Genomic DNA, 144,179 nt, shown 5'->3' with positions numbered 1-144,179 from the left:
CCAGGTGGTTTCGGTTTTACTGAATTTCAGTAAATCAATATAAATTAATCTGTAAAACGAAACATAAAAAGGTACCACTCGTCTTAAGAAGAAGGCTAGAGCTAGTCTTATAGAGAAGACTAGAGCGAGAAGACTAGAGCGAGGGCAAGAAACGGTACCATGGGAAAGCCCCACTGACAGCTTTCTGTAGGCATTTATTTAAAGTGTCTACGTGGTCTGCAGTCACTGATAATAGCACAAGGTGTTATTTTATATGTATAGGAAGTAGCAGCAAGAGAACCTTTGAAGATACATATGGTGCATAGGAAGTAACGACAAGAGAATCGTTGAAGATGCACATGGAGTAATAAGGGAGATTACTAAGTGTGTTTGGTAAAAGTACTAAGTGAATGTGGATGTAAGAGTTGTGTGACCGTGGAAAGGATGATTGAAATTTGGATATTAAGATCAATTAGTGTTAAGAGATTGAAATTTGGATAATAAGTGGTAAGCTGAGTTCAACAAAGGATTTAAATGTGGGATAATATGAGGATTGAAATTAGGATAATACGTTTTTCGTTATAGTGCCTTCGGAAAGTATTCAGACCCTTGCATTTTTCCTAATTTTGTAAGGTTACAGCCTTATTCTAAAATGTATTTATTTTTATTTTGCCTTCATCAGTCTACACACAATACTCCATAATGACACAGCAAAAACAGGTTTTTAGAAAGTTTTGCTAATTTATACACAAATAAAATAATGAATTATCACATTTACATAAGAATTCAGACCCTTTACTTAGTACTTTGTTGAAGCACTTTTAGCAGTGATTACAGCCTTGAGTCTTCTTGGATATGGCGCTACAAGCTTGGCTCACCTGTATTTGGGGAGTTTCTCCCATTCTTCTCTGCAGATCCTCTCAAGCTCTGTCAGGTTGGATGGGGAGCTTTGGTGCACAGCTATTTTCAGGTCTCTCCAGAGATGTTCAATCGGGTTCATGTCCGGGCTCTGGCTGGGCCACTCAAAAACATTCAGAGACTTGTCCCAAAGCGACTCCTGCATTGTCTTAGCTGTGTGCTTAGGGTCGTTGTCCTGTTGGAAGGTGAACCTTCGCATCAGTCTGAGGTCTGAAAACCTGCTCTGGAGCAGGTTTTCATCAAGCATCTTCTTTGCTCCGTTCATCTTTCCCTCGTTCCTGACTAGTCTCCCAGTCCCTGATGCTGAAAAACATCCCCACAGCATGATGCTGCCAGGTTTCCTCCAGACATTACGCTTGACATTCAGGCCAAAGAGTTCAATATTGGTTTCATCAGACCAGCGAATCTTGAGTCTTTAGGTTCCTTTTGGCAAACTCCAAGCGGGATGTCATGTGCTTTTTACTGAGTGGCGGCTACCGTCTGGCCACTCTACCATGAAGGCCTAATTGGTGGATTTCTGCAGAGATGGTTGTCCTTCTGGAAGGTTCTCCCATCTACACAGAGGAATTCTAGAGCTCTGTCAGAGTGACGATTGGGTCCTCAGTCACTTCCCTGACCAAGGCCTTTCTCCTCCGATTGCTCAGTTTGGCAGGGCAGCCAGCTCTAGGAAGTCTTGGAGGTTCCAAACTTCTTCCATTTAAGAATGATGGAGCCCACGATGTTCTTAGGGACCTTCAATGCTGCAGAAATGTTTTGGTACTCTTCCCCAGATCCGGGTCTTGACACAATCCTGTCTCAGAGTTCTACGGACAATTCCTTCAACCTCATGTCTTGGTTTTTGCTCTGACATGCATTGTCAAACTTATATAGAAAGGTGTGTTTCTTTCCAAATCATGTCCAATCAATTTAATTTACCATAGGTGATCTCCAATCAAGTTGTAGAAACATCTCAAGGATGATCAATGGAAACAGGATGCACCTGAGCTCAATTTCGAGTCTCATAGCAAAGGGTCTGAATACTTATGTAAATAAGGTATTTTGTTTTTTTATATTTAATACATTCACAAAAAAATATGGGGTATTGTTTGTAGATTGCTGAGGAAATTGTTTCATTTTAGAAAAAAGGCTGTAAAGTAACAAAATGTGGAAAAAGTAAAGGGGTCTGAAGGCGCTATATATAACGTTATCTACAGGTTCTGTCCACCACCGCCCGTCGGCTGTACAGGTATAGAGGATAACATGTCTCACCAGAGTATAACGTGTCTCACCAGAGGATAACATGTCTCACCAGAGGATAACGTGTCTCACCAGAGGATAAAGTGTCTCACCAGAGGATAACGTGTCTCACCAGAGGATAACGTGTCTCACCAGAGGATAACGTGTCTCACCAGAGGATAACATGTCTCACCAGAGGATAAAGTGTCTCACCAGAGGATAACGTGTCTCACCAGAGGATAACGTGTATCCCCAGAGGATAACGTGTCTCACCAGAGGATAACGTGTCTCACCAGAGGATAACGTGTCTCCCCAGAGGATAACGTGTCTCACCAGAGGATAACGTGTCTCACCAGAGGATAACGTGTCTCACCAGAGGATAAAGTGTCTCATCAGAGGATAAAGTGTCTCACCAGAGGATAACGTGTCTCACCAGAGGATAACGTGTCTCACCAGAGGATAAAGTGTCTCACCAGAGGATAACGTGTCTCACCAGAGGATAACGTGTCTCACCAGAGGATAACGTGTCTCACCAGAGTATAACGTGTCTCACCAGAGGATAACGTGTCTCACCAGAGTATAACGTGTCTCACCAGAGGATAACGTGTCTCACCAGAGGATAACGTGTCTCACCAGAGGATAACGTGTCTCACCAGAGTATAACGTGTCTCACCAGAGGATAACGTGTCTCACCAGAGGATAACGTGTCTCACCAGAGGATAACGTGTCTCACCAGAGGATAACGTGTCTCACCAGAGGATAACGTGTCTCACCAGAGGATAACGTGTCTCACCAGAGGATAACGTGTCTCACCAGAGGATAACGTGTCTCACCAGAGGATAACGTGTCTCACCAGAGGATAACGTGTCTCACCAGAGTATAACGTGTCTCACCAGAGGATAACGTGTCTCACCAGAGTATAACATGTCTCACCAGAGGATAACATGTCTCACCAGAGGATAACATGTCTCACCAGAGTATAACATGTCTCACCAGAGTATAACGTGTCTCACCAGAGTATAACATGTCTCACCAGAGTATAACATGTCTCACCAGAGGATAACATGTCTCATCAGAGTATAACATGTCTCCCCAGAGTATAACATGTCTCACCAGAGGATAACGTGTCTCCCCAGAGGATAACATGTCTCACCAGAGTATAACATGTCTCACCAGAGTATAACATGTCTCCCCAGAGGATAACATGTCTCCCCAGAGGATAACATGTCTCACCAGAGGATAACATGTCTCACCAGAGGATAACATGTCTCACCAGAAGATAACATGTCTCACCAGAGGATAACGTGTCTCACCAGAGGATAACGTGTCTCACCAGAGGATAACGTGTCTCACCAGAGGATAACGTGTCTCACCAGAGTATAACATGTCCCACCAGAGTATAACATGTCTCACCAGAGTATATATAGGAACATACTATAGGAAGTATTGGTTGGGCATCAATACACAAACAACCTTAACTGATTTGGACAAATTTGGTTGTTATATCGCCAACCAATGTATGGCAATATACAGAAATGACTCTGTAAAATGAACTATGTGACCTAGGGGTGGTCTAGCAGTCTGGGCCAGGGTTTCACACTCAGTTCTGGGGCCCCAACAATACACAGCTGAATCAAATAATCAAAGCTTGATAACCCTTGGCTGCCGCCGCCAGCGCAGGTGTACAGCTGAAGCATGGGTTTGAATCTGGTCCACTGCTATTTCAGCACTCTCCTCTATAGCTCTCTTTATCTAATAAACATACAATGGAACAGGAAAAGGGTTTGTGGATGCTGAAGTTGACAAAAAATATATATGTTTTAACGTTTTTCTTAGATTAGAACATAATGATGATCTGGAATGAAATGAATGGCCTGCTTTTCCAGTTATCAGTCAATACCATGAAATACACATTTTTGATTAAGGGCTCTGTTCAACCTGCATCGTGGAAGTTCAGCTTTACAGCATGATTGAAATGCAATTCTCGCTTTAGCGGAGACTGCATTCACAGTAAACGCTGCATGTGCCAGCTCAATCGGAAACGACCTTTACATGTCTATCGCGGGATCTGTAGCGCTTCAGCTTTACAGATTGAATAGAGCCCTTAGACTAGACCGAGAGTGTATGCAGCATTGTAGCTTTTCCAGTTAGAGAACGTGCCACATATGTCCACTAGATGGGGATCCATGACCTAACTCCAGTTCATACTAGGCTTGTTTTCAAACTTGGTAAATGAGTGTCATTTATCACTGATTTACTGTTTGGGACCAGGGTTGATGTACGCTATTATTGTGCAACACTTCTTCCTTCCATTCTCCCACTTAAGGGAAACAACAAGCTAGAAGTCATACGAAGTGTATCACAAAGATGGTAGAAATTAAATATTTTTATAAATTCCCAATGCAAAGAAATTTAAATCAAGCTCACATTTGTAGTAGATTGGCTAAACCATTATGAGTATGTTTGACCATTTTCTTCCATAAAGAGTATTAAAAAAAAGTGCATAAATTGGAGGGTGCTTACCCTCCTATTTCGTGACGAAACCACTTGTGATCACAGTAAAGACAGATCCAGGAAGTGAACAAAGTGCACACTGACTGGAAAGCCTGGTGAGAGCTTTTAGTCTTCATATAGTGGCATTCTATGGATTACACATTCTTGTATTTATACATTGTCTATTAGAGTTTTTCCCCCCTTTAAAATGCTAATATTTTATTTACAATAGGTATACAGCAGGCTTGAGTTCAAATACTATTTTAAATCTTTCAAATTCTTTAAGCGTTTGCTTTAGCCTGTACGGAGTACCAAATGGATGGGGTTTGCAATTTTGGGATTGTTCTATTGGTCCATTAAGCCAGACAAGCTCAATCAAGCACAGATAAAGTAGTTCAAATGATTTAAAATAAGATTTGAACCCAGGTCTGGTATACAGTAAAGTAAACAGAATTGTCATGTGTCATTCCAACACAACACCTGAACGTTTAGAAATATGCTTAGTCAATGTTGTCATGGGTTATGCAATATGAAGACATTAGGTCGAGGATGATGCATTGTTTTTGCATCGTGAAACAAAGCTTGCTTGGAATACTCGTGCCAGTTTGATCCTTGTCACACAGACTATTGTAGAGCTCCTCTCCTCCAACCGTTAGGGCTAGATTGATGCCAGGAAAGTGCTTCTTGGGAGTTGGTGGACATTGATCTTGTCTTGAACCAGTAAGCAGTGGGGTGTAGGCTATCTACAGCTACTGCCTGTGGCTTACTACTGACCTAAATGTTCATGAAGGATGCTGTGCATTCATGTTGTAGCCAATTTCACTCAAATGAAGTAACCCTATCTGATTTAGCTGACATAACTTCCCATAAAGTAGAGTGCCGTATGTCAAATAGTGTATCAGAAATGATTCCATTAGAGAAAGGGATAATGACATGTTTCAGAAGTATTACTTTGTAGTGGATAATAACCTGTGTTTGAAGGGAGGACACACACACACGTGGTGAAATCAGGAGATTGGCCATACATTATACACACCTGTCCGTTGCAGATTCATGCTTAGTTTAGTGTATTAGTATAGTAATTCACAACTAATTTTATTGAAAGAGGAAATTCCCCTGGGTTAAAGGGTAAAGTCCGCTTCTGCTCACCGAGGTGTGCACCGTACTAACTTTAACATGCATACGTCCTCACAAGATACAAATGCACCAGCAGCCCTCTTGGAACTGCTAAACACACAGATAGGGAGTGTAAGAATGAAAGTCTTGGCAGTGAAAGAAAGGAAAGATAAAGGTTAAGAGTAAAGAGGTAATGAAGGACAGAATTAGAGATTGAGAGGTTGGGGGATTCAATCTGACAGAATGGTTCAGCGGTACGACTAAGCCACCATTCTCTTTAACAGTGGTATTTGACTGGGTAGAGGTGAACTGGGTAGTTGACCTACAGATCGAACCAACCATCCCCAAAAATATTGAGGACAAGGTCAGAGTGTATATACATACAGCTTGATTCTGATTGGGCAAGAGATTGCGCCTCGGAAAGTATGTAAGTCGGCCTGACCCATTTCAGTTGTGTTCTATGTGTCGAGTTCAATTTTGCACTACGCAGCATTAACTGTGGGACTTAGCTTAGGCCTATTTTTGGAGATATCTTTATTCACTATGCAAAGCACAGAAAAATGGATATTGGTAAATACATTTCAAATGGAAGGTATATACCGGAGAGGTGTAAAAACGAGAATAGAGAGAGAACAAAAAAAAACGGACAAATCACTACATGTGTATTGCACAGTCTGTGGAGGATTAGAGCGAGTCAATTGTGTATTCAGTTTTTTTATGCAGCCCTTGGATAATTTTTGCAATAGCAGATTTCTTCAGCATCATCTCAATTTGTGTAAGAGGCACATTTCAAATTCTTTTGCAAACATATGACAGGAAGGGAGGGGAAATGTTTGATCTACTTGACACGGTGCAGGTGCTATCAAACTAACACAATTTCACTTTTACTTCCTGTGGCTAGTGGTAACAGCACAACCACTGCATTTGGAGACTTCCTCTTATTATAAAGATATCCAACTTACTCATCTTATTTGAGTACATTTTTAGCATTACAATAGTACGTTATCACTAGGTTTTATTCAAACAGACAATAGCATTTGTGCCACAGGCGGTTCTGAGACAAGGCAGTGCTAGTGTTTCAGTGCCCTCCACAGATGAATTGTTAGTTCAACTGAGTTGGCTTGCCGCACTTTTGTAGAAAATAAATGTCCGTAATTAACTACTAAAAATAAATAATTAAAGAATACAGATAGCTAAAATTAAGAAACACATGACATAACCTGGTGTTAAATGTGAGTTATTCTGATGTTTCTTCTTCCTTAGTGTTTGTTTCGTAACATTACACAACCACGAGCTGCAGCATATGGAAAGCCCAAAATGTGTCAGGTTTGTTTAGATATGCTTTCAAACCTAAATCGACAGTCAGATTACCAGTAACCTGCATTACGCAGCAGCTGAGATAAAGAGAGAATATTGCAAGTAGAGTTAACACCAAAGCAGCCATATTTTCTTTGTGTCAATACACTACTCTGGGTGAAGATGGTGCCGTAATGGGTGGCCACCAAATTTTGCAAGCTCCGACCAAACTTTGCTGTTCTGTGATTCTTTGGTTTATTCGTACTTTATTTTCTCCAAATGTATGCGCTACCACATCTTACAACCGACAACTTTCGAGCATCAGATCGGCAGTAACATTCAATTCCAGCTTCAACTTTGACTCATCTGCCCTTGGCTCTTGCTGTAATTCTACCCAAGAGGAAACGTCGATGTTACAGATGCAAGAGAGGGGGGATCCTGGCAAAATTAAGGCCACCTCTTCCCTGCATTCTACTGGCCAATGTACAGTCACTTGATAAGATGCGTGACCTCCGATCGCGGATTTGCGACCAACGGGACTCTCGAAACTGCAACATTCTCTGCTTTTCTGAAACATGGCTATGGGACAAGATACCCCCATGGCTATCCAACTATGGATTCTCCATTCACCGTGACGACAGGAAAGTGGAGTCAGGGAAATCGAGGGTGGGAAAGGGGTTTGCCTCTTCATCAACAACTGGTGTGCAGACTCAAGCATGGTGGAAGTGTCAACCCATTGTTCAGCTGTATTGGAATACTTGGTCAAATACCGACGACCCTTTTACCTCCTGAGGTAGTTTTTAGCTGATTGTGACTGTTGTATACGTTTCACCTCAGGACAAGAATAACAAGAAGCTGGCACTTAACGAACTGTACGAGGCTATAACCAAACAGGGAACTTACATCCAGAGGCTGCTTTTTTAATTACACAAGTGTGTATGATAATAGGACACAATGTTTTCACAAAATTATCTATTTTACGTTCATTTAAAACAATGTAGATTACATGCATCAATTCAGATTCTACACAGCAAAATTGGAAGTGTTAGAAATGAACACTACAGCGAGTTAGTTTAACACTTTTGCGGTGTGTACGTATATGAATCCAATCGGAATGAATTTCACACATTCAAAAGTGTTAAAATGTTAACATTTAGACAATGTTTTTGTAACACTACTCTGGAGTGCAATATAAAATGCACTCACTGGATATAAATATAATGGAGTGAAATACAATGAAATAGTGTAAAGCTTAATTTGCATATTTCCCAGGGTGTCTTTAGAGATACCACCCATGACTGTATTTGTTATTGACAGACATGGTTGTTGAATTCTTTCTTTGAAAGGCCTGTGGCTTTCACCAAGTTAGTTCCTAGGTGAATGTTATCATTAAAATGAAACTTCATGACAATATACATGACATATATCGTAAGGCCTTACTTAGGAAACTCCTGGTTTACAGGCCACATCAGGCCTCAAGTCACATTATACTGGCTTGCAAAGTGATATGTAATTCCTATTGGAATCCAAACAGAATTAGGATATCCAACAGAGTTAGAATATCCCATTTTTAATGCATGCGTAACCCGCATTCAGAATGACTGTCAGGGTAATGGAATTTGCTAAAGGAGACTACCTAAACCATTTCAACTGGAACAACCATTTCAGTTACGATTGCAAAAAATCTAACTGATTGGAATAGTTTAGAAAAATGTATGCCATTTATCTTTGTGTAGCATAGATTAAGCAAAGAACATGCAAAAACACAGATTTTGAAAAACAACCCTAAGAAAATCAACCTGCAGTAGAGCATGGTGTAAAATATGATAATGGTGTGGTTTTGATGGGACTGTTTTACTCTCCACAGTGTAAAACAATAACTCTGGTTATTGGGGACGCCTAGCCCTTTTAGGGCTAGGCGTCCCCCTAGCGGGACAACTTCTGGTGAAACTGGAGGGAACGCAATTCGAATAATAATCATAAAAATTATGGATATTAAACATTTAGGTACATATAAGTGTCTTATACCGGTTGAAAGCTTAAAATCTTGTTAATCTAACTGCACTGTCCGATTTAAAGTAGGTATTACAGCGAAAACATGCCATGCGATTGTTTGAGGACGACCTCCCACATCAAAATATTTTTCCGCACAGGTTTCATAAATTCACAAATTGCGATTAATATTCACCTACTTTTAGAAAATCTTCCTCTGATTTGTCATCCAAAGGGTACCAGCTATAACATGTAGTGTCGTTTTGTTAGATAAAATCCTTCTTTATATCCCAAAAAGTCAGTTTAGTTGATGTCATCGATTTGACTGTTATTTCTTAGTTTTTTAAGTTACAAGCCTGAAACCTTGAGCATAGACTGCTGACACCCTGTGGAAGCCATAGGAATTGCATTCAGGGAGCTAATTTTCAGTATGACCTTATACTTGCCATTGTAAGAGGATGGTCTCAAAAAAAAGACATTCTGGTTGGTTTTTCTACCATATCTATTGTGTTATAATCTCCTACATTATTTTAACATTGCTACAAACTCCAACGTGTTTTCTTTCCAATGGTACCAATTATATGCATATCCTGGCTTCAGGGCCTGAGCAACAGGCAGTTTACTTTGGGCACGTCATTCAGGCGGAAATTGAGAAAAAAGGGGCCTAGCCCTAAAGGACCGGATCCTTTTTTTCAATTAACGCCTGAAATTACATACCCAAATCGAACTGCCTGTAGCTCAGGACCAGAAGCAAGGATATGCATATTCTTGATACTATTTGAAAGGAAACACTTTGAAGTTTGTGGAAATGTGAAATTAATGTAGGAGAATAAAACGCATTAGATCTGGTGAAAGATAAAACAAACATGCGTTTGAAAAAAAACATGTTGCATCATCTTTGAAGAGAAAGGACAGACAGTGATGTAGGATTCTAGGTGTAATTTAGATGTTGTCCACAAGACAGCAGCAGTGTGTATTCGCAAAGTTTCAGAATTACATCACTGCATAATATTTTGTATCAAGTCTGTCAGGTCTAGACCCAAGCCACCCCCTGTACCCAGACTTTGAACTACTCCCCTCTGGGCGCAGGTATAAGGCACCCCTCAGCAGGAAAAACAGAACTAGACAATAATTTGTGCCAGGTGTGATATCCCTCCTAAATTGCTCGGGCTAATGTTCCTATCGATTCAGTAAGTCCAGCCTTTAAAAAAATATATTATTGGTATGTAACTGTTATGAAAAGTTGTATTGTCAATTTTGTTTTGTATTTAAACGCCACTTTAAACGTGTACATGACAGCGCAACAAAATTTCCCCATTGGGACAATAAAGTCAGTAATTAAGTAAGGTGTCCTTCACGAGTTTGCCCAAATGTGCCGAATTGGTCAATTGATACATTTTCAAGTACATAACTATGAAGATACAAAAATGCTATGGTAATAAAAAAATGTAAGTTTACACCCTCCCAGGAATGTCATACATAATGGATCATTAGCTTCCCTACAGAAACACTAACCGTCACACATCTAGATGGCCGGGCGGGGTGGGTGTGGACCAGAGACAGCAGTGGGGTCAAACTGTAGAACCCAGTTCCTACATTTGAATATTAAAATGTATTTTATCAAACAAAACGATGCTACATTTTTGTCTCTGGGACCCTCAGGATGATTGAATGTAAGGACATTATTTACCTTCAGAGGTGAATGTATGAAATCAGTTGCCGTGATAGTGTTTTGTTGTGCACTATCCTCAAACAATAGCATGGTATTTTTTCGCTGTAATAGCTACTGTAAATTGGACACTGCAGTTAGATTAACAATCATTTAAGCTTTCTGCCCATATAAGACATGTCTATGTCCTGGGAAGTTGGCTGTTGTTTACAATGTCATTCTCATCACATTATCGCATATTGAGCAATAACTGTCCCGATTTCGGGACACCAATCCAGTAGAAGTTAACACCAACATTGGGAGTTATTTTACACCACTGAGTGTTCATTTCACTCTTAAATTCACTCTGACTCCTGAAATCAATCAACACTGGTCAATGTGCTGTGTACAAGCTTCATGTTGATTGGTTCGACTGAGGTACACTCCTTTGAATTGTTCAGTACAAAATGCTATTACAACTGGAAAAACCCTCTAACTTAATATGCTTCAATTTGAATACTTAAATCCATTCCAAAAATAAATTGCATTGGAATTGACCTAATCTCTCGTGGATAGATTCTCATGGACAGGTGGAACGAGAATCTGTCAAGACTAACATAAAATTATGTGATTACGAGCAGCAGTAGTTTCTGGTTTGGGGTTTGTCATGGTTGATTATTTGAACAAATCAGGATTAGGTGGTGCTTAAAACTTCTTTGGGGTAGGGGGCAGTATTTTCACATCCGGATGAAAAGCGTGCCCAGAGTAAACTGCCTGCTACTCAGGCCCAGATGCTAGGATATGCATATTATTAGTAGATTTGGATAGAAAACACTCTGAAGTTTCTAAAACTGTTTGAATGATGTCTGTGAGTATAACATAATTCATATGGCAGGCAAAAACCTGAGAAAAAATCCAACCAGGAAGTGGGAAATCTGAGGTTTTTAGTTTTTCAACTCTTTGCTTATCCAAGATACAGTGGAAATGGGATCATGTTGCACTTCCTAAGGCTTCCTCTAGATGTCAACAGTCTTTAGAACCTTGTTTGATGCTTCTACTGTAAAGTGGGGGCGAATGAGAGGGGATTGAGTAAGGTCTGCAATGAGCTGACCATGCGCGTTCATGTGAGAGTTAGCTTGAGTTCCATTGCATTTCTGAAGACAAAGGAATTCTCCGGTTGGAACATTATTGAAGATTTATGTTAAAAACATCCTAAAGATTGTTTCTATACTTCGTTTGACATGTTTCTACAGACTGTAATATGACTTTTCGTCTGAACTTTTGCCTGGACCTGCCCGCGCGTCGTGAGTTTAGATTGTGTACTGAACGCGCGAACAACAAGGAGGAATTTGGACATAAATGATGGACATTATCGAACAAAACAAACATTTATTGTGGAACTGGGATTCCTGGGAGTGCATTCTGATGAAGATCATCAAAGGTAAGTGAATATTTATAATGCTATTTCTGACTTATGTTGACTCCAACATGGCGGATATCTCTTTGGGTTGATTTGTCGTCTGAGCGCCGTACTCAGATTATTGCATGGTTGGCTTTTTCCATAAAGTTTTTTTGAAATCTGACACAGCGGTTGCATTAAGGAGAAGTGGATCTAAAATTCCATGTATAACACTTGTATTTTCATCAACATTTATGATGACTATTTCTGTAAATTGATGTGGCTCTCTGAAAAATCACCGGATGTTTTGGAACTACTGAACATAACGCGCCAATGTAAACTCAGATTTTTGGATATAAATATGAACTTTACCAAACAAAACATACATGTATTGTGTAACATGAAGTCCTATGAGTGTCATCTGATGAAGATCATCAAAGGTTAGTGATTAATTTGATCTATATTTCTGCTTTTTGTGACTCCTCTCTTTGGCTGGAAAAATGGCTGTGTTTTTCTGTGACTTGGCTCTGACCTAACATAATCGTTTGGTTTGCTTTCGTCGTAAAGCCTTTTTGAAATCGGACACTGTTGCTGGATTTACAACAAGTGTATCTTTAAAATGGTATAAAATACTTGTATGTTTGAGGAATTTTAATTATGGGATTTCTGTTGTTTTGAATTTGGCGCCCTGCAGTTTCACTGGTTGTTGACGAGGTGAGACGCTACCGTCCCACATACCCTAGAGAGGTTAAACTGGTGAGGTGATTTTCAAGCCTGTGCGAGGATGATAAACGGTTTCCACTAGATTCCACAGCCACAATGTAAAATTTATATTGAGTAGTAGTGACACAGGGAGGGCCTTCACAAGACTGAATTTGGTGCTTCAGGTCGAGAGGTGAAGCTGTTAGGACATTTAGGGCCGATTTCCAGGACTAAGATTAAGTTTAGTCCTGGCACATTCAAGTAAACTTTAAAACTCTGCTTGGTATCATATCCTGTAAACTACACAGATGTCTGCTTTCGATATCTGTTTCTTATGACGCATGACTCCAAGCACATCATATTGTTAGGCAAACCAGAAGGGTGTGCCCACAGTTTAAATATAGAGTTTCAAAGTCTACATTAGAGCAAACAATAACTGATAGCTTGAAGGAGAGACAATACATTGTGAGGGAGTCTGAAATATGAGCCTCACCACTGGGTTATGAGATTCAAACCACACTACTGAACAAGATGGACACTACGCTCACAGGTAATGAAAATATCTTAACAGAAGTGATCACTGTAAATAATTTTCAAAAGTAGTTGAAGGTCAGATGTTGACATGTCACTGCTTCCAATCAATTGTATTTCTTTCTTTTTTTAATCTCAAAACTACTTATCCACGTCTCTTCCAGACAAATAGAGATGGGATGGCGGGAGAAGCAGAGAAACTGGAGCTTTTCCTCTTTTCGATTCCAGCTTGAGCATCCCCGTCATCCCTTATTATTTGGTATGAACAAATTGAGGTCATTTATTTGGAATTGACTCAGAAGAAATACATCGGTCTTGACCTAGTGCCATAGACACCAAAATTGTTATTCCCCTAGCCATATTGATACATATGGTCATTATTGCTGCCCATTTTTCTAAAATGTTGATTAAACCTTCCTTCAGTTCACATACAATACATCATAGAAGTAAGGTGTAAACTTGATGCTTAATCTCAAGCGAAGGTAAACAGATGGCGAGGAGGCTGGATTTAGGCAGGGGGGGGGGGGGGGTGCAGTCCTACTCTTCGGTGCGTGAGGCCTCAAGAAAGGGTAGGTGGCTCTCATCTAAACATCTACGATCTCTATCTCCCCTTCTCTGTATGAACCTGAATAGTTTTATACCGACCATGCAAGTAAAGCATGAATAGACAAATCTTCAAAGCATTCCAGAGGAGAGGGAGGAGGTTGATGCTCTTGTGACAGGAGCCTCAGGAGGACCCACCCATCTGGTCCAGCTGAGGGTAAACAAACCAAACTATTCATTGCTCAACCTCATGGACGCCACGATGCATCACTTTACAATGCAATCAGAAAGTATTCAGACCCCTTGACTTTCCACATTGTTACAGCATTATTCTAAAATTGATAAAATATTTGTTTTGTTTCTCATCTACACACAATACCCCATAATGACAAAGAGCAAACAGGTTTATAAAATGTGTGCAAAAAAATGGGGTACGACAGTAGTTAATAGTATTCAGACCATTTGCTCTGAGACTCGAAATTGAGCTCAGGTGTATCCTGTTTCCATTTATCATCCTTGAGATGTTTCTACAACTTGATTGGAGTCCACCTGTGGTAGATTCTATTGATTGGACATGATTTGGAAAGGCACACACACAGAGTTGACAGTGCATGTCGGAGCAAATACCAAGCCATTATGTCGAAGAAATTGTCCATAGAGCTCCAAGATAGGATTGTGTCGAGGCACAGCTCTGGGAAAGGGTACCAAACAATGTCTGCAGCATTGAAGGTCCCCAAGAACACAGTTGCCTCTAGTGATGCAACAATTACATTTTTGGGCCGATACCTGATATTTTCCATGCCAAAAAAAACGATCCTGATACCTGGTATTTAAAATTTTGGCGAACTTAAACATTTTAGTACAGTTAAATAGTTAACAGACACACACACTGACGCAGCGGTTTAAGGCACTGCATCTCAGTGCAAGAGGCGTCACTACAGTCCCTGGTTTGAATCCATGCTGTATCACATCCGGCCATGAACGGGAGTCCCATAGGGCGGCGCACAATTGGCCCTGCGTCGTCCGAGTTTGACAGGGTAGGCCGTCATTGTAAATAAGAATTTGTTCTTAATCTGACTTGCCTAGTTAAATAAAGGTTACACACATACTAACCAAAAAGTTATTTTGTTGGCATTTACACATGTTCCCATTACCAGCAAAACATAATCAAAACCCATTTCTTTCACTTACTTTGTGCTGTTTTGTTGTTCATTTGTTCAGTCGTTTTATTCTCAACCAGGATTTCTATGGAACGCTGTTTGGGTCTTTGCGTGTCAAAAAATACACACGTCAAATAGTGTTATTTGACGTGTTTATTTTTTGACACACAAAGACCCAAATAAGCTTGACCAATCAGGACCTGAATATGACTGCACAATAATATAATGCATTCAAAAAAATGTACGTAGTTAGTACACATTGATTACACTATCACTCATATGTCACAATGATTCATCGATACGTATGCTATGATGCTGGTAAAGTTGTCTCGCACACCTACAGTGCTGGTCATAAAAAAAGCTAGCTATCTCATGGATGCAAACAGTGTTCTTCCCCAAAAACATAGCAAAATGACAATCTGTTTCAGTAGCTATAGTTAGCTAGCTAACTATATAACTAGGTGTCATCATATAAAATAACCCTAATTTATAAGACATTTCTTATTTGATTAATGGTGGTCTGACCCACTGTCACGCCCTGACCATAGAGAGCTGTTTATTCTCTATGTTGGTTAGGTCGGGGTGTGATTAACGCTGCATCTTGGTCCAATCATTATGACGAACGTGACAGAAGATCCCACCACAAACGGACCAAGCAGCGTGGCCAGGAGGAGCAGGTATCCTGGGCCTGGGAGGATATCCAGGAGGTAAAGACATCCTGGACTTGGGAGGAGATAATGGCAGGAGACGAAAGCCTTCCATGGAAGCAGAAGCAAGCGGTGAAGGAAGGACAACGACGACACCGGGGTTCGCGGCCACGACAGAAGCCCGAGAGGCAGCCTCAAAAAAATAATTGAGGGTGGCACACGGAGTGGTCGGCGAGTCTGAGAGCGAAGAGGAATATTGAGACTGAGCGACGAGTATTGTGAGATAGTTGAGGGGAGTGATGAGGTAGAGTGGATGGTTTGGTGTCTGGAGCAAGACAGTCGCCGTGAGGATCGTGGGACCAGTCAGGCACCATGTTTTGCGGAGATACACAATGTGTCTCCAGTGCGCATCCACAGCCCAGTGCGTTCTGTGCCAGCTCCTCGCACTTGCCTTGCGAAAGTGAGCATCCAGCCAGGACGGGTTGTGCCGGCTCAGCACTCCTGGTCTCCAGTACGTCACCTCGGTCCAGGATATGCTGCGCCGGCTCTACGCACTGTGTCACCAGTGCGCCTTCACGGCCCAGTGCGTCCTGTGCCAACGCCCCGCACTTGCCGGGCTAAAATGAGCATCCAGCCAGGACGGGTTGTGTCAGCTCTACGCTCTAGACCTCCAGTGCACCTCCACAGTCCAGTACGTCCTGTGCCTCCTCCCCGCACTCGTCCTGAGGTGCGTGTCATCAGCCCGGTGCCACTGTACCGGTCCCACACATCAGGCCTCCAGTGCGCCTCCACAGTCCAGTACGTCCTGTGCCTCCTCCCCGCACTCGCCCTGAGGTGCGTGTCATCAGCCCGGTGCCACCTGTACCGGTCCCACGCATCAGGCCTCCAATGCGCCTCCACAGTCCAGAGCTTCCGGCGACAGTTCCCAATCCAGAGCTTCCGCCGACAGTTCCCAGTCCAGAGCTTCCGGCGACAGTTCCCAATTCAGAGCTTCCGGCGACAGTTCCCAGTCCAGAGCTTCCGCCGACAGTTCCCAGTCCAGAGCCTCCGGTGACGATCTGCGGTCTGGAGCCTCTGGCGATGGTCTGCGGTCCGGAGTCCCCGGCGACGAACCATGGTCCGGAGTCCCCGGCGACGAACCACGGTCCGGAGTCCCCGGCGACGATCTACGGTCCGGAGTCCTCGGCGACGATCTACGGTCCGGTTCCTCCGATGACGTGTCCACGAGCGGAGTGGGTACTTCGCCCCGCACCGGAGCCGCCCCCGACGGTAGATGCCCACTCGGACCCTCCCCTATTGAGTCAGGTTTTGCGGTCTGAGTCCGCACCTTTGGGGGGGGGGGGGGGGGTGGTACTGTCATGCTCTGACCATAGAGAGCTGTTTATTCTCTATGTTGGTTAGGTCGGGTGTGATTAATGGTGGGTTATCTAGGGGAATTGTATGTCTATGTTGGCCTGGTGTGGTTCCCAATCAGAGGCAGCTGTTTATCGTTGTCTCTGATTGGGGATCATATTTAGGTAGCCATTTCCCCATTGTGTTTTGTGGGATTTTGTCTAGGTATAGTTGCCTGCGAACACTATTTTGAGCTTCACGTTTCGTTTGTTCACTTTATTGTTTTTGTTATTTGAGTTCTCTTCCTAATAAAAGGGATGGAAACATACCACGCTGCATCTTGGTCCAATCATTATGACGAACGTGACACCCATCTATGTTTTAGCTAGCCACAATGATTAGCAACAATAGTGGATAGTATGTAATTGACAGTGATGCAAATAGTAAACTTGTCGTCATTGAATACATCATGCTAAACGAGGTTGGAATGTTGTTTCATAAAATCAACAAAAGACAATGATTTGTTAATTTGACAAAAATCTGTTAAAATCACACTGGATGTATTAGACTTTAGAATTGCATTGGGGGCATACTTATTTCACTGTACAGCCTTACCTATGGATTGTGGGTCAATGACATGGGGTATCAGTCTACTCAGTGACACCTAGAGAACATTAGCATCGTAGCTCTTAATGCGGGACTCTGAAACTGTAAATTGAAAACTATTCCTGAGGAAAAACAATACTGCGTGGATGTTTGAGGCTGATAACTGAGGACGTTGGGGAAAATATATCTTGGGTAGTGAGTAGACTGAAACCCCATTTCATTGATCCCCAATCAGTAGGCAAAGCTGTACAGTGCAATAGGAATGTCATACATACAATAGGCTGACTGGGGAGGTGATTTCACACAATCTAGCGATAAGAGCTACAACGCTAATATTTCCGTAAACTCTTCAGTTGTATTCTGTGGGTGTCACCGCGTAGACTGATACCCCATTTCATTGCTTCACATTCCAACCGTGTTTAACATCGTCTAGTCTAAATATGGCATGATTCCACCAATTGTAACCTTCTGCATCACTTTCAAAGAGGTACTTTTATTTTGAAAGCAAACCGCAAATTCCACTATTGTGTCTAATCCTTATTGTGGCTAGCTTCATAACACATAACCCGGTCCGGTCGAGTGTCACTAACCAGATGAAGCTAGCTGGCTGCTAATAACATTAGCTTTAGGCAACAGAGTTAAGTAGCTGGCTAGCTATTTATTTTCATGAACTGAAGTTCAATTTCAATAGGCGAACAACAAGTGGCTACCTAGCTAATATCGGCATGCACGTCAGCTTTGACATCGGCGATAAACTAGACATCGGGCCGATACCGAGATCGTAGTAGATCGAAAGTAGATCGACGATGGCTAGAAGACCGGTGACGCCGACCGCCGAACGCCGCCCGAACAAGGAGAGGAACCGACTTCGGTGGAAGTCGTGACAGTGAAATAGTGGCCCACTCCTCTCCAATGGCTGTGCAAAGTTGCTGGATATTGGTGGGAACTGGAACACGCTGTCGTACCCCTCGATCCAGACCATCCCAAACATGCTCAATGGGTGACATGTCTGCGTATGCAGGCCATGGAACAACTGGGACATTGTCAGCTTCCAGGAATTGTGTACAGGTCCTTGCAACATGGGACCGTGCATCATCTTGCTAAAACATGAGGTGATGGCGGCGGATGAATGGCAGAGCAATGGGCCTCAAGATCTCGTCACATAATCTGTGAATTCAAAATTGCCATCGATAAAATGTAATTGTGTTCATTGTCCGTAGTTTATGCCTGCCCATACTACACTCCGCAAAAAAAGAAATGTCCTCACTGTCAACTGTGTAAATTTTCAGCAAACTAAACGTGTAAATATTTGTATGAACATAAAAAGATTCAACAACTGAAACATAAACTCAACAAGTTCCAGACATGTGACTAACAGAAATGGAATAATGTGTCCCTGAACAAAGGGGGGGTCAAAATCAAAAGTAACAGTCAATATCTGGTGTGGCCACCAGCTGCATTAAATACTGCAGTGCATCTCCTCCTCATGGACTACACCAGATTTGCCAGTTCTTGCTGTGAGATGTTACCCCACTCTTCCACCATGGCATCTGCAAATTCCCAGACATTTCTGGTGGGAATGGCCCTAGCACTCACCCTCCGACCAATAGGTCCCAGACGTGCTCAATGGGATTGAGATCCGGGCTCTTCGCTGGCCATGGCAGAACACTGACATTCCTGACTTGCAGGAAATCACGCACAGAACAAGCAGCATGGCTGGTGGCATTGTCATGCTGGAGGGTCATGTCAGGATGAGACTGCAGGATGGGTATTACATGAGGGAGAAGGATGTCTTCCCTGTAACGCACAGCGTTGAATTTGCCTGCAATGACAACAAGCTCAGTCCGATGATGCTGTAACACACCGCCCCAGACCATGACGGACCCTCCACCTCCAAGTTGATCCCGCTCCAGAGTACAGACCTCGGTGTAACGCTCAGTCCTTCGACGATAAACACGAATCCGACCATCACCCCTGGTGAGACAAAACCGTGACTCGTCAGTGAAGAGCACTTTTTACCAGTCCTGTCTGGTCCAGCGACGGTGGATTTGTGCCCATAGGAGACGTTGTTGCCGGTGATGTCTGGTGAGGACCTGCCTTACAACAGGCCTACAAGCCCTCAGTCCAGCCTCTCTCAGCCTATTGAGGATAGTCTGAGCACTGATGGAGGGATTGTGCATTTCTGGTGTAACTCGGGCAGTTGTTGTTGCCATCCTGTACCTGTCCCGCAGGTGTGATGTTCGGATGTACAGATCCTGTGCAGGTGTTGTTACATGTGGTCTGCCACTGCGAGGACGGTCAGCTGTCCGTCCTGTCTCCCTGTAGCGCTGTCTTAGGCGTCTCACAGTATGGACATTGCAATTTATTGTCCTGGCCACATCTGCAGTCTTCATGCCTCCTTGCAGCATGCCTAAGGGACGTTCACGCAGATGAGCAGGGATCCTGGGCATCTTTCTTTTGGTGTTTTTCAGAGTCAGTAGAAAGGCCTCTTTAGTGTCCTAAGTTTTCATAACTGTGACCTTAATTGCCTACAGTCTGTAAGCAGTTAGTGTCTTTTAAAATATATATATATTTTAAATTTCACCTTTATTTAACCAGGTAGGCCAGTTGAGAACAAGTTCTCATTTACAACTGCGAGCTGGCCAAGATAAAGCAAAGCACTGCGACAAAAACAGAGTTACACATGGGATAAACAAACGTACAGTCAAAAACAAAATAGAAAAATCTATATATAGTGTGCAAATGTAGTAAGATTAGGGAGGTAAGGCAATAAATAGGCCGTAGTGGCAAAATAATTACAATTTAGCATTGCCACTGGAGTGATAAATGTGTAGATGAGGATGTGCAAGTAGAGAAACTGGGTGCAGAAGAGCAAAAATAAATAATTTGTAGAATGAGGTAGTTGGGTGGGCTATTTACAGATGGGCTGTGTACAGGTGCAGTGATCGGTAAGCTGCTCTGACAGCTGATGCTTAAAGTTAGTGAGGGAGATATGAGTCTCCAGCTTCAGTGATTTTTGCAATTCGTTCCAGTCATTGGCAGCAGAGAACTGGAAGGAAAGGCGGCCAAATGAGATGTTGGCTTTGGGGATTACCAGTGAAATATACCTGCTGGAGTGCGTGCTATGGGTGGGTGTTGCTATGGTTACCATTGAGCTGAGATAAGGTGGGGCTTTACCTAGCAAGTGGGTGGAGCCAGTGGGTTTGGCGACAAATGTGAAGCGAGGGCCAGCCAATGAGAGCACACAGGTCGCAGTGGTGGGTAGTATATGGGGTTTTGGTGACAAAACAGATGGCACTGTGAGACTGCATCCAATTTGCTGAGTAGAGTGTTGGAGGCTATTTTGTAAATGACATCGCCGAAGTCAAGGATCGGTAGGATAGTCAGTTTTACGAGGCTTTGTTGTGAAATAAGAAGCAGATTCTAGATGTAATTTTGGATTGGAGATGCTTAATGTGAGTCTGGAAGGAGAGTTTACAGTCTAACCAGACACCTAGGTATTTATAGTTGTCCACATATTCTAAGTCAGAACCATCCAGAGCAGTGATGCTAGTCGGGTGGGTGCGGGCAGCGATCGGTTGAAAAGCATGCATTTAGTTTTACTAGCATTTAAGAGCAGTTGGAGGACACGGAAGGAGTGTTGTATGGCATTGAAGCTCATCTGGAGGTTAGTTAACACAGTGTCCAAAGAAGGGCCAGAATACAGAATGGTGTCGTCTGCGTAGAGGTGGATCAGAGAATCACCAGCAGCAAGAGCGACATCATTGATATATACAGAGAAAAGAGTCGGCCTGAGAATTGAACCCTGTGGCACCCCCATAGAGACTGCAAGAGGTCCGGACAACAGGCCCTCAGATTTGACACACTGAACTCTGAGAAGTAGTTGGTGAACCAGGCGAGGCAGTCATTTGAGAAACCAAGGCTGTTGAGTCTGCCGATAAGAATGTGGTGATTGACAGAGTCGAAAGCCTTGGCCAGGTCGATGAATGCGGCTGCACAGTACTGTCTTTTATCGATGGTGGTTATGATATCGTTTAGGACCTTGAGCGTGGCTGAGGTGCATCCATGACCAGCTCGGAAACCAGATTGTATAGTGGAGAAGGTACGATGGGATTCGAAATGGTCGGTGATCTGTTCATTAACTTGGCTTTCAAAGACTTTAGAAAGGCATGGATATAGGTCTATAACAGTTTGGGTCTAGAGTGTCTGCCCCTTTGAAGAGGGGGATGACCGCGGCAGCTTTCCAATCTTCAGGGATCTCAGACGATACGAAAAAGGTTGAACAGGCTTGTAATAGGGGTTGCAACAATTGGAGGATCATTTTAGAAAGAGAAGGTCCAGATCGTCTAGCCCAGCTGATTTGTAGGGGTCCAGATTTTGCAGCTCTTTCAGAACATCAGCTATCTGGATTTTGGTGAAGGAGAAGCGGGGGGGCTTGGGCAAGTTGCTGCGGGGGGTGCAGAGCTGTTGGCCGGGGTAGGGGTAGGTGGAAAGCAAGGCCAGCCGTAGAAAAATGCTTATTGAAATTCTTGATTATCGTGGAATCAGTGGTGACAGTGTTTCCTAGCTTCAGTGCAGTGGGCAGCTGGGAGGAGGTGCTCTTACTCTCCATGGACTTTAGTGTCCCAGAACTTTTGGGAGTTTGTGCTACAGGATGCACATTTCTGTTTGAAAAAGCTAGCCTTTGCTTTCCTAACTGCCTGTGTATATTGGTTCCTGACTTCCCTGAAAAGTTGTATATCGTGGGGGCTATTCGATGCTAATGCAAAACGCCACAGGATGTTTTTGTGCTGGTCAAGGGCAGTCAAGTCTGGAGTGAAGCAAGGGCTATATCTGTTCTTAGTTTAAAAAAAATTGAATGGGGCATGCTTATTTAAGATGGTGAGGAAAGCACTTTTAAAGAATAACCACGCATCCTCTACTGACGGGATGAGGTCAATATCCTTCCAGGATACCCGGGCCAGGTCGATTAGAAAGGCCTACTCGCTGAAGTGTTTTAGGGAGCGTTTGACAGTGATGAGGGGTGGTTGTTTCACAGCGGAACCATTACGGACGCAGGCAATGAGGCAGTGATCGGTGAGATCCTGGTTGAAGACAGCAGAGGTGTATTTGGAGGGCAGGTTGGTCAGGATAAAATCTATGAGGGTGCCCGTGTTTATGGATTTGGGTTGTACCTGATAGGTTCCTTGATAATTTGTGTGAGATTGAGGGCATCTAGCTTAGATTGTAGGTCGGCTGGGGTGTTAAGCACATCCCAGTTTAGGTCACCTAACAGTACGAACTCTGAAGATAAATGGGGGGCATCAATATGCATATGTAGTCCAGGGCACAACTGGGGGCTGAGGGGGGTCTATAGCAAGCGGCAACAGTGAGAGACTTATTTCTGGAAAGGTAGATTTTTAGAAGTAGAAGCTCGAACTGTTTGGGCACAGACCTGGATACAGAACTCTGCAGGCCATCTCTGCAGTAGATAGAACTGCCAAAGAGGGCGGGGTTGCCAACTTGGCGGAAAATGTTGTAGCCAGGATTCAGACACGGCTAGGACATCAGGGTTGGTGGAGTGTGCTAAAGCAGTGAATAAAACAAACTTAGGGAGGAGGCTTCTGATGTTAACATGCATGAAACCAATGCTTTTACGGTTACAGAAGTCAACAAATGATAGCGCCTGGGGAATAGGTGTGGTACTTGGGTCTACAGGGCCTGGATTAACCTCTACATCACCAGAGGAACAGAGGAGTAGGATAAGGGTATGGCTAAAGGCTATAAGAACTGGTCATCTAGTGCGTTGGGAACAGAAAATAAAAGGAGCAGATTTCTGGGCGTGGTAGAATAGAGTCAGGGTATAATGTGCAGACAAGTGTATGGTGGGTTGTGAGTACAGTTGAGGTAAACCTAGGCGTTGAGTGACGATGAGAGGTTTCGTCTCTGGTGGGACCAGTTAAGCAAGGTGAGGTCTCCGCATCTGTGGGAGGTGGGACAAAAGAGCTATCTAAGGCAAGGTGGGTGGGACTGAGGGCTCTACAGTGAAATAAAACAATATGGACTAGCTGAGACAGCAGTAGACATGGCATATTGACATTAGAGTGAGGCATATTGACATCAGAGAGAGGCATAAAGCAGTCACAGGTGTTGATCAGGAGAGCTAAGACAACAACGGGTAAATGGCGATGAATGGGCAGAGCGGGTACATAGAGGACCTGAGTTCGAGGCTGGGGCCGACAGATAAACAAAATGAGGTATAATTTTATTGAAACAGTACAGGGGCCATCAGCTGTGTAGCCGGGTGATCATAGGGTCCAAAGAACAGCAATAGGTGAGTCAGGGAGCCATTCAGTAGTCAGTACTACGCTAGGTGAGTGGGAGACACGGCGCTTAGAAAGCTAGCGGGCCAGGGCAAGAAGATGCATCTTCGGCGTCATCGCAACGGAAAAGCCCGTTGCGACCACGTCGGCAGACCAGTCGTGATGGATCGGCGGGGCTCCGTGTCGGCAACAAAGGGTCCAGGCCAATTGACAAAAGAGGTATTGTAGCCCATGAAATTAGCTGGAATATGGGCCTAGCTCGTGGCTAGCTCAAGGTGGTCTTAACGACCATTCCACAGGTGCATGTTCATTCATTGTTCATGGTTCATTGAACAAGCATGGGAAACAGTGTTTAAACCCTTTACAATTAAGATCTGTGAAGTTATTTGGATTTTTACGAATTATCTTTGAAAGACAGGGTCCTGAAAAAGGGGCGTTTCTGTTTTTGCTGAGTTTATAACCCCACCGTCACCATGGGCCACTCTGTTCACAATATTGACATCAGCAAACCGCTCTCCCATACAACGCTTACACGTGGTCTGCGGTTGTGAGGCTGGTTGGATGTACTGCCAAATTCTCTAAAACTACATTGGTCTCCAAGGGCAGAGAAAGGAACATTAAATTCTCTGCCAACAGCTCTGGTGGACATTCCTGCAGTCAGCATGCCAATTGCATGCTCCTCAACTTGAGACATGGCATTGTATTGTGTGACAAAACTGCACATTTTTGAGTGGCCTTGTGTAATGCTCATGCTGTTTAATCAGCTTCTTGACATGCCACACCTGTCAGGTGGATGGATATGAAATGCTCACCAACAGGGATGTAAACAAATTTGTGCACCAAATCTGAAAGAAATACGCTTTTTGTGCATATGGAACATTTCTGGGATCTTTTACGTCACTTTACATGTTGCGTTTATTTTGTCAGTATTGTAAAGGCTACATAACTGCACTGAAAACTACATAACTGCACTGAAAACCCAAAATGATATCCAAGAAAAGTTTTAAAGACCGATTTATTAGGGATGAAATATGTTTGTCTGCTTACAATTATCCTTCAAAAATCTTCAGCATAATTACTTGACTCATGAATAATTTGCATTTCAGGTCATGTGCTTGATGATTAGTAGTTGTTTACCTCATTGGGAGGATCTTTAGTGTCACAGAAAGCATCTGTAAAAGCTTTTAAAAAAGCATGTGTAAGACAAACCGCTAACAAAATGAAATCCTGGAGAACATCACAATCTCGCCTATTCTATGGAAATTTTATTTGATTGTCATCTTGACTCACCAGATTAAAATTAAAATTAGCTGTAATTCTAGTTTTTATCAAAGGAATAGTTAAGCATTGGTAGCGTAATTGTATCAGATGAAGCACATCCACGTGAGAAACTGACAATTGATCGACCCATAGGCTCCGCGCACTGTACAGTTTGTTGCGTTCATCTCTCCAATTCCCAGAGAAGCCAACCCGTGAACATTGAGCAACAGCATGCGTTACTTGTGCGACTATTTTCCTTGTGCTACCAGGATGAATGTGGATAAATAATAATTTGAGAAACGACAAGCTGTCCAGGGAGATAAGACGCTCAACGTTGATACCTGTGAGAGCTATGAGTGGAGAGGTAACGAAAAGGATTCGAGAAAGACATGGATTAAAAAACTTCAAGCAGAGATGGAGTGAGTAGATTACATGCATTTATAGGCTAAGAAGTTTTAAACATGTTCGCATTGAGAATGAATGACTGATTGTATGACAAGGTTTGTAAAAATGTAAGTACCTTCACTGAAAAGTGGCTTCAATCAAGTCACTACTCGCGTTCCGACGGTGCCAACAGCAGGTTTCCATCGACCAGTTTATTCGACAAAAGCAACGTCGCAACAATTTTTTTTATTTGCGCCATGTGTAATGGAAACCGCAGATGACACATTTTCTTAAGATCAACAACAATTGTATATCAGTTAGACGGGTCGATTTTTCTTGTCGAACTTATCTTTGCGACAAAAATGGAAACGGTGTGTATTTTTTATTGAACCTTAATTTTAACTAACAATTTAAGGTACACGGGGATGGTGATGTCAAAACGTAACTATGAAGCGCCACTCCACCCACATGTAGAACTATTTCGAAATGTCTGCCTACTAAATGTATTTTTCAACTATAAAAATGATTATTTGCAGGATCCTTGTCCTGTTATTTAACAATGGCGGAATTACTTTGTGTGATTGGTTGGAAGCAGGTTTCACCATCTAATTATTTCAGGTCTACAGGAGTGGAAGTTTCATAATGGCACAGACCGTGGCGATATGTTGGCACATGGGAATTAGAACATGTCAAATGTTAGTAAATTCTTGCATTTTATCCATGAAGGCTTTTGAGGGCTACCTGAGACATAGCTGGGAGGGCATGCAGGCCTGTCTTCAATGTATTAATGCATGGAAACGCTTCAACCACATTTTTATTTTGACACTAGGTTTTCTGAAGGTGTTTATTTCCTACAACCACGTTCCAACCACCGTTTTTACATGAGTACAGTCATACCAGGAGACGGGACGTTTCGCTACAATTTTACAAATGCAGACAATTTCGTCAACATGGTGGATTCTTTGTTGGTTAAATTGCTAGAAATGGCAGTGAAAACGCCTTTATGCGCAAATATTGATATAATAACTATCATATTGAAGTAAACGTGGAGTCAGCTGTTGGTCCTTTTGATCGTAGGAAGTGGAGATAAAATACGACAAAGTATGTAGACACCTGCTTGTCGAACATCAGTCACTGATGTTGGGCGATTAGGCCTGTCACAGTCGTGTTCCAATTCATCCCAAAGGTGTTCGATGGGGTTGAAGTCAGGGCTCTGTGCAGGCCAGTCAAGTTCTTTCACACCGTTCGACCACCATTTCAGTATGGACCTCGCTTTGTGCACGGGGGCATTGTCATTCTGAAACAGGAAAGGGCCTTCCCCAAACCGTTGCCACAAAGTTGGAAGCAAAGAATCTTCTAGAATGTCATTGTATGATGTAGCACTGGAACTAAGGGCCTAGCCCGACCCATGAAAACAGCCCCAGACCATTATTCATCCTCCAAACTTTTAGTTGGCACTATGCAGTCGGGCAGGTAGCGTTCTCCTAGCATCCACCAAACCCAGATTTGTCCATCGGACTGACAGATTGTGAAGCGTGATTCATCATATCGGGGGTTCCCGAGTGGCGCAGCGGTTTAAGGCACTGCATCTTAGTGCAAGAGGCGGCACTACAGTCCCTGGTTCGAATCCAGACTGTTTCACATCCGGCCATGATTGGAAGTCCCATAGGGCGGCCAGTGTCATCCGGGTTTGGCTGGGATAGGCCGCCATTGTAAATAATAATTTGTTCTTAACCTTTTATTTAACGAGACAAGTCAGCTAAATAAAATCATTCCAGAGAACAGACCGAGTTATGTGTTGTGATGCTAGCCACAATAAGGATTAGTCACAATTGTGGAATTTGCGGTTTGCCTTCAAAATAAGTGTCAGTGATGCAAATTATAAAAGAATATGCCATGCTTTTATTCTGAAAGCTAACCGCAAAGTCCACTTGTGGCTAATCCTTATTGTTGCTAACTTCAGATGGATCCGACCACAATTAATCAAACAAGAACTGTCTTATAAATTAAGGTAATTTTAGATGACACCTAGCTATATAGTTAGCTAGCTAACTATAGCTACTGAAACAGATTGTTGTGTTACACGTCAAATAGTGTTATTTTGACGTATCTTTTTTGACACGCAAAGACCCAAACGGCATTCCATAGAAATCCAGGTTGAGAATGAAATGAACAAAACAGCACAGAAAGTAAGTTGAAGAAATAGGTTTTGATTATGTTTTACTGGTAATGGGGACATGCGTAAATGCCAACAAAATAACTTTTTGGGTAGTGTGGTGTGTGACCTTTTTATATTAACTAGGCAAGTCAGTTAAGAACAAATGCTTATTTACAATGACGTCCTGGATGACGCTGGGCCAATTGTGCGCCGCCCTATGGGACTCCCAATCACGGCCGGATGTGATACAGCCTGGATTCAAACCAGGGACTGTTGTGACGCCTCTTGCACTGAGATGCAGTGCCTTAGACCGCTGCATGTGTGTAACTATTTAACTGTACTAGAATGCTTAAAAGGCCACAAAAATATCAGTATAGTTATTTTGGGCAAGGAAAATATTGGATATCGGTATCGGCCAAAAATGTCATCGGTTCATCACTAGTCATGATAGTACATTTCTGAAACCGCAGAACAGAGAGAGAGAGAGAGAGAGAGAGAGAGAGAGAGAGAGAGAGAGAGAGAGAGAGAGAGAGAGAGAGAGAGAGAGAGAGAGAGAGAGAGAGAGAGAGAGAGAGAGAGAGAGAGAGAGAGAGAGAGAGAGAGAGAGAGAGAGAGAGAGAGAGAGAGAGAGAGAGAGAGAGAGAGAGAGAGAGAGAGAGAGAGAGAGAGAGAGAGAGAGAGAGAGAGAGAGAGAGAGAGAGAGAGAGAGAGAGAGAGAGAGAGAGAGAGAGAGAGAGAGAGAGAGAGAGAGAGAGAGAGAGAGAGAGAGAGAGAGAGAGAGAGAGAGAGAGAGAGAGAGAGAGAGAGAGAGAGAGAGAGAGAGAGAGAGAGAGAGAGAGAGAGAGAGAGAGAGAGAGAGAGAGAGAGAGAGAGAGAGAGAGAGAGAGAGAGAGAGAGAGAGAGAGAGAGAGAGAGAGAGAGAGAGAGAGAGAGAGAGAGAGAGAGAGAGAGAGAGAGAGAGACTACCAATCCCTAATTGAGTTGAGGCTTGCTGGCTTCCAAGAGAAGATGATGTAACATGTTATGTAACCTGAAGGGCAGGCAGCACACCCTGTGATAGAGAATGACTTCTTTACACCTACGCAGTATGTAAGCCTTGCTGTTCTCATGTTCTTCTAGCTGCCCTGCTATGCTACGGGCATCGGGCATCTGGCATTGACATCAGCCATTGAATGAATGCTTCCTTTGAAATTAAAGCTGCTATACTGCCCTTGTTGTGTCACTTCCAATGGCAGCATCCAAGCTCAAGAATAGCTGATGCTCAATTCTTGATGGCTGACGCGTCATTAATTGCGTATTGTGAATTCAAATAATGATAAATTAAGTTGATTTGTTCCATATACACTTGTTATTTTACAAAAATGTATGATGTCAAATAGCTACTAGCTAGCAGACACTTGCTAGCTACATTTGTATAATTGTTTTATGCTTTTGAATGTTTGTTATACTAGCTGTTTAGTATTTTATAATCTTTATTTGACGAAAATGCTGCTAGCGATACGTGGTACCGCAATGTGCGAGCGACAAACTGGACAGTACTTTTCCTGAATGAATGTTCATTGATACATCAGTTTTTTTTAGTGGTGTCTGCTCTGCTAGAAATTTGAACAGTTGAAACATTAACAGGGTATGGTACAAAGGGTTAACTCCTCTGAGACATGATTTTACTGTAATAATGTGTTTCGGTGTCCATATGACCTATTTCTTTATTTTTTCTTTATTTATTCTGTTGTACCAATCCTCAAATGCAAATTGACAGTCGAAACCGCTTGTCAGAGACTACGAAGTGATCATCTTTTTTTCCCATATTTTTTTGTTGTGATAGGGAGGGGCTTGGTGTGTATGTAACCATAGAGAAAGAGGTAACGCAAGAGGTTTCACTCTCGCCAAAATCTGTCCAAAGTAAACCCAATACATTTCTATGCGCTTATTTTGAAACTAAGCTTGCCTTCCCGCTTTTGGGACAATGACTCCTATCTTTACACCATGCCCAAACCGGTTGGGCGCACCATCTTGCGCAAATTGATTTTGTCCCCCCACACCAAACGCGATCACGACACTCAGGTTGAAATATCAAAAACAAACTGAACCAATTATATTAATTTGGGGACAGGTTGAAAAGCATAAAATATTTATGGCAATTCAGCTAGCTAGCTTGCAGTTGCTAGCTAATTAGTTCTATTTAGCTAGCTTGCTGTTGCTTGCTAATTTGTCCTGGGATATAAACGTTGAGTTGTTATTTTACCTGAAATGCACCAAGTCCTCTACTCTGTCAATTAATCCACACATAAAATGGTCAACCAAATTGTTCCTAGTCATCTCCTCCTTCCAGTCTTTAAATTTCTTTTTTGACTTTATATGGCGATTGGCAACTAACTTTCATATGGTGTATTACCACTACCGACCGACCTCAGTTCATCTTTCAGTCACCCACGTGGGTATAACCAATGAGGAGATGGCACGTGCCATCTGCTTCTATAAACCAATGAGGAGATGGGAGAGGCAGTACTTGTACCGGGTTCAGCGTCAAAAATAGAACTGACTTATATTTTAGCGCTTGGCAACGCAGATGCAATGATTGAATAACATGCATGTGTACATTTATTTGGCGCACGCAAGCATTGCATGTGCATCTCGTCATTATAATACTGATCTCTGGTGTAACCTGGAAGGTGCACAGAGAGAGCTAACAAGATGGAAAAGACATGAGAACAATCGTACATAAACGCTCATAAAAATACAAAAAAACCTTGATTCTGTGTTACAGGCATTTTTTAATATAGTGCAAAAACATACATTCAAATTAATCAAATTTGATTTATTTCCCAGCCCTAGCTGAACTGTGCATGTTTTGTCCTCTTGTTTCCACAGTGCTAAACCATAATGGTGAGCATGGAAATTAAATTGGACACATGTTCAGTCGTTTTGGTTGACTGCAACACTGTAGTGTCCGTTAATGGCTTCACTGTTACACACACACTAGGTAATGTCATTGGTGGACAATTTATCAACTGGCAAACCATGTGGTCATTTTGGCCATAAGCCAACCTATGTATTGCTCTGGACAGTTTTGTTGGTTCAGTATGTTTCAATAAGGTGGAACCTCTGACATTGTGGGAACTTTATGACAACCCAGTTTCACAGAATTACTTTCTCCTGAACAGGTGAGCAACCTCAAGACGCTGCCAATGGGAAAGAGAAAGACGCCCCATCATGTGACCTCAGTGAGTAGTTACAGTAGGCCTTATTGGGCACAGTACACATTTTGCACTTTGACTCTACCTATAGCTCTAGCAGTGTGTTCCATGGCTTTGTTTGGTCCAGGAGCCTTGTAACCATAAAAGCATACTGTTAACCAAATAACGGTATCAAAAGTTTAAAGGGATTATACACACATTAGAGATAATGTAATGACTCTCCACAGGTGCCTTCAGTGTTTTCTTGTTTGAGCGTAGATTAGTTCGCTGATGACTAACCTATGAGCAAGGTCAGAGCACAGAATTGCAATCTTCTACTTTGGCTGTTTCCATTGTTGTACATTTTATGATTTCACATTGTTTGAAGTGGTCCATATATCCCTAATGTGTTATAAGCACATCAGTCACAGGGTCCTTGTTTTTACTCTGGTCAATCTCAAGGCAGATGAATGTAAGGTTTAGGTGCCAAAGCTCCTGTAACAGGGTAACGTGTTGGTCATGTTCAATAGGGCACTCCAAATATATATATATTTTTATACATGTTTTGCCACAGAAAAATAAGCGTTTCTTATTAAACAAGTCCAGCTAGTCCCTCCCGGTTTCAGTTCATTTCGTTCCATTTGGTAACATGACCCTTGTGTAGGAGTTACTAATCATCTGTTGGTCCGGTGGTCCCCTCTAGGCACTGTCCAGCCTAGTGAGGATGAGGAGGTTGAGAGAGGTGCCCTCAAGAGGCTCAGCACAATGTGGTCTTCATTCCGGGGCAAACTCAACAGAGATCGTGAGTATAAGGCCTTAAAACACTCCATGGAAACACCTCGTTACATTAAAAAAACGTATTGTTTTCTATTAAGTACTTCCTATTTCACACACACACAATACTTTTTTTTCTGCGCAGCTTAAACCATGATTTGGTCATTATCCTAATGATTCCTGTAATGCAAGTGTCTGCCCAGGCCTATTGCGGTGGGGCCTGCAGCTGTGATTTGTGAGCCACTCTCTATCCCTCTCCCCTGATGTGCGCTCCAAAAAAAAAAAAGGCTTCTGATAGTCTAACGTTTCGAAATCCAATTGCGGCTAAAACACAGCTTTGGAAGCAACTGTTTTTGAAACAACTTTCTGTGGGTGTCATTTGTTTTCCTCAACTCTTAATACTAAGTTCAATAGCAATTATCTTACAACATAAATATTTGATATGGCTTTGAGATACGGAGCATGCGACATGGGCATCAGCCATTGTGAGTGCATAGGGTAGTAGGCTACAACAGTTTTTTTTTCAGGACATTCAATTTACTGTTAGATTTAATACATTACTTTTTCAGTTGATGGAACCAGCACATGATTTGGTCGCGCAATTTTTTTGCCGCTATACAGCAATAATGACCTGACCTGTGTCCCATAATATACCTGTATTCCAAACAGAACCAGGCTAATAATGACTAGCCATCTTTTAAATTAGCATGCCCTTGCAGGGCTTGACATTCAGGTAAATTTGCCAGTGGCACACCAGGCCAGTGCCAACAGAAAGCTACTGGCCCGAATGAAAAGAATACCGGCCCGGGAAAACAGGTAAATTATGTCTTTAATTTGTGAGCTGAGCAAGTAGAATATGATATAACCTGGAATATAATATAGCTTATAGCCTACCATACACAAGCAATTACATTTTAAGTTGACAATATATTTACATTGATTGAACAAATCTGCACAATCTCAAAGGTGTTATTGTAAACATGTTGTTTTTTCAGGTTTTCACTCTCAAAATAACACTATGAAAATGCTAAAAACACATTTAAGGAGATCCAGTTTGAGGTCTGGGAACAACAAGAAACTAAAGGGTGTAGTTGCCCTTTACTTCAATTGCACGCTTAGCACGAAATTGTTGTTTGGCTAGCAATGTTTTTGTGCAATGTACAGTAGGCTACATGTGATGGCGGAGTTCGCTAAATAAATGCCTTGCGATTGATGCAAATCATGATATCATTACTACTTGGCAGTCAATATATAATTGGGAAGATTTTTTGGGGAAGCCTTCAGAAATGTTCTTTCAAACAATGCATGATGACTGAATTGCGCATTGCAAAGATTCAACCAAGACTTCGGACGAAACTTTTTGAATAAATAGTTTGCATACCCATTGGTTGCATACCCATGGATGTTTGAATAAATCTTGATAATATCTTTTTTTGAAATGGCAGAAACGAATATGAACAGCTACACTTTTTTTCACTGGCACCCTGGTGACCAATTTAAAATGGGTGTTGCACTGCCAAGTCAAAGGGTCATACATACATCCGGATGTGTGATCATGCTCTCCGTAGCCGATGTGAGGAAGACCTTTAAACGGCTCAACATTCAAGGCCAGAAGGATTACCAGGATGTGTGCTCCGGGTATGTGCTGACCAACTGGTAGGTGTCTTCACTGACATTTTCAACATGTCCCTGATTGAGTCTGGAATAGCAACATGGTTCAAGCAGACCACCATAGTCCCTGTGCCCAAGAACCATAAGGTAACCTGCCTAAATGACTACCGACCCGTAGCACTAACATCTGTAGCCATGAAGTGCTTTGAAAGGCTGGTCATGGGTCACATCACCATTATCCCAGAAACCCTAGACCCACTCCAATTTGCATACCGCCCCAACAGATCCACAGATGATGCAATCTCTATTCTCTTTCCACCTGGACTTAAGGAACACCTACGTGAGAATGCTATTCATTGACTGCAGCTCAGCGTTCAACACCATAGTGCCCTCGAAGCTCATCAATAAGCTAAGGACCCTGGGACTAAGCACCTCCCTCTGCAACTGGATCCCGGACTTCCTGATGTCCCCCGCCAGGTGGTAAGGGTAGGTAACAATACATCTGCCACGCTGATCCTGGAAACGGGGGCCCCTCAGGGGTGCGTGTTCTGTCCCCTCCTGTACTCCCTGTTCACCCATGAATGCATGGCCAGGCACGACTCCAACACCATCATTAAATTTGCCGACGACACAACAGTGGTGGGCCTGATCACTAACAACGACGAGACAGCCTATAGGGAGGAGGTCAGAGAATTGGCCGTGTGGTGCCAGGACAACAACCTCTCCCTCAACATGTTCAAGACAAAGGAGTTGATTGTGGACTACAGGGAAGAGAGGACTGAGCATGCCCCCATTCTCATCGACGGGGCTGCAGTGGAGCAAGTTGAGAGCTTCAAGTTCCTTGGTGTCCACATCACCAACAAACATGGTTCAAGCACACCAAGACAAGACAGTCGTGAAGAGGGCGCAACATACCTATTCATACCTATTCCCCCTCAGGAGACTGAAAAGATTTGGCATGGGTCCTCAGCTCCTCAAAAGGTTCTCCAGCTGCACCGTCGTGAGCATCATGACTGGTTGCATCACTGCCTGGTACGGCAACTGCTCGGCCGCCGACCGCAAGGCACTACAGAGGGTTGTGCGAATGGCCCAGTACATCACTGTGGCCAAGCTTCCTGCCATCCAGGACCTCTACACCAGGCGGTGGCAGAGGAAGGCCCTAAAATTTGTCAGACTCCAGCCACCGTAGTCATAGACTGTTCTCTCTGCTACCACACGGCAAGCGGTACAGGAGTGCCAAGTCTAGGTTCAAGAGGCTTCTAAACAACTTCTATCCCCAAGCCTTAAGACTCCTGAACACCTAATCAAATGGCTACCCAGACTATTTGCATTCCCCCCCCCCCCCCCCTTTTTACACCGCTGCTATTCTGTTATCATCTATGCATGGTCACTTTAATAACTGTACCTACATGTACATATTACCTCAACAAACCGGTGCCCCCGCACATTGACTCTGTACCGGTACCACCCTGTATATAGCCTCGCTATTGTTTTTTACTGCTGCTCTTTAATTACTTGTTACTTTTATTTCTTATTCTTATCCATTTTTTTTTAAACTGCATTGTTGGTTAGGGGCTCGTAAGTAAGCATTTCATTAAGGTTTACCAGTTCCCCACCTGTTGTAGACCTTACAGCGCATGTGAAATATAACATTTTATTTTATTTTTATAATGCTTTATTTCATTTAGTTTCATGTGTACTATGGTAGCTAATAGCTGAATTACAGTAACACGTACAAGAAACAGATTTCAATAAAATAGAGGCAACAAAATCAAAACAAAAGGGAGTGTGGCAAGGATGGAGGTAGAACGGAGGTTGGAGAGTGCATCTTGGTCACAGTCACAGCACGGGAGGTCAGTGGTCAGAGACAGGTCTGCAACCATCCGCACACCTCACTGTCCCTGACATCTTCAGCCTCTCCAAAGAACACAGAGTTAGATATTTATTTATTTATTTATTTTAATCTGTGTCCTCTCCTTACACGGAACCCAAACCGGCTGCGCGCGTGCGCTATCGTGCATACATTTATTTTGTCCCCCTACACCAAACGCGATCACAACACGCAGGTTAAAATATCAAAACAAACTCTGAACTAGAGGTCGACCGATTATGATTTTTCAACGCCGATACCGATTATTGGAGGACCAAAAAAAGACGATACCGATTTAATCAGCCGATTAAAAAAAAAAATAATAATAATATTTAAAAAAATAAAAAATAATAATATATAATAATAGAAAATTAAAATAAATAAATATGTATTTGTAATAATGACAATTACAACAATACTGAATGAACACTTATTTTAACTTAATATAATACATCAATAAAATCAATTTAGCCTCAAATAAATAATGAAACATGTTCAATTTGGTTTAAATAATGCAAAATTAAAGTGTTGGAGAAGAAAGTAAAAGTGCAATATGTGCCATTTTTAAAAAAGCTAACGTTTAAGTTCCTTGCTCAGAACATGAGAACATATGAAAGCTGGTGGTTCCTTTTAACATGAGTCTTCAATATTTCCAGGTAAGAAGTTTTAGGTTGTAGTTATAGGAATTATAGGACTATTTCTCTCTATACAATTTGTATTTCATATACCTTTGACTATTGGATGTTCTTATAGGCACTTTAGTATTGCAAGTGTAACAGTATAGCTTCCGTCCCTCTCCTCGCCCCTACCTGGACTCGAACCAGGAACACATCGACAACAGCCACCCTCGAAGCAGCGTTACCCATGCAGAGCAAGGGGAACAACCACTCCAAGTCTCAGAGCGAGTGACGTTTGAAACGCTATTAGCGCGCACCCGGCTAACTAGCTAGCCATTTCACATCGGTTACACCAGCCTAATCTCGGGAGTTGATAGGCTTGAAGTCATAAACAGCTCAATGCTTGAAGCACAGCGAAGAGCTTCTGGCAAAACGCACGAAAGTGCTGTTTGAATGAATGCTTATGAGCCTGCTGGTGCCTACCATCGCTCAGTCAGACTGCTCTATCAAATCATAGACTTAATTATAACATAATAACACACAGAAATACGAGCCTTAGGTCATTAATATGGTCGAATCCGGAAACTATCATCTCGAAAACAAGACGTTTATTCTTTCAGTGAAATACGGAACCGTTCTAATTTTATCTAACGGGTGGCATCCCTAAGTCTAAATATTCCTGTTACATTGCACAACCTTCAATGTTATGTCATAATTACGTACAATTCTGGCAAATTTAAGCGGCCCAAACTGTTGCATACACACTGACTCTGTGCGCAATGAACGCAAGAGAAGTGACACAATTTGACCTGGCTAATATTGCCTGCTAACCTGGATTCCTTTTAGCTAAATATGCAGGTTTAAAAATATATACTTCTGTGCATTGATTTTAAGAAATGCATTGATGTTTATGGTTAGGTACACATTGGAGCAACGACAGTCCTTTTTCGCGAATACGCACCGCATCGATTATATGCAGCGCAGGACATGCTAGATAAACTAGTAATATCATCAACCATGTGTAGTTATAACTAGTGATTATGATTGATTAATTGTTTTTTATAAGATAAGTTTAATGCTAGCTAGCAACTTACCTTGGCTTCTTACTGCATTCGCGTAACAGGCGGGCTCCTCGTGAGGCAGGTGGTTAGAGCATTGGACTAGTTAACTGTAAGGTTGCAAGATTGAATCCCTGAGCTGACAAGGTAAAAATCTGTCGTTCTGCCCCTGAACAAGGCAGCTAACCCACCGTTCCTAGGCCGTCATTGAAAATAAGAATGTGTTCTTAACTGACTTGCCTAGTTAAATAAAGAATAAATAAAGGTGTTAAAAAAATACAATAAAAAATTCGGCCAAATCGGTGTCCAAAAATACCGATTTGCAAAAGTACCGATTTGCGATTGTTATGAAGACTTGAAATCGGCCCTAATTAATCGGCCATTCCGATTAATCGGTCGACCTTTACTCTGAACCAATTATATTAATTTGGGGACAGGTCGATAAGCATTAAACATGTATGGCAATTTAGCTAGTTAGCTTGCACTTGCTAGTTAATTTGTCCTATTTAGTTAGCTTGCTGTTGCTAGCTAATTTTTCCTGGGATATAAACGGTGAGTTGTTATTTTACCTGAACTGCACAAGGTCCTCTACTCCGACAAATTAATCCACACATAAAACGGCCAACCGAATCCTTTCTAGTCATCTCTCCTCCTTCCAGGCTTTTTATCGTTGAACTTATATGGTGATCGCATCTAAACTTTCATAGTATTACCACGACAACCGGCAAAACAGTTCGTCTTTCAATCACCCACGTGGGAATAACCAATGAGGAGGTGGCACAAGATGGCACCTGCTTCTATAAACCAATGAGGAGATGGGAGAGGCAGGACTTTCAGCGCGATCTGCGTCAGAAATAGGAATGATTTCTATTTTAGCCCTTGGCAACGTAGATGCTCATTGGCGCGCGTGAGCAGTGTGGGTGCAATAATTGAATAACATGGATTTCTAAATTTATCTTGCGACACTCGCGCATACGACGTGTCCGGTCTGGTCAGCATGTTATGGATGTGGTAGGTACTGTAGCTAGTCCTTTGCACTACTGTGTAGCACCCACTTGGGAGACGCCACGGCAGCCGCTGGCGCCAGAAAGCCTACCACACATTGGTAATCATCAAAGTAGTCCTGATCTCTACGGGACTATCTCCGCAATCCTCTCACTGCACTTCTCCACTGCCGTTGAAGCCGATGTCCGCATTCTAACCAAAACAGCTCCCAGTTCCAGCAAGCTAGCATACACTTTTCAACATCGCAGTGTTATACAACCTGGACAAATCAGATTATTAATCAATTCTTATTTAACTATCAAAAACAAAGTGTATAAAAAGACAAACTACTAAATGTTAATAAGTTTAGCAGCCATTAAGCCACCAGGGTACCATTTTACGATATGTTACTATATGTTGTGACAATGTTGTCGCTGCAGGGGTGAAGGAGCCATGTCAGGAGTCTCTGGATTCAGCTCCGGTGGACACCACAGCCAGGGAGCAGCGCTACATGAGCGGGCAGTACTTCTTTGAGTACCTGGTGGTGGTCAGCCTCAAGAAGTCCAAAGAGGGGGCCTACGAGCCGCAGATCACCTACCAGTTCCCCAAGGTGAGTCCGCTAGTTGGACACACTGCATGTCTCCCAAAAGGGATATGAAGGAAAAATGTGAAGAAATTAAAAGTGCAATTGAAGTCCTAGAAGATTAAAAGGGAGGTAGGAGAGAATAGTTCAGGTAGGCCTTCAGCAAGAAAAGTAGGAGGGTTGCTAAACATCGAAGACAGGCATCCAAAAAATAAAAGCATCCGGACCCCTTGACTATTTCTACATTTTGTTACGTCACAGCCTTATTCTAAAATTGATTAAATATTTTTTTCTGTGGGGCCTTCTATAGACCGGTGTGTGCCTTTCCCCAAAAAAGTCCAATGAATTGAATTTACCACAGGTGGACTCCAATCAAGTTCTAGAAACATCTCAATAATTATCAATGGCAACACGATGCACCTGAGCGCAATTTCTAGTCATAGTAAATGGTCTGAATACTTATGTAAATAAGGTAGTTTTTATTTTATAAAAATTTTTGATTTGCGAAAAATTCAAAAGTTGTTTTCGCTTTCACATTATGGCGTGTTGTGTGTAGATTGTTACGTTACAGCCTTTTCCTCAAAGTGGAAAAAGGGAAGGGGTCTGAATACTTTTCAACTCTCAGTTGCTCTCGCTCTGTTTCTCTCTCTCACTCAGAGGGATGGGATGGTGAGATTCCAAAGAGAGGAGGAGGAGAAGACCCTGAAGGCAATCACGCTCTTCTGTTTCCCAGAGGGGATCAGCTGGGCCCCCCTAACAGAGTACCACAGGTAACGCTGCACCTGATATGAATGTCCATCATTTTTCCTAGTGGGAAAGCTGGGTGTGTTACTGATAATCAAATATAAATACTCTCTTTCACACACTTCTCTAGTGAGACATTCTCCTTTGTCTTGACTGAGATCGATGGCAGCAGAAGGAATGGATACTGCAGAAGGCTACTGGTAAGTTTCACTTTGGTTTTTCACGTCAGATGCTCTACTTTAAGATTTATTAGAGTGTGACAAATGTCTCCTTATTCCTCTCTCCCTCTGTCTGTTTCTCCATTGTTTTCGTCTAGCCCCACGGCAACGGAGCGCGCCCCCCCGAAGCCTTCTGCATCATTAGCAGCCTGGCTTGTTTCGGACTCTTCTCCAAGGTAACCCGCTCAAAGGTTATTGGCTTTCGGCTGTCAACGAGTGTTTTGCACAGAGACTGCAGCATGGATGAGTGGAACTGGGCAGATCCCTGGGTGTAACGATGCTTACTCAGATTTCACCATTTAAAGGGATATAGGCCACTTTTTTGTGTGTTTTTGAACTGATACAATCAATTTCCATACACTGCTACATGCTCCAAAAATGCTAGCCAGAAGATTCTGGCCATTGCTAAATAACCAGCGAACAAACTTAAAAGCAGTTTGGACGAGACGACAACACTGTAGGTAAGTCGGTAAAATAAGTTAAGACTTAAAAAATAAAAAAAACTATCCCTTTAAAGCTACTAAGACCAAGGTAGTTCTCACCTTATCACAGTTTTGTGGAAATCCTTTGGAAATGTCAACAGCCCATAACCTCCCCTATCGGAGAAAATAAAAAGATACTCTTCCACTTAAGTAGAACTGGATGTGATGGGCACCTCTCGCAATTCTGACAACTGTTCATACCTTTATTCAGTCGTGTGTGAAATTGGACTGCGTTACTGTGTTTATGCAACGATGTGTTATGGTACGAGAAAATTACCTTGATGTATGAGCCTATTAGACTGCTATGGGGGTTTTGAAATGTCCTAGACCGTGTACGGTTCGTGTGTTCTCCCTCTTTGTGGGACTTTATCATTAGCCCCTGTCTGTGGTCAAAGTTGAAGTAGCTGATTTAAAAAAAATCATTTTTCAGTGGTGCACCAAATCTTTTGACATGAATATTGACCCACACCACCACTACACTACCACTTAGGCTAGTGGGAATACTAAGCCCCACAGTTTACTTCCTCATACACTTATTACTGCTGCACCGTTCATTGTGGTTTCTGTTGGTTTTGTGAAGGGCTTGAGAAGTTCACACACTGAAATGTGTGTGTAGGGTAATTGTTATTATTCCAGTGGTGCACAATCCAATGACGATGTCTGAGTTGGAATATTCCTGTCGCTCTTCTGGTGCAGATATTTGACGAGGTGGAGAAGCGACACCAGATCTCCATGGCGATGATTTACCCGTTCATGCAGAGCCTTAGGGAGGCAGCGTTCCCCGCCCCAGGCAACACTGTCAAGATCAAGAGCTTCATTCCCGACAAGGGCACCGAGGTTAGCACTCTGACTTAGCCACATTACTAAGTTAGTATAGCACAAGACGATTTCGACACCTACCATCTCAGATTGTTGAAATCATTTCTTTAGTTAGAAACAGATGATTAGCATTCCTGAAACATTACTTTGTTGAAATATAATTTGATCTCTAGCATCCGATTTGGACCATAATTATTTCTAACAATGAGTAAGACATGAGGAATCCAATGAAATACTCAAAAGCCACCGACGGAGCACCTACACGCCAATCCCACCCCAACAACCAGGATGCAGTATCATTTCTCTGTCTGACCATTAGTATGGCGCTGAGGCTTCTTTATCCTATGTAATGTATTCCCTGTGAATGTGATGTTTTTTTTTCACCTGATTGAAGTCGCTTTCATTATTTACCAAAAATTTGTGTGAAAGTACCAGATTTTGCTACTGCCAAGGCCATTTATCAATTATTCTGGTCTCGTTTGTTAATTTTAGTCACAACATTTTCTTTGCAACCTTGGGTAGAAAACCAATAGCTTTTGCTGATGGTGAAAATAAATTGTGTGGTCATTCTCACAATTCAAGCCAATCAAATCAAGTTTATTTTATATAGCCCTTCGTACATCAGCTAATATCTCGAAGTGCTGTACAGAAACCCAGCCTAAAACCCCAAACAGCAAGCAATGCAGGTGTAGAAGCACGGGGGCTAGGAAAAATTCCCTAGAAAGGCCAAAACCTAGGAAGAAACCTAAAGAGGAACCAGGCTATAAGGGGTGGCCAGTCCTCTTCTGGCTGTGCCGGGTGGAGATTATAACAGAACATGGCCAAGATGTTCAAATGTTCATAAATGACCAGCATGGTCAAATAATCGTCAGGAGTAAATGTCAGTTGGCTTTTCATAGCCGATCATTAAGAGTATCTCTACCGCTCCTGCGGTCTCTAGAGAGTTGAAAACAGCAGGTCTGGGACAGGTAGCACGTCCGGTGGACAGGTCAGGGTTCCATAGCCGCGGGCAGAACAGTTGAAACTGGAACAGCAGCAAGGCCAGGTGGACTGGGGACAGCAAGGAGTCATCATGCCCGGTAGTCCTGACACATGGTCCTAGGGCTCAGGTCCTCCGAGAGAGAGAAAGAAAGAGAAGGAGAGAATTAGAGAGAGCATACTTAAATTCACACAGGACACCGGATAAGACAGGAGAAGTACTCAGTTCTCAGTTCTAATGGTTTCAATGTTATGGTCTTCAATGGTAAAAGTCCCGAACACACTGTCTGGTGTTGTGTTTAATGGTAAATATCACTAATCATACTACATATAAAGATATTTTCTAGTAATTGTATTGAAAAACATATGACTGCCACGCAATGGTTTATAATTGTATTTTATTAGTTGTCACAACATTTTAGTCATAGCCCATTTCTCCATCAAAGTTTTGGGCATGTAGGAAAAGTCTTCATATGAGAATTGCACCATAGGGATAGCCCTCAGAGAGCTGCCATTTGTTGGACTATTCAAGTAGAGTTGGGTTGAAGCATTAGGTTTCTAAGAGAAGAACTTGCTTTCACAAATGTATAAAAGGAACCGCAGCATCTAGTGGGCAAAACCTGGGGGCGTATTCATTACACCGATTCTGTTGCAAAATGTTTCTTAAACGGAACAGGGAGGGACCTACCTGAATTTGTCCAATATAAACTCTTGTTTTGCTCTGTTCACTTCCGTTTGGTTCTCAAACGGTGAACTGTTTCCGTAATGGATACACCCCTGGTACTTTCACATTAATTTATGGTAAATAAACGACTTCAATGGCTAACAGGGGGGGAAACAGAATCACAGGGAATACATTGAATGGGTGAGTTAGCAAAACTCCAAGCCGCAGCTCCATACTACTTCTCAGATATAGAGAACTGATACTGTATACTGGTTGTTGGGGTGGGATTGGCGTGGGGTTTAGGAGGTCCATGTGTGACTATTTTATTGGATTCATCATGTCTACCCGATGGTAGGATGATGTTGGGTCCAAATTGTATGTTGATTACTATATTTGTTGAATATTGTGTGAGTCCTATAAAAGGGCCAAATTGGGTGCAATAAATTAGTTTCAAACTTTCATTTCAACAAAATGTTTTATGGCTTGCTGAAATGACATGGAATGACTCCGTGGTCTTCCTTGAGACCTGGGTGGTATTCATTAGGGCACATCATAACAAAACATTAGGATGATGGGAATAATTGGTTGTAATGAAAACCAGAATACACTGTTCCAAAAGTTGAGAAATGTCCACATTGATTGGTGACAAGCATTATGGTGGAAACCTACTCAGGCCCGGTCACCAATCTGATCATCCAGGCCAGGAGAAAAGAGTTTCTGGATGAGGGGTACTCCTCTTCCAAGCTACAGGAAGTAAAAATAAAGCACACAGCTGGAGATCTAGGAGACACAACGCTAACAAGATGCACAAAGCCAGTTGGACGGACACACACACACACAGCTAGTGAAAAAGGAGACCATGCCAGCAGGTGGAGATGCATTGACAGAAAAGGAAATCCATTTAGCTTGGAATAATGCTGGTAAGAAAAGAGATGCACTAGGGCAGAGGTGACACACACAGCCAACATGAAAATAGAAACATCAATGCCTGCAAGAGTAGTGGACATTTGTGTACACACATTCCACAGTGTGTGTTTAGTAATTTGCATTCATTTTGGATAACCCCAAGTTACTGTTCTGGCACCATTGGGGAAAGTGTGGTACATGACTGGTTAAACAAAACATCTGTGTGTCTATACACACATAGCACTGATGTTTGTGGGGTGCTGTGTCTGATCCTGCCCTCTTACTCAATGTTCCCCCAGGGCTAAAATCCCACTAACACCAATACCATCCTGCAACATTCCATCTTTCAGGTCCTTTTTTCACAATTAACCCCCACACACACTCTAGTTGTTGCTGTATTGTATCTGTACGTTTAGGTGTGATTACTTTAGTAAACTGCTATATATCTCAGCAAGTACACTCATTATGAAATATTGAGGCTGAACTATGCCTCTGAAAAATCAACTGTGCCGCAGATGTGGCTGGGACATGCTTTCAATGGTACTATTGTAGTTAATTAGGAGGGTACCCCGACTAGGACTCAAACCCTGTCCCCTGTGACTGCCATTCCAAAATCTTTGCCATTATACCAAGAGTTAAGCCATGCTTATCAAGAGGCTGAACTATCTTGAGGTAGAGTTGTTCCCCGCTTGCTCGCATTACAAAAAAATTAAGAAAACCATTCAACAATAAATCAACTTTGTATTACCTTACTGTATGTAACATGTTGGTGACGGTGGGGACATTTACTGTATATAACATGTGGGTCACAGTATTAACGTGTAAATAAGAGTTGACGGTCTCCTCCAGATCATCAGTCTGACGCGGCCGGTGGACTCGTGGCTGGAGCACGTGGACTTCCGCACGCTCTTCCGTTGCTTGACCAATGAGGAGGTGGTGCTGGTGTTCGCTGCCGCCGTTATGGAGCGACGCATTGTTTTCATAGCTGTGGAGCTCAGGTACTGCGCGCACACCATTTATTTTAGTCGTCTCAGACACGCATGCGTCAACTTCGTCAATTGAGAGCTTAACTACTTCACACAGTGACAAACACACTGAATAAGTCTGACCCCTCCCCAGCACCCTGTCCCAGGTGATCCACGCTGTGGCCGCCCTTCTCTATCCATTCATCTGGCAACACACCTTCATCTCCATAGTCCCTGAGATCCTCATCGACGTTGTTATGGCCCCCACCCCCTACCTGCTGGGAGTGCAGAAGCGGCTAATGGAACAGGTCACAGACCAGACCGACGTGAGTCACACACCCAACCCCCCCCCCCCCCCCCCCCCCATTAGCCTCGGACACCCAGATCATGTACATTCCGAAAGCCATGGGAACCTGTCAGCAGGAAGACTCTAAACGGGGGTAAAGTACGGTAGAGGCTTTGAATAATACAAGGATGGCCCCCTGAGACTACAGCAATGTTAGCACCAGAGAAACGTTAAACATTACCCCTTACCCCTAGGCACTTGGATAGGTATAAGCAATATGGCAAAGTCTGCTAGCCTCTCTGTTAAAGCACAGGAACTTCCAAGGAGGTAGGGGCTAAGGGGTTGTTCCTGGATCAGAGCCACGGTCTATCTCAATTCATCTTTCCTTGCCGCCTCAACGTATTGGAGGAGGTCAAAGGTCCCTCCCCTCAGACCTTCTCCTCCAATGCATTTTGATGAGGTGAAGATGCGAAGAATCAAGGATAGATGATTTGAGAGCCCCTGAATGACTGGATGGAACGTTTGGGAGTCTAGTTGTAATAGTGATGGATTGGTGTTGTAATAGTGATGGATTGGTGTTGAAATACTCATTCTAGGCTTTGTTTTCCCTAACACAGCTGCTTGTGGTGGACTTGTCAGAGGATAGGAAGGACACTTTCCTAGTTCAAGTAAGTGTCTGAAATATCTGTCCTGTGGTGTCTAAAGAGTGGAACGAATGGCCTATGTTTTACAGACACAATTATCACATTTACTTGAACGCATGCTTTTGAATTGAAATTCTTTTTTTCACTGTTTTGCACTTACACATGCACTATGCAAAAATCGCTCCACCATTTCCTGGGTGCTAAAATTCTAATAGTTTGCCTAATTTCAGTTTGTGACAAGACAAGCAAGTATAGTGTAGAGCAGGAATGGGCAACTGGCGGGGCCCCTCTTTTGAAGGTCCTCAGATATACAGTACCAGTCAAACGTTTGGCACTTACTCATTCCAGAGTTTCTTTTTTTAAACTATTTTCTACATTGTAGAATAATAGTGAAGACATCAAAACTATGAAATAACACATGGAATCATGTTGTAACCAAAAATGTGTTAAACAAATCAAAATATATTTGAGATTCTTCAAAGTAGCCACCCTTTGCCTTGATGACAGCTTTGCACACCTGGCATTCTCTCAACCAGCTTCATGAGGTAGTCACCTAGAATTTGTGTAATTTCTTTCCTTAATGCATTTGAGCCAGTCAGTTGTTGTGTTGTGACAAGGTAGGGGTGTTCAACAGAAGATAGCACCATTTGGTAAAAGATCAAGTTCAAATTATGACAAGAACAGCTCAAATAATCAGAAATGATAGTCCGTTACTTTTACATGAAGGTCAGTCAATCTGGAAAATTAAGTACTTTGAAAGTTTCAAGTGCAGTCGCAAAAACCAAGTGCTATGATGAAACTGGCTCTCATGAGGACTGCCACGGGAAAGGAAGACACAGAGGATAAGTTCATTAGAGTTACCATCCTCAGAATGGATGGTAAGTTCAAGTAACAGACATCTCAACATCAACTGTTCAGAGGAGACTGCATGAATCAGGCCTTCATGGTTGAATTGCAGCAAAGAAACCACTACTGAAGGACACCGATAAGAAGAAGAGACTTGCTTGGGCCAAGAAACTCGAGCAATGGACCTTAGACTGGTGGAAATCTGTCCTTTGGTCTGAGTCCAATTTTGAGATTTTTGGTTCCAACCGCCGTGTCTTTGTAAGACGCAGAGTAGGTGAACGGATGATCTCTGCATGTGTGGTTCCCACCGTGAAGCATGAAGGGGGAGGTGTGATGGGGTGCTTTGCTGGTGACACTCAGTGATTTATTTGCAATTCAAGGCACACTTAACCAGCATTGCTACCAAAGCATTCTGCAGCGATACACCATCCCATCTGGTTTACACTTAGTCCCACTATCATTTAATTTTCAACAGGACAATGACCCAAAACACGCCTCCAGGCTGTGTAAGGGCTATTTGACCAAGTAGGAGAGTGATGGAGTGTTGCATCAGATGACCTGGCCTTCACAATCACCCAACCTGAAACCAAATGAGATGGTTTGGGATGAGTTGGACCTCAGTGAAGGAAAAGCAGCCAACAAGTGCTCAGCATATGTGGGAACTCCAAAACTGTTGGAAAATCAATCGAAGTGAAGCTGGTTAAGAGAATGCCAAGAGTGTGCAAAGGGTTGCTACTTTGAAGAATCTCATATATAAAATATATTTTGATTTAACACATTTTTGGTTATTTCATAGTTTTGATGTCTTCACTATTATTTAACGTAGTAAAATGTAGAAAATTGTGAAAGAAGAACCTACTCATTCAAGGGTTTGAGTCAACTTTTTACTGGTACTGTATATATTTTTTTAACTTGGTGGGGTCTTCACTTACTGTTGCAAGTTAGAATAGTAGAATACACAAGGTGCAATTTTTTCACTTGGTTGTGCATCAGTAGTTTTTCTCTTATGTCAGTCAGTCACTGAAAGTCACTCAATTAGCCCATGTCAGCTAACATTGTTTTAATTGGCCTCTAGACTAACTTAACAATTATCTAAACTTAGTAATTGTAGTTGAATTACCGGCCGGGGGGCCCCCATTGTTTTTACATTTACATTACATTTAAGTCATTTAGCAGACGCTCTTATCCAGAGCGACTTACAAATTGGTGCATTCACCTTATGATATCCAGTGGAACAACCACTTTACAATAGTGCATCTAACTCTTTTAAGGGGGGGGGGGTTAGAAGGATTACTTTATCCTATCCTAGGTATTCCTTAAAGAGGTGGGGTTTCAGGTGTCTCCGGAAGGTGGTGATTGACTCCGCTGACCTGGCGTCGTGAGGGAGTTTGTTCCACCATTGGGGTGCCAGAGCAGCGAACAGTTTTGACTGGGCTGAGCGGGAACTGTACTTCCTCAGAGGTAGGGAGGCGAGCAGGCCAGAGGTGGATGAACGCAGTGCCCTTGTTTGGGTGTAGGGCCTGATCAGAGCCTGAAGGTACGGAGGTGCCGTTCCCCTCACAGCTCCGTAGGCAAGCACCATGGTCTTGTAGCGGATGCGAGCTTCAACTGGAAGCCAGTGGAGAGAGCGGAGGAGCGGGGTGACGTGAGAGAACTTGGGAAAGTTGAACACCAGACGGGCTGCGGCGTTCTGGATGAGTTGTAGGGGTTTAATGGCACAGGCAGGGAGCCCAGCCAACAGCGAGTTGCAGTAATCCAGACGGGAGATGACAAGTGCCTGGATTAGGACCTGCGCCGCTTCCTGCGTGAGGCAGGGTCGTACTCTGCGAATGTTGTAGAGCATGAACCTACAGGAACGGGTCACCGCCTTGATGTTAGTTGAGAACGACAGGGTGTTGTCCAGGATCACGCCAAGGTTCTTAGCACTCTGGGAGGAGGACACAATGGAGTTGTCAACCGTGATGGCGAGATCATGGAACGGGCAGTCCTTCCCCGGGAGGAAGAGCAGCTCCGTCTTGCCGAGGTTCAGCTTGAGGTGGTGATCCGTCATCCACACTGATATGTCTGCCAGACATGCAGAGATGCGATTCACCACCTGGTTATCAGAGGGGGGAAAGGAGAAGATTAATTGTGTGTCGTCTGCATAGCAATGATAGGAGAGACCATGTGAGGATATGACAGAGCCAAGTGACTTGGTGTATAGCGAGAATAGGAGAGGGCCTAGAACAGAGCCCTGGGGGACACCAGTGGTGAGAGCACGTGGTGCGGAGACAGATTCTCGCCACGCCACCTGGTAGGAGCGACCTGTCAGGTAGGACGCAATCCAAGCGTGGGCCGCGCCGGAGATGCCCAGCTCGGAGAGGGTGGAGAGGAGGATCTGATGGTTCACAGTATCAAAGGCAGCCGATAGGTCTAGAAGGATGAGAGCAGAGGAGAGAGAGTTAGCTTTAGCAGTGCGGAGCGCCTCCGTGACACAGAGAAGAGCAGTCTCAGTTGAATGACTAGTCTTGAAACCTGACTGATTTGGATCAAGAAGGTCATTCTGAGAGAGATAGCAGGAGAGCTGGCCAAGGACGGCACGTTCAAGAGTTTTGGAGAGAAAAGAAAGAAGGGATACTGGTCTGTAGTTGTTGACATCGGAGGGATCGAGTGTAGGTTTTTTCAGAAGGGGTGCAACTCTCGCTCTCTTGAAGACGGAAGGGACGTAGCCAGCGGTCAAGGATGAGTTGATGAGCGAGGTGAGGTAAGGGAGAAGGTCTCCGGAAATGGTCTGGAGAAGAGAGGAGGGGATAGGGTCAAGCGGGCAGGTTGTTGGGCGGCCGGCTTTTTGTTAGACAGTCTTACTCAGATTTCATATTCAAAACGTCAAACATTTCTCTCCACCCTTGGCAAAATGTGTTCAATGGTAGGAAATTGGCTGTAAAACAGCTCATTTTCTTCCCCCGCCCCATGGCAAAATATGTAGAATTGCTGCAAACGTGCTTAGAAACTGTAACATTTTCTTTATGCCCCATGGCAAAATGTGTAGACTTGCATGATATTAACTCTAAAACAAAAATAAATGATCTGCTTTCGAATATATTTTCAATGACCAAAAATATACTATTTTCAGCTGTTTGAAGCTGGTGTACAAAACCGAAAAGTTAAAAGACAAACAAAACTTAAGAACGGGAAGCATAGAAATAACGCACACAGAACAGATTTACCTCTTCCTTGACTTGCTTTCAACGAGCGACAGACCTATAACTCACATTTCTATGTGAATTTGGTCAGGTCGCCCAAAAAGTTACATATTGCAGCTTTAAAACTATGGGGGGAAATTATTTTTTTGCTTTGTCATACCATTGAATATGGTTCCTCTGTTTCATAGATCGGGGATGAGAAGTCTATTCTGCCCCCTAAGCTTCAAGATGAAATACTGCAGGCACTAAGAAACAGGAAAGAAAAAGCCAGTGAGTATTTTCATATAAAAAAGCTGTTTATCCAAAATGCAAATGAGGTGTGGCATTGGGTATTATTTCACGAAGTGTCCAGAGATTATCGCACTTTTGCACCTGCAGTACCACATCAGGGGTTCAGATAGACATACTTTGATTACACAATTAAAATGTGACATGCTTTTTATTAACTGTAACCTTTGAAAATACAGGTAACTGCCAAAATAAATGAAGAACTTGAGTAAATGAGGGATACAAAGTATATTGAAAGTAGGTGCCTCCACACAGGTGTGGTCCCTTTTGTTATTTAAGCAATTAAAACATTCCATCATGCTTAGGGGTCATGTATAAAAATGTCCAGTTGCCCATTATTTTGGCTACCATGGCTAGAAGAGATCTGTGACTTTTTGAGCGGTCTCAAAGGAGCATAGGGGGTTTAAAGTTTGTGTTTCAGTCACTAGATCACGACCCAATTGAACACTTATTGGAGATTCTAGAGTGGCGCTTTCCATCAACAAAACACAAAATTATGGAATTTCTCATGGACGAATGGAGTTCCAGACACGTGCAGAATCTATGCCAAGGTGCATTGAAGCTTTTCTGGTGGCTCGTGGTGCCACAACGCCCTATTAAGACACTTTGTCTTTACGTTGGTGTATCCTTTATTTTGGTAGTTGCCTGTAGATTGCTTTATGCTTTCTTTGATCTTTTCAAAGTAATGAGCGGTTAAGGAAAATTAGCATGTGTCATCATAGTAACACAAACTGGTGGACGGTCAACGTGATGCCTTACTGTGGTACTGGAGATCCAGAGTGTTATGGCTCATGAGCACTCTCAAATGACACCCCTCTGAGGAGCCACCTGGACCGTTTGTGTGTGTGTGTGTACCATTTCCCCCTCAGCTGTGGAGGAGCTGAACAGGGTGGTCTCGGAAGCCTTCCTGCCCTTCTTCGTGAAGACTGTTGGCCATTTTGCTTTGTACGTGACGCGGAACAGCAGTGGCCAGCCGGGGGTGTTCCAGAGCAGAGCCTTCTATAAGGCCATTAAGTCCAACACCACGCGGCACTTTGTCAAGAAATTCCTCCAGACCCAGATGTTTGACCTGTTTATCCAGGAGGTGGAGCAGCAGCCAGCAAGCTCCCAGCAAGGTGCTTGTACGATTTTTTTATTTGTATTTTTATTTTATTTTATACATACTTACATAACAGTATTTGAAAGATGCTTACTTATGTGTTAGAAACCATTTCTGAAGTTGTTTACCATGGTAATGAAGCCAGCCTGTTCCTGGGGTATATGTTTGCTTATCATAAAGGAGTAAATTAATCTACTCTTTTTTCCCCCAGGAATTTTCCACAAAAAGATTGTTGAATACCAGGAACAGAAGAGAAAAGAGAAGACGAAGAAGAGACACTAAGTATGAATACACTGTAAACGAGACCATGATATTACATTTACATTTGTCATTTAGCAGACGCTCTTATCCAGAGCGACTTAGTTTGTGCATTCATCTTAAGATGCATGTGGTTGTCCCACCTAGCTATCTCTGTCATAGTAAGTGCATTCTAGTAGCCACCAGCAAAGTCAGTGGTAGGTTGGGGGTGGGGGAGCTTTGACCGGGCTGAGACGGACTGGTAGGAAGGAGTACTCGGGTTGGAGTGTAGGGTTTGAGCATAGCCTAATGGTCGGGAGGGGCAGTTCCTCTTGCTGCAAGTACCATGGTCTTGTAGTAGAGGCAAACTTCAACTGGAAGCCAGTGGCGTGTGCAGGGTGACATGGGTGAACTTGGGAAGGTTGTACATTATGCAGCGTTCGGGGTAGGTTGCAGGTGTTTGATGGCACAAGCGGGGAACACAGCCAACAGTGCGTTGCAGTAGTCCAGACAGGAGATGACAAGTGCCTGGATTAGCACCTGTCCCCCTTCCTGCGTGAGGTAGGGTCGTACTCTACGGCTGTTGTAGACCATGAACCTACAGGAGCGAGACACTGCTTGGATGTTTGCAGAGAACGACAGGGTGTTGTCCAGGGTCACGCCAAGATTCTTTTCACTCCGGGCGTGGGACACCGTGGAGTTGTCAACCATGAAAGGAGAGGTCTTGAGCGGGAAGGCCTTCCCTGGTAGGAAGAGCAGCTCCGTCTTGTCGAGGTTGAGCTTGAGGTGATGGTGTGTGTATATAAGGGATTTACTGTACATGTGTGATATCTAGATTTTTACAGATGTAGATGTAAATATTGGAAGTGAATAGTGTAGTTTATTGTATATAAAAAATGTGTTTTACTATTGTATTTTATTTTCCCTATTTTTCTCACAAATTTCAGTCTTCTCTCATGGATGCAACTCCAACGGGCTTGGGAGAGGCAAAGGTGGAGTCATGCGTCCTCCGAAACATGACCCGCCTAACCGCGCTCCTTAACACCCGCCAGCTTAACCCGGAAGCCAGCTGCACCAATGTGTCAGAGGAAACACCGCTCAACTGGCGACCGGGATCAGTCTGCTGGCACGCGGCCCGCCACAAGAAGTCACTAGAGCGCGATGAGCCAAGTAAAGCCCCCCGTGCCAAACCCTCCCCTAAACGTGACGACGCTGGGCCAATTGTGAGCTGTCCTATGGGACTCCTGGCCACGGCCGGTTGTGGCACAGCCCCTCGGGAGGCCCAGTTTTTATTTATTTATCTGTATGTGAGCAAGAATATGTGTGAGAGGGGTTGGGGTAACAGTGGGTATTTTTTATGTGCTACTACTGTATAAAATGATACACTGAACAAAAATATAAACGCAGCATGTAAAGTGTTGGTCCCATGTTTCATGAGCTGAAATAAAAAAGCAGAAAATGATTTAGTTGTGAGTTAGCCTACAGTACATTATAATGAATTTGTATTTTGAACAGCCTAGTAATAAGGCATTTTTAATATTTTCATAATTAATTAACTGACACATTAACTTTAGCTACAGAATATCTCACCACCTTGCGTATCTATCTCCTCCCCTCTCGCCTTCATTCCTTTCTACAGCGTGTCGAGAGGGGTTGTCAACAGTTTAATGAAAGATGTTTTGTTGTGAGAACATGTTACTATTGATGTTCCCAAACAGACTTCACTTTGTTTCCCAGATTAAGCACTGGGTAACTGCAGGAACAGGGCTGGAGAGACCATGGCATACAGAGTTTGGGTGGCATATCACTTGTAACCGCTAACCGGAGTAGCCTACCACACATGGGATATACCGGTGGGAAAGTGGCCTCCATTCGCTATTCGAGTGCCTATGGATGACATGTCTTTCTCCTCTTGCCCCTGTTCCTGCCCGTTTGATAATGGGACATTCTAAACAAAGTTTACATATTAGTAAAGACAAGATTAAATTGAGAATATTCTGATGTGTGAAATAATGATCGCTGGAGAGAACAGCATGTCAAGGAACAGAGCACAAGCTTATTTTGCGACTTTCTCAAATCCTTCATAGGGTATAGTTGCAGCATGCAGCCCATAAGTCTTTTGATTTCTAAGGCATATTCTAAGGTTTGTATCATTCACAACTAAAGTTGCCAAATATAAAAAAAAAATAGCATATAGGACTTGTTTCAAATGCTAACTTTTACGCTCAACATAGCCACTTCATATGCGCACCAAAGGCATTTTGAGCCCCCACCTGTTTAGCTAAAAAAGAAATATACAGTTGAAGTCGGAAGTTTACATACACCTTACAGGCTGACCACACCGCTCGCGTCGCAAAATAAATGTAGAAATCGATGTTATTCAATTATTGCACCCACACTGCTTGCGCGAGCCAATGAGCATCTGCGTTGCCAAGGGCTAAATAGAAGTAATTCCTATTTCTGACGCAGATCGCGCTGCAAGTCCTGCCTCTCCCATCTCATTGGTTTATAGAAGCAGGTACCATCGTGCCATCTCCTCATTGGTCATACCCACATGGGAAAGGCTAACTGTTTTGCCGGTCGTCGTGGTAATACTATGAAAGTTTAGATACCAATCACCATATAAGTTAAAAGATGAACAAGCCTGGAAGGAGGAGAGATGACAAGAAAGGATTCGGTTGACCGTTTTATGTGTGGATTAATTGTCAGAGTAGAGTACCTTGTGCATTTCAGGTAAAATAACAACTCATTGTTTATATCCCAGGACAAATTAGCTAGCAACAGCAAGCTAGCTAAATAGGACAAATTAGCACTCAAGTGCAAGCTAACTAGCTAAATTGCCATAAATATGAAATGCTTTTCGACCTGTCCCCAAATTAATGTAATTGGTTCAGAATTTGTATTGATATTTTAACCTGTGTTTCGTGATTGCGTTTGGTGTAGTGGGACAAAATATATTTATGCACGATGACTCACGCGCGCCATCGGTTTGGGTTCTGTGTTAGCCAACTACATTTAAACTCAGTTTCACAATTCCTGACATTTAATCCTAGTAAAAATGCCCTGTCTTAGGTCAGTTAGGATCACCACTATTTTAAGAATGTGAAATGTCAGAATAATAGTAGAGATTTATTTCAGCTTTTATTTATTTCATCACATTCCCAGTGGGTCAGGAGTTAACATACTAATTGAGTGTATTTGGTAGCATTGCCTTAAACAATTTAAACTTGGGTCAAACATTTCAGGTAGCCTTCCACAAGCTTCCCACAATAAGTTGGGTGAATTTTGGATGGCCTTTGTGATAGCCACTCCAATATCTTGACTTTGTTGTCCTTAAGCCATTTTGCCACAACTTTAAAGTATGCTTGGGGTCATTGTCCATTTGGAAGACCCATTTGCTACCAAGCTTTAACTTCCGTTGCTTCAATATATCCACATAATTTTCCTACCTCATGATGCCATCTATTTTGTGAAGTGTACCTGTCCCTCCTGCAGCAAAGCACCCCCACAACATGACGCTGCCACCCCCGTGCTTCATGGTTTGGATGGTGTTCTTCGGGCTTGCAAGCCTCCCCCTTTTTCCTCCAAACAAAACAATGGTTTTATTTTTATTTCATCAGACCAGAGGAAATTTCACAAAAAAGTACAATCTTGTCCCCATGTGCAGTTGCAAACCGTAGTCTGGCTTTTTTATGGCGGTTTTGGAGCAGTGGCTTCTTCCTTGCTGAGCGGCCTTTCAGGTTATGTCGATTTTATAGGACTCGTTTTACTGTGGATATAGATACTTTTGTACCTGTTTCCTCCAGCATCTTCACAAAGTCCTTTGCTGTTCTGGGATTGATTTTCACTTTTCACACACAAGTACATTCATCTCTAGGAGACAGAATGCATCTCCTTCCTGAGCGGTATGCTGGCTGCGTGGTCCCATGGTTTTTATACTTGCGTACTATTGTTTGTACAGATGAACGTGGTATCTTCAGGCGTTTGGAAATTGCTCCCAAGGATGAACCAGACTTGTGGAGATCTACAAAAACAAAATTCTGAGATCTTGGCTGATTTCTTTTGGTTTTCCCATGTCAAGCAAAGAGTTACTGAGTTTGAAGGTAGGCCTTGAAATGCATCCACAGGTGCACCTTCAATTGACTAAAATGATGTCAATTAGCCTATCAGAAGCTTCTAAAGCCATGATGTCATTTTCTGGAATTTCCCAAGCTGTTTAAAGGCACAGTCAACTTAGTGTATGTAAACTTCTGACCCACTGGAATTGTGATACAGTGATTTATAAGTGAAATCATCTGTAAACAATTATTGGAAAAATTACTTGTGTCATTAACAAAGTAGATGTCATAACCGACTTATAGTTTGTTAACAAGAAATTTGTGGAGTGGTTGAAAAACGAGTTTTAATGAGTCCATCCTAAGTGTCTGTAAACTTCCGACTTCAACTGTGTGTGTATGTATATACACTGCTCAAAAAAATAAAGGGAACACTAAAATAACACATCCTAGATCTGAATGAATGAAATATTCTTATTAAATACTTTTTTCTTTACATAGTTGAATGTGCTGACAACAAAATCACACAAATTATCAATGGAAATCAAATTTATCAACCCATGGAGGTCTGGATTTGGAGTCGCACTCAAAATTAAAGTGGAAAACCACACTACAGGCTGATCCAACTTTGATGTAATGTCCTTAAAACAAGTCAAAATGAGGCTCAGTAGTGTGTGTGGCCTCCACGTGCCTGTATGACCTCCCTACAACGCCTGGGCATGCTCCACCTTATCAGGAGGTGTCCAACTCCTGGACAGTCTGTGGTGCAACGTGGCGTTGGTGGATGGAGCGAGACATGATGTCCCAGATGTGCTCAATTGGATTCAGGTCTGGGGAACGGGCGGGCCAGTCCATTCCATCAATGCCTTCCTCTTGCAGGAACTGCTGACACACTCCAGCCACATGAGGTCTAGCATTGTCTTGCATTAGGAGGAACCCAGGGCCAACCGCACCAGCATATGGTCTCACAAGGGGTCTGAGGATCTCATCTCGGTACCTAATGGCAGTCAGGCTACCTCTGGCGAGCACATGGAGGGCTGTGCGGCCCCCCAAAGAAATGCCACCCCACACCATGACTGACCCACCACCAAACCGGTCATGCTGGAGGATGTTGCAGGCAGCAGAACGTTCTCCACGGCGTCTCCAGACTCTGTCACATGTGCTCAGTGTGAACCTGCTTTCATCTGTGAAGAGCACAGGGCGCCAGTGGCGAATTTGCCAATCTTGGTGTTCTCTGGCAAATGCCAAACGTCCTGCACGGTGTTGGGCTGTAAGCACAACCCCCACCTGTGGACGTCGGGCCCTCATACCACCCTCATGGAGTCTGTTTCTGACCGTTTGAGCAGACACATGCACATTTGTGGCCTGCTGGAGGTCATTTTGCAGGGCTCTGGCAGTGCTCCTCCTGCTCCTCCTTGCACAAAGGCGGAGGTAGCGGTCCTGCTGCTGGGTTGTTGCCCTCCTACGGCCTCCTCCACGTCTCCTGATGTACTGGCCTGTCTCCTGGTAGCGCCTCCATGCTCTGGACACTACGCTGACAGACACAGGAAACCTTCTTGCCACAGCTCGCATTGATGTGCCATCCTGGATGAGCTGCACTACCTGAGCCACTTGTGTGGGTTGTAGACTCCGTCTCATGCTACCACTAGAGTGAAAGCACCGCCAGCATTCAAAAGTGACCAAAACATCAGCCAGGAAGCATAGGAACTGAGAAGTGGTCTGTGGTCACCACCTGCAGAACCACTCCTTTATTGGGGGTGTCTTCCTAATTGCCGATAATTTCCACCTTTTGTCTATTCCATTTGCACAACAGCATGTGAAATTTATTGTCAATCAGTGTTGCTTCCTAAGTGGACAGTTTGATTTCACAGAAGTGTGATTGACTTGGAGTTACATTGTGTTGTTTAAGTGTTCCCTTAATTTTTTTGAGCAGTGTATATATAGAGGTCGACCGATTTAATCGGAATGGCCGATTTCAAGTTTTCATAACAATCGGAAATCGGTAATTTTGGATGCCGATTTTGCTGATTAAAAAATATATATTATTATTTATTTATTTTACACCTTTTATTTAACTAGGCAAGTCAGTTAAGAACACATTCTTATTTTCAATGATGGCCTAGGAACGGTGGGTTAGCTGCCTTCTTCAGGGGCAGAACGACAGATTTTTACCTTGTCAGCTCAGTGATTCAATCTTGCAACCTTACAGTTAGTTAACTAGTCCAATGCTCTAACCACCTGCCTCACGAGGAGCCCGCCTGTTACGCGAATGCAGTAAGAAGGTAAGTTGCTAGCTAGCATTAAACTTATCTTATAAAAAACAGTCAATCAATCATAATCACTAGTTATAACTACACATGGTTGATGATATTACTAGTTTATCTAGCGTGTCCTGCGTTGCATATAATCGATGCGGTGGCATTCGCGAAAAAGGACTGTCGTTGCTCCAACGTGTACCTAACCATAAACATCAATGCCTTTCTTAAAATCAATGCACAGAAGTATATATTTTTAAACCTGCATATTTAGCTAAAAGGAATCCAGGTTAGCAGGCAATATTAACCAGGTGAAATTGTGTCACTTCTCTTGCGTTCATTACACGCAGAGTCAGAGTATATGCAACTTTTTGTGTCGCCTGGCTCATTGCGAACTAATTTGCCAGAATTTTACATAATTATGACATAACATTGAAGGTTGTGCAATGTAACAGGAATATTTAGACTTATGGATGCCACCCGTTAGATAAAATACAGAACGGTTCCGTATTTTAATGAAAGAATAAACGTCTTGTTTTCGAGACGATAGTTTCTGGATTCGACCATATTAATGACCTACGGCTTGTATTTCTGTGTGTTATGTTATAATTAAGTCTATGATTTGATAGAGCAGTCTGACTGAGCGATGGTAGGCACCAGCAGGCTCGTAAGCATTCATTCAAACAGCACTTTCGTGCATTTTGCCAGCAGCTCTTCGCAATGCTTCAAGCATATGTTTTCATATGTTCTCATGTTCTGAGCAAGGAACTTAAACGTTAGCTTTTTTAAAAATGGCACATATTGCACTTTTACTTTCTTCTCCAACACTTTAATTTTGCATTATTTAAACCAAATTGAACATGTTTCATTATTTATTTGAGGCTAAATTGATTTTATTGATGTATTATATTAAGTTAAAATAAGTGTTCATTCAGTATTGTTGTAATTGTCATTATTACAAATAAATAAAACAAATCGGCTGATTTTAATCGGTATCGGCTTTTTTGGTCCTCCAATAATCAGTATCGGCGTTGAAAAATCATAATCGGTCGACCTCTAATATATATATATATATATATATATATATATATAACATTTGTTGTTGTTGCCTGTTTTGCATATTATTTTGGCATTAATATTTGTCACATATCAGTTTGCAAACAAAATCATTGAGTTAATAAAGCCACATACAAACATGGTCTCTTTTTGCTTTCTTGAGTAAAGCAGCTCTAGTGCTTTCTGTGGTAAAGGGGCAGCCAGCAGAATATACAGAGCGTAGGGGTTGGTAATGTTCTCTAGTTGCTCTGTGATTGGCTCAGTGTTCTGTCACTCATGGGGACACCAGTCACCGCAAAATCTACAGGGAGAGCTCGAAAATTCAAGCGCCTTGGGTGCTGCCATAGATTTACATTAGAAGTGCCCATATAAGAAGGCTCAAGGTCATTGGCCACAGATAAAATAACTTCAAATCACATTATATCTACCTTAGTTTTGGACTGATCATGTCAACATCATACTTTCAAAATCTTAGCTAGCAAGCTATTATAGATAAAACGTATCAGTGCTCATCGGCCATTGGACATAAACATAACACAAAAAAGTTGGAAATCGCAAATTCAACAATGAGCGGTTTGGAAGGAGAATGCGTGCTTATTGACTACAGCTCAGCGTTCAACACCATAGTGCCCACAAATCTCATCACGAAGCTAAGGACCCTGGGACTAAACACCTCCCTTTGCAACTGGGTCCTGGACTTCCTGATTGGCCGCCCCCAGGTGGTGAGGGTAGGCAAAAAAACATCTGCCACGCTGATCCTCAACATTGGGGCCGCTCAGGGGTGCGTGCTTAGTCTCCTCCTATACTCCCTGGTCACCCATGACTGTGTGGCCAAGCATGACTCCAATACCATCATTAAGTTTGCTGATGACACAACAGTGGTAGGCCTGATCACCAACAACGATGAGACAGCCTATAGGGAGGAGGTCAGAGACCTGGCAGTGTGGTTCCAGGACAACAACGTCTCTCTCAATGTGAGCAAGACAAAGGAGCTGATCGTGGACTATAGGAAAAGAAGGGCCGAACAGGCCCCCATTAACATCGACGGGACTGAAGTGAAGTGGGCACGAGACTGAAAAGATTTGGTCCCGAGAGCCTCAAAAGTTCTACAGTTGCACCATCGAGAGCATCCTCACCAGTTGTATCACCGCCTGGTATGGCAACTGCTCGGCATCTGACCGTAAGGCGCTACAGAGGGTAGTGCATACGGCCTAGTACATCACTGGGCCAAGCTTCCTGACATCATGACATCTAGGACCTATGTACTAGGTGGTGTTAGAGGAAGGCCCCAAAAATTGTCAAAGACTCCAGTTACCCAAGTCATAGACTGTTCTCTCTGCTACCGCACGGCAAGTGGTACCGGAGCGCCAAGACTTAGTCTCGGGCCGCCAAACCATGCCAATATATCCTCCAAACACCGGCTGCGAGGGCATTATCACTTTTATACTACGAGTTACCAACATATTTAAATAATGATTGACACATTTGATAAATGTATTCATACTATTTCATCCTTCTACATGATACAGTCCCGAAACAAATCTAGGGTTGCTACCCAAGCCGGCTGGCCGTTCGTTCTATTGGTTCGGTTGCCAGAGACGCGACTCAGTCGTTCAATCTTTTTGTTCTGTTTCTATGGACGCGACCCAGTCGTTCTAAATGTTCCATTGCCATACTGGCTGGCAACGTTCTTATCCCTTGTTGCTAGCTAGCCAATTACAGCTAATTTACAGTCATGTCAAACAGTGCAGCCAGAATAACAACAGTAGCTGCATTTGTTTAAGCTGTTTTCTAGTGACATTTATTTGGATACATCCATAACAATGAGCTAATGAGACATTATTTTTCCTGGCATAGAAAATGTGCTCTCTCATCAGAACACTGTTGTTCAGAGGAGCTAGCCAACAACACAGCTAACATAATCACTTCATACTGAAACATGATTTCGACTGGCTGAGAAACACTGCCTGCCTGTCTGTCTCGTCCTGACTCCAGACATGTTCATTACTATGGGACAGCTGTAGGTCGAATTTGAATATTGAAACAATGTTGCAAATGTCAGAGAGACAGACAGCAAGGTTTTTACAAATCTCCACTGTTGAAAACTAATGTTAGTCTTAAAGAAATGTGAGATAATGTCTAGATGCTTTTTATAGTGGAGATCAAGTTTATACAGTGGGTTGCGCAGTAAATAGGCATTTTAACGTCATAGATTTAGCCGCTGGTAACTTTAACCAATCAGCATTCAGGATTAGACCCACCCATTGTATAAAGCCATTTATAAACTGGGTGGCTTGAGCCCTGAATGCTGATTGGCTGACAGCGATGGTATATCAGACTGTATACCACAGGTATGACAAAACATTTAACTGCTCTAATTACGTTGGTAACCAGTTTATAAAAGCAATAAGGCACCTCGGGTTTGTGGTATATGGCCAATATACTCCGCGTTGCATCGTCCCTAAGTACAGCCTTAAGCCGTGGTATATTGGCCATATTCCACAACTTCTTGGGCCTTATTGCTTAGTAACATACAGTAGTCTGACTCATATTATATTCTTCTGAACTACATTTTCTTCATATCATGTTTTTTTTTAGACCTGCCTAAAATATATAATGGACTTATTGTGACGATGTATATTCAATTGATTTATTATACTTTTAAAAATGCATTGGTGTAAAGTACTTAGTAAATAAAGTACCCACAAGTACTCGTTAGATTTTGAATGCTTAGCAGGACAAAAAAATTGTCCAATTCACGCACTTATCAAGAGAACATGCCTGGTCATCCCTACTGCCTCTGATCTGGCGGACTCGCTAAACACAAATTCTTAGCTTGTAAATTATGTGTGAGTTTTGTAGTGTGCCCCTGGCTATCTATAAATAAAATTGTGCAGTCTGCTTTGTTTAATATTAGAAATGATTTATACACTATACAGTGCATTCGGAAAGTATTCAGACCCCTTAGTTTTCCCACAATTTGTTACGTTACAGCTTTATTCTAAAATGGATTAAACCAAAAAATCCTCATCAATCTACACACAATACCCCATAATGATGAAGTGAAAACAGGTTTTCAGCAAATGTATTAAAAATTTAAACAAAAGTACCTTATTTACATAAGTATTCAAACCCTTGGCCATGAGACTTGAAATTGAGCTCAGGTGCATCCTGTTTCCACTGATCATCCTTTAGATGTTTCTACAACTTGATTGGAGTCCACCTGTGGTAAATTCAATTGCTTGGACATGATTTGGAAAGGCACACCTGTCTATATAAGGTCCCACAGTTCACAGTACATGTTAGAGCTAAAACCAAGCCATGAGGTTGAAGGAGTTGCCCGTAGAGCTCAGAGACAGGATTGTGTCGAGGTACAGATCTGGGGAAGGGTACCAAAAAATGTATTCAGCATTGAAGGTCCCCAAGAACACAGTGGCCTCCATCATTCTTAAATGAAAGAAGTTTGGAACCACCGAGACTCTTCCTAGAGCTGGCCGCCCGGCCAAATTGAGCAATCGGGAGAAGGGCCTTGGCCAGGGAGGTGACCAAGAACCCAATGGTCACCCTGGCAGAGCTCTAGAGTTCCTCTGTGGAGATGGGAGAACCTTCCAGAAGAACAACCATTTCCACCAATCAGGCCGTTATGGTAGAGTGTTTAGACGGAAGCCACTCCTCAGCAAAAGGCTTGGAGTTTGGAGTTTGCCAAAAGGCACCTAAAGGACTCTCAGATCATGAGAAACAAGATTCTCTGGTCTGATGAAACCAAGATTAAACTCTTTGGCATGAATGCTAAGCATCACATCTGGGGGAAACCTGGCAACATTCCTACGGTGAAGCATGGTGGTGGCAGCATGATGCTGTGGGGATGTTTTTAAAGCGGCAGGGACTGGGAGACTAGTCAGGATCGAGGGAAAGATGAACGGAGCAAACTACAGAGAGATCCTTGATGAAAACCTGCTCCAGAGCGCTCAGGACCTGACTGAGGCGAAGGTTCACCTTCCAACAGGACAACAACCCTAAGCACACAGCCAAGACAACGCAGGAGTGGCTTTGGGACAAGTCTCTGAATGTCCTTGAGTGGCCCATCCAGAGCCCGGACTTGAACCCAATCAAACATCTCTATGAGTGACCTGAAAATAGCTGTGCAGCAACGCTCCCCATTCAACCTGACAGAGCTTGTGAGGATCTGCAGAGAAGAATAGGATAAACTCTCCAAAAAAGGCTGTAATCGCTGCCAAAGGTGCTTCAACAAAGTACTGAGTAAAGGGTCTGAATACTTATGTAAATGCAGTGTTGGAAAAAGTACCCAATTGTCATACTTGAGTAAAAGTAAAGATAACTTTAATAAAAGATGACTCAAGTAAAAGTGAAAGTCACCCAGTAAAATACTACTTGAGTAAAAGTCTAAAAGTATTTGGTTGCAATTAGACTTAAGTATCAAAAGTAAATATAAAAGTATGAATCATTTAAAATTTCTTATATTAAGCAAACCAGATGGCGCCATTATCTTTTTTTAAATTAATTTATGGAAAGTCAGGGGCTATCTCCAACACTCAGACATCATTTACAAATGAAGCTTGTGTGTTTAGTGAGTCCGCCAGGTCAGAGGCAGTGAATTGGGCCCTTTTCCTGTCCTGCTAAGCATTCAAAATGTAACGAGTACTTTTCGGTGTCAGGGAGTAAAACGTTCATTATATTCTTTAGGAATGTAGTGAAGTAAAAGTTATCAAAAATATAAATAGTAAATGAAGGTACAGATACCCCAAAAAACGACTTAAGTAGTACTTTAAAGTGTTTTTACCTAAGTACTTTACACCACTGTATAAATGTGATATTTCAGTTGTTTTTTTATACATTTGCAAATATTTCTAAAAACCTGCTTTTGCTTTGTCATTATGGGGTATTTTGTGTAGATTGATGGGGGGGGGACGATTTAATCCATTTTAGAATAAGGCTGTAACGTAACAAAATCTATAAATAGTCAAGGGGTCTGAATACTTTCCGAATGCACTCTAATGAGCGTTCTAAGATCAACTAGATCTCTGCCTGTGTTATTGTGAGTGCTCTGCCGTTTTATCACAACTTAGTCCACTACCGGATGCTTTTATTTTTGGGATGCCTGTCTTCGATGTTTAGCAGATTTAAAGTAGATTTAAAACCAAATACTTTTAGACTTTTACTCAAGTAGTATTTTACTGGGTGACTTTCACTTTTACCTGAGTCATTTTTTGTTAAGGTACTGTATCTTTACTTTTATGACAATTGGGTACTTCTCCACCACTGTTTAATAAATGTGTATGTTCCAAAGGCGCACGTCAGTAGCTTGTATGTGTGGAGACTTGGAGATGCTAAACGTGTTCATGTTAGTTAACGTCAATTACCGTGAGACCTGCAGTCTTTCAAATGACAATAACCAGCTAACAAAATTTCATGACCCGCCACAGCCTTAGCCCTAACACATCTGGACAAGAGGAACACCTATGTGAGGATGCTGTTCATTGACTACAGTTCAGCACCATTGTTCCCTCCAAGCTCGACGCCAAGCTCAGAACCCTGGGTCTGGACACCCTCTGCAACTGGATCCTGGACTTCCTGACTGGCCTAATTTGAGCCAGAGAAACTGTCCCTACAGGCAAGGAAAGTAAAATGTGTTTACATTCCTTGCCTACAAGTGGTCGACGTGTTTCCAAAATGCAATGCTTTTCCATGGTCGTTTTAATTCAGTTCCCACTGTTGTGTCCCCTTCTAATGTGTCAATGTCTGCAGCTTCCCTGTGTGTGTGTTTGTGAGCCCGCGCCCACAGGATGTCCCGGCCGTGGTATGACACCCCAATTTCAACCAGGATGTAGAGCGCCCTGCAGGTGTACTGCCATGATGGTGGTTTTCTGTGAAAGAGCAGATGTAGCAACACATGCATTCCATACCTGACCCAAGCTATCACACATTCCAGATGGAAGAAATGGTATTTAACTCGAGAGGAAAAAATAATAGGGAGCTGCAGCACCCTCAGCACCCCTACTTTGTGTGTGTGTGTGTGTGTGTGTGTGTGTGTGTGTGTGTGTGTGTGTGTGTGTGTGTGTGTGTGTGTGTGTGTGTGTGTGTGTGTGTGTGTGTGTGTGTGTGTGTGTGTGTGTGTGTGTGTGTTTCAAGTGACTCTTTCATGTCATATTACTAACAAAATGACCCACTGTAACTTAACTGTAGAGAAACAATGAAGCCACATAGATCATCAAACGAATTGCTTCATAATCCCTGCTAGGTCTAACAGGCCCAAACACAGCCTACTGGGCACACACATCAATTCAACATCTATTCCACGTTAGTTTGACATATTTTAATTGAAATGACGTGGAAACAACATTGATTCAACCAGTGTGCCCAGCGGGATACTTTTTGCTTCATAAATAACATCGATGACACTAGATTTGTACTTAGCAGAGTCATTTCCTTGGCTGAGGCCACACTCTCCACCATGACTGAATTCCCTGGAAGTTTTCAACCGGGAATGGAATCAAGTCCGTGTTCAAGCAGTGTGTTGAACTAGGTCACAGAGGAAACAAGCTATCAGTCCTGCAAACTGTCACCCACTTTAACAAAATTTTCAGGCACTAAATTCTAGTAGTCTGCTTGGAAGTATAGACCGCTTCATACTTTTAGTAAGACCACTCAACTATTATACCTGATATGGAGTGTGTTCTTGTGTGTTCTTGTGTGTTTTTGTGTGTGTGTGTGTGTGTGTGTGTGTGTGTGCCTGCTGCATGCGTGTGCCTGTTTTGTATGTCCTAAAAAGGAAGACATGCTCAGCAGTGTTTCCTGTTGTGTACTCAAAGAACACTAACCGTTTAACCACAGCCTTCTTAAATCTGTAGAAAGACCACGCATGTGCTTGAGTGGAAAGCATTGAGATTACTGCATCTTGAAATGACTGCATATTACGGGAAGCAATTAGGGTGCCTGTATAGCCTATCTAAAACAAGATGTTTTAGAATTTGATTCGAATTATTTGCTCTATTTTTAGGCTTTATCAGTAATGAATGTGGGGGCGGCAGGTAGCCTAGTGGTTAGAGTGTTGCGCCACTATCCGAAAGGTGCTGACAAGGTAAAAATATGTCGTTCTTCCCCTGAACAAGGCAGTTAACCCAATGTTCCCGTCATTGTAAATAAGAATTTGTTCTTAACTGACTTGCTTAGTTAAATAAAGGTGAAAAAAAAATGTAGTCTTGCTTATTGACAATATTTGGCATGCCTATGCTCAGCCATAATGTAATTAAGAGCAGGCCTTGCCCCTATATCAGTGTGAATGCTACAGTCCCTGACCAAAAGTATGTGGACACCTGCTCGTCGAACATCTTATTCCAAAATCATGGTCATTAACATGGAGTTGGACCCCCCTTTGCTGCTATAACAGTCTCCACTCGTCTGGGAAGGCTATGCATTGGGGCATGTAGCGTTTTCCTGGCATCTGCTAAACCCAGATTCCCAGACTGCCAGATGGTGAAGCGTGATTCATCATTCCAGAGAATTCATTTCCACTGCTCCAGAGTCCAATTGTGGCGAGCTTTACACCACTCCAGCTGATGCTTGGCATTGCGCATGGTTAGCTGGAAACCCATTTTATGAAGCTCCCGACAAACAGTTATTGTGCTGACGTTGCTTCCAGAGACAGTTTGGAACTCAGTAGTTAGTGTTGCAACCGAGGAGAGATGATTTTTATGCGTTTCAGCACTCGGCAGTCCCATTCTGTGAGCTTGTGTGTCCTACCACTTCGCTTCTGAGCCATTGTTGCTCCTAAACGTTTCCATTTCACAATAACAGCACTTACAGTTGACTTGGGCACCTCTAGCAGGGTAGAACTTTGACTAGCTGACTTGTTGGAAAGGTGGCATCCTATGACGGTGCCACGTTAAAAGTCACTGACCTCTTCAGTAAGGCCATTCTAGGGCCAATGTTTGTCTATGGAGATTGCATAGCCGTGTGCTCGATTTTATACACCTGTCAGCAACGGGTGTGGCTGAAATAGCCGAATCCACTAATTTGAAGGGGTGTCCACATACTTTTGTATATATAGTATATGTATATATACTGAACAAAAATATAAACGCAACATACAACAATTTCAACGATTTTACTAAGTTACGGTTCATATAAGGAAATCAGTCAATTGAAATATATTCATTAGGCCCTAATCTATGGATTTCACAGCACTGGGCAGGGGCGCAGCCATGGGTGGGCCTCGGAGGGCATAGGCCTACCCACTTGGGAGCTAGGCCCACCCACTGGGGAGGCAGGACCAGAATGAGTTTTTCCCCACAGAAGGGCTTTATTACAGACAGAAATACTTCTGAGTTTCATTAGCTGTCCGGGTGGGTGGTCTCAGGCGATCCTGCAGGTGAAGAAGACGAATATGGAGGTCCTGGGCTGGCGAGGTTACACGTGGTCTGCTGTTGTGAGGCTGGTTGGACGTACTACCAAATTCTATAAAACAACGTTGGAGGCGGCTTATGGTAGAGAAATGAACATCAAATTATCTGGCAACAGCTCTGGTGGACATTCCTGCAGTCAGCATTCCAATTGCACGCTCCCTCAAAACTTGAGGCATCTGTGGCTTTGTGTTGTGTGACAAAACTTCACATTTTAGTGGCCTTTTATTGTCCCCAGCAAAAGGTGCACCTGTGTAATGATCATGTTTTTCAATAAGCTTCATGATATGCTACCTGTCAGGTGGATTATCTTGGCAAAGGAGAAATGCTCACTAAGAGGGATATAATCAAATTTGTGCACAACATTTTAGAGAAATAAACTTTTTGTATACGGAAAATATCTGTGATCTTTTATTTCAGTTCATGAAACATGGGACCAACACGTTGCATTTATATTTTTGTTCAGTATATTTCCACATTGAAGCCATGCAATTACTTAGAACAAGTGGATTGCAAACAGGTTCAAGTTAACATATTTAGGAAGGCTGGGATAGGTCTACATTTAGCTATTTTGTTTCTGTAAGCTGTTTAACTATAATGTACTAACTTTGGCGTTGATCCCAAGGCAATACATAAAAGACCTTAAATATACAACTTGAAGCAACCACATATTTAGCCATGGAGCACGTTCTGATTGGCCAGTGCGCTGCCAATCCTCGACACATCCACAATTTGTTAATTCATCAAAACCCAGGCCGTTCGCGCTAACACCCGCATCTGAGCGGATAGTGGTTGTGAAAATAGCTCAAATATTTGACCCCCCCCCCGAACCTATAGCGATACCAGCAGAGCTTAGGTTTACCATTGAGTTAGATCTGTTAAAATAGAGCCCTATGGTTTCATTTGTGAAATATATACAGAATATGGTTTTATGAACTAAATATTTAATATATTCACAGATCATAGTTTTATTTGTGAGTTATGTTGAATATACGCATGGATTGTGGTACACAGAATAAAGAAACTAACTTCTGCTATGTTGCAGAATAAAGCAAGGTGGTACAGATCTGTGTGAGCGAGCGAGCGCTTGTGTGAGAGAAGCCCCGTTTATACCTGGTTCTAACATGTCCTTTGTCTTGATCTTGTCCACATTCATATTGTGTCCACATTTTTAGATGGGTGTGTAGACAATTAAGACTCCTTGTGATCTGATTGTGATCAAATCTTAAAAGTACAAACGGACAATATCCGCACGAAGGATGCATGTTAGAACTAGGTATAAATGGGGCGGGAGTGAACGTGTGTGTTTGTGTCTGTCCCTCTGAAACCTTATTCTCTCTCCCCTCTATTGAAAGTTTTTTCTTCTTCTAAGTATGCTGTCTTCCAACAGACTCTAGATCTGTTATAAATATAGCAAATCTTTATTTTACATAAGCTTGTTTATTAAAAAATGTATTTTCTTTGACAAAGTAACAATTTTGACCAAACACAAAAGAATGACAGAAGCATTTTTTTTAACGGCCAACGATTGATTCACCCTTCGCATTTAATTTTCAAAATCTCTGCATTGCTCAGAAATGACAAACAATCCAAGGGGGAAAAAAAGGTACGTTTGAATGGGTGTTTCGATTGGTTGAACACCATCAGTTAGATATATTGGCTGTGACCACTACAGTGGGTTGTAATGCCCATCCCATGCATATGATACACACAAAAGAGAACAATGACAAGTTCTACTCTTGTTATGAGACATTAGCTGCAGACATTTGAATACTCTGTGCGTCACTGTTTGATATAAGCTAAATCGGTAAGGTAAGAGGCATTCCTTAACTTTTGCAGAAAAAAAACATTCCTTATGTTTGACCATGGATGGGTATAGTTCTAAAGTTTAATACTTGGTTAATGACGAGACCCCAGAATGCAGTACACAGAACTACACCTTGAACAGAGGACTAATGTTTTGAGTGGAACAAGTAGTTATTGTACGTAGAGGAGGTGAACTAGTACCAATACTGAAAGAACAGAGACATTTAAATTCCGTCATACTGCTCTGACACATTAATAAACTGTAGGTGTTTTTCCTGTAGATAAATATAATATTACTTGGTTAGGTATAACCTGCTCTTTCCCATGGAAAACATTTATTTCAGTCCAAAAAATAGCTAATACACAGATAGTGGCAGCATGGTTATAGTAAGCAACAGTAACCCCTATCCATAAAGTTTGGTTAGACAACTAATTCTCAAATAGTTTGTTACCAAATAGCGGGGTGCTCTTTTATGACAAACTATACAAAACCCCTTTCTCTTCGGTTATGAACCTTTAACACCAAAACAACACAACATCGGCAAAAACAGAGCATTATTGCACAACAAATAGATTGAAATAAATAATTTTCATTTCCCCCCCCCCCACCGCCCTCAATGTATTCATAATTTCATTGGCTAATACATTCGTAGAAAGACCGCCTCCAATTTGTTTCATCCAATGGGAATCCTGTGGTGACAAGGGCGGTAGAGGTACACCCACCAACTTCATCTCCGTACGGACAGTGTCACCAGACCAGGGACACAAGTGTCACCACACATCTTTGCCTGACTGGGATGCAGCAACGGGCCGCAGGTTGGGGGGTTTGATCTTGAACACAAAGATGTGCAGGTGGGAGGCGATCTGGTTGCAGACGCTGACGCAGTAGCGCACCAGGTCAAAGATGGACAGGAACTGGAGAGAAACAAGACAGAGGATGGATGTCAAATAGTCAATTTAAGGCTCCCTATATACAAAACTGGTTGTGCTTTTTATTATATGGTCAATCATCTTTTGAATAAATTCCCCTTGAAAAGGTATTTAGTATTTTATTAGGATCCCATTAGCTGCTGCCAAGGCAGGCGCTACTCCTCCTGGGGTCCAAACAACAACAAAAAACTTCAAAAAAAACGAAATGGCACAAATCTAAGCTAGCCATCTACATTGTACTGCAAAATAAGTAAAAAGGGTGAATCCTAACTTTCATTTAAGTTTCAATTGGCCTGGAACGTGCACATGGATGAACCGATTGAGGTGTAGACTTACTAGTGCCACCCAGAGGACCAAGTACTCGTCTATGATGCTATTAAAATACTGGTCCAAGAAGAGCAGCCCTGGCCCCAGGTAAGCCAAGTCATGGAGAGACATCTCACTTTTGGTCATATGAGCCACCTGTAAAAAAGAATATATATATATATATATATATATATATATATATATATATATATATATATATATACAATGGGGCAGTGTTAAGTTAAATAAGGAAAAACAATAGAGTCCAAAAACATTGGACTCGAGTTGGGATTCAATGCAAGGCGCGTTATAGCGCAGCACACTTACAGACTTTTAAAAAAGTAATTTACTCAAGCCGACAGCTGTATACCAAAACAAGCCAGGCTGCCAATTTGCTGAATAAGGAATCCCAGATTTTAGCTTTAACCCTAAGTTAACACAACTAAAACAGGGCACATTAGGCCAGTGTTCCAACATCCACACCAACATACTATTTAGAATGAAGCAAAAGATTGGACATGTATTCCAAGTGGTATACTAGTGTGGATTTGGAAAGTAACCTGGCTCTTTCGGTGTTTAATGTTTCAGGCCATCTGCTTCCTCACCACTAGCTTGTTGGTGATCTTGGCCGACACAAACCCAAAGGCCAGGACGTAGAGACAGGGGTGCTTCTCAAACAGCTGGGACGCAGACTTCTTGTAGATCATAATAGCCAGAGTGATAACTGACCCAATGTGGAAGAACGGTGACAGGACACTCGTTCCCTGAGGAAGACGACGGGACATGGATGTCACAATCACTGTACCTAGCTGTATGTCACAATCACTGTACCTAGCTGTATGTCACAATCACTGTACCTAGCTGTATGTCACAATCACTGTACCTAGCTGTATGTCACAATCACTGTACCTAGCTGTATGTCACAATCACTGTACCTAGCTGTATGTCACAATCACTGTACCTAGCTGTATGTCACAATCACTGTACCTAGTCCTTCTCTAAAGTGATCAATAAACTGCAAGGTAAGGTTCTGCAGAGCAGTCAGTGGCTTGGCTGAAACAAATGGAAAAAGTCTAGGCATGATAGGCATCCACTGTCACCATTTTATGGAGGCAAAGAAATGAAGAATGGTATTTAAAGAGCGAATGCCACTAGAAAGCAACATCTTGTTTTGAAAATGCCCTATGCGGCATCGATATGAGTCAGACAAATGTATTCTAGTGTCAAAAATGACTACAAAAGTGTAAATAGAATCATTTTGATCAAAGTCAGTCATCCAAATTTTGTTGAATTGAGTATTTATTAGGATTCCCAAATACTCTTCCTGGGCTCCAAACAGGAAACAAAACAATTAAAATACATCATATAATATACACAGAAAGTACAAAACATTAGGAACACCTGCTCTTTCCATGACAGACTGACCAGCTGAATCCAGGTGAAAGCTATGATCCCTTATTGATGTCACCAGTTAAATCTACACCAATATCCTGTTATTATTTGAGATATTGAAGTATTCTGTGTTTGAGTTGACAAACAAACATCATATCCCATTTACAACAACCGAAAAGGCTTGTATCCCGGTTATAAGAAACACAGGTAAGATGCCTGGGATATGCTGATCTAAAATGGGATACTGTGGCATGTTCACCACTTATGCTGTTTACTGTTGTTTTTGCGGTCTACGCAGGCAGTTTCTCATATCATGGGTGTTGTGTTTTCATCCGAAAACATGGATACCATGTGTTTGATAACATTCCACTTATTCTGCTCCAGCCATTACAATGAGCCAGTCCTCCCCAATTAAGGTACCACCAACCTCCTGTAACTGTCACCCATATCATATTACTACCTGTTGAAGTAACCAATACAATGAGCAGCAGGACTGTAAACCTTCCTTCCTAGACTGTAACTAAGTCACCTTTTATCAGCCATACAATTCAACTGGATCCTCGTCAGCAAGGATGGATCACGTCTTACTTACCGCTATGGTGGATCCGTTCTTTCCTACACCTCCCGTGAATATGACCCGGAAGTAGTTGGTGCAGGAAAAGATGGCTCCTGCCACAGTGAGGATGGCTGGAATGATCTTAATCTGGATGTTCACCCCAGGGATCTGTGTGTGTTAGGGAGATTAGTAAGAGCCCTGTTCCAATACTTTCGAAATGCATCCTTCCTACCATCCTTTAAGTAAAGACAGATCAGAATTTGTTGGATTGGTGAAAGTAATAGGGCGGTAACCTGGCTTTCACCTATCCAATCACTTATTAGATTTGTGCTTACCTCCAGGAAAGAAGGAAAGGATGCATTTCTGAAGTATTCACACAATCATGAACCAGGACGTGAGTCTGAACACTTCAACCAACATGCCAGATCAATTGCATCAAACTACAATGCGTGTAAATATTAGCATTAGTGTCATTTTTTCAATTCGAAGCAGTAGAAACAGGCCATAATTTGCTGAATCAAATGGGTTAAATGCATTACCAAGAACTGCCAAAAAGCTGATCCTCCGATGGCAGCCAGCAAATACATGATTATAATGAAGAACTGCACTTCAGTCACATCAATGCTGAACGGGCAGAGAGACAGAGGAATCATGAGCAACCATTAGTGATTTCACATAGCACTCATGAAAAACAACATGCAGATAGCACCCCCTAGCAGGTCCTGCACAAACTGTACCCAATCCTCTTGGTTGTGAATGTGTGTGTGTGGAGTGTGAAGACCATTTCCCTTGAAAGGCTGAGAGGAACCTGATCTGTTAAAGTATTTTTAGTTTTTTTCTGTCTGACAACCTACTTAGCGCTTACTTACTCTGCTTACATCATATCAAATCATATTGTTAAATAAAATCAACCATACTCCAAGGACATTCATCCCTTGTCCTTGTGGTCGTTCCCGAAAGCCAATCGGATTAGCCGGTGTTGATATGTGAAGTTCCATCAAAATCTAAATCAGCTGCTAATGTCCTGGTGTCAACGTCAACACGGCTGCTGGTACAGAATGTACTGGGTGAACAAGCTGTCGTGACAGACCTATCATTGTTAAAAACGATCAGAATAAACATGTTTAGTTTGAGGCCGAAATATAGCCATTGATCTTAAAGCTTTGCACCAATGGTTGTGGTGGGCCCAAAATGTGTCGTAAATTATAACTGGCCCAAACATTTATGTGAATTCCATCATCTCTCCGCTTCCTAAAATGATTCCAGTGGTCAACAGAGATGAACGTAATCTAGGATAGCTCACATCTAATCAAATACCAAATTACAGTATCAAAGCGATGTGAGAACGAATGAAACAGGGTCTATAAGAAAGTTGTCCTATTGCATAGGGATTGTTGGTGTTGGCGATGAGGGCAGTCTGTGCAGGAAGTGGGGCCTGATTGCCTAATGGACACAAAGGTTATCTTCAACAGGGAAGTCACGCGGATTATGCTCTGGTTTTACCGTTAAGTTCCAGAACCCGGGCCCAAACGTGGCTGTGCACGTCTAACATAGCTACACGATCAGATACTCTGACATCAAATCTGCCCACCAGGGAAAAGACAAGGTAGCTCTGTGACATAGCTAGATAGACACTGGGCTTAAAACCTGGCTATGAAATACACATCTCCCATCTACATGTAGGCCTATGACAAAACAGCATGTGGTTACTAAATGTTCCCATGGTTGCATACATACTAGACAAATACTAAAGAGTGCAATTACATAGCCATTTTATTCAAACATTTCAGGACCCCGTGTTCATAAAGCGTCTCAGAGTACTGATATAGGATCAGTTGAGCCTTTTTGTTCAGAAAGAATAAGAAGGGGGACCTGATCCTAGATCAACACTGCGTCCCCCACTCACTCACATGCCAAAGCGCAGGGTGCCTGATACGTAGGTCTGCCAGTGGGCACAGTAGAACATGAACATGCCGGCGAAGCAGCAGAAGAACATCCAGTCGGGGTCAGTGCCAAGCTGGACGGCGATGCAGGTACCCAGGACCACAAACACTGAGGGAGGGGCAGAGGAGGAAGTCCGAGAGAGAAAATGAGTGAGTGAGAGAACGAGTGTCTGTTTGTGCTATCATGCCAACTCCTTCTCACTCATTGTAATGGCACAAGTTTGGCTTGACAATGACAGCGATCAATGGGGTTGGCAAGTGCACAAATATATCTGGGACCAGGCTAGGTATCATCCTTACTGTGCTTAATTGCGTGTGGAAAGGAACATGGGTAAGAAAAATGTATTTTACTGTGGGTCAAGTACCAGTGACATCAATGGATGCAGAGAGGGAAAGAGAGAGAGCGACAGAGAGAGAAACAAGTTCAATTACACAAGAAAAAAATTATATAATACTACTGAACAAAAATATATAAACGCAACATGTAAAGTGTTGGTCCCATGTTTCATGAGCTGGAATAAAATATCCCAGAAATTTTGCAGATGCACAAAAAGCCTATTCTCTACAATTTTGTACACACATTTGTTTACATCCCTGTTTGTGAGCATTTCTTCTTTGCCAAGATAAATCATACACCTGATAGGTGTGGCATATCAAGAAGCTGATTAAACAGCATGATCATTACACAGGTGCACCTTATGCTGGGGACAATAAAAGGCCACTGAAATGTGCAGTTGTGTCACACAATGCCACAGATGTCAGTCAAGTTGAGGGAGTGTGCAATTGGCATGCTGACTGCAGGAATGTCCACCAGAGCTTTAATGTTAATTTCTCTACCATAAGCTGCCTCCAACATCGTTTTAGAGAATTTCGTAGTACGTCCATCTGGCCTCACAGCAGTTTTCTGACGTCAATGTTGTGAACAGAGTGCCCCATGGTGGTAGTGGGGTTATGGTATGGGCAAACATAAGCTATGGACAATGAACACAATTGTATTTTATCATTGGCAATTTGAATGCACAGAGATACCGTGACGAGATCCTGAGGCCAACTGTGATGCTAATTTTTTTTTAAAGGTATCTGTGACCAACAGATGCATATCTGTATTCCCAGTCATGTGAAATCCATAGATTAGGGCCTAATTAATTTAATTTCAATTGACTGATTTCCTTATATGAACTGTAACTCTGGAGCTTCGACCTGAGGACGACAAGGTGAGTGGATTCGGGGTAAACTTTTAAAATTGAAATATTAAAGATATGACAGATCAGACGCCTTGTATATAAAGGAGTGAGATCTGTAGAAAGACAGAGTGGCTGTGGAATGTGTTGGGAGAGAGGGAGAGTGTCACGGGAGTGCGATAGGTGATACGAGAGGACATCTGTGGATTAGGCGAAGGAGGGGTTGAGATCAGGAGGTCACGTCAGATCCCCTGAAGGGAGAAATAATGGTTTATTATCCTGTTACCCTCTTCCTGTCGAACCATACGATGTAAGGATTGGAGAGAAGGAGGGGTGTCTAAAGTGGAGTATATATACTGTACACACTTGTGATGGTGAGAACACATTTTGCCTGAATTACAGCTGTAACGACCCTTTGGGAAGAATTCAACTTGTTTAAGCTTCTCTAGTGTCCATAAGTTATTTACTCTGACAAATGAGGACCTAACAGAGGTAGGGGGAGTAAGGTGGTGAAGGGCTTTGTAGGTTAGAAGGAGTATCTTGTAATCAATGCGTTGGAAGACAGGGAGACAGTGGAGTTCACGGATTACAAGGCTGATGTGCTGCACAGGACCCACAGTGTGGGTGAGAAGTCGGGCTGCAGAGTTTTGAACTATTTGTAGCTCATGGAGGGAGTTGATGCCGGAGAGTAGTGAGTTGCAATAGTTAAGACTGGAAGAGATGAATGCATGTATGAGGGTTTCAGCGGAGAGGACGGGAGAGATGGGACCTTAATTTGGCAATGTTGCGGAGGTGGAAGAATGAGGATTTGACAGTCTGTTTTATGTGGTGCTCAAAGGAGAGGGTGGATTCCAGAGTGATGCAGAGTTTGTGGGAAAGACAGTGGTGTCGTCAATGGTGAGGGTGCCAGCTTTGGTAAGGGTGGGTTTGGTGCCTATGAAAAGGAGTTCCGTTTTATCACTGAGCTTGAGGGAGTTTTGTTGTATCCATGATTTTATTGCAGAGCGGCAAGAATCAATAATATGGGTCAGAGGTGGGTTGAGGGATTTTGTGCCGAGGTAGATCTGTGTGTCATCAGCATAGCAGTGGAAGTCAAGGTTGAAGTGATGGAGGATCTGACCAAAGGGGAGGATGTAAATTATGAAGAGTAAGGGACCCAGCACAGAGCCTTGGGGGACACCCTGTGTAACCACAGCTGAGTCTGAGGTGTGGCCACTGACGGGAGATCTAGCGTGTAAGTGGGACAGCAATAGTAAGTAGTTCAGATCATTCAGACAGGAATGATTAATTAGCTTTAAGAAGACGGTACACAAGGATAGTGGTCATGGAGAAGGATGATTTGCACCCCAATTAGTATACTGGTCAATTGTTTGGTCGTTAGGCTGTTGGTCGACCGAGATTGTTTTAGTCGAGCAGGAACAAATTACACACACACACACACGGTCAAAAGTTTTAGAACACCTACTCATTCAAGAGTTTCTTTATTTTTACTCATTTCTACATTGCAGAATAATAGTGAAGACATCAAAACTATGAAATAACACATGGAATCATGTAGTAACCAAAAAGGTGTTAAACAAATCAAAATATATTTTATATTTGATATTCTTCAAATAGCCACCCTTTGCCTTGATTACAGCTTTGCACACTCTTGGCATTCTCTCAACCAGCTTCATGAGGTAGTCGCCTGGAATGCATTTCAATTAACAGGTCTGCCTTCTGAAAGTTCATTTGTATAATTTCTTTCCTTCTTAATGTGTTTGAGCCAATCAGTTGTGTTGTGACAAAGTAGAGGAGTATACAGAAGATAGCTCTGTTTGGTAAAAGACCAAGTCCATATTATGGCGAGAACATCTCAAATAAGCAATGAGAAATGACAGTCCATCATTACTTTAAGACATGAAGGTCAGTCAATACAGAACATTTCAAGGACTTTGACAGTTTCTTCAAGTGCAGTCGCAAAAACCATTAAGCGCTATGATGAAACTGGCTCTCATGAAGAAGACTGCCACAGGAATGGAAGACCCAGAGCTACATCTGCTGCAGAGGATAAGTTCATTAGTTACCAGCCTCAGAAATTGCAGCCCAAATAAATGCTAACAGACACATGCAGCCCAAATAAAAGTAACAGACACATCTCAACATCAACTGTTCAGAGGAGACTGCGTGAATCAGGCCTTCATGGTCGAATTGCTGCAAAGAAAGGGGTACTAAAGGACACCAATAAGAAGAAGATACTTGCTTGGGCCTAGAAACATGAGCAATAGACAGACCGGTGGAAATGTGTCCTTTGGTTTGGAGTCCAAATTGGAGATTTTTGGTTCTAACCGCCGTGTCTTTGTGAGATGCAGTGTGGATAATCTCTGCATGTTTATTTCCCACCGTAAAGCATGGAGGAGGAGGTGTTATGGGGTGGGGGTGCTTTGCTGGTGACACGGTCTGTGATTTATTTCAAATTCAAGGCACACTTAACCAGCATGGCTACCATAACATTCTGCAGTGATAGGCCATCCCATCTGGTTTGGGCTTTGTTACACTATCATTTGTTTTTCAAAAGGACAATGACCCAACACACCATCAGGCTGTGTAAGGGCTATTTTACCAAGAGGGAGAGTGATGGAGTGCTGCATCAGATGACCTGGCCTCCACAATCCCCGATCTCAACCAAATTGAGATGGCTGCTTTTGCGGTCTGACTTATCCCAAACCAACAAGTGCTCAGCATGTGGGAACTCCTTCAAGACTGTTGGAAAAGCATTCCAGGTGAAGCTGGTTGAGAGAATACCAAGAGCGTGCAAAGCTGTCAAGGCAAAGGGTGGCTATTTATAAAATATATTTTGCTTTGTTTAACACGTTTTTGGTTACTACATGATTCCATATGCGTCATTTCATAGTTTTGATGTCTTCACTATTATTCAACAATGTAGAAAATAGTAAAAATAAAGAAAAACCCTTGAATAAGTAGGTGTTCTAAAACTTTTGACCAGTAGTATGTAATGTAATATATAACACCTAATTATCTTAAATTTTTACTATTTTCCACACACACACTACCAGTAAAAAGTTTGGACACAAACTGTATAAACACAAACTCACTTCCTTGACAACAGCTCTGCATTGCTCCGCGAAGCGCAAGAAGTATGAATGTCCTGACTTCTGCTGAGGCCATATCAAGCTAAGGTAACTGAGCTAAACGACTACCGCCCCGTAGCACTCACTTCCGTCATCATGAAGTGCTTTGAGAGACTAGTCAAGGACCATATCACCTCCACCCTACCGGACACCCTAGACCCACTCCAATTTGCTTACCGACCCAATAGGTCCACAGACGACGCAATCGCAACCACACTGCACACTGCCCTAACCCATCTGGACAAGAGGAATACCCATGTGAGAATGCTGTTCATCGATTACAGCTCAGCATTTAACACCATAGTACCCTCCAAACTCGTCATCAATCTCGAGACCCTGGGTCTCGACCCCGCCCTGTGCAACTGGGTCCTGGACTTCCTGACGGGCCGCCCCCAGGTGGTGAGGGTAGGTAACAACATCTCCACCCCGCTGATCCTCAACACTGGGGCCCCACAAGGGTGCGTTCTGAGCCCTCTCCTGTACTCCCTGTTCACCCACGACTGCGTGGCCATGCACGCCTCCAACTCAATCATCAAGTTTGCGGATGACACTACAGTGGTAGGCTTGATTACCAACAACGACGAGACGGCCTACAGGGAGGAGGTGAGGGCCCTCGGAGTGTGGTGTCAGGAAAATAACCTCACACTCAACGTCAACAAAACAAAGGAGATGATTGTGGACTTCAGGAAACAGCAGAGGGAGCACCCCCCTATCCACATCGACGGGTCAGTAGTGGAGAAGGTGGAAAGTTTTAAGTTCCTCGGTGTACACATCACGGACAAACTGAATTGGTCCACCCACACAGACAGCGTTGTGAAGAAGGCGCAGCAGCGCCTCTTCAACCTCAGGAGGCTGAAGAAATTCGGCTTGTCACCAAAAGCACTCACAAACTTCTACAGATGCACAATCGAGAGCATCCTGTCGGGCTGTATCACCGCCTGGTACGGCAACTGCTCCGCCCACAACCGTAAGGCTCTCCAGAGGGTAGTGAGGTCTGCAGAACGCATCACCGGGGGCAAACTACCTGCCCTCCAGGACACCTACACCACCCGATGTCACAGGAAGGCCATAAAGATCATCAAGGACAACAACCACCCAAGCCACTGCCTGTTCACCCCGCTATCATCCAGAAGGCGAGGTCAGTACAGGTGCATCAAAGCAGGGACCGAGAGACTGAAAAACAGCTTCTATCTCAAGGCCATCAGACTGTTAAACAGCCACCACTAACATTTAGCGGCCGCTGCCAACATACTGACTCAACTCCAGCCACTTTAAAAATGGGAATTGATGGAAATTATGTAAAAATGTACCACTAGCCACTTTAAACAATGCCACTTAATATAATGTTTACATACCCTACATTACCCATCTCATATGTATATACTGTACTCTATATCATCTACTGAATCTTGCCATCTTTATGTAATACATGTACCACTAGCCACTTTAAACTATGCCACTTTATGTTTACATACCCTACAGTACTCATCTCATATGTATATACCGTACTCTATACCATCTACTGCATCTTGCCATGCCGTTCTGTACCACCACTCATTCATATATCTTTATGTACATATTCTTCATCCCTTTACACTTGTGTGTGTGTATAAGGTAGTAGTTGTGGAATTGTTAGGTTAGATTACTTGTTGGTTATTACTGCATTGTCGGAACTAGAAGCACAAGCATTTCGCTACACTCGCATTAACATCTGCTAACCATGTGTATGTGACTAATAAAATTTGATTTGATTTGATTTATCACCGTAAATGTTGCATGGACAACGCAGACGTCGGATTGACCATTCACCCAGATGCACAATGCTCTTCTCTCCAGAATGCGCTCTCTCCCACCAATTTGTGCACATTCATTGTTTCATAACTTCATTTTGTGAATTGTTTGCATTTGATTGTTAGTGTATATCAATTCCACATGACATTTCACCAGTAGTACATGTACCGTTAATTCCTATCATTTCTGATCTACAATGTTTTACTTTGGTTACGGTCATTTCTTTTAATGCATTCAATATTATTCCAGTCTTCTTGTTCTCATTGTCGAAGTGGACACATTGTTTGCAGAGTGCACAACCTATGCTACACTTTGAGAGAAAAAAGTTGTGGTTTATTTAATTCCATTTACGAGTTCTGTCAAATGTAGTCATTGTCTTTTGTTTTGAGCGCTCCTGTCAATGTTGAGTAAGGACGTTATAAAATGTGCCCATTTGGGGATCTGATAGTATTTCTGATTGGCTTAACGCACCACCACTAATGACCCGTGGAGCATCTCAAAGTAATGTTGCTTTCTTCAAGCAAACAAAGTCTGTTTTTACATCCATTGAGAATTCCAATAGTTCCTCAATGTATTTGAAAAATCTTTCCAGCTCTCTCCTATTCAATAACCACGCAGCGTGAAAGGGAAAAATGTCATGCTCGGATACAGTGGATACGTCATAAAATAGGCTTCTTATCAGTGCTTGACTTGGACTGAAATGGGTTCTGGTACTCATTTTGAGTGCTGGTACGGTTTATATTTAGGTGCAGGAGCTCCACAATACTTTTGAGCTAATATTCTATAAAGAGGAACGGGAGCTCAAGCAGGAGAACATTTGAGGTGCCGGTAGTCAGCTCCGGTGAGCTGCTGACCAAGTCAAGCACTGCTTCTTATCCCTTGCGCAAATAGCCTACAGCTGTGTCTGTCCTGAGCTCACTGGTGCAGGAAACTGAGGGCACAGATTATTTTATACAATGTTGCAAGTTCGCTAGCACAAGCTTTGGGCCAGATCCAAGTTGACACAATGTTTCAAGTTCAATGTAGACAGGCCATGTGTAGCCAATGTGATTTATAGGATTTTTTATTTTATTTTTTTTAAATCTGGATATTTTCTACCTGCAAGCTGCATTGTTTTTATTTGTTGGCTTAATGTAGACTATTTTTACATAGTTGGCAATAAGTTACTTTTTACGTTTGTATAATTTTCCTTTAGATTTGGAAATAATTTGTATTAACCACGACAATGACTTTGAGATATGAAGACATTATTATAAATTAAATGAAACTGTTTTCATGAAAATGTGCATATGAAAACTATAAAAGGGCATGCAGATTGGTAGAAATGGTAAGATAAATGGTCATTCCACATGAGAAAGGTTGCCGACTCCTCGTGTAGCCTATTAACAGCAACTTCAGGAGAGTAATGGCAGAATCTGTGAAAGCCAGCAGGAGAATAGTTGGGTTAGGTTCAATTTTTTGTCTTCTGGTTATCTAGATCTCTGGTGCTCTCGAGACATCAAACCGTAAGCTTAAAGCATCAAACAAGCTCATTGCACATAGTTGATTTTATTAAATCACATTAAATCTATGGAAAAATAGACATTTAAAAATTGAGCAACCGATTGGTCGAAAGACCAGACGACTTTCGGTCGAACAATATTTTTTTCCGGGGACAGCCCTAATGCAAATTATTCTGTTTAAGAACGTACAGTTGAAGTCGGAAGTTTACATACACCTTAGCCAAATACATTTCAACCCAGTTTTTCACAATTCCTGACATTTAATCCTAGTAACAATTCCCTGTCTTAGGTCAGTTAGGATCACCACTTTATTTTAAGAATGTGAAATGTCAGAATAATAGTAGAGAGAATTATTTATTTCAGCTTTTATTTATTTCGTCACGTTCCCAGTGGGTCAGAAGTTTACATACACTCAATTAGTATTTGGTAGCATTGCCTTGTTTAACTTGGGTCAAACATTTCAGGTAGCCTTCCACAAGCTTCCCAGAATAAGTTGGGTGAATTTTGGCCATTCCTCCTGACAGAGCTGGTGTAACTGAGTCAGGTTTATAGGCCTCCTTGCTCGCACACACTTTTTCAGTTCTGCCCACACATTTTTTATGGATTGAGGTCAGGGCTTTGCGATGGCCACTCCAATACCTTGACTTTGTTGTCCTTAAGACATTTTGCCACAACTTTGGAAGTATGCTTGAGGTCATTGTCCATCTGGAAGACCCATTTGCGACCAAGCTTTAACATCCTGACTGATGTCTTGAGATGTTGCTTCAATAAATCCACATAATTGTCCATCCTCATGATGTATCTATTTTGTGAAGTCCACCAGTCCCTCCCGCAACAAAGCACCCCCACAACATGATGCTGCCACCCCCGTGCTTCACGGTTGGGATGGTCTTCTTCGGCTTGTAAGCTTCCCCTTTTTCCTCCAAACATAAGGGTGGTCATTATGGCCAAACAGTTCTATTTTTGTTTCATCAGACCAGAGGACATTTCTCCAAAAAGTACGATCTCTGTCCCCATGTGCAGTTGCAAACCGTTGTCTGGATTTTTTATGGCGGTTTTGGAGCAGTGGCTTCTCCCTTGCAGAGCAGCCTTTCAGTTTATGTCGATATAGGACTCGTTTTACTGTGGATATAGATACTTTTGTACCCGTTTCCTCCAGCATCTTCACAAGGTCCTTTGCTGTTGTTCTGGGATTGATTTGCACTTTTCGCACGAAAGTACGTTCATCTCTAGGAGACAGAACGCGTCTCCTTCCTGAGCGGTATGATGGCTGCGTGGTCCCATGGTGTTTATACTTGCGTTGTTGTTTGTACAGTTTGTATTGTTTGTGCAGATGAACGTGGTACCTTCGGGCCTTTGGAAATTGCTCCCAAGGATGAACCAGACTTGTGGAGGTCTACATTTTTTTTTTTCTGAGGTCTTGGCTGATTTCTTTTGAATTTCCCATGATGTCAAGCAAAGAGGCACTGAGTTTGAAGGTAGGCCCTGAAATTCATCCACAGGTACACCTCCAATTGACTCAAATGATGTCAATTAGCCAATCAGAAGCTTCTAAAGCCATGACATCATTTTCTGGAATTTTACAAGCTGTTTAAAGGCACAGTCAACTTAGTGTATGTAAACTTCTGACCCACTGGAATTGTGATACAGTGAATTATAAGTGAAATCTGTCTGTAAACAATTGTTGTAAAAATTACTTGTGCCATGCACAAAGTAGATGTCCTAACCGACTTGCCAAAACTATAGTTTGTTAACAAGAAATTTGTGGAGTGGTTGAAAAACGAGTTTTAATGACTCCAACCTAAGTGTATGTAAACTTCCGACTTCAACTGTAAGTGTTTGTTGTTTATGTCTGCAAATGTGTTATGTCTACATCTCCGCCTTAGAGCGCGTGTTTGTAGGAGTCTGAGTCCATTTTGTCCTTTGTAGTCTGAGTGTGTTGTGTATGTTTGTTTGAGACTGTATAAACACGCTCCAGCACACACACACACACACCTGTCGAGAGGGAGTCACAACCATGGTCAAAGAGCTCTCCCAGCGGGGTGCTGTTATTGGTGCGCCGTGCCTGCTTCCCATCGATGGCGTCCAGTGATTGGTAGATGAAGAGGCCCACTGCACAAGACAGGTATGCCCACAGAGGTGCCTGAAAGGGAAAGGGCACAAACATTCAACATCATAAATGAGGCAGCTCTCAGTGGCATCAAAAACTGTCACAATAATATTATTAGTCTAGTGCTCATCGACATTCACAGAAAAGCACGGGTTCGGCCTTCATGAACGTAATTTCCATGTTTGAGTAATACGGTTACATTTGGCATTTAGCAGATGCTCTCATCCAGAGTGACTTACATTCAATGCACTCAACTAAGGTAGGGAAGACAACCACATTTATTGCAAGTAAAACACTTTCATTTAAAAAAAGGGAGCTATCAGCAAAATCAGTGCTAGTAAGAAAAGACTAGTATGTGGGGTTGCTATGGGTTCAACCAAGGTGCTCTTTGATGTCACTTAGTTGGCCTGTTTTCTTTAAAAAAGAGCACGGTTGGGTTGTTGGTGCTGGGTTATTGAGATACTGTATTACCCAGCGGGTCAGATCAAAAGACTGGAGGCGTAGTTTAGTAGCCACGTGGCTTTCAGATAGTTATTTTTAACCACTCACGAGAGTAAATGTCATTCCTGTTCTGTTGTATAGTTCTCACAAGTTAAGTTTGAACAATTTCATTTTTGTTCCTTCAAATTAGGCTTAGAGTAGTGTATGAGTTCTCAAAACGCCTATGCAAAGCCCATTGTTGGGATAGATAACACCATATTATACAACATAATAAAGCATCTTAATATTCTAGAAGAATGTGTCAAATGCAAAACATGCAGTATGTGGGTAATTCCACGGTAACATAATGACGCTGACACTCAGATTTTTCACTTTAAAAGTATATCAAACAAAAAACATTGATTGCTAAGTTAAAACAAACCATACAATCTATGCACAAATACAACTTTTAAGAATTTCCCATGTAAATTTGACAAAAACACATTTCAAACCAAAGAATGTAAACATGTAAAGTTTGGTAACAGAATGATGTTAAAATCTCCCTCCGTTTATGTGACCATGTTTTCCAAAATCTTAAATATCTACTCTGAATTATTATTCAAATTGTCTGCAGAAAGAATGGGGTGTCAGCTATGATATGACACCTTGAGTTTGAAAACTACAGCAAGTGAAGTGGATTAACCTCTGGCAACAGAGTCATGGTAACAGAATGACATCATGGTCCCTGATCTGTACTTTACAGAAATGCATAATTATGAATGCAATTCTCTTCATGGTGATGTATAATGAACAATAGATGCATTTTATATGGCGCTTTTCATACAGAATCTCAAAGTTGCTTTAAAACAAAAAAATGTAGGGAGCTGCTCCCTCCGTCCACTCAGACTGACCATCAGATGCAGGCCATCGGTCCAGTAAAAAAGAAAATATATATATTATGCTCACTCAGCTGTGCCTCACAACAATTTACACTACATGACCAAAGGCATGTGAACACCTGCTCATCGAGCATCTCATTCCAAAATCATGCGGGACCAACTCTATATTAATGCCCCTTTGCTGCCATAACAGCCTCCATTCCGCTGGCAAGGCTTTCCACAAGATGTTGGAACATTGCTGCGGGGACATCAGCCACAAGAGCATTAGTGAGGTCGGGCACTGATGTTGGGCGATTAGGCCTGGTTCGCAGTCGGCGTTCCAATTAATCCCAAAGGTGTTCGATGGGGTTGAGGTCAGGGCTCTGTGCAGGCCAGTCAAGTTCTTCCACAACGATCTCGACAAACCATTTCTTTATGGACCTCGCTTTGTGCATGGGGTCATTGTCATACTGAAACAGATAAGAGCTTTCCCCAAACTGTTGCCACAAAGTAAGAAGCACAGAATCATCTAGAATGTCATTGTATGCTGTAGCGTTACAATTTCCCTTCACTGGAACTAAGGGGCCTAGCTCGAACCATGAAAAACATCCCCACACCATTATTCCTCCTCCACCAAACTTTACAGTTGGCACTAAGCATTGGGGTACGTAGAGTTCCCCTGGCATCCGCCAAACCCAGATTTGTCTGCCGGACTGCCAGATGGTGAAGCGTGATTCATCACTCCAGAGATAGCGTTTCAGAATTCACCGATTAGTTTTCCATGCGGACCAATTTAAGGCAAAGAAACCGTAAATGACTTGGTAATAGGAAATAAAAATATATTTAGGATTGACCAGTGTAGATATTTTCAAATATACGTAATATTGATTTGAAATCTTTTGGACATCAAAGCAATCTTTAGGGAATCCTATTTGAGTCAGAAAAGGATATTCATACGAAAGGTAAGCTATACATACAGTTGAAGTCAGAAGTTTACATACACCTTAGTCAAATACATTTAAACTCAGTTTTTCACAATTCCTGACATTTAATCCTAGTAACAATTCCCTGTCTTAGGTCAGTTAGGATCACCACTTTATTTTAAGAATGTGAAATGTCAGAATAATAGTAGAGATAATTATTTATTTCAGCTTTTATTTATTTCATCACATTCCCATTGGGTCAGAAGTTTACATACACTCAATTAGTATTTGGTAGCATTGCCATTAAATTGTTTAACTTGGGTCAAATGTTTTGGGTAGCCTTCCACAAGCTTTCCACAATAAGTTGGGTGAATTTTGGCCCATTCCTCCTGACAAAGCTGGTGTAACTGAGTCAGGTTTGTAGGCCTCCTTGCTCGCACACGCTTTTTCAGTCTGCCCACACATTTTCTATAGGATTGAGGTCAGGGCTTTGTGATGGCCACTCCAATACCTTGACTTTGTTGTCCTTAAGCCATTATGCCACAACATGCTTGGGGTCATTGTCCATCTGGAAGACCCATTTGCGACCAAGCTTTAACTTCCTCACTGATGTCTTGAGATGTTGCTTCAATATATCCACATAATTTTCCGTCATCATGATGCCATATATTATGTGAAGTGCACCAGTCCCTCCTGCAGCAAAGCACCCCCACAACATGTTGCTGCCAACCCCCGTGCTTCACGGTTGGGATGGTGTTTCTTTGGCTTGCACGCCTCCCTCTTTTTCCTCCAATTATAACAATGGTCATTATGGCCAAACAGTTCTATTTTTGTTTCATCAAACTTTGTCCCCATGAGCAGTTGCAAACCGTAGTCTGGCGTTTTTATGGTGGTTTTGGAGCAGTGGCTTCTTCCTTGCTGAGCGGCCTTTCAGGTTATGTCGATATAGGACTCGTTTTACTGTGGATATAGATAATTTTGTACCCGTTTCCTCCAGCATCTTCACATGGTCCTTTGCTGTTGTTCTGGGATTGATTTGCACTTTTCGCACCAAAGTACGTTCATCTCTAGGAGACAGAACGTGTCTCCTTCCTGGTGTTTATACTTGCGTACAATTGTTTGTACAGATGAACGTGGTACCTCCAGACTTGTGGAGGTCTACACATTTTTTTCTGAGGTCTTGGCTGATTTCTTTTGATTTTCACATGATGTCAAGCAAAGAGGCACTGAGTTTGAAGGTAGGCCTTGAAATACATCCACAGGTACACCTCCAATTGACTCAGATGATGTCAATTAGCCTATCAGAAGCTTCTAAAGCCATGACATCATTTTCTGGAATTTTCCAAGCTGTTTAAAGACAGTCAACTTAGTGTATGTAAACTTCTGACCCACTGGAATTGTGAGACAGTGAATTATGAGTGAAATAATCTGTCTGTAAAATTTACATGCCAAAACTATAGCTTGTTAATAACAGCACCTCTTCAACTCCAAGAGGCTGAAGAAATTTGTCTTGTCACCTAAAATACACAAACTTTTAGAGACTGAAAAACAGCTTCTATCTCAAGGCCATCAGACTGTTAAACAGCCATCACTAACTCAGAGAGGCTGCTGTCAACATACTCAAATCTCTGGCCACTTTAATAAATTGACTTATTAAAAGGTATCACAAGTCACCTTAAATAACGCCACTTTAATAATGTTTACATATCCTACATTACTCATCTCATATGTATATACTGTTCTATACCATCTATTGCATCTTGCCTATGCCGCACGGCCATCACTCATCCATATATTTATATGTACATATTCTTATTCATCCCTTACATTTGTGTGCATAAGGAAGTTGTTGTGAATTTGTTAGATTACTTGTTAGATGTTACTGCATTGTCAGAACTAGAAGCACAAGCATTTCGCTACACTCGCAATAAAATGTAATCTGCTAACCATGTGTATGTGACTGTCACGTTCCTGACCTATTTCTGTTAGTTTGTTGTATGTGTTAGTTGGTCAGGACGTGAGTTTGGGTGGGCATTCTATGTTGTCTGTTTCTATGTTGGTTTAAGGGTTGCCTGGTATGGCTCTCAATTAGAGGCAGGTGTTTGGCGTTCCTCTAATTGAGAGTCATATTTAGGTAGGTTGTTTCACAGTGTTCGTTGTGGGTGGTTGTCTCCTGTGTCAGTGTTTGTCGCACCATACGGGACTGTTCGGTTTGTGTTGTACATCGTCATTTTTATGTGTAGGCTATTTTCCCTGTTCGTGCGTTCTCGTGTTTAATGTAAGTTCGTCGTTCAGGTCTGTCTACTCCGTTTGTTGTTTTGTTAGTTTATAGTGAAGTTCGTGTTTTCGTCTTGTCTTTAATAAATATTATGTGTTCACAACCCGCTGCGCCTTGGTTCCCTCAATACTCCTCCTTTTCGGTTGAAGAGGAGGAGGACCACCGTTACAGTGACCAATTAAATTTGATAGTTGCGCGATTGTGTTCAGATTGATAGATAGGATAGCCTGAACATGGGAAAGTTAATATGGTGTGTCTAGCTTTAACGTTTCAAGAGTTAGTTTATGCAAATGTATGCAAATTGTTAGTTTATAAAGATTTTTTAAAGACTTTGAAATTAAGATAGCCTGAATGTTTTAAAGTTAGTCTTGTAGCTTAATTGGCCAAGGAACAGGATTCTTCTCAGTATTCCTATGGTTCTCATTCAAACCCATGTTCATTTATTCATATTTAAAATGGTTGTAGTTCAAAAAGTATACACAGCATCAAAAATCCTTTGACAAGCAAACTAAATTGGGGCAGTCTAAACGTTTCAACGTTGATTTGGAGTTGATAGCTTGGTGACAGAGGAGATTGGTAAAACCACACAATTCAACCAATCTCCTGTGTCACCATTTTTAAGCTATCAAATCCTAAACCAACGTCGAAACGTTCAGACTGCCCCAACTTAGATTGGTAAAACAACCAAATTCAACCAAAGTTGGGGCAGTATGGGCATTTGAAAAGTTAGTTTCGTTTAAATAACTTAAATCATTTAAGCTGTAGAGCAGGCGGAATAAATATAATAATAAAACTAGAAAAGTACATTTCCTTTAGGAAATGTGGTACGCTTGCTTGCTTGTGAAATATCAATTGATAAGATGGGATAGTCTGAACATGTGAAAGTTGGTTTGGCAAACTCGAGCTTGAACAGTTCAAGAGTTACTGTTGGTGATTTATGCAAAAATGTATGCCAATTTAAAAAATATATATATTCCATAAAGGTTTTAGAGTATTTTAAGTTAGGCTCGGCTGAACGTTTTAAAGTTGATCTTGTAGCTTAATTGACCAAGGAGCAGGACCATTTATACTGAACAAAGATATTTTAAAAACACAACATGCAACAATTTCAACAATTTCAAAGACATCCGACAATTTATATAAATAAATGAGGCCTTAATCTACGGATTTAACATGATTGGGCAGGGATGCAGCCATGGGTGGGCTTGTGGTGGCATAGACCCACCCACTTTGGAGCCAGACCACCCACAGGGGAGCCAGGCCCAGCCAATCAGAATGAGTTTTTCCACACAAAAGAGCTTTATTACAGAAATAGTCCTCAGTTTCATCAGCTGTCTGGGTGGCTGATCTCAGGTGATCCCGCAGGTGAAAAGGCCGGATGTGGAGGTCCTGGGCTTGTGTGGTTACACATGGTCTGTGGTTGTGAAGCCGGTTGGACGTACTGCCAAATTCTCTATAATGCCGTTGGAAGCGGCTTATGGTACAGACATTTACATTACATTTTCTGGTAACAGCTCTGGTGGACATTACTGCAGTCAGAATGCCAATTGCACACTCCCTAAAAACTTGAGACATCTTTGGCATTGTGTTGTGTGACAAAACTGCACATTTTAGAGCGGCCTTTTATTGTCCTCAGCACAAGGTGCACCTGTGTAATGATCATTCTGTTTAATCAGCTTCATGATATGCCACACTTGTCAGGTGGATGGATTATCTTGGCAAAGGAGAAATTATCACTAACAGGAATGTATACAAATTTGTACTCAAAATTTGAGAGAAATAAGCTTTTTGTGTATGGAACATTTCTGGGATCTTTTATTTCAGCTCATGAAACATGGGACCAACACTTTAGATGTTGAGTTTATAGTTTTGTTCAGTATAGCATTGCAACGACTGTATTCCTATTCTTCTCATTCAAACCCATGTTAGACCTGACTGCAGTTCGGCATCGTAACCGATTTCAGTGGGCAAATATTCACCTTCCATGGCCACTGGCACATTGGAGAAGTGTTCTCTTCACGGATGATTCCCGGTTTCAACTGTACCGGGCAGATGGCGTGTATGGCATCGTGCAGGCGAGCGGTTTGCTGATGTCAACTTTGTGAACAAAGTGCCCTGTGGTGGTGGGGTTATGGTATGGGCAGGCATAAGATACGGACAACGAACACAATTGCATTTTAACGATGGCAATTTGAATGCATAGAGATTCCATGACCAGATCCTGAGGCCCATTGTTGTGCCATTCATCCGCTGCCATCACCTCATGTTTCAGCATGATAATGCACAGCCCCATGACGCATATTCCTGGAAATTGAAATGTCCCAGTTCTTCCATGGCCTGCATGCTCAGACATGTCACCCATCGACGTGTACAACAGTGTGTTCCAGTTTCCGCCATTATCCAGCAACTTCGCACAGCCATTGAAGAGGAGTGGAACAGAATTCCACAGGCCACAATCAACAGCCTGATAAACTCTATGCTAAGGAGATGTCGTGCTGCATGAGGCAAATGGTGGTCACACCAGATACTGACTGGTTTTCAGATCCACGCCCCTACCTATATATTTTTGGGGGTATCTGTATTCCCAGTCATGTTAAATCCATAGATTAGGGCCTAATGAATTTATTTAAAAAATTGACTGACTTCCTTATATGAACTTTGAAATTGTTCCATTTATGTTTTGTTTGGTATAGCTAGTGACAAATTTTACGAGCTAGTGTCCAATCCTTGCCTCGTTTCCTCAAATTCTTCTGAAATCGCATTGGAGTAGAGGATCTAAGGTCCCTCCCTTTGACCTCCGCCTCTAATGAGCTTTGAGAGAAATTGAGGAAACTAGGATGGAGTAAGGGAGGATTTGACAGCTAGTAACATTTTCAGACACAGCCAAGGGAGTGACATTTAAGTTACGGTTTGTGACATTCTGGTGTTTTACCGCAACAGTGTTCATCAAAGACTGTTACTGTAAACTGGTTTAGAATATGGTTCTCACATACAGACCATGTGTATAGTATTAGGCTATGTAGCATACTTATCTAGAAAAAACTGCAGTAAACATTGGAAAAACAATCATATCTAGACTTTGGCTCCAAATGGGTAGGCTATATCTGACAATCAATACTTTTCAATCAAGGAATTCTGAAGGCCCTTGTCTTTTCTCAATGTCCTGTCAGTAATGTACATTAGTCGTACAGCTGTGACAACAAACATTGACCTACTATTCCATGGTTATTACTTAGTAGCAATAACTGTTCAATAATTAATATGTGGGTGCTCAGTGGGAGGGAGGGTCACGTGATAGACAGTGTGTGAAAGGGCCCCAACGTTAAATTCTCCCCCGTGGCCTAGAATTCCCAGCGGTGCCCCTGCACCTACCTGTTCAGTGGCAGTGGGGCAGTAGTACACCAAAACCAATGTGGTGAGGATGTTTGTGGCCAAGCCCACGATAGTGATGAGGTTGGGGGCTATCCATGCCGGCACACGCGCCACTAGCCACTCCCAGTAGTGCTGCATGAAGGGCTCCAGAAGGGAATGGCCTGCACTGCTATACCTGTGCTCCTCCAACTTCTTCAGCTGGTGGCGCGACAGCGGCGGAGCCGGCAGCTGGATCAGCTTACTCAGGACACAGGAGTTCCCTCCACCACTGCATGTTGTGGTTGGGCCTGCAGTGGTGGTTGGCCTGTAGGATGGGTCCATTCTCTGGTCCTGAGGGATCCATGTCGTTGTCCCCCCTGCCCCCTGGGCTTCCTTCGCCGCCCGGGTCCGTGGAGCTCTTTGACCAGCGTTGTTACTCATGGAGGAAGCCGAAACCACACTTCATGTGGCGCCCACTATGCCTACGACTGCCTCCACCCTGGTACTATTCAGGGAATCCACAGTGGGGTAACAACCGTTTTCCTGGGCTTGGCCCTTATGAGGAGAGAGAGTTATTTTTTACTTGACAGTATGTTTTGGTGAGCACAATTTGACTATGGAAACATGCTGGGCACAAGCTGCAGAGGGAGGGCTGGTAAAAAATAAACTCCTAAACCATACATGCATATCACAAGTTTCCTGATAGATTGTGCTGATATTACAAACAGCAGTCAGTGAGACAGAGTAAATAAATGCAAGGCTTGCATTATAGCTAAAGCATTGAATTAGCATTGAAGGGTATATACTTAGGGCAGACATTTTTAAGTCTTCCTATAGTGAATAGTAACCAAATCATGTCTACAAAAAAAGCCATTCAAAAGCAATGTTAAATAGCTAGGAAGTTCATGTCATGTTGCCCTATGCAATAATAGTAGTTAGCAACAAAATCAACTGGTCAGGTAGCTAGCTAGCTTGCTGGCTATCAATATATGTAGCTAACTAAACATAATAGATTGTCAACACCATACAATCATGATCATGAAAAGCTGAGACATGTTGAAAGCAGGCGTCCTTCGGAAATCTCTTACCTTTATGCTTGATTCTATGCTGAAACGATGGCCTCTATCGTGGTCTGCCTGAGAGCTAGTGTGCTAATTTAACTATGCGGCAACCTCGGACTCTTTTGTCAGTTTATATGTAACTAACAAGTGTATGGACTAGCCGCAGGAGTCTAATTCCCGCACAAATGAGTCTAGTTCCCAACGAGCTATGAGTTGTTTTTGTGGTTATAGCGGAGAGGTATTTAAGAAAAGCAGAGCGATATTTGACAGGGAATAGGGATATCCCACTTCCGTCGCACAATAGGCCTTTCACTTGAAAACGTTTCACTAAGGGGAGTGGGGGGAATCTTAGCTACGGGTGCATCAAAAGCCTTATCCGGTCAAAATAAATATATATAAAATAATATATATATCAACGTCAATAACCAGGTTTACAATCGAATTTTGTATGCGAGTAAAGTACATGTCGAATGTTTTATGCGAGTAAAATACGTCAGATAAAAAATGTCATGCCATATTGGAATAGATCATGCTAAACGAGGTTGGAATGTTCTTATATAAATTCAACAGAAGAGAATAATTTGTTAAAATCACCCTAGATGTATTAGAATTGCATTGGAGCATACTTATTTCACTGTACAGCCTTATGGATTGTGGATCAATGGCCTGGGATGTCAGTGACACATAGAGAACATCAGTATCGTAGCTCTGATTTTTATTTAACTAGGCAAGTCAGTTAAAAGTTAAATTCGTATTCAGGGTAACTGCCTTGTTCAGGGGCTGAACGACAGATTTAACCTTGTCAGCTCGGGGATTTGATTTGATCTTGCAACTTTACAGTTACAAATCCAACGCTCGTGAATGTTTTGGAGCCAGCTAACTCTTGAGGGCGTTGGGAAAAATATATTGGGTTCTGAGTAGGCTGATACCCCATTTCATTGTTCCCCAATCGTTATGTAAGGCTGTACAGTGCAATATGACTGTCAATACGCACAATAGGTTGACTGGGGAGATGATATCCCACAGTCAAAGTCCCACAATAAGAGCTACGACGCAAAAATTTCCGTAAACTCTTCACAGTTCTCTGTGTGCCACCAAGTAGACTGATACCCCATTTCATTGCTTCACATTCCAACCTTGTTTAACATTATCTAGTCTAAATGTGGCATGATTCCACCGATTGTAACCTTCTGCATCACTTTCAAAGAGGTACTTTTATTTTGAAGGCAAACCGCAAATACCACCATTGTGTCTAATCCTTATTGTGGCTACCTTCACAACACATAACCCGGTCCGATAGAGCGTCACTAACCAGATTAAGCTAGCTGGCTGTTTATAACGTTAGCATTGGGCAACAGGGTTATGTAGCTGGCTAGCTATTTATTTTCACGAACTGAAGTTCAATTTCAATAGGCGAACAACAAGTGGCTACCTAGCTAATACTTACTCACAAGGATTCCTAAATCATTGCTAAGAATAATGAAAATGACTGCAGTTTCTACTGGTCATTGTTTTCAGGTTGGTTGTATTGGTGCTCGCTAGGTACCTAGCTAAAGCTAGCTTCCCCATAAATTCCGTTCAAACAAATAATGCTTTATTACCAACGCGGTATTGTAAACACATAGTAGTGGTGGCGCTTGGCTTGTACATGCAATTTCAGAACACACAACATTCTATAATATAACTGTTATTTGACGTGTCAAATTAAAAGCTTATTTAATGCGTCGAATAGTGTTATTTGACGTGTATATTTTTTGACATGCAAAGACCCAAACGGCGTTCCATAGGATGGGATCATTATGTGTTGATAAAATTAATAATCCGACAAATGTCGGTGGAAACGCTTTTATGCGCAAATATTGATATAATAACCATCTTTTTAAAAATGTATTAAGAACAATTATAATACAATATACAAACATAACGTACAAATAAAATCTAAATAACACATACACTTTATACACTGGGGTATACACATTAAACAAAAATGCACAAGGCTTCACTTTAAGCAGCATTTTCAAATAAAATTTAAGTTCAACTTTAAAAAGTAAGAATTTCGGCTTTACTTTGGCCCACTTGCGTTTATGTATATAATATTTACCATATATGATGAGATTCATGATATTATGTTCTGATTAAAGTCCTTATCATGAAACAAAAGTAAAACATCTTTACCATCAAGACTAACCCTAGCACCAGTTGTACAACATTACATTTTTTAGATCATCCATCCAAAAGATGTGAGTACAAATACATTTTAAAAAGTCTTATAGTTTCATTTTCAATTTGACAAAACACAAACTTTTCATCGATATCAATTTTAAATCTTGTCAGTACCTGGATCTGGATCATTACTGGATGTACTGAACAGTACTGGATCATTTTAAAACACTTCACAAACTGTTACTGACACAATACCTTCTACTTAAGTTCCGTACCGCATTCCAATTAATATGTTAAAATTCAGAATTCCAGTATACTTTTGCAGGAGGAAAAGAAGGCTTGGTACTCACCTTCCTTAATGTAATTAATAGTGCATGTTTTATCCTTGATGCATACACCATCTAATAGAACACTGAAATTGAATTCCACATTCCTCTCAATAACATAATTTCCCTGTAAAAGTCTTATAAGGCTGTAGGTATTGCATCAAAAAACTGGAATTCCATATCTATTCAAAAACTCAACTAAACTATACATTTGTCCATTTTTGAATAACTTTCTTAAACCATCTATGGAAAAATAATTCCAAATCAAACATCTATGAGGGGAGAAGCTATGTTTATATACAATTATATACCTTGTTTTATCCCTCTACTTATTTGAAATCTGGGGGTAGTTCCATTGGGTAATTTAATTGAGCCATTTCATTCCATTATACAATGTCTGAATATCTTGTTTAGAGTAATGACGAAAGCCAAAGAAATCTACTGTTTCAAAAATAAAATTAAGGTCTATTGTATCGAATGCTTTATAAAAATAGACAAATAAAATAAATCTGTCTTCATTTATAATGTCACTATAATCTATTAAATCTAAAACCAAACAAATATTATTACAAATGTGCCTCCCCCTCATGAATCCCAATTGATAATCATCAATAATTGTTTCAAGACACATCTTTAATCTTTCTGCAAAGATAACACTTTGTCTTCATTATTAATTCAAGTTAGAATAACCATCATATCGAAGTAAAGTTGGAGTCACACGATGACATGTTGTATGGTCCTCACACTACGTCTCATCCGGAAAGCATGCAGTTTATTAGGCTACAGATGACACAAGACCTGGCCGTCCTACAATCTAAACTAGATGCCCTCAATCTCACACAAATTATCAATGAACCTACCAGGTACAACCCCAAATCCAAAAACACGGGCACCCTCATAGATATCATCCTAACCAACCTGCCCTCTAAATACACCTCTGCTGTCTTCAACCAGGATCTCAGCGATCACTGCCTCATTGCCTGCGTCCGTAATGGGTCTGCGGTCAAACGACCACCCCTCATCACTGTCAAACACTCCCTAAAACACTTCAGCGAGCAGGCCTTTCTAATCGACCTGGCACGGGTATCCTGGAAGGATATTGACCTCATTCCGTCAGTAGAGGATGCCTGGTTATTCTTTAAAAGTGCTTTCCGCACCATCTTAAATAAGCATGCTGCCACGGCTGTCGTAAGAACGGGACCAAGGCGCAGCGGATGTTGAGTTCCACATATTTAATTCAAAGAGAAACTTAAACAAAATATATCAATAAATGAACAACTAAACGTGACTACGTGGTGCACAAACACAAAACAATATCCCACAAACACAGGTGGGAAAAATAGCTACTTAAATATGATCCCCAATTAGAGACAACGATTACCAGCTGCCTCTAATTGGGAGTCATACAAAACACCAACATATAAAATATAAACTAGAACACAACATAGAAATTATAAACTAAAATACCCCCTAGTCACGCCCTAACCTACTACACCATAGAGAAACAAGGGCTCTCTATGGTCAGGGCGTGACAGTACCCCCCCCCCCAAAGGTGCGGAATCCGGCCGCAAAACCTGAAACCAAATGGGGAGGGTGACTGGTGGTGGCTCCGGTGCGGGTCGTAGGCCCCCCCCAGACCCCAGATCCGACCATGGCGCCGGGCTGAACGCCATGCCTGGACTGGGCACCGGCGCAGAGGAGGGCTCCGGCCATTGAGCTGGGCTGGCCGCCGTGCCTGGACTGGGCACCGGTGCTGAGGAAGGCTCCTGCCTTGGAGCTGGGCTGGTTGCCGTACCTGGACTGGGCACCGGCGCAGAGGAAGGCTCCGGCCATGGAGCTGGGCTGGCCGCCGTACCTGGACTGGGCATCGGCGCAGAAGAAGGCGTCGGCCATGGAGCTGGGCTGGCCGCCGTACCTGGACTGGGCATCGGCGCAGAAGAAGGCGTCGGCCATGGAGCTGGGCTGGCCGCCGTACCTGGACTGGGCATCGGCGCAGAAGAAGGCGTCGGCCATGGAGCTGGGCTGGCCGCCGTGCCTGGACTGGATACCGGCGCTGAGGAAGGATCCGGCCATGGAGCTGGACTGGACACCGTTCCCGGACTGGGCACCGGCGCAGAGGAAGGCTCCTGCCCTGGAGCTGGACTGGACACCCTGCCTGGACTGGGCACCGGCGCAGAGAAAAGCTCCTGCCCTGGAGCGGAACTGAACACCGTGCCTGGACAGGGCACTGGCGCAGATGAAGGCTCCTGCCCTGGAGCTGGACTGGACGCCTTCCCTGGAAGCTCCGGACCGTTGACCCTCTCTGGAGGCTCCGGACCTTTGACCGTCGCAGGAGGTTCCGGGCCGGGAACCGTCGCAGGAGGCTCCGGACCGGGAACCGTCGCCGGCAGCTCTGGACTGTGAATGCGCACTGGAGATCTGGTGCGTGGAGCCGTCACATATGGCACCGGACTGATGACCTTCTCTTCAGCACGCTTGCGCTGCTGCATACTCCTAGCCAACTCCATTCTCCGGTATCCTTCCTCACACTGTTCCATCGACTCCCATGCGGGCTCTGGCACTCTCCTTGGGTCGTCTGACCACTTCTCTATCGCCTGCTCCATGTGCTCTGGCTCTTCCCGCGGATCAGCCGGCCACCCCTTGTGCCCCCCCCAAAAAATCTTGGGGTTGTCCTTGGGCTTTCTGTGGACACGAACCCTGGCGTCGTCGCTGTCCTCCATTATTACCTTCTGTCTGCCGCCAAGGAAGGGTCTTGCATCCACCCATCACTTCTTCCCATGTCCAAAACTCCTTTACCTCGTGGATACACTGCTTGGTCCTCTTTTGGTGGGATATTCTGTCACTGCTGTCATAAGAACGGGGCCAAGGCGCAGCGGATGTTGAGTTCCACATATTTAATTCAAAGAGAAACTTAAACAAAACAGAATATATCAATAAACGAACAACTAAACGTAACTACGTGGTGCACATGCACAAACACAAAATAATATCCCACAAACACAGGTGGGAAAACTACTAGCTACTTAAATATGATCCCCAATTAGAGACAACGATTACCAGCTGCCTCTAATTGGGAATCATACAAAACACCAACATAGAAAATATAAACTAGAACACAACATAGAAATTATAAACTAGAATACCCCCTAGTCACACCCTAATCTACTACACCATAGAGAAACAAGGGCTCTCTATTGTCAGGGCGTGACACATGCCCCATTCAAAATATTTAGAACCAGGAACAGATATAGTCCTTGGTTCACTCCAGACCTGGCTGCCCTTGACCAGCACAAAAACATCCTGTGGCGTACTGCATTAGCATCGAATAGCCACCGCGATATGCAACTTTTCAGGGAAGTCAGGAACCAATCTACACAGGCAGTTAGGAAAGCAAAGGCTAGCTTCTTCAAACAGAAATTTGCATCCTGTAGCACAAACTGCAAGAAGTTCTGGGACACTGTAAAGTCCATGGAGAATAAGAGCACCTCCTCCCAGCTGCCCACCACACTGAGGCTAGGAAACACTGTCACCACCAATCAATCCACGATAATTGAGATTTTCAATAAGCATTTTTCTACGGCTGGCCATGCTTTCCACCTGGCTACCCTTACCCGGTCAACAGCCCTGCACCCCCCACAGCAACTTGCCCAAGCCTCCCCCATTTCTCCTTCACGCAAATCCAGATAGCTGATGTTCTGAAAGAGCTGCAAAATCTGGACCCCTACAAATCAGCTGGGCTAGACAATCTGGACCCTCTCTTTCTAAAATTATCCGCCGCAATTGTTGCAACCCCTATTACTAGCCTGTTCAACCTCTCTTTCGTATCGGCTGAGATCCCCAAAGATTGGAAAGCTGTCGCGGTCATCCCCTCTTCAAAGGGGGAGACACTCTGGACCCAAACTGTTACAGACTTATATCTGTCCTACCCTGCCTTTCTAACGTCTTCGAAAGCCAAGTTAACGAACAGATCACCGACCATTTCGAATCCCACCGTACCTTCTCCGCTATGCAATCTGGTGTCCGAGCTGGTCATGGGTGCACCTCAGCCACGCTCAAGGTCCTAAACGATATCGTAACCGCCATCGATAAGAGACATTACTGTTCAGCTTTATTCATCGACCTGGCCAAGGCTTTCGACTCTGTCAATCACCACATTCTTATTGGCAGACTCAACAGCCTTGGTTTCTCAAATGACTGCCTCGCCTGGTTCACCAACTACTTCTGAGACAGAGTTCAGTGTGTCAAATCGGAGGGCCTGTTGTTCGAACCTCTGGCAGTCTCTATGGGGGTGCCACAGGGTTCAGTTCTCGGGCCGACCCTTTTCTCTGTATAAATCAATGATGTCGCTCTTGCTGCTGGTGATTCTCTGATCCACCTCTACGCAGACGACACCATTCTGTATACTTCTGGCCCTTCTTTTGACACTGTGTTAACTAACCTCCAGACGAGCTTCAATGCCATACAACTCTCCTTCCGTGGCCTCCAACTGCTCTTAAATGCAAGTAAAACTAAATACATGCTTTTCAACTGATCGCTGCCCGCACCTACTCGCCCATCTAGCATCACTACTTTGGACGGTTCTGACTTAGAATATGTGGACAACTACAAATACCTAGGTGTCTGGTTGGACTGTAAACTCTCCTTCCAGACTCACATTAAAGCATCTCCAATCCAAAATTAAATCTAGAATCGGCTTCCTATTTTGCAACAAAGCATCCTTCACTCATGCTGCCGAACATACCCTCGTAAAACTGACTATCCTACCAATCCTTGACTTTGGCGATATAATTTACAAAATAGCCTCCAACACTCTACTCAGCAAATTGGATGCAGTCTATCACAGTGCCATCTGTTTTGTCACCAACGCCCCATATACTACCCACCACTGCAACCTGTATGCTCTCGTTGGCTGGCCCTCGCTTCATATTCGTCGCCAAACCCACTTGCTCAAGGTCATCTATAAGTCTTTGCTAGGTAAAGCCCCGTCTTATCTCAGCTCACTGGTCACCATAGCAGCACCCACCCATAGCACGCGCTCCAGCAGGTGTATTTCACTGGTCACCCCCAAAGCCAATTCTTTGGCCGCCTTTCCTTCCAGTTCTCTGCTGCCAATGACTGGAACGAACTGCAAAAATCACTGAAGCTGGAGACTCTTATCTCCCTCTCTAGCTTTAAGCACCAGCTGTCAGAGCAGCTCACAGATCACTGCACCTGTACATAGCACATCTGTAAATAGCCCATCCAACTACTTCATCCCCATACTGTATTTATTTATTTATCTTGCTCCTTTGCACCCCAGTATCTCTACTTGCACATTCATCTTCTGCACATCTACCATTCCAGTGTTTAATTGCTATATTGTAATTACTTCGCCACCATGGCCTATTTATTGCCTTACCTCCATTATCCTACCTCATTTGCACATGCTGTATATAGACTTTTCTACTGTATTATTGACTGTATGTTTGTTTATTCCATGTGTAACTCTGTGTTGTTGTTTGTGAGCGTGATCACACAGTCGTCCGGAACAGCTGATGCTCTCATGCATGCCTCAGTGTTGCTTGCCCCGAAGTGAGCATAGAAGGGATTTAGCTCGTCTGGTAGGCTTGTGTCACTGGGCAGCTCGCGGCTCCCTTTGTAGTCTGTAATAGTTTGCAAGCCCTACCGCATAAGACGAGCATCAGAGCAGGTGTAGTACTATTCAATCTTAGCCCTGTGTTGAAGCTTTGCCTGTTTGATGGTTCGTCGGAGGGCATAGCAGGATTTCTTATAAGCTTCCAGGTTTGAGTCCCGCACCTTGAAAGCTGCAGCTCTACCCTTTTGCTCAATGAGAATGTTGCATGTAATCCATGGCTTCTGGATGGGGTATGTACGTACAGTCACTGTGGGGACTACATCCTCGATGCACTTATTGATAAAGCCAGTGACTGATGTGGTGTACTCCTCAATGCCATCGGAAGAATCCCAGAACATGTTCCAGTCTGTGATACCAAAACAGTCCTGTAGTTTAGCATCTGCTTCATCTGACAACTTTTTTATAGACCGAGTCACTGGTGCTTCCTGCTTGAATTTTTGCTTGTAAGCAGGAATCAGGAGGACAGAATTGTGGTCAGATTTACCAAATGGAGGGCGAGGGAGAGCTTTGTACGCGTCTCTGTGTGTGAAGTACAGGGGATCTAGAATTTGTTTCCCTCTGGTTGCTCATTTAACATGTTGATAGAAATTAGGTAGAACTGATTTAAGTTTCCCTGCATTAAAGTCTCCGGCCACTAGGAGCGCCGCCTCTGAGTGAGCGGTTTCCTGTTTTCTTATTTCTTTATACAGCTGACTGAGTGCGGTCTTAGTGCCAGCTTCTGTCTGCGGTGGTAAATAAACAGCCACGAAAAGTATAGGTGTGAACTCTCTTGGCAAATAGTGTGGTCAGTTTATCATTAGATACTCTACTTCAGGCGAGCAAAATCTAGAGACTTCCTTAGATTTTGTGCACCAGCTGTTGTTCACAAATATGCACAGACCGCCCCCCTTCGTCTTACCGGAGTGTGCTGTTCTATCTAGCCGGTGCAGCGTATATCCTGCTAGCAGAATATCCATGGCATCATTCAGCCACGATTCAGTGAAACATAAGATGTTACAGTTTTTGATGTCCCGTTGGTAGGATATTCGTGATCGTACCTTGTCTAATTTATTGTTCAATGATTGCACGTTGGCGAGTAACGGCAGCTTTCCCACTCGCCTTATGCGCCTCCTTACCTGTGTCTCTTCCTCTTGCCAATAACTGGGATGTTGGTCTTGTCGGGTGTTTAGAGTATGTCCTGTGCATCCTGCTTGTTGAAGAAAAAATCTTTGTCTAATCCGAGGTGAGTGATCGCTGTCCTGATATCCAGAAGCCCTTTTTTGCAGTAAGATACGGTGGCAGAAACATTATGTACAAAATAAGTTACAAATAACGCGAACCCCCCCCCCCCCCCATAATCGCACAATTGGTTGGGCGCCTGTAAAACTGCTGCCATTTCTTCCGGCGCCAACGTGATGAGCTTGATGCTCCTTTCCAATAAATATTGGGATCTTATTCTGGTGACATGATCATCGATGCTTAGCTGCTGTTTGACAAATATAAATAATCTCTTTTGTCCATAATAATCTCTTCATGTAGGCTGTTTGAGGGCTCTAGCCAGCACTTTCTGCACACTGTTGGCTAGAGCGCACGTGCCAATACTAGAGTGGGCAACATTTTTTTGTGAGAAAACCATGAGTAGATTTGAAAATGCAATGGAAACTCATTTAACTTGTATTTTTTATTTGGTACATGGGAATTTAATGCAAAATGTATTTTTCTGTGCAGTACGTTATTACACACAGCATTTTCTCTGCCACAGGTCAATATGATGGATTCACATTGTTGGTGGGAAAATGCGCACATTGTTTTTATGCGGATTTTAGAATATTGGTTTGAAAATCTGTTGCCAATTGAATGGAAACCTAGCTAGTCTTTCTTCTCAACCAGGGATGGGCAACTTTGATTGGGTGGGGGCCACAAAAAATCTGAAATCATCATGAGAGCCTGCAGTTGCTCTGGTTTTTATACTTAACAAAAATATAAACTCAACATGTAAAGTGTTGGTCCCATGTTACATGATCTGAAATAAAAGGTTCCAGAAATTTTCCATACACAAAAAAAATCTTATTTCTCTCAAATGTTGTGCACAAATTGGTTTACATGGCTGTTAGTGAACATTTCCCCTTAGTCAAGATAATCGATCCACCTGACAGGTGTGGCATATCAAGAAGCTGATTAAACAGCATGATCATTACACAGGTGCACCTTGTGCTGGGGACAATAAAAGGCCACTCTAAAATGTGCCGTTTTCTAACACAGCACAATACCATACGTTTCAAGTTTTGAGGGAGCGTGCAATTGGCATGCTGGCTGCAGGAATATCCATCAGAGCTGTTGCCTGAATGTTGAATGTTCATTGCTCTACCATAAGCCACTTCCAACGGCGTTTTAGAGGATTTGGTAGTATGTCCAACCGGCCTCACAACTACAGACCACATCTAACCACGCCAGCCCAGGTCCTACACATCTGGCTTCTTCACCTGCGGGAACGTCTAAAAACAGCCACCCGGACAGCTGATGAAACTGTGGATTTGCACAACCAAATAATTTCTGCACAAACTATCAGAAACCGTCTCAGGGAAGCTCATCTATGTGCTCATTGTCCTCACCAGGGTCTTGACCTGACTGCAGTTCGGCGTTGTAACCGACTTCAGTGGGCAAATGCTCACCTTCAATGGCAATTATCACGCTAGAGAAGTGTGCTCTTCACGGAGGAATCCCGGAGTGGCCGGTTTCAGCTGTATGGCAGACAGCGTGTATGGTGTCGTGCAGGCGAGCGGTTGGCTGATGTCAACGTTGTGAACAGAGTGCCCCATGGTGGCGGTGGGGTTATGGTATGGGCAGGCAGGCATAAGCTACGGACAACGAACACAAGTTAATTTAATCGATGGCAATTTAAATGCACAGAGATAGATACCGTGATGAGATCCTGAGGCCCATTGTCGTGCCATTCATCTGCCGCCATCACCTCATGTTTCAGCATGGTAATGCATGACCCCATGTCACAAGGATCTGTACACAATTCCTGGAAGCTGAAAAATGTCCCAGTTCTTCCATGACCTGCATACTCACCAGACATGTCACCCATTGAGCATGTTTGGGATGCTCTGGATCTACGTATAGGACAGCGTCTTCCAGTTCCCGCCAATATTCAGCAACTCAGCACAGCCATTAATTAAGTCTGTGTGTGATGACGTAGTGCACGTAAAATAACTTTACGGTTAAATTCCTATGTACCGAATGAAAAATACACGTGAATGGGTTTCCATTGCATTTTAAATGCTGGATTTAGGGCTGGTTTTAGGACCACGTGGACACCACAGAGCAGGCTGACAGGCTGTGTGAAGGCAAAGCTTCTGGAAGGCTGGCTGGACCAGCACAGGAGAGTTGAGCATAGTTCAGTGTGTATGTTGTGTTCTTTCACCAAGTTGTAAAAGCAAGTAGAGCAGAAACTGGCTACTCTTTAGCTGACAAGGTAACCGCTGTTTAACTTAACAAGAAAATGAAACTAGTGTTTATTTGCAGTTCTGAGCTAGTATTGTAACTGACTTGTAACGTTAGCTAATGTTTCATTCCTCTTGACTGAGGTGAATGAATTAGCTACGCTAGCTAGTAGCTACCATAGCCAGGTCAGCTCTAGCCTCTAGCTATCTGTTAGATAGTAATAATATCCACCTCATATCGCTATCTAATAGCAGTTGTTTATATGGAAATGTCTTGTAGCCTTTGTTTTGTCCTGTTTCATCAGAAGTAAATGAATTTGGCTAGCTTTCGCCAGTTGATGTACCATTAGAGAGAGAGCTGGCCAAAAGTTGGCTAACATTAGCTATTGTTTTTGCTTCAATCACACTAGACCTGAATCAAACGATGAAACCATCAGCCAAATGATTGAAGATTGATATTCTGATGTTTTTTCAGTGCAATGTGTGTTTGTATTAGTCAGTATGGCAATGTAATGTTATTGATCTGTCAGTTTCCCTAGCTAATTCCCACATTTTCACACTGACACAGTAATAAACAGCTCTAACTTCACAGGCTTCACTCTTATGGTGCACAGTAGAGGTCTGCCTTTTCTTCATTCCGCTCCCACCCCCATCCACAGCTTTTCATACCACTCTGGGCCCACACCCACTGGTTTTCTGTCTGACTCCCACCCTCTACCACAAGAACTGGTCCCAAACCCAACCACAGTCCCACGATGTTATTTTAGGCCATTCATGGTCACAGCAATTTTGTGCACTACAGGCTTAATAAAACGTGCAAAAATAACTTAAGAAATAGTTTAAATACCCAGAGATTCTCATATGGCCCTTGTGTTCGGCTATCTGTATTACTGGGCTATATCAGCCAATATGCTAGATGTAGTTTGAAGAGAGCAGAGTAGGAGAGACTTGCACTTTCTCTTTAGCTATTTTTATAGCCTACCTTTTAGGAGAGGAAATATTTTCAGACTGAGAAATATGGGTGATCAATATTTAGGCCTATTTCTAGGCAATGTAGTAAACTATTTAGGAAGTACATTTCCTTGGAAAGATAACTGCCTCGTGCTTCTCCACTCATGTATAGGCTATAGCCTACTCTATTTAATTGAGACCACACGCGCACCTGATGCACACCTGATCTCACAGGTATGGCTACTGAACTTGAAGCAGCAAAGAATGATGACAGCGACACTTGCTATGCTTTGCATAGGTCTATAGGATATAGCCTACCTTTTAGGTGGATGATTTGCATCGTCCTATAGGATATAGCCTACATTTTAGGAGGACGATTTGCAGGCAGAGAAAAATAAATGGGTAATCAATACTAACTGAAAATGAAAAGGCGCAACGCTCGCTCATACTGACCACACCGCCCGTGTTGCACAAGCGAACATTGCAAAATAAAAGGACACATACATTTTATTCAATCATTTCATCAAAACTGCTCGCGAGCGTCTGTGTAGCCAGTTGCTAAAGTAGAACCTGGCTCTATTTTTTACGATTGACGCGCTGCAAGTCCCGCCTTTCCCATCTCCTCATTGGTTTTTAGCAGAATATACACCAGTGGGTGATTTTAAAGCTCAACTGAGGTCCACACCAGTCCTGTTGGTGATGGTAATGCACCTTAAGTTGGTTGCCATCCACCATATAAAGTCCACAGAAGAAGAAGAAGATGGAGACTGAAGGAGGAGAGATCACTAGAAACTAACTTCCTCTTTAATCTGTGGATTAATTGTCGGAGTAGAGAACGTACAATTTTGTGTAACTCAAAATTGGCTAGCAACAGCAAGCTAGCTAGCTAAATGTCCATGAATGTTTGTGTTTCGACCTGTCCCCAAATTAATATAGTTGGTTCAGAGTTAGTTTTGATATTTCAACCTGCGTGTCCTGATAGCATCTGGTGTTGATGGACAAAATCAACATGCGAGCGATGGCGCACGCAGACGCACACGTGTGCCTAGTCTAGTCAGCATGTGCCTTTTCCTTTTCAATGATGATTATATTTTTGATTGCACTTCGACTAGCGTTGGTTGAGCGCGCTCTACTTTTTCCCATTAGGCTGTGTAACGGGTGTCGTCATCGGATAAGGAATAATCGGACCAAAGCGCAGCGTAGTAAGTGTTCATGCTTTTTATTACAACTGAACACTATAACAAAATAACAAAGAGAATGAACGAAACCGAAACAGTCCTGTCAGGTGCAGAAACACAAAACAGAAAACAACTACCCACAAAGCATCGGTGGGGAAAAGCTACCTAAGTATGGTTCCCAATCAGAGACAACGATAGACAGCTGTCCCTGATTGAAAACCATACCCGGCCAAAACAAAGAAATACAAATCATAGAAAAAGGAACATAGAATGCCCACCCAAATCACACCCTGACCAAACCAAAATAGAGACATAAAAAGCTCTCTACGGTCAGGGCGTGACAGGCTGTTTATTTGCAGACACTGTAGTAAACTAGTCTATTCATATGTACAGTAAGTTAATTTCATATTTAATTAGCTACAGGACAGCAGCTTAAAGCGAGTCTGGGATCTGGGAATAACGGTCATTTCAATTATTGAACAATTGATTCCATTCTAGGTTAATATAATGTATAAATGTACACCAAGGTCATTCTTTGTCATGCATCATCTTAGGAGGATCAGATGGTGACAGTGGTCTCAGCAGGGTCAAGCATCCAGGAAAGACCAGTCTCTGACAGAGGTGAGGTGAATTGTTGCAGATACAACACTTCATTCTCTCTGTGCAGCAAACACTGGACAAGCCAGATGCTATTTTAAGGCAGTCTGAGAAACGTCGAAAGTTTATTTCCAAACTGTATCAAGGGTTGATAGAGTCTTTTCCCGATAACACAAAACATGTAAAAACAAATGTGAGGAAGACCTGGGAGAAGCTATTGATGATGATGATGATGAATGGATACAGATGTTTGCCCAGTCATGTTCATATCATCTCAGACATAAATTACTGCAGTTTAAGTCCATCCATAGAACATACTATTTGCCATGGAAATTGAAATACATGCGCTCAGAAATGTAAGTCCTCTGCTGGAGTCGTAAAAAACACAAAAGGGGACATATGTTATGGTCTTGTGAAGTCTGCCTGAATTCTGGAAAAGAGTATGCTCTTTTATCTTGGCATGGCTACAGATTCTCCCTTCTCCCTGTTTTCGTTTGCTTGGAAATATTGATACTGGAGACTGTTATCTTAAGAAACTTTGTAACCAAGCATTTATAGTGGCTAAGAAATGCTTTGCCGTTATTTGGAAGGTTGGTTATACTCCCACAATGTCAAGTTATGTATCACTAGATTTGATTTATTACAAGATTAAGAGTATACTGGGCTACTTTCATAAGGTCTGGATTCCTTATATGGAATACAGTAGGAATAAAAGAGTCTGTATTGAAAACATGCATACGTCACGGAAGACACCTATTTAGGCAATCCCTAGCTGCTGGGCTTGCCCTGGGGGGTCTGCTGTCCTGTGGGTTGTAACTCTGGCCTTGGCCTAACACACCCTAAACCAATAAATTAATGTTTCACTAAGATCCTAAAGCTAAGTGGGGTGTGTTGGGTTGGGGTGCTGCAGGGCAGTGGACCCCTAGGGCCAGGATGGGGCAACCCAGCTATATTGTGGGAAAGTAAAAAGAGCAATACAGTACTATTAGGCCTATGAGATTAATTGTATAGAGGATTTGCTGTTTCTGTGTGATAATGTATATTTGAGGTGTATGTGGTTTTTTTTGTTGTTTTTTTTGGTTTCCAAATCTTTCCCTTGGGAATAAAAAAAAATAAAGGTGGGAACTGGGAAAGATATTGTGTTGGGAGAGTGTTGAGTTATATACTAGACCGGTGAGCGTCGGGCGTGCAGGCGGCTCGGGCTGGCTGGTCGTTCTGGCTGAAATGTTATATAGAGGATGTCTGTCACGCCCTGACCATAGAGAGCCCTCAGGGTTCTCTATGGTGTTTTAGGTCAGGGCGTGACTAGGGGGGTTTCTAGGTATTATATTTCTATGTTGGTGTGTGTGTATGGTTCCCAATTAGAGGCAGCTGATAATCATTACCTCTAATTGGGGATCATACTTTTTTTTTTTTTACTTTTTTTAACTTTTACTTTTTTGTGTGAGTGTTTCACGATCATTATATCTTTGTTGTTTTTGGAAGTTTCACTATTATTAAAATGTCAAACTCTACTCACGCTGCGCCTTGGTCCAATTATTCATACTACGGTCGTGACAATGTCTTAGTAAAGACAATCAAAAGTCTTTGTATTCTTTTCAAGAGTTGTTAATTTGTTAGGCTATTGGTTAAAGGTACAACACAATATTTATTATTTAATTACCTTTGATCTAGTTCAGTCTTATTGATCACTTAAACATATTTAATAATGATATTTTACCTAGCTTAATGACTGTGGGCATTTTTTCTTACTTTTAGTTCTAATTAGAGACGGCATATTGAATTGTGTAAAAATGCAGGAAATTTGCTTTAAATGCCCCAAAAACTTTCAGATCCCCCACCAAGTTATGTCCCCCCTAACCGAAGTGGCGCCCCTGCAAAAATGAAATGTTAATTAGCCGCTTATGTGTCTATCAAACCTCCACATTTCTCCATGCAAACTCTCATCGACAAGTAGCAAGTAACCTAGCAAGCAGATATTATAGCTGTTTTAGTTTCTTGTGTAAATAATTGATATTGTTTATTACTCGTGTGTATTGTTGTTTAGCATTTTTCAAATTACTCAAGTTTTTTACTCTTTTTAGCTAACTAGCTTAGCTTAGGGCTCTCCGTCGATCAGACCACTATTCTGATAAGCAAACGTGCATTTTTACCATTTTCTGACCTCTGTAAGTGAGAGCTATTTCAATGGAGCTGTGTAATAAGGTAAGCCCTGTTTGCTAGCTGCTAACAAGCTATTTTGATTAGGTCAAAGATGTATGGTTAGATAGGTGCTTATGAAAATGATCTAGATAACCACCGACTATAGTTACGTGTACAACGCACATTACCTTCCTTAACCAGTAAAAAGAAAACTAGCATAATAACTTCCTAGTCATAGACTGTTCTCTCTTCTACTGCACGGCAAGCGGTACCGGAGCTCCAAGTCTAGGTCCAAAATGGCGCCGGAAGAAATGGCAGCAGTTTTACGGGCGCCTAACCAATTGTGCTATAATGTTGTTGTTTTTTGTTGCTTTATTTGTAACTTATTTTGTACATAATGTTTCTGCCACCGTATCTTATGGCAAAAGAGAGCCTCTGGATATCAGGACTGCGATCACTCACCTCGGATTAGACAAAGATTTTTTCTTCATCAAGCAGGATGCACAGGATATACTGCTAACACCGACAAGGCCAACATCCCCGTTGTGGCGAGAGAAAGAGACGCAGGTACAGAGGACACAGAGCGGGGTGCCTCGTAAGGATCCACAGAAGGAGAGTGGGAAAGCTGCCGTTACCGTCAATATTACTCGCCAACGTGGAATCATTGGACAACAAATTAGACGAGGTACGATCACAAATATCCTACCAACGGGACATCAAAAACTGTAACATCTAATGTTTCACTGAATCGTGGCTGAATGATGCCATGGATATTCAGCTAGCAGGATATACGCTGCACCGGCTAGATAGAACAGCACACTCCGGTAAGAAGAAGGGGGGCGGTCTGTGCATATTTGTGAACAACAGCTGGTGCACAAAATCTAAGGAAGTCTCTAGATTTTGCTCGCCTGAAGTAGAGTATCTTATGCTGAACTGCAGACCACACTATTTGCCAAGAGAGTTCACACCTATACTTTTCCTGGCTGTTTATTTACCACCACAGACAGAAGCTGGCACTAAGACCGCACTCAGTCAGCTGTATAAGGAAATAAGCAAACAGGAAACCGCTCACCCAGAGGCGGCGCTCCTAGTGGCCGGAGACTTTAATGCAGGGAAACTTAAATCAGTTTTACCTGATCTCTATGTTAAATGCGCAACTAGAGGGAAACAATTCTAGATCACCTGTACTCCACATACAGATATGCGTACAAAGCTCTCCATCGCCCTCCATTTGGTAAATCTGACCACAATTCTATCCAACTGATTCCTTCTTACTATTTTTCTATCACAGACTGGAACATGTCACTGGCTTTATCAATAAGTGCTTCGAGGACGTCGTCTCCACAGTGACTGTACATACATACCCCAACGTGAAGCTTGGGATTACAGGCAACATTCGCACTGCGCTAAAGGGTAGAGCTGCCGCTTTCAAGGTGCGGGACTCTAACCCGGAAGCTTATAATAAATCCTGCCATGCCCTCCGTCGAACCATAAACAGGCAAAGCACCAATACAGGGCTAAGATTGAATCATACTACACCGGCTCCGACGCAAGTCTTATGTGGCAGGGCTTGCAAACTATTACAGACTACAAAGGGAAACACAGCTGCGAGCTGCCCAGTGACACGAGCCTACCAGATGAGCTAAATCACTTCTATGCTCGCTTCGAGGCAAGCAACACTGAGGCATGCATGAGATAATCAGCTGTTCCAGACGACTGTGTGATCATGCTCTCCATAGCCGGCGTGAGTAAGACCTTTAAACAGGTCAACATTCACAAGGCCGCTGGGCCAGACGGATTACCAGGACGTGTACTCCTGGCATGTGCTGACCAACTGGCAGGTGTCTTCAGTGACCTTTACAACATTTTCAACATCTAATATGCTCCGAACACCTGTGTGTAAGCATAACATTACAAAAATCAGAAACTTTTTGTTTAAAAATGATGCAGAAAAGCTAATTCATGCTTTTATCACTTTGAGATTAGACTATTTCAATACTCTGCTCCCTGGCTTTCCGGATAAAGCACTAAATATACCTGCTAGAATCTTGACTAGACCCCCAAAATGTTATCATATTACTCCAGTGCTAGCCTCTCTACACTGGCTTCATGTTAAGGCTCGGGCTGATTTCAAGATTTTACTTCTAACCTACAAAGCATTACATGGACTTGCTACCTGTCTCTCAGATTTGGTCCTGCCGTACATACCTACACGTACGCTACGGTCGTGAGGTAGGCCTCCTTATTGTTCCTAGAATTTCTAAGCAAACAGTTGGAGGCAAGGCTTTCTTCTATAGAGATACATTTTTATGGAATGGTCTGCCAATCCATGTGAGAGATGCAGACTCGGTCTCAACCTTTAAGTCTTTACTGAAGACTCATCTCTTTACTAGGTCCTATGACTGAGTGTAGTCTGGCCCAGAGGTGCAAAGGTGAACGGCAAGACAATGGCGCGACGAACCACCCTTGCTGTCTCTGGCCGGCTCCCCTCTCTCCACTGGGATTCTCTGCCTCTGACCATATTACGGGGTCTGAGTCACTGGCTTACTAGTGCTCTTCCATGCCATCCCTAGGAGGGGTACATCGCTTGAGTCATTGACGTGATCATCCTGTCCGGTTTTGTGCCCCCTCAGGCTTGTGCGGTGGAGATCTTTGTGGGCTATACTCAGCCTTGTCTCAGAGTAGTAAGTTGGTGGTCTGTTGATATCCCTCTAGTGGTGTGGGGGCTGTGCTTTGGCAGGTGGGTGGGGTTATATCCTGCCTGGTTGGCCCTGTCCGGGGGTATCGTCGGACGGGGCCACAGTGTCCCCCCGACCCTCCCTGTCTCAGCTTCCAGTACCTATGCTGCAGTAGTCTATGTGCCCTGGGGGCTGAGGTCAGTCTGTTAAAGCTGGTGTATTTCTCCTGTCTTATCTGGTGTCCTGTGTGAATTTAAGTATACTCCCTCTAATTCTCTCTCTCTTCTTCCCCTCGCAGAGGACCTGAGCGCTAGGACCATGCCTCAGGACTACCTGGCATGATGACTCCTGGCTGTCCCCAGTTCACCTGGTCATGCTGCTGCTCCAGTTTCAACGGTTCTGCCTGCGGCTATGGAACCCTGACCTGTTTACCGGATGCAATACCTTGTCCCGCACCTGCTGTCTCGACCTCTCAATGCTTGGCTATGAAAAGCTAACTGACATTTACTCCTGATGTACTGACCTGTTACACACTCTGCAACCACTGTGATTATTATTTGACCATGCTGGTCATCTATGAACATTTGAACATCTTGAAGAACAATCTGGAATCAATGGCCATGTACTCTTATAATCTCCACCCGGCACAGCCAGAAGAGGACTGGCCACCCCTCAGAGCCTGGTAACTCTCACTTGTTTCCTAGGTTCTTACCTTTCTAGGGAGTTTTTCCTAGCCACCGTGCTTCTACATCTGTATTGCTTAATGTTAAGGGTTTTAGGCTGGGATTCTGTATAAGCACTTTGTGACATCTACTGATGTAAAAAAGAGCTTTATAAATACATTTGATTTGATTTTGATTTGAGTTTATGGATCTGTGCAAACCTACAGTAAGTGATATTTTTTTTATTTGATTATTTCTTGCTGATATGAAAGATGGGGCATATCAGCATATGTTTTTAAAACAGTTTCTAAACGTTCAAACCCAGCTTCAGAATTGTAGTTCACACGCAGCCAACCATCTGCTAACCGCTGAAAACCCTAGGAGCCTCAAACTCAACTCTGGACATCAAAGCCAGTTCCAGTGCATGTTTTCATTGTTCCCCTCTAACCAGGAATTGATTTAGACCTGGGACACCAGGTGTGTGCAATTAATTATCAGGTAGAACAGAAAACCAGAAGGCTCCGGACCTCGTAGTGTAAGAGTTGAGTACCCATGTCCTAGGATAATGTGCTTTCAAAACAACTGGGAACTAGGAACTCTCAGATATCTGACTTTAGTGCTTGGGAACTCGGGAAAACTAGCTCAGACTGGGAAAAATCGTTTTGAATGGTCATCCAACTCAGAATTTCCGACCTGAAGATCAGTGACGTCATGATTGTACTTTTTACGAGTTCCCAGTTGTCTTGAAAGCAACATCAGAAGGGTTTTGAAGCACTAGTACAGGCTATGAACCTCAGCTAGCATAGTCGGTTGTACTGATTTTAAACACCATTTGTGTTCATAATTTTAAAAAGCGTAAATGACTATTTACCTGTGAATAAATTAATGAAATGGAGAATGAATTAAACTATTCACCGATTTAATAAGCAGACCTTCATACAAACTTGCTATTCACAACCGAATAAACAAACTGCTGCATAGCACTCCCACAAGCGAGCCACTCAAATCACTAGACTCGTTTTAGTCAGAGTGAGGGTTTTGGATCAATGCTACTTCAAAAATCTGTTTAACATTTTAAAGAAAATCTGGAATGTGTTGGAGGAAAGAAGCATGTTTTAAGACTCAAAAAGATATCGAAGTGAAACGTTTCCTGTATGGATTTTCGTAGCCGGGCACCAATCAAGTGGGTTATTTCTGGGGTGGCGCAAGAAATAAAGACAGAGGATATTACTGAAGACATAGATGGAGTGGTTGGTGCACGTCGACTGACTTATATGGAGGAAAGACATTTACTTCATCCATGTTACTGTTCTTTGATGAAGAGTCTCTCCCTTCTCATATAAAGATAGGATTCATGAGATACCCTGTAAGAGCTTTTGTGCACAAGCCCCTTCAGTGTCATACAGTAAATCTAGAAGATTTTGTCATGTGTCAAGTGTGTGCAGAAGGGAAGAGTGTCGTATGCCAGATGAAGTGAAATCTTGCAACTGTGGAGGTGAACATGGGCCTGAATTCCTGGACTGCCCTGTTAGGGTGAAGGAGAATGAGTTGGCAAGGGTAAGGAGTGTCCAGCTTATCTCTTATCTGGAGTCGGTGAGAAGATGGGATAGAACAAGTGGCGGGGAAGAAACAATGGTAGTAGAGCCACCACGGGATAGTGAAATACTACATGTTTAAAAGGTGGACTTTGGATTATCTTTGCAATGCCATAAACTGTACAGCACAAGCGGAGAAGAAGTCTAAGAAAATTGGAATCATTATGAATGCCGCTAAACGTTTTTTGGGTCTACGTGATTTCACAGCCGAGGCCGTGCAAGAATTCTTGTCGGTGAATGTACCGCCATCACAGGCCCCTGAGCCTGTGTAGGGATGTATTTTGTTTTATAAACTGGGTGGTTAGAGCCCTAAATGCTGATTGGTTGACAGCCGTGATATATCAGACCGTATACCACGGGTATGACAAAACATGTCTTTTTACTGCTCTAATTACGTTGATAACCAGTTTATAATAGCAATAAGGAACCTCTGGGGTTTATGGTATATGGCCAATAAAACACGGCTAAGGGCTGTGTCCAGGCACTCCGCAATGCATCGTGCATAAAGAACAGCCCTTAGCCGTGGTATATTAGCCATATTCCACACCCCCTCGCGCCATATTGCTTAAGTGGACATTGATTGCAGAAGCGCGATGGGTTTTCTTAGTTGACGTGTTTTATTTTGTATGATGACGTTTTCCCCATTTCCCACAATGTTTTTTTTAGTTTCTTATTCAATACCCCGTCCAGCTGGTGGCGGTAATGCACCATTAACGTTGGATGCCAACCGCCGTTAAACCCCATCGAAGAAGAGCCACACACAGCGGAGCAGAGAGAGAGGTCGTTCCTGCGGAGGTAGTTATAACAAAATACCAAGTTGCCGAGAAATGGAAATGCTTATTTATTTTATTGTTTTAAAACTATTACATGTACCTACCTAGTTTAGTGAAATAAAATGTTATGGTTAACATGTTCCCTCTTATCTTGTAGTTGTCTCATGGGATCCTGCCAGCCAAGCATCGTTGGTTGGCTAGCTACAGTAACGTTAGCTAGCTAACTTTTCACGTTTAGCACAGCATGAACTAGCTAAGCTAACTCGACTAAACCAAGTTGGCTAGCTAGCTACTTTGTTGAAGCTATGTGGCTACATGTGGTTAGATTTTTTTTTAAACGCTTAAAACGTTTATTTGGTTCATAATTTAGTATATTTGAAAGTTAACATCATCTAGCTAAGGTACTGAAGAGAGCTGATTGTGTTTTCCGAAATAACGTAACGTTAGTCCCCTTATCTTACCTGACAGTAAACAACTAGGCTAGCTAAGGTTAGTTAAGCTAGCTAACAAACTCTCTTGACTTTACCACAAGTAACACAGCTTACACAGCTAACGTTAGCTAGTTCGATACAAACGTGTGCAAAGATATTCGCTATTTTATGTGATGGTGGACTGGATGAACTCTTGATAAGTTAGCTAACTAGTTTGACACGTTTGTGTAAACACGTTTAAATTAGGTTGGCTAACGTTAGCTACTTGGCATTTTACTTTATAGTCATCTTTGATTTAGCTATCTAACGTTAAAGTGAAGGGGTTGGAACCGAAATAATTTTCCAACCGTTTTGTTCTGACCAGAACTACGTTTCGTTCCGTTCCACTGTTCCGACCAGCAAAATAAAGTTCTTAACCGGTTCGATCCCCCGAAAGTACCCGTGTATATTGTTAATTGTTTAACCTGTGAAATTAACCGTTTTTAGATCATTAAAGTACTAAAGCAATCAGTGCGAATATAGCAGGCAAGCTAGTTGTTTACATGCCTGATGGACAAACAAGTGTACCCTATGGCGCAAGATGCGACTGCATTTTTGTGGGTCGGGAGATGTCTAGAGAGGGTTAAGGAAGCATCTTGTTATGACATGATTATTATGACATGATTATCTGAATAATGTCCACAGAGTTATACATAGGAGGAGCTACTTATATGAAGGAACATGGAATGTCTTTTGAGCTAGCTAACTAACAAGCGTGTGTGCAAAGCGACACCAGAAATTACCCTCCTGTTGTGTTCGTTTCATGTGAATTAATTCTGTGTTCCCAGTCCAAAATGACCGCCCCATTATAGCTGACTATAAATCCATAATAATACATATATTATCACCTAATGTTGTGTTAGATCTTTTTATCAACTTAAGTTCTTGTGAACATTACACGTGTTTAACTTCTATTTGCTATTTATGGTCTGTAGGCTTCATTGACCTGAACTCGACAAATAGTTTTTGAGTAAAAAATGCATAATGTATTGATTATTTGGACTATAACAAATACTCAGATGAAAAATATTGTGTTATTTATCATAGACTACTTTGTGTCAAAGTTTAACAAGGACTCTCCTCACCAGTGTCATGATCAAAGATATGATCAAGAGCCTCACATACACTATATCATTTGGTCATCGTGCTTCCACAGAATGAGTTATGAGCAAGGCCTCAAAAAAGCTTTATATACCAGGAGAAAAGTTCTATATAATATTGAAACAATGTTGCGATTGTTTGTGAGAATGACAACAGGTGTGGTTCCCGTGGGTGAAAGATTCTATTGGTGAAAGGTTCCTGTGGGGGTTGCCATGGAAGCCAAGAAGGGGAGTGAGGTGTGTGTGTGTGCGCGCTCAAAGACACATGCATGTGGGGGTCTGGGAGAAGAAGTGTGTCCATCTGATGAATGGGCATGTGCCTCAACTCAATTTTATACACTAACTGTAGTCTCACCCATTCTTTTCTAATGATCGGTCATTTTTGACCGGGAACACCCCAGGTGTACAAAGTTAAATAAAAACCCAAAATGTAATGAAAATCATCCAAATGAATTTTGTGTATTCAGATGCCCTGTGTGGACAAAGTCATGGAACCTTACGACAATCAGATTAAATGAACTACATTTTTCAGAGAGAACTTGTAAATCGGTCCAATTTGACCGGAACACAGCAGGAGGGTTAAAAATACAGTTTTGTAGTTAATAAATACAATGTGAAACGTGATAACTAGACCTACAGTATTCTTGCTGTGCGGTAGCAGAGAGAACAGTCCATGACTAGGGTGGCTGGAGTTTGACAATTTTTAGGGCCTTCCTCTGACAAGCTTCCTCTGGATGGCAGGATGCTTGGCCCCAGTGATGTACTAGACCGTACGCACTACCCTCTGTAATGCCTTGCGGTCGGAGACCGAGCAGTTGCCATACCAGGCAGTGATGCAACCAGTCGGGATGCTCTCTGGTGCAGCTGTAGAACCTTTTGAGGATCTGAGGACCCATGCCAAATCTTTTCAGTTTCCTGAGGAGGAATAGGCTTTGTCGTGCCCTCTTCATGACTGTCTTAGTGTGTATGGACCATGATCGTTTGTTGGGGGATGTGCACACCAAGGAACTTGAAGCTCTAAACAAATGCTTTGCTGTTTTTCTGGCTGCAATTCTTGACATGACTAAGTTAGCCATAGTTGGGTAGCTAGCAAGCAAGGGATAAGAACGTTGCCAGCCAGTATGGCAATGGAACATTTAGAACAAACGACTGGGAATAGATACAGAACAAAAAGACTGAACGACTGGGTCGCGTCTCTGGCAACAATTGATAGAACGATCAGCCGGGCTGGGTAGCAGCCCTAGATGTGTCGGGACTACATCTTGTGGAAGGATGAAATAGTATGAATAAATTAATCCAAATAACGTTTATGTAAATCATTATTTGGGTATGTTGGTAACCCGATGTGTATAAAAGTGATAATGCCCTTGAAGCCGGTGAAGATATATTGTTTCTGAGTGACAGTGAGGGCTTTGAATAGGTGTTTTTATGTAGGACTAGAAAAAAATGCCTGGAATGTAATATAAAGTTATTAACAGGTTCCCATGCTTTTACAATAATGGTTCTGCTCCGGAACAGTATGGATCACAACTGTTTAGGCTAGCTAAATCAATGACAGCTGTGAAGTAACGTTAGCAGGGGTTGGAACCGGTTCAGGGTACAAAACCGGAAAATAACGACATTGGTTTTCGGTTATGTTCTTTGAACCGTTCCAACCCCTGCTCACATTACTTCACACCTGTCATTAGAGCTAGCTTGATCAAACTGTTGTTACTAGCTATTTACATGCAGCAAGAGAATGCTTTCTATCCAGGACAGTCAACCTAAACCAGAAACTTAAACGTTTTCCCAAATGCTGGCGATATTGAGTCGTTCCCTCTTACTGTCCGAAGGGATTGCAGCAGTCTGTTTACCCTTGGTCTCAACGCTGTATGCAATGTCAGGAAGTAACATTAGCCACCATAGCATGGTGGTGGAAAATTGTATTTTCATAAAGTATGCACATTTTCACAGTTTTTATATCACGTGAAGGAAATCGACCCGCTTTTGCAGCCTGAATGGAGAATGTTTTATGTACGAACCGGTCCACCGGGGATACGAATGTACAGCCGGCTGCATTCATTCCGTTTGGACGATATCTTCCGACCTTTGGGCTACTGTAATATGCTAACTCTCGGCTAAACCAGTTAGTTAGCTAGCTACTAGCTCTTCTAAAGTACCCAACTAGCTAACACTACTGCAATCTCTGTGAATCATTGAAGCTTTGTACCACCACACTAAAGCTAAATCCAAAATTAAACCATCATATTTTCACGTGAATGACAACCACTTGAGCCAACCTATAACTCGAGAATCCACAGGAATGATTGACAGTTGCCTTCTTTGCTATCTGCTATGACTGTATGCCTGGCCTTGGGTGCTCGAGAGCTAGCCTAGCTAGCTACATGACAGATATTTGGACCTACCTACTTTGACCCCATAAACCAGTTAGGTAGCAAACAAGGCAACTGTCAATCATTCCTGCAGCTTCTCAAGTCCTAGGTTGGCTGAAGTGGACGACTTGTCATGCATGTCAAAACATAATATATGCCATTTAGCAGACGCTTTTAACCAAAGTGACTTGGTTATTTTACTTATGGTTGGTCCCAGGAATGGAACCCACTACCCGGGTGTTACAAGTACCAACTCTACCAACTGAGCTACAAAGGACTACAAAAGAAACATGGTTTTTAATGTTTAAAATTTTCAATGAAGTCCTCGTTTGCAAACCCCCTACTGAGTTCCAAACTGCCTCTAGAAGCAACATCAGCACAATAACTGTTTGTCGAGGGCTTCATGAAATGGGTTTCCATGGCCAAGCGGCCGCACACAAGCCTAAGATCACCATGCGCAATGCCAAGCGTCGGCTGGAGTGGTGTAAAGCTCACTGCCATTGGACTCTGGAGCAGTGGAAACACGTTCTCTGGAGTGATGAATCACGCTTCACCATCTGGCAGTCTGACGGACATCTGGATTTGGCGGATGCCAGGAGAATGCTACCTGCCCGAATGCATAGTGCCAAATGTAAAGTTTGGTGGCGTAGGAATAATGGTCTTTGGCTGTTTTTCATGGTTCGGGCTAGGCCCCTTCGTTCCAGTGAAGGGAAATCGTAACGCTACAGCATACAATGACGTTCTAGACGATTCTGTGCTTCCAGCTTTGTGGCAACAGTTTGGGGAAGGCCCTTTCCTGTTTCAGAATGACAATTCCCCCGTACACAAAGCAAGGTCCTTACTAAAAGGGTTTGTTGAGATTGGTGTGGAAGAACTTGACTGGCCTGCACAGAGTCTCAACCTCATGGAACACCTTTGGGATGAATTGGAACGCCGACTACGAGCCACGCCTAATCGCCCAACATCAGTGCCCGACCTCACGAATACTCTTGTGGCTGAATGGAAGCAAATCCCCGCAGCAATGTTTCAACATGTAGTGGAAGGCCTTCCCAGAAGAGTGGAGGCTGTTATAGCAGCAAAGGGGCGACCAGCTCCATATTAATGCCCATCATTTTGGAATGAGATGTTCGACGAGCAGGTATCCATGTACTTTTGGTCATGTAGTGTTAGCTAGCAACTTCAGAAAACCACTTTTTACTTATGCAAAAAATATAATGTGAAGTAGTCTTTTTGGGCTCCCAAGTGGTGCAGCCGTCTAAGGCACTGCTTCTCAGTGCTCACTACAGACCCTGGTTCGATTCCAGGCTGTGTCACAACCGGGAGTCCAATTTATCTCAGCGTCGTCAGGGTTTGCCTGGGGTAGGCCGTCATTGTAAATTAGAATTTGTTCTTAACTGACTTGCCTAGTTAAATTTAAATAAATAAAAATAAATTGTGAGTAGGCGTGCTTGAAGTGTAAGCATGTCTTGGACATTAGAGGTGACGTATGTTTCTGCACAGTTTACACTCCATGATGATGCACACACTACCCCTCTCTGGTTCAGAGTAATGCTCCCATCAGCATTGGGTTCACAAAGTTGATTTCCACACCATTTTTAAAATGTATTTATTTCACCTTTATTTAACCAGGTAGGCAAGTTGAGAACATGTTCTCATTTATAACTGCAGCCTGGCCAAGATAAAGCAAAGCAGTTCGACACATATAACAACACAGAGTTACACATGGAGTAAAACAAACATACAGTTAATATTACAGTAGAAAAATTACAGTAGACAAGTATGAAGCGAGGGCCAGCCAACGAGAGCGTACAGGTCGCAGTGGTGGGTAGTAAATGGGGCTTTGGTGACAAAACGGATGGCACTGTGATAGACTGCATCCAATTTGTTGAGTAGAGTGTTGGAGGCTATTTTGTAAATGACATCGCCGAAGTCGAGGATCGGTAAGATGGTCAGTTTTACGAGGGTATGTTTGGCAGCATGGGTGAAGGATGCTTTGTTGCTAAATAGGAAGCCAATTCTAGATTTAACTTTGGATTGGAGATGTTTGATGTGAGTCTGGAAGGAGAGTTTACAGTCTAACCAGACACCTAGGTATTTGTAGTTGTCCACATATTCTAAGTCAGAACCGTCCAGAGTGGTGATGCTGGACGGGCGGGCAGGTACAGGCAGCGATCGGTTGAAGAGCATGCACTTAGTATTATTGACCAGCCTCTACATAGCACTGCAAACACGGCGGCTTCCGTGACTCGTTGGGCACCAGTCTTTCCTTTTAACGACCTCCTTATTCATTGCCCAACTGAATGTCCGGCGGATAATTGAATTACCCTGACCTAGCATCGGCAATACAAAAATCAAGGGCCTTGTCGGTGCTTGGAGCTCATAGCCAAACGGCAGACTCTTTCCACTTGCCTCCCTCCTCCTGCCACCTCAAGGGTCCCTGTTGCTCAGCCATGCAAAATGTGCTGAGGCTGACTGGACATTGAGTTACTGTATGGCGACTGAAAGAGGACAATTGTCTTTAACCCCTCTTTTCTTGGCGCCTTATTTTAGAAAAGGTTGTAGTGAAAGATAAAAGAAGAGTCTGTGAAAGTGTTTGCAAGGGTGAAAACAGCACAATTACAAGGCGGGTGAAAAGTAGAATACATCTACATTTTGTTTGGACTTGAAGTTAATTATGATAGCGTAGGCCTATAGTTCTTTCAAGAGGATATACAGGTTGCTTAATTGCACCCCCCCCTTTCAATGCATCTCTCAGGTAACCATGGCAATGACGGGCCAGAGTTCCTGCTCCTCGATGAGTAATCACACCAAGGAACGTGTGACCATGGCCAAGGTGACCCTGGAGAACTTCTACAGCAACCTCATCGCTCAACATGAGGAGAGAGAGATGAGGTAGGCCTCCTACTACACCCGCACGCATGCATCCGTCTGGGCTCAGCCAACGGGCAGTGCCTTCTACTGACACATTGTTTACAACTCTTCTGTTCTCTATTGCTACATTCTTCTTATGCGTTATGTCATTCAAGGTGGGTGTTGCAAACTTTGGTATTTGTGCCTTACATTGCCTTGTAAAAGTATTCATCCCGCTTGGCATTTTTCCCTATTTTGTTGCATTACAACCTGTAATTTAAATAGATTTTTATTTGGATTTCATGTAATGCACATGCACACACTAGTCCAAATTGATGAAGTGAAATGGGGAAAAAAATTACTTGTTTCAAAAGAATTTAAAACGGAAAAGTGGTGCGTGCATATGTATTCACCCCCTTTGCTATGAAGCCCCTAAATAAGATCTGGTGCAACCAATTACCTTCAGAAGTTAAATAAAGTCCACCTGTGTGCAATATAAGTGTCACATGATCTGTCACATGATCTCAGTGTATATATACACCTGTTCTGAAAGGCCCCAGAGTCTGCAACACCACTAAGCAAGGGGCACCACCAAGCAAGCGGCTCCATGAAGACAAAGGAGCTCTCCAAACCGGTCAGGAACAAATTTGTGGAGAAGTACATATCAGGGTTGGGTTCTAAAAAGATATCAGAATTTTAAAATCAGGGACTGGGAAACTGGTCAGAATTGAAGGAATGATGGATGGCGCTAAATACAGGGAAGTTCTTGAGGGAAACCTGTTTCAGTCTTCAAGAGATTTGAGACTGGGACTGAGGTTCACCTTCCAGCAGGACAATGACCCTAAGCATAGTGCTAAAGCAACACTTGAGTGGTTTAAGGGGAAACATTTAAATGTCTTGGAATGGCCTAGTCAAAGCAAAGACCTCAATCCAATTGAAAATCTGTGGTATGACTTAAAGATTGCTGTACACCAGCAGAACCCATCCAACTTGTAGGAGCTGGAGCAGTTTTGCCTTGAAGAATGGGCAAAAATCCCAGTGTCTAGATGTGCCAAGCTTATAGAGACATACCCCAAGAGACTTTCAGCTGTAATTGCTGCAAAATGTGGCTCTACAAAGTATTGACTTTGGGGGGTGAATAGTTATGAACGCTCAAGTTTTCTGTTTCTTTGTCTTATTTCTTGTTTGTTTCACAAGAAAAAATATTTTGCATCTTCAAAGTGGTAGGCATGTTGTGTAAATCAAATGATACAATCCCCCCAAAAATCCATTTAAATTCCAGGTTGTAAGGCAACAAAATAGGAGAAATGCCAAGGAGGGTGAATACGATTAGGCTAAGAAATGGTGGACACTGCATATATACTGCAGAGGACTTTAACACATTCTAACTAGCTTTTCCCTCCCCAGGTTTTCTATATTGGGCCAATAACATCAACCTGTCTGTCTTGCTTAATAGGCCTGTATGCTTTTAATAAGGATCCAACCCTTTTTCCCCTATTTTTGCCAAAAGTGACATACCCAAATCTAACTGCCTGTAGCTCAGGACCTGAAACAAGGATATGCATATTCTTGATACCATTTGAAAGGAAAAACTTTGAAGTTTGTGGAAATGTTAAATTAACATAGGAGAATATAACACATTAGATCTGGTAAAAGATAATACAAAGAGAAAAACATTTTTTTAAATCTAATAAGAGAAAGTCCGTAATGTATTATTCCTGCCCAGGTGCAATTTATTTTTTTCCATATAAATATGTCATCCATCAGTAGAACAACAAGATGTCTGTCTGTTCAACCACGGGTCACAATATGACACACAAAATTCCACCTGTCCAACCCGTACTACCACTTCCCTGTTAAAAACACTGGAGAACAAAGGCAACACGGTGGTCTAATATGGAAGTCCCTGTGTCGCATTCATTATTCCACAATGTAATAAAGCGTAGCGATACTGAAAAAAAAAAACAAGCATTCCTATTGAAGTAAAGATAGTCCCTCACTGTTTCAAATCAAACTTTATCAAACTTTACCGTGAAGCATGGTGGTGGCATCATGCTGTGGGGATGTTTTTCAACGACAGGGACTGGGAGACTAGTCAAGGTCGAGGGAAAGATGAACGGAGCAATATTTTCTACCTGCAGGCTGCAATGTTATTTAATGGCTTTATGTAGGCAATTTTTACAGAGTTGGCAATAGAAGTTACCTCTTCTTTTTTTTTTTTTATATATATTTTAATTTCGATTTGGATTAACCACATGAGAATGATTTTGAGATTCAAAGGTGTTATGATAAACAAAATGAATCTGTTCCACAAAAATGTGAATATGAAAACCCTAACTGGCACACAGATCGGAAGAATTTGTAAATTAAATTGTCATTTCACATGAGAAAGTTTGACTCCTCGTGTAGCCTATTCCCGGCAACTTCAGGAGAGAAATGGCAGAATCTGCGAAAGCCAGCAGGAGGAACGTGATCATTTTTTATTTTTATTTTTATTTCTTCTGGTTGTATTCATCTCTGGCTCTCGGGTCATTTGCATCTTATTTCATCCAACGGTGCGCTTAAAGCATCAGACAAGCTCAATGCATATAGTTAATTTTATTAAAACAGGTGTGTCTATATTAGGAAAATTACGTTAAAAAAATGTTGAACAATCAATTGATCGAATAGAAGAGATTAATTTTGGTCGACAAATCTTTTTTTTTATCGGGGACAGCCATAATTCAAAACATTTTTCCATTTCTGTTCCAGGCAGCAGAAGTTGGAAAAGGTGATGGATCAAGAGGGCTTGGCTGATGAGGAGGTGACGTTGAAGACTGACACAGACACAACCTTTTTGACACGTGCAGTTGTGCGCACTAACCATTGCCTCCTCTACCTGTGCAGAAGCGTATCCGGCGCTCCCAGCACGCCAGGAAAGAGACCGAGTTCCTGCGTCTCAAACGAACCCGCCTGGGGCTGGAGGACTTCGAGTCCCTCAAGGTGATTGGCCGAGGAGCTTTCGGAGAGGTAGGCATCACCCCTTTTCTTAAACACCTCTCTTACGTAGTAGCCTTGCAGACTTTCAGCTTATTATTCAATAAATTACTGACACGTTTTGGTCCCAAGGTGCGTCTGGTGCAGAAGAAGGACACAGGCCACGTGTACGCTATGAAGATCCTCCGCAAGGCCGACATGCTGGAGAAGGAGCAGGTGAGGAGGAGGAGGAAAGGGTAGGAGGATATGTTGATGGCCAATACATAATGGCCAGTCATGTTCATTCTCACAAATCCAAAGCAGGTCTTGGATACAAAAGTAGTACCTGCCATGCAATCTATAAATGTAAACTCAGGAAAAAAAAGAAATGTCCTCTCACTGTCAATTGCGTTTATTTTCAGCAGACTTAACGTGTTTATATTTCTATGAACATAACAAGATTCAACAACTGAGACATGAACTGAGCAAGTTCCACAGAAATTGACTAATGTGTCCCTGAACAAAGGGGGGAGGGTCAAAATCAAAAGTAACAGTCAGTATCTGGTGTGGCCACCAGCTGCATTAAGTACTGCAGTGCATCTCCTCCTCATGGACTGCACCAGATTTCGATAAACGCAAATCTGATCATCACCCCTAATGAGCCAAAATTGCGACTCCTCAGTTAAGAGCACCTTTTTTGCCAGTCCTGTCTGGTCCAGTGATGGTGGGTTTGTGCCCGTAGGCGACGTTGTTGCCGGTGATGTCTGGTGAGGACCTGCCTAACAACAGGCCTGCAAGCCCTCAGTTCAGCCTCTCTCAGCCTATTGCGGACAGTCTGAGCACTGATGGAGGGATTGTGCTTTCCTGATGTAACTCGGGCAGTTGTTGCCATCCTGTACCTGTCCCACAGGTGTGATGTTCAGATGTACCGTTCCTGTGCAGGTGTTGTTACACGTGGTCTGCCACCGCTGTCTTAGGCGTCTCACAGTACGGACATTGCAATTTATTGCCAAGGCCACATCTGCAGTCCTCATGCCTCCTTGCAGCATGCCTAAGGCACGTTCACGCAGATGAGCAAGGACCCTGGGCATCTTTCTTTTGGTGTTTTTCAGAGTCAGTAGAAATGCCTCTTTAGTGTCCTATGTTTTCAAAACTGTGACCCGAATTGCCTACTGTCTGTAAGCTGTTAGTGTCTTAACAACCGTTCCACAGGTGCATATCCGTTAATTGTTTATGGTTCTTTGAAAAAGCATGGGAAACAGTGTTTAAACCCTTTACAAAGAAGATCTGTGAAGTTATTTAGATTTTTACGAATTATCTTTGAAAGACAGGGTCCTGAAAAAGGGACGTTTCTTTTTTTTGCTGAGTTTATGTATCATGCCATTTGTGTGTATTTCTAGGTGGGCCACATCCGTGCTGAGAGGGACATCCTGGTAGAGGCTGACAGTCTGTGGGTGGTTAAGATGTTCTACAGCTTCCAGGACAAGATGAACCTCTACCTCATCATGGAGTTCCTGCCTGGCGGTATAACCCCCCTCACTCTAAACTGAACCCCAAACAGTCTCCTACACTACAGGCACAGTCATTGTCCAGTTGGAAGCTAGATCAGCTACTCTTGCAGGTGTATGTAGACAGAGTAGAAGTGCCGATCTAGGATTGGGTCCCTCCTGTAAATAATATCATGTTCATTATAGGTCTAAAAGGCTAAATTGATCCTAGATCAGTATTTCTACTCTGAGACGCTTGATACAGCCGTCAGAACGTTGCAGAAAAACATAGAAATGTGCTGCATATTGATTGTTTATTCTTAATGTTCTATCTGCAAAGCCACCGAACAAACAACTTCTGTCTCGCTGAATATGCCTCAAAGTCCAGTGGGACTGTACATGTTGTAACCCGACACTGCCCCCTACAGGTGACATGATGACTCTGCTGATGAAGAAGGATACTCTGACAGAGGAGGCCACTCAGTTCTACATCGCTGAGACGGTGCTAGCCATCGACTCCATCCACCAGTTGGGCTTCATTCACAGAGACATCAAACCTGACAACCTGCTACTAGACTCCAGGGTGAGTTTGAGCACGTACTCAAGAGACACAAACATGAGCTCAGACTGGTGGTTTGGATATGTTATTCTGTTTGAGTTTACAAGGCACCAAAATGAAGAAAACGGGCTAAACTTTTCCAATACACAGCACGGTGTGCACTAATGAATATAAGCCTGTACTGGATGTGTTTTTGCTTGATTGTTTCAGGGCCATGTGAAGCTGTCTGACTTTGGTCTTTGCACAGGTCTGAAGAGGGCGCATCGTACCGAGTTCTACAAGAACCTGAACCACAGCCTCCCCAGTGACTTCAGTAAGCAAAGTCAGGCATCCCAATCAATCCATTACTTTACATACTAACACCCTGTATTGATGTTAAAGCCACAATTTGGACTTTTTCTCCGACCTTGTAGTCCTTGAGATTTGGAAGCGTATTTTGGAGCTACACATTGTTTACAAAGAGCCAAATGACAACCAAAACATCAACAATGGAGTCATATTTGGGTTATGGTGGAGGTAAAACTGATGTACAAAGCTCATAAGGCATTTATACACTATTAATTAGAAATACCATTGAACAGTTGGAAATGTCCCAGATATTGTGCCTTTTTAATGTTTCTCTACTAACCAGGTAATGATTTGAAATGTGCTTGTACAAAAATGAAAATGAGTGACTTAAAATGGTTTGTTTTCAGGTTTGCTTCATGTTTTGAGTTGTTGCATGTACCAATCTTCCAATTCCTTAATGGGGATTATTATTTAAATGTAGAATTTATCTGCGTTAGCAGAAGCACTAAGTGACTAAAATGTAAATCAGCAGATCCTAAAATGTCTATTTGTTTCATAACGAAGTCTGAAAGGGTTTCAGATGCTTAACCTGCAAGGTTATGGGGTTCAACAAGTATTACCTACTTGTGTCATTTTATACAACTGTTTATTTTTCTTTACAGCATTCAATAACATGAACTCAAAGAGGAAAGCAGAGACATGGAAGAGGAACCGGAGACAGCTGGTGAGAAAATTAAGCTAGATGGGAGGGCAACATACAGTGTATTCTACAAGTAGACATGGGCCGTGTTCGAGAGCATCCATTTTGAACGGACTAGTCCACATATAAAATGTAGTTATTTAGGATGCAGGGTGATTTTGTAGATCTGTCAGTCTGCAGTCACCGACTGGAATGCAGTCGATCTCAAACACGACCACATTTGTATTGGTGTAGTCTTGTAGTCACATTGCATGATCTTTCTCTCGCGCCCCCCCCCAGGCCTTCTCTACTGTGGGCACCCCTGACTACATCGCCCCTGAAGTCTTCATGCAGAACGGATACAACAAGCTCTGTGATTGGTGGAGCCTTGGAGTCATCATGTATGAGATGCTGATAGGTGAGATCCTGTCAACATCTTCTGCTTGGGGCCTCTGAAAAAGCATTGATTGGCTTTCAATCATCTTGCATGAATGTCACAGAATGGTGCCATTACTACGTATTTGCCCATGCCTGGCTGGTTGATCCCATGTGTGTTGTTTTCCAGGCTATCCCCCGTTCTGCTCAGAGACCCCTCAGGAGACCTACAGGAAGGTGATGAACTGGCAAGAAACACTGACTTTTCCCCCTGAAGTGCCCATTTCGGAGAAAGCTAAGGACCTCATCCTCAGGTTCTGCTGTGAGGAGGAGCACAGGATCGGAGCCACTGGGGTGGAGGACATTAAGGGCAACGCCTTCTTCGAGGGGGTGGACTACGACCACATCAGGTACGAGGGCTTAAAAGAATAGTTCAATTTTCTGACGTTTAAAAAAAAAAAAAAGATATTTTCCACTTTATTGCTGGTTATTTGTCAATATCCCAAATCTCCTGGCTAGCATTTCTTTTGAGGATGTAGCTGATTGTATCAGTTAATGGTGCATTCAGAAATGGGAACAGTGACATTGTTAAAAACAGGGTTCCGTTTTTATTACAGAGAAAGACCCGCTGCCATTCCCATTGAGATAAAAAGCATCGACGACACGTCCAACTTTGACGAGTTCCCAGACTCTGATATCCTCCAACCGACAGGTACGTTTCTCATTGTCGCCAACATTAGTGGCTGCCACTAGTCATAATTCAACAGGGTAGTGTTCATTAGGGCACACAACGAAAAACAAAGACGTTTCGATTTACACCAGTTAGTCATTCCCAGGTTAAGTCTGTTTTCTTCAATGTGGTGCCTATTAAACATGGCCCTGGTCAACTAACGCCACCTTGAAACAGGATTCTCACATTTTGGATCCTTTGTTTTCCTCTATTGCCCTGTGTGAAATAATCCGTGTCTTTTTCCGCCTCAGCTGCCCCTGTGGTGTCCAACCATTCTGAGGCAGACCTCAAGAACAAGGACTGGGTCTTCATCAACTACACCTACAAGCGCTTTGAAGGCCTCACAGCCCGAGGGGCTATCCCCTCCTACATGAAGACGGGGAAGAGATGAATCCTTCTTTTGTTTCCTCACTCACTCTACCTGTCCCTCAGACTGGCACTCAAAAGGAATTCCCCATGGATCCCAACATCCACTCCTCTCCCAAACTCAATTTTGGAGGTAGAAACTAAATTACCCTATTCAAGCTTGTTGAAGGGGTCCGTCATAATTGAGACTATCCCATGTGTCTGATCCTGCTGAAGGGACCTTTCTCCTTCCTTTGCAGGGGACTTGTAGGGCTCTGTGTACTCTGTAGAGAAGTGTGACCTTCTCCAACTCGAGTTTGTCTATCTAAAAAAGCCTTAGCGTTGTGCTGGAAGGTATGGACAGTGATTGTTTTCTATGTGAAAACTCATATGCCATTCCACCCCAGGATTAAAGTTCCCATAACGAAAGTGTAGGATCCATCAATGAGCAGTCTTGGAGGTGTTGATATGACCTTAGTTTGGGGACCATCTGTCGTAGATCTCCACTAGCGTCGGTCCAACTCGGCCAAGACTGTTTCTCTATCCGTCAGTATCCCAAGGGACTAAACCAAGATACCAGCATAACCGGTCACCTCAGGGGCCAGAGCCCATTTTCACATCAGAAGAACACACTTGCTTGGCTATACCAGCCTTCTTCACTTCCTCCTCCACAAACAGGCATTGAAGTCTTAAAGTTTAGCTGGGCGACCACCAGCATGGGACTAGGATCCAATATGCCTCACTTTTCTGTCAAAGGGCTAGCTTTTCTCTCTTCGGTTTTTCTTTTTTCCACACACAATAGATTTCTCCCATCTTTTTAGAAATGAGTTCCACCGTCAAAAACATTAGAAATCGTGTAATGTGACGAACTAATGATGCTTTTCAGGGAATATATGTCAATGTTTTTCATGTGTTTTTAGAGAGCTCTCTACTGAAGCGTCTTGGATGATGGTGCTTCGGACCGGTTGCCTGTTGCAACAAGGCAATAACCAAAAACATTGAGAGCTGAGTGTAATTGTTGTCACTATTCAGTCTAACTTTTGAGGGTTTCAATGGAATTACTTCTCCATTTAATTGTCACTTCACTACTGCCAATGATGGAGCTGTTACATGGACTTTGGCAAGTGTTTATAGCAATAGAATCGCCTCTCTTGAATATGATTCCATTTGAAATGGAACTACACCTTCCACAAGCCTACCTTTTTAGGTTCTTAGTTTGACAATCATCCACTGTTAATATTAGCACCTTCATGCTGTCCTTTAACTCATTTGATTTACCAATGCTCTGTCGGACTTATAACATTTGTGGATATGCATGTCCTTTAGCTAGAGAGCAAAATCAAATACAAAAATATGTTGCATGTACTGATTGAATACTAAAATTTGGTGCATGTACCAACCATTATTTTTGGTACTTTTCCATGGACCTTTGGGGTAGGGGAGCTATAAGTAAGGCCAAGATATTGATACTCTTCTCTTTCCTTCTCTTTTTTTGTCCTGACCACTGGTCTGTAAGGGCTTGGTAGGTGAGGTGGCAGAGCAAGTTTGTTCAGCGGATATGTAACAGAATAGAAAAGGAGCAGCTTTTAGAGTTTTGAGACACACTCCGGCGCCGTGTGCTCTGTGACCCTAGGTTAGGGTCATTAACGCACCCTTTCCACTTCCTGTCGTGTCTATAGTTCCGTCTCTTCCTGTTGCTCGGCTATTTCTTAGCAAGAATACTTTAAACATTACATTTGCCTGACGTTTCGTGTCAAGGATATGCCACCTGGTATGTCCTTACCTTTCAAGAGGCTAAGAGGTGTGAGTTGAGAAACTCGACCTTAAATCTGTAAACAGGGCTATATGTGACTCGCTGTTCTTAACACAATCCCAAATGCTGTCATTTGAATCGAATGTAATCCCAAGGTGTAGTTGAAGATGAATTTAATGCCATGTTAATTCCAAAATGCTGTAATTTGAATGGAATGTAGCCTAAACCACAGGAGTGGTAGGTTTGTCACACGGTGAAGATGTCTGGTATTTTGTTAAATATCTGTACGGTGTTCTGGGTAGTTTAGACTACTTGCTGAGATTTAATATCCAGACATTTTGTTTTTACGACTGAGCGACAGAACTGATTTTGAGACTGGTCTCACCTTTTACTGATGCTTGATGCCCTAATGATCCAGCTGTAATGCCGGGTTTAAAAAGTATTGGGCGGACGAGTTGGCAAAGTGCGAATGGGCTTTTTGGAATGATTGTATTTTAAATGTATGCTGCTTGGTGTGTGAGATTTGCATGTCTTTAGAGGAATGGGTGATATACTCAGTAAAATAATATGTGGGAATATGTTGTGTTAACACTGATAAGGTGGGTGCTCTTTTGTAGATGTCATCCAACTGTGTGTGTATGCTGTTATTTCCCCCCAGGCACACAAGGTGTGGGAAACGGGCTGTACAAGCCTTTTTATAGGGAACATTCAATCAAAAGTAGGGGGAGTTGTATTTAATCCACTGTGGTGGGAGGTTTCTATTGTATATTTTCTGCCATTTTCACATTGAATAGCTGCACTTAATATCTGTGGTGTTTCCGTTTTGTACGGCAAAATAATGGGCCGCTCTGAAATCTGACTTTGTTTTTGATGGGCGAGGGAAATGTCATTTCACTGGTTGAATGGGCACACTAGCCATGTGCAGGAGTTACGTTTTCTTCTGGAAATTGTTTTATCTGACAAACTGAGGTGGAATAATGTAAATGGTGAACAAAGGTCTTAATTAAATATTCATTATTTATTACCTTTTGGATTCCAAACATCCCTTGCTACTCAAGACTGATTTAAGACCCCTTCGCCAAGAGCAACAATGTTTTCATCCAAACGGGAGAAGAGTGAGGTTGTCAATTTATTTTAATTTTTTTTGACCAAAGCGAACCATACACAACAAACCGGGCTAGGAGTAAAGTTAGCAGGACCGACCAGTTTCTCAAGCCCCATCATGTAATGTCACCCAGTCATTGCTCCGTCATCTCTCAATAGTGCAAAGAAGTTCTTACAGGGCTGTTGTCATGCATGTAACCGTTTAAACAGCATAAACTAGTCTTTGTGTAATAGATGGCACATAGCACCTGTGAAAACTAACAGGGTTTTCAGAGAATTGTTCAGTGTTCCTCAAAGGTGCTACTAGGCAGTATCTCTGTTTAGACTTGGAAGCTAGTAGCCTACTACCGTAGAGGCTTAGAAATTGCATGGTCGAGATGTGCATTTAACCATGTATCCTTTGAGTATGTTAATTCACTGTTAAGGCAGAAAGTGGCTAAGTCGCGTGGGTATTGGTTCTCTAGTTAATTCAAAAGGCACATTTATTTTGCCAGTCAATGGCAGACCGCTTGTTTCACTTCTGGTAGAAATACTCACCTGCACTATTATGGTGGTAGACTTTTAACAGCATTAAATAAAACACCTAGGACTATGTTGAACCAGTGTCTTGTCTTTTTCATTCCTTGTCTGTGTAGAATAGGTCAGCTAGGGCGGCTCTGCCTCCAGGGAAGAAACTTGTTATAAGTATTATAAGGCAAGAAATGTGGTGCAAAAGTTATCACAGTTGGCTAGGGTAACGGGTTGGGATGCTCAAAACATATCCTACTGCGGAAGATGTTTTGATGTCAGCCTCGCCCTCAAACAGGTCTTTAAAAATGTAATGCTACTTATCCTTTTATCTATAAAATGTCTAGCACAACTAGCTACATTAATTTTAAAAAAAAACTACATACAGTGCCATTCATCCCCCTTGGCATTTTTCCTATTTTGTTGCATTACCATCTGTCATTTAAATTGATTTTTATTTGGATTTCATGTAATGGACATGCACAGAATAGTCCAAATGGATGAAGTGAAAAAAAAATTGACAAAGAAACTTGTTTAAAAAAATAAATAAAAGTGGTGTGCGTATGTATTCACCCCCTTTGCTAGGAAGCCCCTAAATAAGATCTAGTGCAACCAATTACCTTCAGAAGTCCCATAATTAGTTTAAGTCCACCTGTGTGCATTCTGTCATATGATCTGTCACATGATCTCAGTATACATAGCCCTGTTCTGAAAGGCCCCAGAGACTGCAACACAACTAAGCAAGGGGCACCACCAAGCAAGCAGCACCATGAGGACCAAGGAGCTCTCCAAACAGGTCCGCTACAAATTTGTGGAGAAGTACAGATCAGGGTTGGGTTATAAAAAAATATCTGAAACTTAGAAAATCCCACAGAGCCCCATTTTAAATCCATTATTAAAAAATGGAAAGAATATGGCACCACAACACACCTGCCAAGAGAAGGCTGCCCACCAAAACTCACGGACCAGGCAAGGAGGGCATTAATCAGAGAGGCAACAAAGAGACCAAAGATAACCATGAAGGAGCTGCAAAGCTCCACAGCAGAGATTGGAGTATCTGTCCATAGGACCACTTTAAGCCGTATACTCCACAGAGCTGGGCTTTACAGAAGAGTGGCCAGAAAAAAGCCATTGCTTAAAGAAAAAAATAAGCAAACATGTTTAGTTTTTGCCAAAAGGCATGTGGGAGACTCCCCAAACATATGGAATAAGGTACTCTGGTCAGATGAAAATAAAATTGAGCTAGTTGGTCATCAAGAAAAAATGCTATTTCTGGTGCAAACCCAACACCTCTCATCACCCCAAGAACAGCGTCCCCACAGTGAAGCATGGTGGTGCTGTGGGGATGTTTTTCATCAGAAGGGACAGGGAAACTGGTCAGAATTGAAGGAATGATGGATGGTGCTAAATACAGGGAAATTCTTGAGGGAAACCTGTTTCAGTCTTCAAGAGATTTGAGACTGAGACAGAGGTTCATTTTCCAGCAGGACAATGACCCTAAGCATACTGCTAAAGCATCACTAGAGTGGTTTAAGGGGAAACATTTAAATATCTTTGAATGGCCTAGTCAAAGCAAAGACCTCAATCCAATTGAAAATCTGTGGTTTGACTTAAAGATTGTTGTACACCAGCGGAACCCATCCAACTTGTAGGAGCTGGAGCAGTTTTGCCTTGAAGAATGGGCAAAAATCCCAGTGGCTAGATGTGCCAAGCTTATAGAGACATACCCAAGAGACTTGCAGCTGTAATTGCTGCAAAAGGTTGCTCTACAAAGTATTGACTTTGGGAGGGTGAATAATTATGCACGCTCAAGTTTTCTGTTTCTTTGTCTTATTTCTTGTTTGTTTCACAAGAAAAAATATTTTGCATCTTCATCTTCTTTTTCTTTTCTTTTTTCTATTTTCTACATTGTATAATAATAGTGAAGATGTCAAAGCTAGGAAATAACACATATGGAATCATGTAGTAACCAAAAAGTGTCAATGTATTTGAGGTTTTTCAAAGTCTTTTTCTTTTCTTTTTTCTATTTTCTACATTGTATAATAATAGTGAAGATGTCAAAGCTAGGAAATAACACATATGGAATCATGTAGTAACCAAAAAGTGTCAATGTATTTGAGATTTTTCAAAGTAGCCACCCTTTGTGTTGATGACAGCTTTGCACACTTAGCATTCTCTCAACTAGCTTCATGAGGTAGTCATCCGGACTTGTCCTAGTGCTGCTGCGCTATTTGTTGCTACTTGGCTATCTGCCAAACCTTTTGTTTACCAACGTCTTCGTTTTTTCCTTGCTCTACTTTTTTTCATTCAACTTCCCCACACAGACGCTTTTTCTGGACATGGTTCTACAGGACCTCCACCAGCCGAGGCTAAGTAGTAACATTAGGCCTTCTAATTGCAGTCGCTGTACTCATAATATACGGGAGAACTATGGCCTTATGGTGAGGATAGCCGTGTTGCAAGCACAGCTTCAGATGTAAGCGTTAGGGAAGAGCAATTAAGTGTAAGAAAGGATGAAACGGCGTCTGTGCCACCAATAAGCACAGATGGTAGTATAAATCCCCCCGCACAGTCCCCGCAGCCGGACTATTTTCTCAAGGCTTTTGGAAAGAAATGCTGTCGGCATACTCAACCGGTGTCGCTCCTTTAGCTGACAAACTTTCAACCGGTTCTCCGCATTAAGCAACGAGTCAGAGGCTGAGCCTTCTCAGGTCTCTCCTCCACCCTCTACGGGGTCTGAGCTGCCGAAGCCTCCCACTTAGCTCTGACAAATTGAAAACTCCTTTACCCTCAATATTAGACTTAAAAATAATCATCCATCGATCATACACTGTTTAGCAGGGGGCAAAGTCTAATCTGAAGATTGTGCTGGCTAAGGCTAAAACTGGCAAGTGTAGAGAGTATAGGGATATTGTTATCCATGATGGCACCAACGATGTTAGGATGAAACAGTCAGAGGTCACCAAACGTAACATAGCTTCAGCGTGTAAATCAATTAGAAAGATGTGTCGGCATCGAGTAATTGTCTCTGGCCCCCTCCCAGTTGGGGGGAGTGATGAGCACTACAGCAGTCTCACAACTCAATCGTTGGTTGAAAACCGTTTTCTGCCCCTCCTAATTGGGCCGCTTTCTGGGACACCCACAAACAGGACCAAGCCTGGCCTGCTGAGGAGTGATGGACTACATCCTAGCTGGACGGGTGCCCTCATCTTAGCTACGAACATAGACAGGGCTCTAACTCCTCTAGCTCCACAATGAGAGAGGGTACAGCACTAGCACAGTCAGTGTAGTCAGCTCAGCAATCCCCATTGAGACCGTGTCTACCTTGATCTAGGTTGAGCAAACCAAAACATGATGTTGTTCGCCTTAGCAATCTCACTGGAATAAAGACCTCCATTCCTGTCATTATTGAAAGAGATTGTGGTATCTCACATAGGGTTACTTAACTTCTCTAGGGTAGGGGGCAGCATTCAGAATTTTGGATGAAATGCATGGCCAAATTAAACTGCCTGCTTTTCGGGCCCAGAAGATATGATATGCATATAGATGGTAGATGTGGATAGAAAACACTCTAAAGTTTCCAAAACTGTTAAAATAGTGTCTGTGAGTATAACAGAACTGATTTGGCAGGTGAAAACCTGAGAAATCTATTCAGGAAGTAGTTTTATTTTTTGGTTTTGTAGTTTTCTATTCAATGCCATTACAGTATCCATTGACTGAGGACTCAAATTGCAGTTTCTATGCCTTCCACTAGATGTCAACAGTCTTTATAAATTGTTTCAGGCTTGTATTCTGAAAAATGAGGAAGTAAGAGCAGTCTGAATGAGTGGACCCTAAAGTGTCACAGAGCTTTTTCATGCGCGAGACCGAGAGAGTGCGTTTCTTGTTTACCTTTTAAATTGACAACGTTATTGTCCGGTTGAAATATTATCGATTATTTAGGCTAAAAACAACCTGAGGATTGAATATACGTTTGATATATATATCGATATATATAATATATCGTTTGACATGTTTCTATGAACTTTACGGACACAATTTGGATTTTTTTGTCTTCCTGTTTTGACTGCGTTTGAGCCTGTGGATTACTGAAGAAAACACGCAAACAAAACTGAGGTTTTTGGATATAAAGACACTTTATCGAACAAAAGGAACATTTATTGAGTAAATGAATGTCTGCTGAGTGCAACCATATGAAGATCATCAAAGGTAAGGGATTAATTTTATCTCTATTTCTGACTTGTGTAACTGTTCTACTTGGCTGGTTACTGTTTGTAATGATTTATCTAGTGGGCTATGTTCTCAAATAATCATAAGGTATGCTTTCGCCGTAAAGCATTTTTAAAAATCTGACACCGTGGTTGGATTCACAAGAAGTTAATCTTTAAACCTATTGTTAAATGTTTTGTTTTCTGAATTTTTATAATGATTATTTCTGTATTTGAATTTGGCGCCCAGCAGTTTCACTGGCTGTTGAGGTAATCGCACTGGCTGAAAGGTAATCGTTAACGTGACTAACTTAGGTTTGGAAGGACAGGAGAAAATTCTTAACCTAACAGCACCTATAACTGATGTAGGGTGGGCTTGTACCAGCAAAGGACGCATACGACAGAAACTACCAGAAAGGGTGGTTAGGCACTTGCGCCCCATTATTGGTCCAACCAGTTTGAGTTAGTCATCAGAGGCCAGTTATAGGAGGCTAAAGTAGGCACAGGAGGAGTTTTGACCAGGAGGGGAGTAGCTTTGTCTAGATGGATGCTATTGGCATCCATCTAGACAAAGCTACTCCCCTCCTGGTCAAAATGTGGCCTAGCCAGTCTCCAGATCTCAACCCCATAGAAAATCTTTGGAGGGAGTTGAAAGTCCGTGTTGCCCAGCAACAGCCCCAAAACATCACTGCTCTAGAGGAGATCTGCATGGAGGAATGGGCCAAAATACCAGCAACAGTGTGTGAAAACCTTGTGAAGACTTACAGAAAACGTTTGACCTCTGTCATTGCCAACAAAGGGTATATAACAAAGTATTGAGATAAACTTTTGTTATTGACCAAATACTTATTTTCCACCATAATTTGCAAATAAATTCATTAAAAATCCTACAATGTGATTTTCTGGATTTTTTTTCTCGCATTTTGTCTGTCATAGTTAGTGTACCTATGATGAAAATTACAGGCCTCTCTCATATTTTTAAGTGGGAGAACTTGCACAATTGGTGGCTGACTAAATACTTTTTTGCCCCACTGTATATCTCCCTCACTAACTTTAAGTTGTTAGTTTAAGCCGTAGTTGTAAATGAGAACTTGTATTCAACTGGCCTACCTGGTTAAATAAAGTTGAACTAAAAATAAAAACTCATGGGGACACTACGTCACCGCAAAATCTATGGGTAGAGTTCTAAAATTCAAGCCCCTTGGGTGCTGCCATAGATTTACATTAGAAGTGCCCATATAAGAAGGCTCAAAGTCAATGGCCGAGGATAAAATGTCAATTTCGTTATTTTAAATGTAACCTTTATTTAACTAATTGTGCACCACCTTATGGGACTCCCAATCACGGCCGGATGTGATACCGCCTGGAATTGAACCAGCAACTGTAGTGACGTCTCTTGCATTGAGATGTAGTGTCTTAGACCGCTGCGCCACTCGGGAGCCCTCATGTTATATCTACAGTAGCTTTGATTGGGCTGATCATGTCAAGATCATACCTTCAAAATCTTAGCTAGCAAGCTAGCCGTCATCGTGAATCAAGTCGACAATCTACTGGCAAATCCTTTTCAATTGTCAAATGTAGAGAAATAATGAGATATATGATAGATAAAACGTATTGGTGCTCATTGGCCATTGGACAAACATTACACAAGTTAGGAATCTCAAATTCAACAATGAGTGTTTTGGAAGGAATCAGTGGCTAACTGCAAGCGTTGCAAAGCAATCACTAGCCTGCTATTATGTGGAGTGGGTGTGTGGTCCAAGTCTGTGTTTTAAGGGTCTCTTTTTTTCCAAGCTTAAAAGATAAACATTCAACATTGGCCATGCTGTCAATCCAGCATGACTTCTGCCGCTTTCAAAACAAGTGGAACTTGGAAATCTCAGACTTCAGTGAGTTCAAGACAACTGGGAACTCGGGAAAAAAACTAGCTCTGACTGGGAAAATACGTTTTGAACTGTCATCCAACTCGGAATTCCAAGTCGGGAACTAGGGCCTCTTTCTAGGGCTCTGACCTGAAGATCGCTAATCTCATGATTCAACCTTGTTTTTTTCCTGAGTTCCCAGTTGTCTTGAAAGCACCAATAAAACCAGAGAATGACAGAATTTGTTGACAAAATTTGCCCACGAAAGACTGCCCACCATCCTGTTCAAGTAAGCACAGCACAACAAGGTGATTCCAAAAATGTATTGCATGCTGCTGCATAAATGATGTAATATGCCAGGGAGATAGTATGTGTGTGTTGTGTATTAAGCTGTTAGTAGCCCATGTGCCTTACCCTAATAATTTGGTATATTTTCCCCTCATAATTTCACCTACTGTCCTGACTTGATGGTGCACATGTAGCCTATAACCTGTTTTAGAGAAATGTCATCATTAAATATTGTAAGAGCTTTCATTATCTGCTTATTATTGTTATCTACTTTATTTATCCTACAGTTCTGACTTGGTTTACAGGGTGAATACTGTAAGAACGGTCCATGTTCTGAATTCTGTCGCTGTACATTTCAGAAGTACTAAACAAATAGTTATATTGACTACATCCGTCCTAGCTCGCTCATTAATGTCTAAGAGGGGTTAAATGCAGAAGACACATTTCAGTTGAATGCTTTCAGTTGTACAACTGACTAGGTATCCCCCTTTTCCCTTTCCTAATCAAAATTACAGATTGCCTCTTATCCGCTCGTTGTCCCTTATGCCATAGTTTTTACACCTCAATTGTCAGTAGAAACCACATTTGTTTAAGCAAGTCAGCCGTATCAGCTAAGCCAGCTGTAACATTGGTAAGGTGTTGGGACAGCTTTATGTCCTGTAGGCCTTAACAGTTTGTGGGCACCGTTTGTCACCGTTATAGTCCAATTAATGTATTGTTTAGTGTTCTATTGAATTTGCTGGCATGCAACAACATCAACATTATTTTAGTTTAGTTAGCGTCACCAAAATGTACATGCTAAAATCTCCACTGATGGAGATTTGGATTTGGTTGGATACTTAATTCTCTGTACTGTCCAATGATTATGATGGTGATTCTGATCTAACCATAAATTGTGCCCCTAACCTGAGAGGACGGAAGTTCAATATGTAGCTAGATGTAGTAGGCTAATGTTAGGCTAAACTAAAAGCGTGAACTGTATGACAGAGTCATGAGAGGAAGATGGCATTGGCATTTTTAGTAGGATGAGTCAACATGTTTTATCTACTTGCACACACAGACACACACAAATCGGTACCATGGACAGCCACATAATATTTAGCTTTAGTTGATTGGACTAAATAGTTTTTGGTATCTTAGTTGTCTTAGTATTAGACTAAGCAGAGGTGATTAGATGATGTTGAAATGGTGCAGGAATAGTGGAGGCAGCTCCTGTTTTCTTTGCAACTTGCGGTAACTCAGCGTGGTTCTAATTCAATAGTTGTTTAGTAGTCCGAAAATGTCAGACTACTTCATTTGCTTGACCATGCTGTAGGTCATGTACTGTAACTGTTTGTTACATGCAATATGCTTTGTAGACTTCACTGGACAAATGTTGATCTCAGGTTTTATGATGAAACAAAGGTGTGGTTGAATTTATTCTGCCACTGTGTCTTCTTATTGTCTTCGTCTTAGGCCTATATAAAACTGGCAAGGCATATGAACTAACAGGTTATAAAGCAAACAACGCAATTATCACAACAAATTGGTTGTAGTTGGGCTTTTTGTTCTGGCCTGGCTTCCTCTGTGATTTTACCTACGCGCCGCTACAGATTGAGCCGAACCTAAAGAGTGTGGTGTGTTTCGTATAGGACTCACTGGTGGTGGTACTCCTACCTGACCAGTCTCTTCACGGCAGTCTACCTGTTTGTCTATGACATGCACCACTACTTATCCAATACTCCTACCTGACCAGTCTCTTCATGGCAGTCTACCTGTTTGTCTATGACATGCACCACTACTTCTCCAATACTCCTACCTGACCAGTCTCTTCATGGCAGTCTACCTGTTAGTCTATGACATGCACCACTGCTTCTCCAATACTCCTACCTGACCAGTCTCTTCATGGCAGTCTACCCGTTTGTCTATGACATGCACCACTACTTCTCCAATACTCCTACCTGAGCAGTCTCTTCATGGCAGTCTACCTGTTTGTCTATGACATGCACCACTACTTCTCCAATACTCCTACCTGAGCAGTCTCTTCATGGCAGTCTACCTGTTTGTCTATGACATGCACCACTACTTCTCCAATACTCCTTCCTGAGCAGTCTCTTCATGGCAGTCTACCCGTTTGTCTATGACATGCACCACTACTTCTCCAATACTCCTTCCTGAGCAGTCTCTTCATGGCAGTCTACCTGTTTGTCTATGACATGCACCACTACTTCTCCAATACTCCTACCTGAGCAGTCTCTTCATGGCAGTCTACCTGTTTGTCTATGACATGCACCACTACTTCTCCAATACTCCTTCCTGACCAGTCTCTTCATTGCAGTCTACCTGTTTGTCTATGACATGCACCACTACTTCTCCAAGCTGCAGCTCATCAGTGCGGCCACTACCATGCTCTACTTCACCGCAAGGCTAGACTCTGTGACAAGTTTTTGCAGAGGAGCTCAAACACATGGGGTATATCCTGATTTTCACTTGAACAAACACAGTGCTGGAGCTTTTGGCCGACTTCGGCAGAGTCATTGGCTGTTTCCAGCCACCCCTCTCAATAGGAATTGTATCCGGGTTTACTAAATGGAAATTGGTGTTGCTGTAATAACGAGCCAAGCCAGTTTAAAATATTGATGCCAGGGATATTTTTGGTGTCTGTGTGCTCCTGAAGGGCACACATTAGTTTTATGAGAAGGGCTCTTTCATTAGTTTTGTTTTTATTAATTTATTCCTGGTACCCTCCTACCTGAGCGGCATGAGGCCTATACTCAAAGGGATATTCAATGTCTGCTTATTATTTTATTTTACCAAGTGGGCCAATAGGTGCCCTTCTTTGCGAAGCATTGGAAAACCTCCCTGGTCTTTGTGGTTGAATCTGTGTTTGAAATTCACTTCTCGCCAGAGGGACCTTACAGACAATTGGTGTGTGGGGTACAGAGATCGTGTTAAACACTATTATTGCAAACGGAGTGAGACCTTGCAACTTATTATGTGAATTGTTAATCAAATTTTTACTCATGAACTGTTTTAGTCTTGCCATAACAAAGGGGTTGAATACTTTCATTTTTATTAATTTGGAAAAATTTGGAAAAACCTAATTCCACTTTGACATTATGGGGTATTGTGTGTAGGCCAGTGACACAAACTCTCAATTTAATCAATTTTAAATTCAGGTTGTAACAAAACAAAATGTGGAAAAAGTCAAGGAGTGTGAATACTTTCTGAAGGCACTGTATATATACGTTCCGAAAAAAATAGTAACAGAATTACCTAACAAGTATTCAGACCCTTTGCTATAGACTTGAAGTTGAGCTCAGGTTCATCCTGCTTCCATTGGTCATCCTTGAGGTGTTTCTACAACTTGATTGAAGTCTACCTTTGGTTAATTCAGTTGATTGGACATGATTTGGAAAGTCACACACCTGGTCCTACAGTTGACAGTGCATGTAAGAGCAAAAACCAAGCCATGAGTTTGAAGGAATTGTCCGTAGAGCTCCGAGACAGGATTGTGCCGAGGCACAGATCTGGGGAAGGGTACCCAAAAATGTTTGCATCAATTGAAGATCCCCAAGAAGACAATAGCCTCCATCATTCTTAAATGGAAGAAGTTTGGAACTGTTGGGGTTCCGTTTTCCTTGTCAATTATTGGCTCATTGGTGAAATTAGCATTCAGACAATATCTTTAATTAAATCATTCAAAAACCTTTATTAATGCAATTGCAGACAGAAGTTGACAACAGGAACATAGCACGCATGTTTCCGAGTAAGTTCTGCAAAATAGGAAAAGTCCCAAGTTAATTTATTAAGCCCGAAGTCCAGCCCTAGTGATGTCACTGCATACGTCATTACCTTTTACTCATCAGACCAAGCCCATGCATACACAGCTATACAAACTTGCAAGAGAGATACAATAGTTCCAGTGTTTTCTAAGGGCTAAGCAGTACATGTCCACTCCTCCAAGTTGATTCATAGTGGAATGTCTGACTAGTCTCATCTCTTATACTCCCCTGCAGAGTTCTGTCTCAGTCACACATTTCTCATACCGTTTCTTTATAAGAGGCAGAGAGACTAAAAAAACTGTGGAACAATATTAAACCTATATAATGAATATATATATGGTTAATCTGTAGTCTAGGACCTATAAATGTAAGGAGGGAGGGGTCTTATAACCTCTCCCCTTCTATTAATACAACATAAGCATAATCAATTATTATAATACATCAAACATTTGGTACAGCCCCTATCATGGCCCCTAGGTGAACCCCTGACAGAACCACCAGGACTCTTCCTACAGCTGGCCATCAGGCCAAACTGAGCAATTGGGGGAGAAGGGTATTGGTCAGAGAGGTGACCAAGAACCTGATGGTCACTCTGACAGAGCTCCAGAGTTCCTCTGAGGAGATGGGACGACCTTCCAGAAGGACAACCATCTCTGCAGCACTCCACCAATCAGGCCTTTATGATAGAGTTGCCAGACGGAAGCCACTTCTCAGTAAAAGGCACATGACAGCCTGATTGGAGTTTGCCAAAAGGCACCTAAAGACTCTCAGACCATGAGAAACAAGATTCTCTGGTCTGATGAAACCAAGATTGAACTCTTTGGTCTGATTGCCAAGCGTCACTTCTGGAGGAAACCTGGCACCATCCCTACGGTGAAGCATGGTGGTGGAAGCATTATGCTTTGGGAATATTTTTTCAGCGGCAGGGACTGGGAGATAAGTCAGGATCGAGGGAAAGGTGCAAAGTACAGAGAGATCCTTGATGAAAACGTTCTTCAGAGCGCTCACGACCTCAGACTGGCGTGAAGGTTCAACTTCCAACAGGACAACGACCCTAAGCACACAGCCAAGAAAACGCAAGATTGGCTTCGGGACATTTACATTTTACATTTAAGTCATTTAGCAGACGCTCTTATCCAGAGCGACTTACAAATTGGTGCATTCACCTTATGATATCCAGTGGAACAACCACTTTACAATAGTGCATCTAACTCTTTTAAGGGGGGGGGGGGGGGTTAGAAGGATTACTTTATCCTATCCTAGGTATTCCTTAAAGAGGTGGGGTTTCAGGTGTCTCCGGAAGGTGGTGATTGACTCCGCTGACCTGGCGTCGTGAGGGAGTTTGTTCCACCATTGGGGTGCCAGAGCAGCGAACAGTTTTGACTGGGCTGAGCGGGAACTGTACTTCCTCAGAGGTAGGGAGGCGAGCAGGCCAGAGGTGGATGAACGCAGTGCCCTTGTTTGGGTGTAGGGCCTGATCAGAGCCTGAAGGTACGGAGGTGCCGTTCCCCTCACAGCTCCGTAGGCAAGCACCATGGTCTTGTAGCGGATGCGAGCTTCAACTGGAAGCCAGTGGAGAGAGCGGAGGAGCGGGGTGACGTGAGAGAACTTGGGAAAGTTGAACACCAGACGGGCTGCGGCGTTCTGGATGAGTTGTAGGGGTTTAATGGCACAGGCAGGGAGCCCAGCCAACAGCGAGTTGCAGTAATCCAGACGGGAGATGACAAGTGCCTGGATTAGGACCTGCGCCGCTTCCTGCGTGAGGCAGGGTCGTACTCTGCGAATGTTGTAGAGCATGAACCTACAGGAACGGGTCACCGCCTTGATGTTAGTTGAGAACGACAGGGTGTTGTCCAGGATCACGCCAAGGTTCTTAGCACTCTGGGAGGAGGACACAATGGAGTTGTCAACCGTGATGGCGAGATCATGGAACGGGCAGTCCTTCCCCGGGAGGAAGAGCAGCTCCGTCTTGCCGAGGTTCAGCTTGAGGTGGTGATCCGTCATCCACACTGATATGTCTGCCAGACATGCAGAGATGCGATTCACCACCTGGTTATCAGAGGGGGGAAAGGAGAAGATTAATTGTGTGTCGTCTGCATAGCAATGATAGGAGAGACCATGTGAGGATATGACAGAGCCAAGTGACTTGGTGTATAGCGAGAATAGGAGAGGGCCTAGAACAGAGCCCTGGGGGACACCAGTGGTGAGAGCACGTGGTGCGGAGACAGATTCTCGCCACGCCACCTGGTAGGAGCGACCTGTCAGGTAGGACGCAATCCAAGCGTGGGCCGCGCCGGAGAT

General features: G+C 42.6%; 5 protein-coding genes across 10 annotated transcripts; 2 read left to right on the top strand and 3 right to left on the bottom strand.

Annotated features, from left to right (window-relative positions):
• The first annotated feature begins 13,162 nt into the window (after positions 1-13,162).
• Positions 13,163-52,174, top strand: LOC139542068 (DENN domain-containing protein 2D-like). 5 transcript variants are annotated; one of them, XM_071347075.1, is made up of 15 exons: positions 13,163-13,308; positions 30,846-30,905; positions 31,561-31,659; positions 38,212-38,381; positions 39,012-39,124; positions 39,229-39,298; positions 39,415-39,492; positions 40,495-40,635; positions 44,015-44,163; positions 44,285-44,456; positions 45,034-45,084; positions 49,277-49,358; positions 50,246-50,491; positions 50,687-50,757; positions 51,660-52,174. In XM_071347075.1, exons 1-14 carry the CDS (start codon positions 13,290-13,292, stop codon positions 50,755-50,757), a joined length of 1,521 nt encoding a protein of 506 aa, XP_071203176.1. In that variant the 5' UTR covers positions 13,163-13,289; the 3' UTR covers positions 51,660-52,174. The 5 variants fall into 5 exon arrangements, with proteins under 5 accessions (XP_071203176.1, XP_071203177.1, XP_071203173.1 ...); XM_071347072.1 differs by lacking the exon at positions 13,163-13,308 and adding an exon at positions 25,059-25,558; XM_071347073.1 differs by lacking the exon at positions 13,163-13,308 and adding an exon at positions 25,771-25,894.
• Positions 47,068-48,044, bottom strand: LOC139542070 (uncharacterized). The gene has a single exon (XM_071347077.1). The coding sequence runs from the start codon at positions 47,954-47,956 to the stop codon at positions 47,207-47,209; it is 750 nt and encodes a 249-aa protein (XP_071203178.1). The 5' UTR covers positions 47,957-48,044; the 3' UTR covers positions 47,068-47,206.
• Positions 52,175-68,903: 16,729 nt separating the features above from the next.
• LOC139542067 (choline/ethanolaminephosphotransferase 1-like) lies at positions 68,904-92,396 on the bottom strand. Its single transcript, XM_071347071.1, has 9 exons — positions 92,085-92,396; positions 91,018-91,551; positions 83,032-83,179; positions 73,399-73,540; positions 72,028-72,112; positions 71,525-71,656; positions 70,146-70,304; positions 69,571-69,696; positions 68,904-69,219 (listed from the first exon to the last, which is right to left on the bottom strand). The coding sequence occupies exons 2-9, from the start codon at positions 91,435-91,437 to the stop codon at positions 69,076-69,078; spliced, it is 1,356 nt and encodes a 451-aa protein (XP_071203172.1). The 5' UTR covers positions 91,438-91,551; positions 92,085-92,396; the 3' UTR covers positions 68,904-69,075.
• Positions 92,397-114,083: 21,687 nt separating this feature from the next.
• On the top strand, positions 114,084-131,169 carry LOC139542066 (serine/threonine-protein kinase 38). 2 transcript variants are annotated; one of them, XM_071347070.1, is made up of 13 exons: positions 114,084-114,204; positions 120,880-121,016; positions 123,726-123,777; positions 123,861-123,983; positions 124,083-124,166; positions 125,330-125,453; positions 125,845-125,999; positions 126,186-126,288; positions 126,926-126,987; positions 127,243-127,360; positions 127,508-127,727; positions 127,935-128,029; positions 128,299-131,169. In XM_071347070.1, the coding sequence occupies exons 1-13, from the start codon at positions 114,130-114,132 to the stop codon at positions 128,436-128,438; spliced, it is 1,488 nt and encodes a 495-aa protein (XP_071203171.1). In that variant the 5' UTR covers positions 114,084-114,129; the 3' UTR covers positions 128,439-131,169. The 2 variants fall into 2 exon arrangements, with proteins under 2 accessions (XP_071203171.1, XP_071203170.1); XM_071347069.1 differs by having other exon boundaries at positions 126,186-126,297; positions 128,299-129,695.
• Positions 131,170-142,835: 11,666 nt separating this feature from the next.
• LOC139542065 (uncharacterized) lies at positions 142,836-143,970 on the bottom strand. Its single transcript, XM_071347068.1, has one exon. The coding sequence runs from the start codon at positions 143,880-143,882 to the stop codon at positions 143,133-143,135; it is 750 nt and encodes a 249-aa protein (XP_071203169.1). The 5' UTR covers positions 143,883-143,970; the 3' UTR covers positions 142,836-143,132.
• Between the last annotated feature and the right edge of the window lie 209 nt (positions 143,971-144,179).

The sequence above is a fragment of the Salvelinus alpinus genome, chromosome 17 (genome assembly GCF_045679555.1).
Source record: "Salvelinus alpinus chromosome 17, SLU_Salpinus.1, whole genome shotgun sequence".
NCBI lineage: Eukaryota > Metazoa > Chordata > Actinopteri > Salmoniformes > Salmonidae > Salvelinus > Salvelinus alpinus.
The sequence above is the reverse complement of the archived record's forward strand: the minus strand, read 5'-3'. Positions and strand labels throughout refer to the sequence as shown.

Bases quoted from the DNA above. Each gene is read 5' to 3' on its own strand.
- LOC139542065 (XM_071347068.1), bottom strand. From the start codon at position 143,882: ATGACGGATCACCACCTCAAGCTGAACCTCGGCAAGACGGAGCTGCTC.
- LOC139542070 (XM_071347077.1), bottom strand. From the start codon at position 47,956: ATGACGGATCACCACCTCAAGCTGAACCTCGGCAAGACGGAGCTGCTC.
- LOC139542066 (XM_071347069.1), top strand. From the start codon at position 114,130: ATGCCAACCGCCGTTAAACCCCATCGAAGAAGAGCCACACACAGCGGA. The intron at 125,454-125,844 runs GTATAACCCCCC...TGCCCCCTACAG, and splicing joins CATGGAGTTCCTGCCTGGCG to GTGACATGATGACTCTGCTG. The intron at 127,728-127,934 runs GTACGAGGGCTT...TTTTTATTACAG, and splicing joins GTGGACTACGACCACATCAG to AGAAAGACCCGCTGCCATTC.
- LOC139542067 (XM_071347071.1), bottom strand. From the start codon at position 91,437: ATGAGTAACAACGCTGGTCAAAGAGCTCCACGGACCCGGGCGGCGAAG. The intron at 73,541-83,031 runs GTGTGTGTGTGT...CCCCTCCCTCAG, and splicing joins TTGTGACTCCCTCTCGACAG to TGTTTGTGGTCCTGGGTACC. The intron at 70,305-71,524 runs GTAAGTAAGACG...CGTCTTCCTCAG, and splicing joins AGAACGGATCCACCATAGCG to GGAACGAGTGTCCTGTCACC.
- LOC139542068 (XM_071347072.1), top strand. From the start codon at position 25,414: ATGTGGATAAATAATAATTTGAGAAACGACAAGCTGTCCAGGGAGATA. The intron at 31,660-38,211 runs GTGAGTATAAGG...TTGTCGCTGCAG, and splicing joins GGGCAAACTCAACAGAGATC to GGGTGAAGGAGCCATGTCAG. The intron at 44,164-44,284 runs GTACTGCGCGCA...ACCCCTCCCCAG, and splicing joins TTCATAGCTGTGGAGCTCAG to CACCCTGTCCCAGGTGATCC.